Here is a 144,179-nt window from a genome sequence, read left to right on the forward strand (position 1 = left end):
GCACGCTCAAAACGGACATCCGGTTAAAAAGTTATGGACGTTTGAAGTTTACCGGATACCGTATTATTTTAATGTTTTTGGGTCGTGAACAGTGAAACGCCACGTGTCAGTTTCTGATTGGTCCACGTGGCATGAACAGTGTCATGCAGGGGTTTTATTTGTTAAAACACTCGGGGAAGAGAGAGAAAGAGAGAGAAGAGAGAGAAAGAGAGAGAGGAGAGAGAAAGAGCCACCGCCGGCCACCGGATTTTGTCACTGTTCCTGCCGAGTTACTGTACACGCGCCGGACAGAAAGCTTGCCCACCTCATTTCCGGCAAAACCTCCAAATTTCACGGCGAACGGCCGCCGGACGCGCGCGGATCGGACGTCCGAAGTTTGGCGGCGATTTTTCCCCTCCACCGCCGGCCACCGCGAATCGGCACTATTCCGGCCGATATACAGTACACGCGCCATACACCCAGCATCCTCTCCTCAAGTCCGGCCTACCCACCAAAAATCACGGCCATCGGACCACCGACGCGCCGGGATCGGAGCGTTTTCCGGCGAGGGGTCGAAAATCTTCAAACGGTGATTTCTCCGCCGTCCGACCTCCGTTTTGCTCACCGTCGGTCCCGTTAGATTGCTCTCCTCACGATCTACAAATCTGCAAAATTTCATAGCAAACGGCCACCGTCGGAAATTACTGTTCCGGCGACGGTTGCCGGTGACGTGGCGGCCCGCCGGAAATTACTGTTCCGGCGAGTACCCCGAAAATTCCGGCCAGCTCCAGTCCGCAGTGTTCGACCTCCTGAACCCAAATCCGACTTCCGTTTCCACCAATTCGCGACGGTTTGGGAGAATTGCGGAGCCGAAACCCGAAAAGCCTCCCGATAAAATTCCGACCCCGTCGGGTACGATCATCGGAAATTAAGACCGGATCTGTGATTAGCATCACTCGAGCTTTGATTCGGTATATAATTCGTAAATTTTAGTTATCGTTTGGTGTTCGCTCCCCGGGTACCCATTTGGGGATTACCCGAATAAAATATTAATATTTATGGTTTTGGTACTGTGGATGTTTTAGGTGCACGTGCAAGTAGCGGAGTCGATCCTGCGGAGGATCTTGATTGAGATACGTGCACAAGGTGAGTGACCCACCTTCAATTTAATTTTGGGAAATTTAATTGGTGAATATATTATGTGTGATTTAAATATTTGGAATTTAATTTTTATGTGCCAAATATTTATTTGATTTATGGTGGAATTATTTGTGAATTTATCGGATTTAAAAAAAATGTGTATTTCACCAATTTATGCCATGTGAAATTAATTTATGGTTTTGAGGATTTTGAAATTGGTGTGGTTTTAATGTTAAATTGGGCACGATTTGAATTTCAAATATTTCAAGGAAAATATTTGGTTATGTTTGTGATTTCAATTTTTATAAAATATGCCCGTGGAATATTATGAGATTTGATTATGATATTTCGAGAAATTATTTACGCTTGGAAAAATGTGGATATTTGAATTGATGGATTTGGGAGTTGGTGGATTTGAAAATCTTGGGATTTATGGTATTAATTATAAGGAAATTGTGGAGAATTTCCCGGTTCAAGCGGATGGATTATGCCCGCTATGCTTATGAAAAATGTGAAATTTGTTTTATGATTTAAATTATGGATTTTATGATTTTTAGATGCACCGTGCACGTACTGGTGTTCTGATTATGTGATATGGTATATGTGATATGGATATTGTGCACACGGATATGATTAGCGCGCAGGTGGGTGTGAGTAGCGCGCGGTTGATATTATGAGGGTGTCCTGTGGATGCCATCGGAGAGGGCGGCCACCCCCCATTGGCCGGGACACCAGGTTAGCAGCGGCGCAGTGGGACGCCACGCGACCGTATGCCGGTTTCTTTCTATAACCTCCTGTCTGGCGGTACCTTGGGACGCTGGGTACTGTTGGCGCCACTGGTATATAGTGGGTGCATCAAATGATTTTCAGAACTGTGTTTTAAAAATAAAATGTTTGGAAACGGAATTAGAATTAAAAATATAATTGTTACCGCTTCTGGTATTTAATTGATGTCTTGGTTTTCGGGAAATATGAATAAAGGGTTTTGTGAAAATGTTTTAAAAGGGGAACCTTTCCAACTGAGAGAATTGTAAGGGTTTTGAGAGAAAATATTATTTCCAAATAATTATTATTTATATACCTATTACCGTGGTATGATAGTGTAGAGTAGTAGGGTCGCTCACTGAGATGATTAGCATCTCACACTCTTAAATTCCGTTCCTCTAGGTACCAGGTTGTCGGTGTTCACTCGGAGCGGACTTGATCTTCCTCGCTGTATTTGTTCGCGCAGTACCTTGTTCTTCTTTTACTACAGTTGTAATATTTCGTTCACTTTTGCTGTATTCTGTATTTTGTAGTACTTCATAAAGCTCTGTATACTGTATGGGACACTTATGTATTTGTATTGCACTGGATTACTGTATTTTTATTTTGGAGTGCTGAAATTTGTGGAACCAGTTCGTCGTACTGTGGGAGGAATAAGGGAACAATTATAGAAGTGTGTTTTCAGTGCAGGAAATTTTGTGGTAAGTTCATCCCTTAGGGGAGGTTCTGCCGGATCTTCCACAGAAGGGTCCGGTAGGGTTTCCCTGGGATCAGGGCTTGTCTAGGGTTCCGGTGGGGAACTTTGGACGGGTCCTGACAGGAAAGGTGTCTAATGTGAATATACAATAATGATGTAATATACGAAAGTGATGACGATGGAACGGAGTTCAGATGTATAGTATGCACCAGTTTCAGTCAAGGCTTAAGGAAAACAGTTTAAAAACACAAAACTATGAGATGAGCTTAGTGAGTGAATAATTACAGTATTATAAAAATAAATATTATTTTTTAAAATCATTTCTCTTAATACCTTACTTTCATTTCTTCAAAGTTTTCATATTTTGACAAACAACTTTCACAAAAATAACAATTTCATAAATCGTAGGATAAGAAAATTAAAACCAGACAATATTCTCTATCTTATAATAAAATAATATTTTTATGAGTTATGAATTATAACTATTGGTAATAAAAAAATATAACTAACTATATACTGTAACCATGTAGTAATAAGAATAATCCTGTGTACCATATCCATTACCATAATCTATCACCCGACCACACTAGCATCTCGATGTGTCGTTGACTACCGGGAAGGGAGAAATTGTCAATGTGTCCCTCAGAAACACGTGATCAAGTATGAGATGGTCTAATAAGCATGCGTAATCATAATCTCATAAATTAGTAATTATGGTATAAAATGATACGCAATAATCTACAACTCAATATCCAACTTATAACCTAATATATATATATATATATATGTGTATATAATTTATTAAATAATACCCATATTCATCATATCAAAATATTCTCTCAAATGTCCACATACACATATATATTAATAAACCCATTACTCAAATTTATTTATACCAACCCATTTCTTTTTATATACCATAATATAATAAATTAATATCATTATTTCATAGCATGAAATAAATTATATGACTTAACTAATTTAAGAAATAATAATAATAATATAATATATATAATCAAGTACAAACTTTCCAAAACCATTTCAGAAAATAAAGTTCACTCATGGATCACATCTCAAACTAATTCTTCTGCTGAATCACCTCCAACATTGGTCTGAGTGTCTAAAATAATAATAAAATATTTCTTATACTCTAAGAATTAAACCAAAAATATTGGATGCATACCAATGTCCTAAAATAACTTTAAAATTTCTAAAATTGGACACCCAATAGTTCAATTATACTATGATCCCTAAATACTCGATACCCAAAATTAGTATTTTCCTTAAGAAGCTAAGTTAATGAAATTAAACCTGCTATTAGGTCTCACTAACACTTAATTATACTAATCCAACTTCAATTTTTTCCAATTTATCGAATTATGCCTAAACATAGTCCAAATTTATTAAGTATTAAACTAATTGATCAAAAATTGAAAAAATTATCAAACAACGTTTAAAATTTACAAACTTTATATTGACGGAAAGCCTTTGACATGAGGAATGCAATGAAGTATTTACCTTGGCTAATTGACATTACCGGTTGTCAAAAAATGGTCAAACTTAGTGTTGTTAGATCTTGCAAACAGCGAGGAATATTGGAAAATAGAGGTCGAGAATGAGCTTAGAGGTCAAAAATAGGGGAAAGGGTGAATAGGGCAGCCTAGAATGGTTAAAAATGGGTCAAACTACAAGGAAAACCATTGGCACCATAGTCGGCATTAGACGGTCGATCTCGGCTCATCTGACCATGAGATTTTTGGGGTTGGTCAAAAATTCAGTGGGCAAGAGCCATGTCTAGCGCGTGTAGGTCATCAGTGCCAAAACCTGGGTGAAAAAGTCATTGATCCTATTCGATGACAAAAAGGATTTGGTTGACCCAATTCGGATTCCATGGGTCTAGGGAGGGTTTTTAGGACTTTTTGAGTATTTTCAAATTATCTAATAAGGGCACAATTCTTAAGGTATTTATATATATAGACTTTGGGTCTATTAAAAGAGAAAAATCTAGACTGGTTTGAACATAGATTAAGTACTAATATTTGAAAACTTCCCCAAATCATAACTTTTTAATCGTAACTCAGAATTAGGCTTCCCACTAGTCTGCAAAATTATATCGACAAGCTATATGCGAAGGTATACTAGTCAACCAAAAATTATTGATCAATAAAAAGTCAAACTAAAAACCCATTAACTGTTTAACTAATCAATCCCAATCAAATCAAATCAAATTTAATTATAAGTTTTGATTTTTGGGACGTGTCATCACAACCTAACCTCTTTAAAGAAATTTTGTCCACAAGATTCGTACTTTACGACTAGAAAAGATGATAATGTTGACTCAGCATCTGATCCTCTAGTTTTCATGTAGCCTCCTTTAGCGCGTGTTTCCTCCACTGGACCTTTGCCAAGGGTATGGTCTTGGCACGAAGCTTCTGATCTCTACAATTAAAGATTTGTACTTGTTACTCCTCATAAGATAAGTCCACCTTCAATTGAATCTGCCAAGCAACAAATGCGAGGGGTTCAGTCTATACTTGTGAAGTATAAACACATGAAAAACATCATGAATTCGGAAGAGCTCCATTAGTAAAGCAAGTCGGTAGGGGATAGGCCAAATCATCTTAGTGATCTCATATTGCCTAATATACCTTGGACTTAATTTCCCTCGTTTCACAAAATGCAATACTTCTTTCTAAGTTGACAGCTTCAAGAATACTTTATCTCTAACCTCAAACTTGAGGTCCTTTCTTCTAACATTTACACAACTCTGATGCCTGTCTTGATTACCTTTAGTCTCTCAAGAATGATCCTAACTTATTGACTCTCCATTGTACATAATTAGGACATCTGGGCTGCCAATCTCTAACCTCACTCTAATATATAGGAGTCCTACATTGCCTTCCGTATAAGGCCTCATAAAGTGCCATATTAATGCTTGAATGATAACTGTCATTGTAGGTGAACTCTGCCAAAGTAAGGTGAGACTCCCAAGTTCTTTTGAACTGCAATACATAAGACCTCAACAAATCATCCAAAGTATATAGTCATCTTCAACTGGTCATCTATCTGTGGGTGAGTAGTACTAAAATGTTGCTTAGTATCCAAAGTTGCCTACAGATTCCCCCAAAACATAGATGTGAACTGCTTGTCCTTATGTAAGATAATAGACATAGGAACTCTATGTAAACTCATAATCTCCTTCACATAAAGCTTAGCCAAATCCTACAATGTATAAGTCTCTTAAATTGACAAGAAATGAGCAAACTTTGTGAGTCGATTAACAATTACCCAAATACTATCATGGCCTGACTAAGTACGAGGAAGATTAAACAAGAAGTCCATGGTGATATGTTCTCACTTCCATATTGGAATAGATAAAGGTTAGAAATGTTTTGAAGTTCTACCTTTCTGCCTTCACCTACTGATATACCAGACATTTGGACACATAATCAATAACCTCCTTTTTCATCTTTTCGCCACCAATAATACTCTAGTAAAGTGCGATAAATCTTGGTGTTCCCAGGATGCATGACAAATGTGGAGCTATGAGGCTCATCAAGAATCTCCCTCTTTAGTCCTTCATATATAGGAATGCAAAATATGGTACCTATAACAAAAGCTCCATCATCTCTAATCATGGAAGCTGTAGTTGAACCCTTTACAACCATACCTCTCAACTTCATCAAAAAAAGATTATGAAATTGGGTAACATAAATGCAAAATATAAGTATGGGCTGAACTTGAAAACTAGCTAAAAGGGCCCATTATTGGTCTATACTCAACACAACTCCTAGCTTCTATAGCTCTACATAAAAGAAAGTTGCATCATCCACATGTATGCCAAAGAACTTGTAGCCTTTCTACTCAATGCATTGGCTACCACATTTCCGCTAGTAGGATGATAGTCAATGGTGCAATCATAATTCTTAAGTAGCTTCATTTATATCTTTTGTTTTAAGTTCAACTTTTTTTTATGTAACAAGTACTTAAGGCTTTTATGGTTGGTGTAAATCTAACATTTAGCTCTATATTTATAGTGTTTCTAAGTCTTTAAGCCAAAGATCATTGCTGTAAGCTCCAAGTTATGAGTAGGATAGTTCAACTTAAACTTCTTTAACTACCTAGAAGCATACGCCACTAACTTAATATGCTGCATTAATACACATCCCAAGCTTTAGTAAGAAGCATCATGGTAAACCTTAAACCCTTCATTACCTTTTGGTAAAGTCAGAATAGGCATGAAGTCAATTTCTTCTTTAATTCTTCGAAACTCTGCTCACATCTATCCATCCAAATAAATTTAACTTCTTCCTTGATCAGATAGTGAAGTGGTCTTGCTATCTTAGAAAACCCTTTAATGAACATGCTGTAATGCCTCGTTAAACCTGGAAAACTTGACACCTCAATCACTATCGGAGGCTACTCCCAATTCAACATCGATTCCACCTTTTGAGGATCCATATAAATTCCATTAGCATAAACAACATGCATGGGGAAACCCACTCTATCCAATTAAAATTAACACTCACTACACTAGCATAAAATTGATGCTCCTTCAAGGATACAACACCAACCTCAAATGCTCCTCATGCTCCTCCTTACTCTGACAATACACCAAGATGTCGTTAATAAAAACTATGACAAATCAATCTAAGAAGGGTAAAAAAAACCTTATTTGTAAGATTTACGATGGCTGCAGAAGCATTGATCCAAACAAATGACATTACAAGAACTCTTATTATCCATATCAACTCCAAAAAGTTGTCATAGGAATATCAGATTCCTTAATCCTCAACTGGTGATACCTTAACCTCAATTCAATTTTAGAAAACACTTTGGCATTGTGTAAATAATCAAACAAATTATCAATGCACAACAAAGGATATTAGCTCTGAACAGTAATCTTATTCAGCTACCTATAATTAATATAAGTGCATAATGCCATCCTTTTTCTTCACAAACATAACTGATGCACCTTAAGGAGACACACTTGGTCTCACAAACCCCTTATTCACTAACTTTTGCATTTAAGTTTTTCTTAAACTCTTTCAACTTTGCTGGGCCATTTGGTATGGTGATAGTGAGATAAGACCAACATCAGGAACAAGATCAATAGTAAAGTCTATCTCTCTCTTTGGAGGCAACCTAGGAAAATCCTTTGGAAACACATCTGAGAAGTTTCGGACTACCTGAATATGCTCAAGCCTCACCTCACTGGCTCAGGTATCAATGATGTGCTCTAAAATATCTTTTACACCCTTTTCGAAGCATGTGGCTTGCAGCCATAGTAGAAATTAAGCCTGAACAAAGAATTCTATGCTCCTCACGAGATACGATCTTAGGTAACCCTGGATGCCTAAAGATGACCTCCTTGCTAAAAAAATCCATAGAAGCATGATTAGCTATGAGCCGTTTCATCCCTAAAATAATATCGAACCCTTAAAGCTCCAACAGAATAAAATCTATCTCCATCTTCTGGTCATCAATGGTGATTGTACACACCTTCCACACATGAGTTGGCCACAGTGACTTTTCTATGGGTGTTCAAACCTCTATGGTCGAATCTAAAGGAACAAAATCTCTCCCAACCATGCCACTAAACTATGTGATATGCAGTTTTAAGAACAATAAGAATGCAGACATTAACCCTTAAAATCAATATCATACTTGTACTACATCAAGTGTTACTAGAGCCTCTTACATCAAAAGGAATTTGCTACTAATTGGTGATCGTCCTTATTGACCACTGCCTAAACCCCTAGGTGCTATCGGTGCTCTACTATAAAAAATAATAATAATAATAATATTAACCTATCCCACCTGAGCACTATGCCTACCAACACCACTATACTACTGTTGTGAGTAGCCAAAACCGGTCTGCTGATAAGACCTAATCTGTTGATATGGATAGCTAGATTGGGAAGCCTTCATACCACCTTCAAACTGAAGAGAACATTCTTTCTTAAAATGGCCACGCTGTCTATAATATAAACACCTTTTACCACTCTAGCACAACCCTATACAAAATTTACCATAAATGTTACAAAGCGTATGGGGTGTTCCACTAGATTATATTGCCTAGAATGGTGAAATCCGTTATCACTACCAATAGGCCGTCGACTGGAACTATGAATGTGAGTACCCCCATGGAATCTACCACCACTGGCACTAGGTCTGCCTCTTTTAATCGTTTTTACTAGTTGCCCTAGAATTGAAATTGCCTGTCTTGGACAACCCCTAACTTCGAACTATCAAAAATGTATCCTTCAAACTTCATTGTCGAGGCCTACGCATCTTCATTTGAGCCTCAAATTGTAAAGCTGCCTCCAACAAAGCCTAATAAATAGGACAGTGAGGTCATGAGATGCCTAAAGTAATATGCTCATTCAACCCATTCAAGAATCTATACTTCTTTATAGCGTCATCAAGAATCATGAAAAGTCAAAACTGTGATAGCTCATTGAACTTCTACTCATACTCTGCAACAGACATGGTCCCCTAAGACAATCTTTCAAACTCTAACCTCTTGAACTTCTTGTAGACTGGATTACAAAACTCGGAGTTAAAGGCCTCTTTGAATTGCTCACATGTGTGATTCTGTACTTCTCGCTCATCAACTTACCAACTACAATCATCACCCTTCAAAAGAAAACCGATAATCCTAATCTTGTCCTCATCAAGACATTACATGTCCTCCAAAATCTTCTCAACTACAGCTAACCAAGCCAATGCTACTAATGGATCAATGGTGCTTTCAAATGTCATTACACCCAACTCTCTAGCTTACTTCATTGTGAGGCCCGAAGGATTAAAATGCATACCCTTCACCACAGCCTTAGTCAAATGCTCTATGTACACAACGTCTATGGTGGGCTCGTCCACACCCTATACTAGCTCTTATTGACGTGTAGATCTACAATGTTTGGAATGCATCTTCAAATCTGGATATAAAAGGCAAATTCAGCTCAATATAATATTCAACCTAAATCAATGAAGGAACGAGACATTATCTAGGAAGCAGAAACAATGTCTAAAGGCTAAGATGCACATAATAGTGCGAGTCCACATGAATTAAGAAAACCTAATGCTTCATACCAAGTTGGCAGTATTGCTCCTGGGGCCCTTTCTAAGCACCTAAGATGGCCTTGCCAAGGGACACCCCATTGAAATGGTACCAAGAATTCAGTGGGATCTCCCCATATGTTAGATATAATCCAATAACATAAAAGAGAAAAGTAACCTCTTTTAATAGGAATTTTGAAATTATAACTATATCCATTAACGGTTGCAAATCAAAAGAAAGAAAAATAGAAATAAGCATATATATATTAGGTCAATCCACCCTAGCATAATAAAAGAAAGCAAATGAGTACAAAGATAAATAAAATAAAATATATAATAATCTCATGAGAAAGTAGAAGAGACGCAATACATCAACTATGAAAGGTTGTCGAATGTGGAGATGCAATAACGATGTAATATACAAAGGAGATGATGATGGAAGGTGTTTGCATATAGTATACACCATCTTTCAACCAATGCCTAGGAGAAACAGTTTAAACATACAAAATTATAAGAAAACTAAGTAAGTGAACAGTCATGGTATTATGAAAATAAATATTATTCATAAAAATCATTTCTCTCAAGAACTCACTTTCACTCTTTGGAAGTTCCCCTGTTTTGACCAAAAAAAAAAAACAAATTCACTAAAAACCCTTAATTATCCTTAACATAACAATTTCATAAATCGTAGGATAAGGAAATTAAGACTAAATACTATTCTTCACCTTATAATTATATAATATTCTTACGAGTTATGAATTATAACTATCAATAACAAAAAAATATAAATAACCATACACTGTAACCGTAAAATAATAAGAATAATCCCGTGTACCATATCTGTTACTATAACCTATCGCCTAACCACACTAATGTTTTAGTAAGTCACAACTAACGAGGGAGAGAAAAACTATCAATGCAACCTTCAGCGCCCTAGAGGTGTTGCAGATTGGGATCACATATCCAATCTAAAAAAACATGTGATCAAGCAAGAGATGGTTAAATAAATGTGTGTAATCATAATTTAACAAATCTTTAACTATGGTAAAATATGGTACACACTAATTCATAAAGTTAGCATCCAATTCATTACCCAATATATATATATATATAATTTATCAAATAATACCCATATTCATATCAAAATATTCTCAAATATTAATATAGCCATATACCAAAATTTATTTATGCTAATCCATTCATTTTAATATACCATAATATAGTAAATCAATATAATTCTTTCATAGCATGAAATAAAAAATATGACTTAACTGATTTTGGATATAATAATAATAAGAGGATAATATATATATATATATATATAATATATAATCATACACATAACTTCCAAAACCATTTTAGAAAATAAAGTTCACCCATAGATTATAGCTCAAAATAGCTCCTCTGTCAAATCATCTTCAATATTAGTCTAGGTGCCTAAAATAATAAAAAAAATATCTTTTAGGCTCCAAAAATTAAACCAAAGACATTGAATGCATATCAATGTTGCAAAATAACTTTAATAAATTTATAATTTCTAAATTTGGACATCGAACAGTTCAATTACGTTGCAAGCTTTAAATATTCGATACCCAAAATTGATTTTTTCATTAGGTGGCCAATTTAAAGAAATTAAACCTTCTATTTCATTCCATTAACACCTAATTATCCTAATCCAACTTTAAGTTTGTCCAATTTGTCCAATTATGTCTAAATACCATTTAAATTCATCTGGCATTAAACTAAATGATCCAAAAATGGACAAATGATAAAATGATGTCTAAAATATACAAACTTTATATTGACGAAAAGCCATGAGATGGGGAATGTAATGTGTACTTATCTTGGCTGATTAACATTGCCAGCGGTAGGAAAATATCCCTAAAATGTTGGGCAAACTTGATGTTATTGGATCTTACAAACAATGAAGAATCTTAAAAAATGGAGGCTAGAATGAGCTTAAGAGGTCCAAAATAAGGGGAAAGGGTAAATGGGATGGCTTATAAGACTGAGCTACATATCTTTGTTTCTTTGAACATCATGAATTGGATTGTGGCCAATAAATAGTATGTAACTACCGATGGACATTTGGTCATCCATATTACCACCAAGTTAGCATCAAAAAAGGCATGGAGAGCAAATGGAGAGTTTCAATGAAGTATGATGCCATGAGAGAAAGTACCACTTAAACACTAAAGAACTCGCTTCAAACCAACCCAATGTGTAAATGTTAGCATGTGCATGAATTGGGATAATTTGTTCATTGGAAAATCTATGTTAGGTTGTATGAAGGAAAGATATTGAAGTTCTCCTAAAATTGGTTAGTCTTGAGTGGGATCATCAAGATTAGTCCCATTTGTACTAGACAATGACATGTGAATTACTTTGGCACCCAATATATTGATATTCGTGAGTAAATTCTGGATATATTTTTTCTAGGATAGAAAAAGACCAGAAGAAGTTTCTATCAACATTATAGCCAAAAAATAATGAAGAGGGCCTAGATTTTTGAAAGAAAACCAATTCTCAAGTCGTTTAATAAAGTCATTAGTAAGAGAATAAAAGTTTCCAGATATGATGATATCTTTAGCATAAATTAGTATAATAAGAATAGAATATCCATCATTACAAATAAATAAGAAGCTATCCATATGTGATTTAGTGAACTAATTAAAGATGAGATAGGTTCAGATATCTTGATACCATGCCTTTTGAGTTTTTTTTAGACTGCAAATAAACTTTATAAGCTTAGTGATGGACAACTTTCATCAATAAATCTTGAAGGCTGTTGCATGAATACATCTTCATGAAAGTAACCCTAAAGAAAGGCCTTATGAATGTCCAATTGGTGTAAAGGATAATGGGAGGTTAGAACAAGGTAGATAATTATATGAACCATGGTAGGTTAAATAGCCGGGTTGAAAGTATCATTGTCGTCAAGGCCAATAAGTTGATGAAAGCGTTTTGTAGCCAACCATGCTTTATACTTTGCAATTAAACCATCATCTTTACATTTTATTTTAAAAATTCTTTTACACCCAACTAATTTATGATGAGGGGAAGGTGGGACCAGTTGCCATGTACTTTTTAATGAGAGCGTTAAATTCATCGCCCATAACAGCTCTCCAAACAGGATCTTTCATGGCTTATGAAATAGGGAGTGGATCACTTGGTGGAGTTAGAGAGGATTTTATGGTCAAAAAGAATTTTGGGTTAGGTTTGTAAATATTAGTTTTAGACCTAGTAATAGTGGTGGAGGTAGGCAAACATGAGGAATGAGTAGAAGAGGGAGCAAGGGCATTGATATTTGATGGTAACAGTTCAATCGGAAAGTTCAAGCTAATTGAGGTGCAGGTATCAATGAAGATGATTAGTGGTGGGCGTCCGATGGAAGCTTAACTTGTTTGGTAGAAAAGGATGAATAGAGAGCTGCGTAATAATGTTGACATTGAAAACGCATGACAAAGGTTCAACTTTTTTGGGGAAAACGTGACTAAACTTTAGGGAGAGTGAGATGTGGAAGACTCATAGATTGGGTTTAGGATACTAGGGGAAGACGAAACCAACATGAGTTAGAGGGAGAAAACATTGACAAAAGATTGATGTTCAGTATATTGAGGAGGACAGGTGAACACAAGTTGTCATAGATAGTGTATAGATTATTGGAGGATTCATAGGTGTAGGATAGAAGTGTGTAGAAGTATTGTGATAAACCTGTGTGTTTGCTGCTATGAATGTTTTATATGAAAATTGATTCTCAACAAATTTGACATGCCTAGATATGTAAATATTGTTGGATACAGGATCAAGACATAAAAAGGCACTTTGAAAGATTTGAGTACCCTAAGAAAACAATAGGAATTGACTGGGGATCTAATTTATTTCTAGTGTATAGTTTGAGCCATAGGTAACATAAACACCCAAACACTTTAAGTTTCCTATAATTAAGATTGGACTCAAATAGCATGAAGGAAAGAGATCTAAGGTGTAGTATGGGAACTGTTAATTTGTTAGTTAAATATACAACAATAGAAAAAAAGCATAGGGCTAAAAGAAGGCTCGTAAAAAAGCTTGACTAAGTTAACATAAGATATGTTTGAACAATATGGCAATGTTGTCCTGCAGATGTACCATTGTGTTATGGTGTGTGAGGTGAAGTCTAAAAATGAGAGATTCCATTTTGAGATAAAAATTCAGTTAATTTGATATATTAATCACCATTGTTGGTATAAAGAGAGCTGATATGTTTATGAAAATATTTTTCTACAAGAGCCTTAAACTTAAAAAAAGTTGTAGACATATCAGATTTTTACCTTAAAGGATAAAACAAATATATTTAGTAAAATGATCAATAGAGATTACATTATATTAAAACAATCAATGGAAAGCCTCAAAGTATTTCGCCACACATCAAATTACATAAGTTCAAGAGGAGTGTGCCCTTTCATACAAGAAATAGAAAGAGGCAGTTTATGTGTTTTACTTTACTGACAAGAATTACATGATTTAAAATCTATAAATGACACTGGCAAATTAAAGATACATAGTACATGATGCAAAATTTTAAAAGCTAATGGCCAAGATGATTGTGTCATTCTTTTCATGGAGTTTTGACATTAAGAAAATTAATAGGATGTGAGATAGATTGAGATCCATTGTATGACTACTCATTGACACCATTTTTGATTTCGACTTCAATTATTCGTTCCCCCATATTGAGATCTTTTTCTGTAAAATAAGAGGGATAAAATTCAATAGAAACATTCTTAGTTGAACATAGTTTAGAGATAGATAATAAAAAATGAACATAAAGAACATTAGATAAACTTAAAAGATGAGAAGATGAAGGTAGAAAGGTAGAACCAATATGAGTTATTGGATTTTTACCATCATTGATCATGATGTCTTCAAGCCTATCATATTTAACATAAAGAAAAGGGTATTAAGATAATTTGTAATACAGTGCAAAGCACCTGAATCTACCAACTGATTTGAAGGAGTAATTGGTCGAGTGGCAAACTGAGCCCATGGATATGGATAATGAAAGGGGGTAGGGGACCTAGTAGTGATGGAAATTGTTCATAGATGGATTATTTTTCCAATTTGAAATGGACATAGTTAATAACCATAGTGCAATAGCAAGGAGTTTACGATAGGTACAAGTAGTATGTACAGGACTTTCACAAAACTAACAAATTATTCAATTGTCAAAATGAAAGATTCCCTTATTAGTAGAGGACCACAAGAGGTTGAATCTTTCATAGAAGAATGTGAAGATTGTCAAGATTGAGAAAAAGGTTTACCTTTACGCCTTGCATACTTGTCGATAGCCAGTGGGACATAATCGGTGGTGGATCGACTTCTTTCTAAAAAGATTTCATAATTAATGAGTTTGTCATATAACTCCGGAAGGGTAATGGAGGAGTACTTTGCATGGGTTGTGGCAAAGAATGTTTTGTATTAAAATACTAAACCGTTAAGAATATGAAAGGTTACATCCTTGCCTAATGGTTCACCTACCAAAGTAAGGGAATTAGCAAATCCTTATACTAGTTATGTATAATCAAAGATGGATTTGGTATCTTTCATGATTTTACTAAGTGTTTCACAAATGCCCATAATATGACCATGAGAGGGCTTGGCATGCATGGTGGCAAGATTGGTCCAAGTTTCATGAGACGAATTAGTCGAAGCAACAAAATTAATAAGGGACAAAATAAAGGAGGCAACAAAAGTACTTTGAAGCAAGTGATCTTGTTGGATCCAAAAAGTATGACTAGGATCAGTTGGTGGGCAGATGGTATGATAAGTGACATATCCCATAAGGTTATATTTGATCAGTAAAGAATACCACTCTGCATACCAATCAGTGTAGTTATTAGTTGAAAGTTTAAAGAATGCTTGAGCTTAAACATTGATGTATATAAGATTGCCAATAGATGTGGATAAGGTGAGACCAACGTTGGTGGTGGTAGTGGTTATGGGGGGCTAGGAGTGGAGGTTGTTAATTATTCTCCTTAACTTAAGCAATAATTGAAGTAGCTACCAATACTAGCTTAAAAAAAAAATACGAAAATTTTAAAATCTTCATAAACTAAAAATAAATACTATTCAAAAATCCAAAATTAAATAGAAATTAATATTTAAAAATCAACCATTGATAAATTAAAACAAGTAACTTAAATAAACTTAAAACACAACCAGTAAAATAATAAATCCATTTAAAACTTACATAAACAATTAAGAGTTTATCCTTAAGCAGCTTATTTTGTAAACAGTTAAGGTGTATTCTGCAACACACTCCAATTATGCCCCATAAGTTGAGCAATAATTAAAATAGCAACCAATATTAACCTACAAAAAAATGCAAAACATTTTAAAATCTTTATAAACTAAAAATAAATACTATTCAAAAACCCAAAATAAATTCAAACAAGCAATGTAAACAAACTTAAAACACAACTAATAAAGTAATAAATTCATTTACAATTAGAAGTTTATCCTTAAGCAGCTTATTTCTTGACATGAAATTTATTATCTATAAACTTTCAAGTGTTGCCAAGATGGTCCAATAATCTATTAAACAAGTCATTAAGGCTTACTCAGTTTTATCACTTAAAAGAAATAACATATAAAGAATGAGTTTACAAGTAAACTCCATAATTTTCTAAGCTATAAAGAATAAAAATGAAAAAGTCTACAATTCAAAAGCACATGCGTACATACATTATAATCCATATCTTATAATGCATAAATCATTAAACATATAACATAGTAGGCTTGCAACTTGATCTACAACATAAATACATTACTTTATGCATAAGACATGACAATATATATAATGTCCACATAACTTATAACATACATCTCAACCAAAAAGATTATAATAATATTACTTAATAGAATGGCAAGACATAGGGCACATGTAACATAAAGTTAGATTTTTCATAGGGTGTAAACACCCACTTATCTTAACTTACTCATAACATAATGGAATAGGTACAAAGCATTACGGCAATCCATAACCAACTTAGACAAGATACTAGAACTTCGTATGTTGTGCTCAGTCTAATTTTAATAACACAATTCACATTTATTCATATAAATTTCATATACCATAGTTATAATAAAAAATAAATTAGAATCATTAAGCAAAATATAACATTGCTAAACGAAACTTTATAAAATTAAAGTAAGCATGGTTGAGGTTTTGTACAATAATATTTAAACTTATATAAGCATAAAAACATACTCAATTATATTTTAGAAGCACAAAACAAAATCTAGAAAACACATTTTAGCTCAGATTATGCTGTAACTAAACATTAATTACTCTCAAATATAAATAACCCTAGACCTAAAAATTTACCATGAACTAATAGAGATATAAGAGAACTTAAAAATTAGGAGTTTAATTGACTTATTAACCATAGTAAACAACACCAAGTTTATGATCCCATTGTAAATTTCCAATAGATTAAATCAAACTTGTAAAATTGCTAAAAAATTGAATATAAGTCCAAAAAGCATAAAATAAATTTTTAAATTTTTCTTAGAATGTCTAGTTATGCAAAAATTTTAGATAAAAAATAAAAGTCTAAACATGTCAAATAGATCATTCAACATAAACTACTCAAGTAAAAACAATATTTTTTTATATTCAAACATTCAATCAAGTTCCAAAAATCATAATTAATTTTATTAAAATCCAAATTCAATGATTCTAAAATTAAAAGGAAGGTTTTTAAGTCTACTTTTCAAAAAAAAAAAAAAAAACCCATATCCATAGGTCAAAAAGCTAGTTAACTAATTCAAAAACTTTACATACTTGGCACAAATTTGTTGACGACTCAAAAATGTTAGATTAGAAAAATCAAAACAAAATTTAGAAAAATCATTTTTGAGGTGATGCAAATTCGAAAACATTCATTTATGAGTCTAATTTCTAGGATAAATCTAATTTGAGAAAACATTTCATTAAAGGTAAAAAAGGGTCGAGTTGGGTTATATTCAGATGAGATAGGATATTGTTTCACATCTAAAATTTTAAAACCATATTTGGAAAAGAATCAAACCACAAAAATATCATAAATCGCAAATAGAGATCAACATTTATCAATTTATAAGTTCATATAATTCATATCACGACATAAGTTTTATATCCTAACCATGTGATAATTCTAAAATATATACATCACACAGAAACAAGATCATAAGCATAAGAAGCATATTCTAATATCGTCCATAGCAAAGAAAATTAAATTGATTTCCTCACTATTTAAGAATCCCTTTTAATTACATTGATTTCCTCACTATTTAAGAATCCTTTATAAGTCTTGATTCCCAACTAGAAGCAAACAATAATATATCCAAAAAAAAAAAATTTGTTTCGAAGTAAAGAATTTATCCTGACCCTTCAAAAACCTTCAAACTTCTTTATCTTTCCCTTAGAAACCTTAGAGAAATTATCGATAGTTTCATTGTTTCTCTTCTTTGAGGTCTCTATTTCTTTCAAGGTATGAATCATAAAAACAAATAAAGAGAATACCATAATAAACTTCACATTCTCCTTAGGGGTTCTAAAAAGGCAATTCAATTAATATTAGGAAAAGATAATTAAAAAAGTAACAGATATTTCGTTTATTATTATTATTATCATCATCATCTTATCCTAATTAAATAAATAAAAGCTGAAAACAAAAATGCATTTTCCATCCAAAATTCATTTGACCCTAATATCACATACCTATAGGTCACCCAAACCTAGATCCAACTCCAAAACCTACCCAAAATGGGTAGATCTGTTAGTCCAAACATAAGGCTACTAAAACCTTCATAACTTTCTCTAGAAAAGTCAAAAAATCAATCCATGTAATTCTTTGGAAAGCTGACTCGGGGGCTTTTCATGAAAATATAATTTAATATATAAATTCCACTTGTAGCCTTCTAAAGAAGATTAGAAAGTTGACCCATCCGCATAGGCATGACCTCACTCAATTCTTAATGCTTTATTGGCTTCCGAGTTATCAACCACCTATCATAGAGAGCCACATGATACTCCTACTTCAAAAAGTCTAATTTCTATACTCGCATAAAAATAATTAACAAATAATCAAAACAAAAGTGAAAGATCATTATACCCTTACTATATGTCAAATATGTCAAATATATAAGGGCAAAATCACTTTTTACATAATTACATACAAAAACCCCTATTTTAGTAATTAATATTAAATAAATTCAAAAATATTTAATGATTTCTATTTTAAGAGCCATGATGGTAGGTTATGGTAGGTTATGCATGTTTAATTGTAGAGGCACTGGTTTCAAGGACTTTTTTAGCCATGACAGTGAAGAAATTATGAAAGGATAAAATGGAATGAAATAGAGAGAGAATAAAGGAAATCTGTTTTGGCCTATTAGAGTAATGATTGCTCTGACACGATGAAGAGGGAGAGTATAGATAAAATAATGCTGTGTATTTCATTGATATTGAAACATGTTTATACACAATTATAATATGTCTCCATAAGGAAATATAGTTGTTAGTAATTTGACCATACATAGAGACAATCATATATGCACTTTTGATACAATTAGATATGTATGGAACATAATAAGAAAGAGATAATCAAGAGGAGATAATATCTTAGTAAAGGTGTTTTAACACCAAATCTGAACCAAGACCGAAGTGTTTGATAATTTACAACAATTTTCCATAATTATTTTCGGTGTCTTAAACCTACAACTTCATAATAAAGGGACTTATCAATTGAGTAAACATCATTTAATGTAATTATTGCTAGCCTAATTGTCTTAAGGAAACTGTTAACCCTTATTGTTATTATTTGTTTTCTTTCTCCAAATCAACTTAGTAGCTAATTTCTAATAAATGTAGGATCGGCTCCATATATATGGGAAAATTGTATCCCTTCCCTTGGAATTTGAAAAAATTGCACAGCACTTCTTAAAGTGTTTCTAATTTGCAAGAATCTCCATTGCCATGAGAATTTTATTTTTAGACTTAATTGGATGCGGGTACAAATGTATCTTTACATATCTGAACATGAGACCCACATGTCTGTAGATTATATATATAACTTTTTTTTTTTTCTTTCCCCTTTCTTTCTCTCTCTGTTTCCACCACATGACTATAATTATTTATAAATTATAAAAAACATTGTTTTATAATATTGCATAGTATTAAGAAAAAAAATCCTCTCTTAATTTTTTTAACTTATAAAATTTATAAATAAAATAATATTTATGATAAAATAATTAATAGTAATAAAATCTTAAATGAAAAATTAAAGAAAGATTTTTCTTGGTAAACAAATTTAAATGGGATTTTTATTTTTATTTTTATTTTAAATTTTAATTTAAAATTTTCGTTCATTTTCTTGTCTCTACTATTTTTAATTTTAATTTAAAATCTAAAATTAAAATTTTTCTCTTTTTCTCTTTCTCAAATTGATTTAATTTTCATATCTTTTAATTTTTTACTCTATTTTTCTTTTCTTTCACTCTCACTATCTCTCCCTTTCTCTCTCCTCTATCTATCTCTCTCTCTCTCGCTCTCTCTCTCTCTCTCTCTCTCTCTCTCTCTCTCTCTCTCTATTTCTCTATCCTTCCTCCCTTTCTCTTTACGATCTCCCTCTCTCTTTCCCTTTTCTTTTTCTCCCTTTGCGCTATTCCACCATTCAAATTCAAAAATCAAAACCAGAAATTTTTTTCAAAAAAAGGAAATTGTCGATCAGATCCATCCTACGATAAAACCCATTCCAAAATTCATTCCTCTGTTTAGACAATAAATAAATAAATAAATAAGCCCAAAAACTGCCAATGAGGCCCACTATCAAATCCATTCTAAATCAAACCCATCCAAATAGAAGTTGTAATCTAATCGGCACAAGTGACAGTGATGACAATTTGGAGAGATGTTGGTTTAAACTCTTAAAATAATGGTGCTGAATCAGGTTTATTGGATTGTGGATTGGGATTTGAAATGTGGGTTTTAGATGTTTTGGTGTTTGGATTGGGTAGAGATTAGGTGGATAGTGGTGGGGATTACATGTCCTTTTATGGGTTGATGATGTTTCTTGATCTTAGAAGAGGAAGAAGGAAAAGAGGAGAGAGAAAGAGGAAGATAGCTGAGAAAGGAGGGACAACAAAAGAAGAAAGAGAGGGAGATAATTTATTATTATTTTTTTATAAATATTATTTTATTATAAATTATATGATAAAAGAAATCGTTAACTTAAAACAATGTTACTGTATTAATAAATATTATATTCTACCTGAGTCCCACATAGATTTTTTTAATAATTGATATTATTATTGCGGATATATATAGAATGGTTAGATTTTTTTATCAAAATTTTAGTATTTATGATTTGATAATTTTTAAATAATTTATTTATTTATATATATATAAAGTAATATCAATTTAATACTATTAAAAAATTATCAAATAATTGAATATCAAAATTTTGATTAAAAAATTTGATACCTATAACATTGTTCTATTATTGCGTTTTCATTTGCCAAAGAGAATATTAATTTTTGGATGAAATTTGATGACAAGGGAAGTTTTTATGATTTTCTAAACCTAAATGGGTTATTTTTCTATTTATCTAAACTTTCGAAAAAAGGGTATGCAAAAACTCTAAAACCTAGAAATGTACTATTTACTAAACCCAATATCTAAATTTGTTTAAATATTTGATTAATTAATAGTTAAAAAATATGCTATCGATAATTTTACCATTATGTCATCTATCATTAGCTTTTGGATAACATCAATTGACTAGATTTAAAATTTAATTATTGACCAAATATGAATTTAGCATTATATTTAGAGGTGGGCATGGATTGGGTTGGTTCGGTTTTGAACTGAAATACAATCCAATCCATACATATCGATTTTTCTAATTTACAATCCAAACAAAACCATTAAAGCATTAAATCCAAACCAAACCAAACCATTTACGATCAGTTTGGTTTGGATTGGTTGATCGGTTTGAAACTTACTAATTTGTAAATATATAATACAAATAAAAAAATTTCCAAATATAAAATATAAATAATAAATTATAATTATCCAAACATAAAATACAATTAGAATAATACAACATAATCTACAATGGAAAATAAAGAAGAAAATGTAGCAAATGATACACATCATGCACTTATTAAATAGCAAACATTAATGTCATCATCTCACTCCTATAAAATCAAATTAAAATTGTTAGAACAAATAATGTAAAATAATACATTCGTCAAAATTCATTCACTCAAGAATCAATGCATAATTTCTTTTTTTTTTAACCTTAAAACTTTGGTAAATCACAAGTCAATCAACGTTGATAGGGTCACTAATTTTAGTTGATTCTGTAAGCTCTACAAAGATCAAAACAATAAAATTAGCAATAAATTATATTTAAACATTTATATATATATATATATATATATATCTAAATAACAATTGGATACAATATATGTAGATCTATATATATATATATGATGGGGATGTAAAAATATATATATATATATTATGGTGATTGTGATGGACTCGTGGTGGGCGGCAACAAAGGTAAATGTTTAGTTTAGGATTACAACTTACAATTTGATTTGGGATTTGGGATATGGGGATGTAAAAGAAAAAAATATATATATATATATATTAAAAATCAATATATAAAAATGGAAAAAAAATTTAAAAATTAATATATAAAAATGAAAAAAAATTCTAAAATTAATATATAAAAATGAAAAAACTAAAAAATATATAATTTTTTAGTTATATAATATATTATTTGGATTGGATTGGATTGGATTTATATTTCCAATCCATACAATTTATAATATTTTGAGCTCAATCCAATCCAATTGATGTAAAAATCAAATCCAAATCGTTAAAAATGGATTGGATTTGGCGGGTTAAATGGGTTGGATTGGATTTTGCCCACCCTTAATTATACTAATGCTTTATTTGGGAAAGGTGATTCAAAAGCTGAAAAGAAAGTTCTAATGGTTAAGCTATCAGATCGATCTAATCTGAGCCTGATTATATATATACAAATTTGATTTGTTGGGAACTTAATAATGTTACTAAAGGTTGTTTTTTGCCAAACTAGGGATTTAGTATTAACATATTAATTCATGTAACTCTTTCAACATTTGACATGTCACTACTTGCCACCTTAGGAATTACATTTCGTATAGAATAGCTTTCTCTCTCTCTCTCTATATATATATACATATAAAAATGTTCTCTTAGGAACTATTCCCCAATTTATTCTGGGAGATATTCTGTATATACACTATATCTGTAGTGCACTCAACAAATCTTTGTGTACCACAACCTATCTCATGACCATAACTAATGTTCTAGTATGTTATCGACTATTCGAGGAAGGGAAAATTATCAATGCGACCTTCGATGTCTTAAAGGCATTGTAAACTACGATCTCCCATTCAAACTCAAGACTCATGTGATCAAGTAGGAAATGATCAAATAAGCACTCGTAATCATAATCCAACAAATTCATATTCATGGTATAGTATGATGCATAAAAATCCATAATCAAGTATCCATCTTATAATCCAATAAATTTATAAAATTTATCAAATAATACCCTTAATTCTCATATCAAAATATTCTAACAAATACCATAATAAACGTATATTTATATTACATATAGCCATATATTGAAATGTATATATGCCAAACCGATCCTTTTAATATACAATAATATGATAAATCGAATAATTATTTCACTGCATGTAATAAAGCATATGACTTAAATAATTCTAGAAATAATAATAATAATAATAATATAATTAATATATCATTTAAAATCAACACATAATTTCCAAAACCATTTCAGAAAACAAAGTTCACTCACAAATAAGAGCTCGAACAAATTCTTCTACTGGATCACCTCTAATATCAGTCTTAAGACTTAAAATAATAATAAAATATTTTTGAGACACAAAAATTTAAACCAAAGAGATTGGGCTCCTACCAATATCCTAACATAACTTTAATAACTTTAAAATTTCTAAGATTCGACACAAAATAGTCCAATTATAATGTGAGCTCTAAATGCTCCAATACCTAAACATGTTGTTTTTCACTCAGAGGCCAACTTAATGAAACTGAACCTTCCACTAGGTCACATTAAAACCTAATTACACAAATTCAATTTCATTTTGTCTAATTTTATGTAATTGTGGCCAAACATAATTCAATTTTATTGTGTATTAAACTAATTGACTTGAAAATGAAAAAATTATCAAACAACGTCCTAAATTTACCAACTTTATATTGACGGAAAGCTCATAAGATGAGGAATGCATTGGTGTATCACCTTGGTCCAAAATTATACCCGTGGCCAGAAAAGCTACCAAAGTTTTGGCTAAACTTGGTATCATCGAATCTTGTAAATCATGAGGAATCTTGGAAAATGGAGGCTGAGAATTAGTTCAAAGGGTTCAAAAGAAGGGGAATAGGGGTATGGGGTGACTTAATATGGCCAGAAAAGGACCAAGAATCTAGCAACCTGATCGAACACCGATGATAGCTTTCGAACTCCAATCTTGGTGAATCACTAGCCAATTAGCTGTGAAAAGTTACGGCCTAGGTTGCTGGCCTATGGGCCTACCAGACCTTTGATATGTGTAAGCTGTGGCTAGAATTTGAAGAAAACCACTGAAGCTGGTTGGTGGTGGAAGTGGATTGCGGGTTAAACCTGACGTGTCTCAATGGTCTCGGATGGTTTCACAAGATTAAAGAGTTTTTGGGACAAAATGGAAATTTTATGATTTGTATAATGAAAGGCATGCTGCCCTAGGTATATATAGGCCTTTGGATTCACTCTAAGACAAAGAGTTGAACTGGTTTAGACACAAATAAAATATTGATACTTAAAAGTTTTTAGAACCATAACTTTTTAATCGTATTTCATAATTATCATAATTAAGTGTGCTACTTGTCTACGAACACATATCGACGAGCTCTACTATAGTGTACTGGTCAAAAAAACTTTTTTACCAACGAAAAAGTCAAACTTGGTCCTTCTTAAAAGTCTGATTTATTCAAACTTGGTCAACCTTGGTTAAACTATCAAAATTCTAAATTATAGGTGTTTTCTCGAGATGGGTTGTTACGACCTACCTGCTTATTGAATTTTCGTCCTCAAAATTTCATACCTTATTATTGGAACATTTAAAGATATTGACTCCGCATTGTCCAATAGTTCGGAATCTAACATAACTCAACTTTTTGAGAAACACAAAATTTCCATTAGCAGAGAGTACTTGTCTGCAAGATCTTACTCAACCCAACTAAGCTCACCTGGATTACACTAATGCCACAATGCAAACCACTAGTGAACACTAATGTCACAATGCAAACCACTAATATTCCAACCCTAAAATTAAAATACTTTTAACTTCACTAAACAAAAATCAACCGCTTGAATATCACAACCACAATGCATAACAAACTTTAATATCTCCATACACTGATAGGTCCCACCCTGGAAACCCTCCTAAGACATTGGATGGTTCAACCTAGGGAAGTCCTATAGGGCAATTCTTAGAGAAAACCTAATAGAACCACATCTAATTATGGATAAACAAACACATGCAATATCAAATAATACCTTAATATATAAAAAAAGAGGCATATTAGCATGGAAGGCTACAAATATAATAAACATCTACAGCCCGTCATATTATACACTATTACTACATATACATAGTAGGATCACTATTGTGTCCATCATTTAGGTCAATGCATCCTAACAATATATGTAAAATTATGTAAAATAATTGATACAAATAAGTTTAGGAAAATAAAGACGAACAGGGAAAGACAAATACTTCTGTTGTTGTGAGAAACATGAAACAATAGGTGATGTGTGAGGTATATTGTCAGCTAACTTCTTGAACATAGAAGAACAAATTTAAGATCAGATAAAACGTGAGATAAAGATATCTCAATGAATGGCATGGTACAATAGAAATAATATATATTTTATTAATGTAAGTCTTTCTCACAATATTTTTTGTTCCATTCTTTTGGAAGGTTTTCTGTTTAAAAATCATTTTACAAAACTCAACTTGTACACTAAGTCAATATTATAAAATTGATACTTAATAGTACAAATTAATGTTCACTAAAAATATTAGCAAATTGGACCAATTATAATATAAATATTAAGCATAAAATAATAAAAAAATAATTTTACAAAATAATTATGAATGTACAATAAAAGCATAAATATCAAAAAATCAATAATGTACTAAAAAACATAAATTATGTACTATATGATATACCTAGCACTTCTAAGTGGTGCACGGCATCTCGGAATACCATTGGATAGTAAAAGAAAAGAAATCTATGTGATGAACCCTCCTTACAACCCTTAGCATCCTAAATGTATTGTGATAATATAAACCTGTGAGATAAACCTACCTCACGAGTTTTAGTGTACGAAAGGTATCATAGCAATAATGAACATGTGGAATGAATCCAACCTCATAGCCTTTAGCTTACTACAGGTATAGTGGCAAAACTTTACGCTATAATATAATACTAAATAGAGATGCTGGTACTATATGGTACACCAATTAAAAATTAATAGGACAATATTTATAAAATAATCTTTTGAAGATCATACTTTTTCACTTTTGCAAATAATATTGTACCAAAAAACATAATTTAATATTCAAATCCAACTATTCATTTAATGATTCAAAAAATTTTAAATCATCATTTGATGCTAAAACATAAATACCACGGTGAAATACATATCATCTTAAACCATTTTTAAGCACTTATAAATATAAAACAATTAAACATGCTTAAAAGTATATAATTTACAATCTGCTTTCTTAAAATCAATTGTTTTTTTGAAAGGACTAAAGTATCGATTAAATTACCAAAATACATTAATACCAATATTTGCAGGTTCATTATGAACTCATTAGAATTTGAAACAATTAAAAATATTATCAAAAGTCATATAAAATGATAATACATATATGTAAAAACCAATATTAGTATATGCTTAAAATAAATATCTAAATCAAACCATATATATAAAGATCAAAATCATATATATTGGACTAGCATGCCAAAAATATTTAAAAATATAACCACTCATGAATACTGCTGATGCATACTTCTACTCTTCTGCAGATTGCTTCTAGGCGCAATATGGATGCGTTGTAATATAATAAAATATTTCTTAGGCTCCAACAATTATATCAAAGATATTGGTGTTCCAAATGTCTTAAAATAATTTATACAAATACAAAATTATATAAATTGGACACTGAAAGGTCCTACTATATTGCAAATCCTTAGGACTTGATACCTAAAATTTAGATTTTTCATTAAAAATCCAATTTTATGAAATTTAACCAAGCTTAATTTTGTCCAATTGGACCTATTTTTGTCCAAACACAATCCAAATTTACCTGATATATAACTAATTGATCCAAAAATGGAAAAAATATCAATCGATATCCAAAATTTACAAATTTTATATCAACAAAAAACCAAAAGTTAAGGAATACATTTGTAGTGCTCACCTTTGATGAGAATCCATCCATACCTGTACAACCGACTATCTGCTAGGGTGCTGATCCTGTACAAATGAAGACGGGACTAATTACTAGAGCACAAGATAAGAGATTGGAGGAAAACCTGGTTAGCTTCATACAAGGTGTGATTCAAGTTCAAGAGACATGACAATATCCAAAGAACCAAAGCCCGTTTCATGCATCCAAGTGGTGAAGGTTGAGATGGACCTAGGTAACTATTTTGGTGCATCTGTGAACTTCGGGCAGCAAGGAATGGATCCAACACTTTATGAACTCAATTGATATTACTAAGAGACCATAGAATTATATCAAGGCAGAAGCAAAAGCATCCAAATTCAGTGTGTGTGCATAAGCTTTGTTTTTGACCGAAAATACTCATTTTGATGCTGACTTTGACTTTTTTGGTTGATCAAGCAAGTTTGACTTATTCCAATTAAGGGGAAATGTATGGGAATCAATATTAATCCTATTTGGCATCCTACATGGCATATTAGAATTGATTTGGAGTTTAAACTAATTAGTAATTGGATAAAGATAGCTTAGTTGTTAAATAGTCAACTAATTTCCTAATTTGAGTTTGACTTTTTATTTTAGGAAACTATCTTTTATTTCACTTTTTATGTGATTATTTGCTAGACAAATTAACTTAGGAAAGTTGATATTTTTTTATTTCAATTGTAAATTAATTAATTCCTTATTCAAAATAAAAGAATTAATTAATCCAAATTAAATTAGGAAAGGAAGTTGAAATTCGGCCACACTGGGAATTGTCTATACTTGGTCGGTTTTGACCTAGTCCTTTATGGTTTTTATTTTGTTTTTGAAACCTATAATAATACTCTGTATATTATTCATACAGAAAAATATTTGTGAGAAATAATTCTCTTTGTTCTCTTTGAACACCTAAAATACTTAATACAAATCAAATTTTTTAATTTGACTTATCAATAGGACATCCATCACCTATTATGGCGTCTTCATTATATACTAAGGTTTCTAATCATAAGTGGATTAGGGTTTAAGGTTTCCATTAGAATATAAGCATTATTGATGAGCTTTAAACAATGATATATTAGACAAACCAAAATTTTAACCATAGAAAAAGTCAACCTAGGATCCACATATGATTTACTTGGTCAAACCTAGTCAAACTTATATAACATAAGTATTTTGGTACTAGTTATTTTATAAATAACATTACCTCAAAATAACAAACTACCAGCATCAATTAAATGATGCTACACAAATATTGCATCGTCTAAAAGAAAACCACAATGGTGAGATGAAGTGTCTATTGTCATGTTAACATCAGACAATACTTTTACTATACAAGCATCGTTTGATACCAAATATAAACGACACTTTCTTCCATCATCGTTTATTCTTCAAATAAAAATTATTGACCAACGCTTTTATATGGAATGTGTTTGTAAAATCTTAATGAATACAACACTTAAAGCATTACCTAAATTTAGATATAAGCGCGAAGCTTTAAACATAAAAATGTTGTAACAAATATGAAGTTCAAAATTTAATGATTAATTTTCATTACTTCTTTTCGTAACAAATATAAACTAGTTTGTCCTTCATTTTGATCATGATAAGTAGATAAATTAATAGGCGATGCTTTTCATTTACTAAAGCATCATCTTAGGTATTATAATTCAATTAAGTTTTGTTTTTAATTTCAATAATAATATGAATGGAAATTTTTTATTTTTATTTTTGACTAATATGTAGAGTTGGGTGATGCTTAAGTGTCTAAAAGCATCGTGTTTAGTGCTATAAACAGAAATATAAATTAAATCATAAAAAAAGAAATATCAAAATAATTATTGAATAAATTTTATAGCAATAAAAAATAGTAATAAAATTAATTAGATTTAGAATTATACTATTAATGAATTAGCGAGTTATATAGAAATATTGAAATAAAATTATTATGGAATTAGAGTTTGGCGACGCTTCAATGATAAAAAGCGTCCGCCTTACTTAGTCTTATTAAAAAAATATTATCTACCTATATAACTGTAAAGAAAAATATAAGTTAAACAAAAATTATCAAAATAAGAAATATCAAAATAATTATTGATTAAATTATATAGCAATAAAAAATGGTAATTAAATTAATTACATTTACAATTGATATACTATTGATGAATTAATGAATTATTTGGAAATTTAAAAATAATATTGTTATGGAATTAGAGTTGGGTGACGCTTAAATGACAAAAAGAGTTAGGCTTTTGTTATTAAATATTATCAGTAAGAAATATAAAAATACATATTGAAGAAATTATATAGAGATAAAAAAAAAATTGTTATTAAATTAGTTAAATTTAGAAATGTACTAATTAATAATGAATTATTAAATTATTTAGAAAATTTGAAAATAATATCATTTTTGTGATACTATTGAGTGACGCTTTACTAAAAGAAGCGTCTGCTTTTTTGACATTTGATGATGTTTTTAACATAAAGGTAGTTTAAAGTAAACAAAATTATTTTTCTATAAAATAATAAAACAAACGATGAAATAAAAATTATCACAAAAGAAATATAAAAATAGTTATTGAAGAAATTATATTAAGATAAAAAAAAATTGTTAATATTTTAGTTACTTTTGGGACATGCCAATTAATAATGAATTATTAATTTATTTAAAAAATTAAAATAAGTATTATTTTTTATATAGTAGAAATATCATATGGGATCACGCTTTAGTGTTTAAAAGCGCCCATTTTATTGCTATATATATATTTTTAATACAAAATATAAAAGCAATTATGTTGCAAGTTATTTTAAAATGTAATTTTTTTATGCTTTGAAATACTAAAATTAATTATTTTTAAATTGTAAAATTTAATTTAAATTAATGAGTTTGAACGATGGTTTTGGACATTAAAACATCGTTTAATCATATGGTTTTTTGGTAAAAAAATATAAAACTAATAATTTCTAAGTTACGTAAAAATATATAAATAGTTCATAATAGCTTTTTTGTTCATACTAAAAATTGTCTTTCATTACTTATTTAATACAAATGAAAAAATATTTTAACAATATAAATTTTGGCTATGCTTTAACAGTGAAAAGGGTCGACCATATAAAACTCTTTTTTTTTTTTGAAATTTTTTTGGCTCAATTAATATACTGTTTAGTAATATAAAAGACTAGATATAGTAATTAGCAATATGCACCAAAGTAAATAAACTAAATAATAAATTGATTTGTATTCCAAATATTAAATTAATTAGTTTTTAATTTAAAAAATTACGAAATATTAAAAATAGCTTTTTGCTCTTACTAAAAGATGTCTTTCATTACTTATATAATACAAATGAAAAAATATTTTAACAATTTAAATTTTGGCCATGCTTTAACAGTGAAAAGGGTCGACTATATAAAACTCTTTTTTTTTGAATTTTTTTTGATTCAATTAATATACTATTTAGTAATATAAAAAGACTATATATAGTAATTAGCAATATACAGCAAAATAAATAAACTAATTGATAAATTGATTTTATTTCACATATTAAATTTATTAGTTTTTAATTTAAAAAAAGTTGCTGAGTATATATTGGCCGTTGAAAGCGTTCATTCTAATTAATAAATTGTTTTGTATTGCAAATATAAAAGTGATTAGGTTTTAATAAAAAAAATTTGAAGAATATATTGGAGAATTATCTTTCTTGCTAAAAAAATATTGTCTTTTAATACATAAATACATGTCAAATGAAAAATATATTTATTGGCATGACACTTTCATAGTTAAAAGCGTCAGCTATATAATTTGTTTTCAAAATATTTTACTCGTTTAATCTACTATTTAGTACTATAAAAGGATTATGTATATTAAACTATTTAATAGATTGATTTGTATTTCAAATATTAAAGTAATTAGTTTTTAAATTAAAAAACAAATTGGAGAATATATTGGCTGACGCGTTTGTCTTGCAACGTCATTCATTCTTATTAATAAATTGATTTGTATTTTAAACGGAAAAAAAAAATTTATTTGGGTGAAGCTTTAAGAGTTAAAAGAATCGGCTTTTGTGAAGATTTTTTACTCATTTAATCTACTATTTAAACTTAGCAATATACACAAAAATAAATAAACTATTGAATAAATTGATTTGTATTTCAATATTAAAGTAATTACTTGTTAAACTGAAAAATTTTCATATTGAGCGACACTTTTTGCTTAAAAGCATCTTCCATTCAAATTAATTTATTTGAAAAATATCAATTTAGGCAATGCTTTAATAGCTATATCCATCAGCTATTGGACCTACTATTTAGCTGTATAAAAATCCTTAGCAATATACATGAAAATAAATAAAGTATTTAATAAATCAATTGTATTTCAAACATTAAAGTAATTAGTTTTTAAATTAATTAAAAATTTGGAGAATATATTGGTCAACGCTTTTTGCTTGACCGTATCCTTCATTCGAATTAAATAAACAAAAAAAAAATTATTTGGGCGACATTTTAATAGTCAAGAGCATCGGCCATATATATATATATATATATATATATTATATTTTAATTTTTTTTTACTCTTTTAATCTACAATTTTGTAGTATAATACTCAATATGTTTACTAGGAATACACATGAATATAACTAAACTATTTAATAAATTGATTTGTATTTCAAATGTTAAATTATTAGTTTTTTAAATTAAAAAAAATATTGAGAATGTATTGGCCCGCACTTTTTGCTTGAAAGCATCATCCATTCATTTTTTCTTTTTAACGTAACCTACACCCATAGTTTTTCCCCCTAGTTTCATGATCAAGCATCTTGAATACAAGCCCTAAGCATTCTACAAGTAAGTGCTCTAACTCTTGAACACAGATTGGGTTTTTATTGTGTTTTATGTTTTTGTTGGGTTTTTACCAATTTTCTTCAAATATATTGGCGGGTAAAACTTTAAAGTGCAGGTTTTGGGTTTTTCTTTGACTCTAACCGGTGTGTTTCTGCAGTCTTTCTTGGGTTAATATTTTCTTTGCGATTTTGCTCGGGGTTGGTGTTTTTATAGCTATTTTGCTTAGAATTGGGATTTCTCTTGCAATTTTGCTCGTGATTTGGTGTGGCTGATCTGTATTTTTACTGTCGATAGGTGTAGTCAGTAGGTTTTGGTGTGGTCAACGGAATGTGATTGGGGTTGCAGCTTGCCATTGACATTGAATCTTACTGTAGACTATTGAGGGTTAGCACAATGGACTTGGTGTGGCAACTTGGTGTGCAGGGGTGGCTTGCTCGGTGTATAGTGGTTTGGTCATTGGAGTTGCAAAGCTACCACAGTATTGGGGTTTAGTTTGAACGTGTGCTAGGTTGGTTGTTGTGCAAGGTTTGGGTTTGTATGGCAATTGAAGTTTGCTAGATTAGGTCGTTGAATTTGGTTCAATTGTGTTATTGTGATTGGGTTTGTTTACCAGAATTGGGTCAGCCAGGATTGTGTCGGAATCGGCCACGTTGAAAACGGTATGGTTAAATTTATATTATTGGTTGAGAATATCAAGTGGAATTATTGTATGAGTTTGAATTAGATGAAAATGTTCATTATGCATAAAATATATGTTTATATTTTTAAATTAAAGCTATAGTTATTATAATTTAAGTAAGAAATTTGAGTAGTAATGATGGTGGTTTATAAACTGCCATAATTCCTATATGTTTATTTTAAATATATATATATATATATCTATCTATATATAAATGTATGATTATATTTAGTAAATTTGAGTAGTAATGACGATGGTTCGTTTTAAACCACAATAATCCTTTTATCTTTAGTTTAAAAATAAATGTTTGATTGTGTTTATAATTTTATTTAGTAAATTTTTTATTTCTATGCTTTGTTTGTTTCTTGGATATGTTATGAATTACTATATAGGTGTGAATGTATATGTTTAACTTGTTAATTTCTTACTATTTAATTGTTACAATTATGGAGGATTGAGTTCATCATTCTTGATTTGAGAAATATATAAATATGATGTTCAGGGTAACAAAGTATAATAGGTTTATTGGATAAATATTGAAAATTTAGGGGAAATTCTATGAAAAATAAATGAACTTTTGCTATGTTAATGGTAAATCACATAATATAGAGTAAATGTAGATTTTTTAAACTAAAATGTAAAATAATAAATGTATAATAACGGATGCCTTTTTTCATTGGATTTACATAGATTGATTGAGAAATGGATAAGTTGTGGATAATAAAAGATGGAACTTTAAAAGAATTTGTCAAAATGTGAAGGAATTTTTGGAATTTAGCTTGAAAAATGCAAGTGATTGTAATGCCATAAGTGTTTTTACATGAAGTATAGGAATAAGGAAATCCATACCATTAAGGATATAAAAGGTCATTTATATTGGAACGGGTTTAAACTCAATTATTTTCGATGGATTTGGCATGGTGAGTCATGTGAAAATGGTATTCACACATCTTCTCAATTTGATAATGTGAATGTAGCATTTGATTAAGATGACAATGGTAGTGCAGAAAATGTGGCTTTCAACAACATAGAAATGACCAATGCTACCTTTGATAAATTTGATAATGATCCTAATGAGTTCATTAGGTTGTTAGTGGATGCAAAAAAACCTTTGTACCCAGGTTGTACCAAATTTATCAAGTTATTAGCTTTGGTTAATTTGTACAACTTAAAAGCAAGATATGGATATTCTGACAAGAGCTTTGATGTATTGTTGAAATTGTTCTTTGAGATGTTACCAAATGACAATGTTTTGCCAACATCCATATATAATGTTAAGAAGGCTTTGAGTGTTATGGGGGCATGTTGTAAAAGTTGTATTTTATTCAGGAAGCAATATGCAAAGCTTAATGAATATCCTAAATGTGGATCTTCTAGATGGAAAATTGGAAAAAAGAAATGGAGTTATTAGCAATATTCTAGATAAGGTTTTATGGTACTTTTCACCTATTTAACATTTTAAAAGAATGTTTCATAGTGCTAAAACAGCTAAGAATTTGATATGGAACGCAAATGGGAGAAATGTTAAAAAAAGCAAAATGCAACATCTAGTGGATTCTCCATCTTGGATGTTGGTTGACCGTTTATGGCCAAACTTTATAGTAGAACATAGGAATTTAAGACTTCGTGTTGCATTAGATGGAGTTAATCCACACAGTACATTGAGTTGTAGGTATAGTTGTTGGCCTGTGACAATTGTGTATAGTCTTCCTCTTTGGTCGTGTATAAAGTAAAAGTTTAAAATGTTAAGTCTTCTAATTTCTGGATCGAAACAACCTGGCAACCATATTGATGTATACTTGGAGCCATTAACTGAAAAATTGCAAAAGTTGTGGAATGAGGCTGTTACAGTCTTTGATGCTTATCGTCAAGAGAATTTCATTGAAAGGCAGTATTGCTATGGACAATAAATGATTTTCCAGTTTATGGTAACTTATCTGGTAATGCAATAAAGAAATATTATGTTTATCTAATTAGCAGTGAAAATAGTTTAGTAAAAAGACTAAATCGTGGGAATAAAATGAATTTTACTGGATATAGGAGATTTCTTCCACCAAATCATCCTTACAAAAGGTAAAAGAAATCTTTCAATGGGTTTCAATAGTTTAGAGTGCTTTCAATAAAACTGATAGGAGAGGAAATCTTAATTAAGTATGATGCAAAAAACAACTGATTCTGATGAATGTTGGAATAAGAAGTCCATTTCTTTTTCGAATTGGAGTATTAAAAATTTCTACATGTATGACATAACTTAGATGTCATATATATTTAGAAAAATGTTTGTCTGGACATATATGGTATATTGCTCAATATTCCTATTAAGATGAAGGATAAAGTTAATGCTTGGTTAGATTTAGAAGAAATGGGTTTACGAAAAGACTTGGCCCCTAAGTCACAAGGAAATTGAACTTTCCTACCTCCTGCTTGCTATATATTATCGAAGCAAGAAAAGAAATTCTCAAACTTTGGGATCTGGTTTTTATGGAGGAGTTAAAATTGGTAGGATTGAAATCTCATAATTGTCATACATTGATGCAACAACTATTGCCTTTTGTAATTGCTTAATCTCTCCTAAAAATGTGCGATATACAATTGCAAGATTTTTTTTTCTTCAATTCCATTTGTAAGAAGTCCATCATTATTGCTGAGTTGAACACAATCCAAAATGATATTGTTAACATTTTGTACTTACTAGAGAAATTCTTCCTACCATTGTTTTTCAATGTAATGGTTCATCTAACTGTGCATTAAGTATGAGAGGTTAGATTATATGGAACGATACATTTCAGGTGGATGTACTCATTTGAAAGATACATGAAATTTTTAAAAGATTATGTTCAGAACAAAAAGTCACCTAAAAGGTTGTGTATTGTTGAAAGTTATATTTGTGTAGAAGTGATTGAGTTTTGTAATGAATATAAAAAAGGGTTAGATGCAATTAGAAACCCTATTGGTAGATACCAAAAATTAAATAACAAAGATGATATTGGTGCCCTTATTGAAGGTAGAAAGTCTCAATCAATTGATCAACAACTTTAGGAGTAAGTCCATAGATGTGTACTTTCAAATGTACTGGAAATGAAACCATACATGAGGTATATAGCTTGTTAAAGTACAATTTAGTAATTATTTTGTATATATATTTATTAATTAGGATAATTTTTCTTTGTTTTAGCATTCATTTGGAAGCCCTGAAGTCAAATAAAAAAATTAAAAAAAAAAGTAAAATGGTTTCAAGATGAACACAAACTAGATTGAATACCAGCAAAGTCAATCAAATCATACTATTTTAGAAATCTTAATATGGATAGCACATGGTCTGCAACATATAGTAAAGAAGCATGAAGGATATGAGAGTAAGGAGGTTTGATTCAACACTTTGGATAGGGATACTAACCGTGTCACCCAAAATAGTGGTGTACAAAGTAATCACTAAAAGTGAGTATTTCGCTAGTGCGAAGGACAATAACCCTATTCTAGCTAAGATAGTGTACTATAGGGTAATAAGAGAAATATTTGGGATGTCAATTACAGTTTGTTTCGATTTTCAATATTCAAGTGTGATTGGGTAGAGAATAATAGTGTGAAAATTGATGAGATGGGCTTTATATGTGTTAACTTAAATAAAATTAGATATAAATCTAACTCACTCATTATAGCTTCACAAGTGCAACAAGTGTTTTATGTTGAAGATCAACTTTATTCTAGATGGTCTATAATTTTAGCTCCACCACAACATGCTATTTTTGTCAAAGATGAATTGGTTGAAGAATATGTTCTTAGAGATACCACGATGGTTCATACTCTGTTTGTCTTTTAGTTGCCAAATGAGTTGAATGTGACAATGAGGAAGAATATAAGGATGGTTATATTCGTAATGATAGAGAGGAGATATAGATAAAAAAGCCTATCATCTTCTAAATAAATTGACAATTAGATTCATTGAATTATTGGCATGAAAATTATATGAACATTTTTTAAATACATTTTAAATTTTTATGTGTACATTAACTTACACTTAATTAAATTTTTTATTATTATTCTTAATTAATTTGTGCTTAATTAATTTTCTTGTTAATTAATTTCATCGAATTGTTGTTATTGTTCTCATGATAAATACATGTATTAATTTTTTATTATATATATATATATATATATTTTTATGTATATATTAGCTTATGCTTAATTAATTTTTTATTATTACTATTAATAAATTTGTGCTTAATTAGTTTTCTTGTTAATTAATTTTATGAAATTGTTGTTATTGTTCTCATGATAAATATATGTATTATTTTTTTATTATATTTTTGTTTTTTGTGTGTACATTAACTTATTCTTAATTAATTTTTTGTTATTATTGTTAATTAATTTGTGCTTAATTAGTTTTTTTAATTAATTTCATAGAATTGTTGTTATTGTTCTCATGATAAATAAATGTATTACTTTTTTATTATATTTTTGTTTTTTATGTATACATTAACTTATGCTTAATTAATTTTTTTTTTGTTATTATTGTTAATTAAATTGTGCATAATTAGTTTTTTAGTTAATTAATTTTGTGAAATTGTTGTTATTGTTCTCATGATAAATACATGTATAATTTTTTATTATATTTTTTGTTAATTAATTCTTGTTAGTCCTATCATGTTATTATATGAATTAATTTTTTATTCTCATTTCTTTGATGTAGATTTATGGACCCATTTGATCAACACGCCCTCCTAGCTGAAAAGGATGATAAATCATTATCATGTATTGAGGTCGGACCATGCATTATGGCTAAAGAACATAAAAGAAAAGGACCTACAAGAATACAAGGTCTTAGGAAAGATGTTGGAGAAAGAAAAAATTTAAAACTTGAATATAATGAAGTTGGAGTTGCTCTTAACCGTGTAGCAGTGCAAATGAACAATTTGGATTTTTATTAATCCAAAGTAAAATACAATTAGTATAACTAGTTGAAAAGCGATGACAAAACAATTGAAAAAGAACTTGTGGGATTCAATAAAAGTAATACATTATTTGTTTATTATATATTTAGTTTTTAATTTTTATTACTTCTTTTAATTTAACTTACAATTAATTTTATTAGTAATTTTTGGCACTAAATTGTATGACTATTTTATTTAGTTTATGACTTTTTTTTCAATATATTTTCTATAAAAATATATGAATAATTAATTTTCTTATTTCCATTGATTTAACTTATATTTAATTTTATTGTAACTTTTTTAATTAAAAATGTATTCATTTTTTTCAGTAACTTGTCATATTTCGTTAGTTAGTTAATATTATTAAATATGCTTTTAATGTGTAGCAATATGCCAATAAATATGAGTTACTTAAGAAGGAAACTCTTATGGATTGTGGGGTGAAATTGAGAAAATTTAACAGTTATTTGTACACTAAATTTTTTCATCCATATTTTGAGACACCTTAAGTATTTAAACATCGACCTGAAATGTATCACTTCATAACCTAAACGATGTGGAATGGATTTCTATGATAAAGATTGACTGAAGAGTTCAAGTAACATTTTCATGTATTTTTCAAATGCACAAAATTTAAGTTACTTATATAATGTACTTGTCATTAATTACTAAAAAGTATACTTATATTAATTACTTAAATTTAATTACTTAATTTTCTAATGTGTATGTGTGTTTATAATTTTGTAGGAACTAAGTATCCCCATAGAAGGGATACATTGGGATATGTGATATAGGAAAATAACTATTGTATATTTTATATTTATACTTGGATTTAAGTATATATGTATTTTTGGTTTCATTTACATGGTATTATTAATCTAGGGACCCAACCCGTCTACTGCTAGGCTTGATGCTCATCCTATTGATCCATTACCTATGATATCTTCAGAGGTGTTATAACGGAAAAAATAAATATATAGTTACAATTAATAGATATGTTTAATTTTTATTGTTTTCATTCATTTTGTTACGTTTAGTTTTGTTATCATTATTACCATGAGAAATATATAAATATTATTTTTATCGCTTTTAATTTTTATTGTTGTAAATATATATATATATATATATATTTATAATTAATAAATGTTATTTATTGAAGTTTATCATATTAATTAGTTATTCTAACTTTATTTGATATTTAGAGTGTTAAATGCAATCTTACACAAAGAAGTGTTAAAATTATAGTGGCACGTGTTACTTTGGTCCCTTCTAGCCCATCATATATGTGTTATGATGTTATATTAGGTTAACAAACTTTGAAAGCACTGTCAATGAGGTGATTGATGGTTTTGCCCCTTACCTGTACCATCATTTGATATCATATATATGAGCAATGTAGAAGGGGCATTTATTGCATGGCTTAGACATTTTGTTATTTTATCATCGGATAAGGTGTCTTTTGATGCAACTATATATATGTATATATATGTACGTGTGAATAATAATTTTTTTTTTGTTGTATTAACATTTTGTTTATTGATATTTTTAGGGAAGTTTGAAGACAAACATGCTATTGATAAATATACGGTAACAAATGGTTCAATACACCTAAGTCTCGCATGTTTGAAACATCGTGTGAGGATGATTCTTGTGATGATAATGTTGCTTTATGAATAGTTACCCTATCAATCTGCGAATTATTACATTGGATTGTTGATGCCCATATGAATTATTTATGGACATTTCCTTTGATAGAAGGACCGTGGGGGATAAACAATATTTGTACATATTAAAAAAGGACATAACTAAGTTTTGTCGCATGCATGAATTATCTTTCGAGTGTATCTTGTTCTATATAAGGTAACTTAATTTTAATTATGTTTACTTTTAATTTTTTTAAGTAATTAAATATAATTGTGATATATAAAATTATATTACTTGTAATTTGATTATGTAAGCACTTATATAATTGATTGATGGGCACACAAGCGAAAAAGAATTATTGTTTTGTTCATCCTGCTATTATTGCACTAGTTGGTTAAAAGGTTCATGAGAGAATGATAAATATATTGAGTAGATGGCAATGTCCAAAGATAATATCAGCTATGTTTCTTTCCATACTGTTCAAGGTATGTTTTGTTAAATTATAATATGTTTTGTTGCACAATTAATTTAATTATATGACATTTAACTAATCATTTATGGGTTTTTTTTAACAATCATTGGATGTTAAGTGTTGTTGATCTTTACAATGTAATAATATGGTTTTATGATTCATTGAAGAATTATATTCCTAAGGACTTTATATGTTTACTTAATGAGTAAGTTAATTAAATTTATTTAATTAATTGTATAATAACTTGTCATATTATTTAAATTTAATTAAAATATTAATATTTATATAGTACATTCATTGATTGAAATCAAGAAAAGACACTAGCGAAAAAGGTTTGATGGAAAAACAACACAAAGTTATTTATTATCTTTAAATTGAGCATTATTCTTTATTTTTTTGTTTATTTTACATACTTGTTATCTAATAATATATTAAAGTTAATGTTTACAAATTTAGACTCCTAAACAGCTTGGAAACATAGAATACAGTTATTATATTATGATGATAATTACAGATATTATTAGGAGAAATGTACCGTGTGAAAACATACGAACAATGGTAAATTAAGATTTTATTAATTGTTTATTTTTATACTAATTAATACTTTATTAATTTATTATATTTTTTGATTTTTTTAATATAAAATTTTCATTTGCAGTATGAGGGTATTAATTGGTCATAAGATGATGTCATCCAATTTAGAGTTGAATGGGCACAATTATGATTTCAAACATTTCATCTCGATCAGTATAGTAGTTTGCTTTTGTTTAAAAATTGTACATAACTATATATATTAGTTGATCAAATAGAAAAATTATTACTTGAATTAATATTTTAATTTATTAGAATATTTTTTGATTATGCAAATATTTATTCTAATTTTGTTGCCTATTATTTATTATGTATAAAACTAATAAACAATTCTAAATTGACAAAATTAAAAAAAATATTTATATGAAAAAAACCATGAGTGACGCTTTTCAAATAAAAACATTGTTATATAATAAAACATTAGGAGACACATCTATTTTAAAAATGTCGCTAAATATTGACATTAAGCAACACTTTTTATAAAAACAATGTCGCTAAATCTTGATCAGGCTACCCTTAAATAAACTAAGCTTCTCTAAATACTATATCAGGTGATACTGTTATTTGTAAAAGCGTCGCCAAACACATCTTCAAACAACATTTTTTTTTTCCATGAAAGCATCGCCAAACACATCTTCAAACAACGTTTTTTTTTTTCCATGAAAGCATCGCCAAATAAACTTCAGGTGACATTTTTGTCTAGAAAAAATCATTGCTAAGTTTAGTAAGGCAACACTTTTTCCTAAGAAGGTGTCGCTAAAATAGATTCATAGCTACGGTTTTCTCAACAAAAGTGTCCTTGAAAATAAATACAGTGACGTTTTCTCACACTTTAAGAGATGCCTTTCATATAATGGAGGATGCTTTGTAAGTTGTACATTTGTTCTTTTGGTACTATATAATATTTTTTATGATGCTTTTGAGAACTTTAAGTGACGTTTAAAGTGTCATTTAATGTTTTATTAGTTGATACTTTTGAAATCATCGATGTTTTTATTGTAAATTTAGCAACTTAGATCAGGCGACACCTAATTAAGCATCGGCTTTTATTTTACACGATGCCTAAATTACATCTTCTTTCATTGTTTTTCTTATGTGTAGTCCAAAATCAGGAACCAACCTAAAGTGATCAACAAATTCATAAAAACCACAAAGGTAGCAATAGATTTTTGTTTACTCCCAAAACAAAATCACATAAGAATCTATCTTCTAGCCATCAATTCTAAAGACATCTCAAAACTATTAATATCGCTCTTACAAAAATCACATATTTTACCCATTATAACTACTTTAATAATACATCCATTGCCCAAAACAAAATTTATAACTTAAGTCTAATTCCTAAAACCAAATATTGATCACCTAAAATTAAAATTGGGATCATTCTTTTTGCCTTTCCCCTCAACTTCTTGCCTTTCTTGTCCATAATCGTCATTTATTCTCTGATCCTCCAGTTCTCGAACAGTGTAGTCTTACTAGTTACTTTACTAGAGTGGCTTAATAAACTTTCCACACTTAATCCATTAAAAGGTCAAATCTCTCATAAACTTAGTATAATCCTTAAAATTATCAACCTATAAGAAGCAAAAGATACTAATGACTACAAAAATAAATATAAACTATAACAAAACATCCAAAATATCAATCTTGAGAAAACCACACTTTCTTCCAATTTCTAGTAGATCTCAAGAATTCATTCCTCAACATCATAACCTAATACTAAGTAATAAATACTAGATCTTTAAATATTAAAAAGTATCTACTTTACCTTTCTTATAGTCTTTTTATATCTTCCAAAATTATAATGCCTTAAAAGATGAAAAACTACCAAATAGTATCTACCACAAGATTTAAGTATACAACACATCGCATACAAAATAAACTTCTTATAATAAAACGTAAATAAATTCAAAGTGTTGTTGTCTTCGCTCTCTATAAATGACTATTTTTAAGCATCTGTCTAGACCATAAAGAGTCTTCTATTTGCATAAAAATCTTTGAAACAAGATTTCTAGTAAAATTATTTCTCATGCTGGCAACTCTGAAGATCATTGGCCTCTCATTTGTAAAGTCATAAACCGAATGAAGATCTTTAAGTGTCTAAAATGGGGGTTGCATATCAAATACACTTTGTACGAAGTAAATATCATGTAAAAAATGTATGTATAAATCATGGAGCAAGAGTTTTGTGCCCTTCGTATGGTAATGCCTCAGGTTGATTGTTCATTGGATTGTACTTTCTTGTAAAGGAATCTACTCAAGCATATTTGGTAGTAACTATTATATCTTCAAAATAACACAAAAGCCTTAAAGTGAAAGGATTTGATCTGCCTCTATCTTTGACCACTAACCATTATTATACATCTATAACGATATTTGGAGTAGCATGAGCATCCTCCTGTGTCATGGAAAAACCCTGCCTCGATCGATGACTGTCCTCACTAACCACTACCACTGCATTTAGTGTCAATTATGCCTTACTGCTAGAAGAAGTACCATCCACACATCCTACCTACTTACTCTATCTTTTAGTATCGCGGCTTGTTGATGAGGAAAACTAGATCCAAAAGCTCCAATACTATTAAATATAAAAAATGGACACTCCTACTTGGAATGACTAAGTTGTCCCTAATAGTAATACCATTGCCAATATGATAAATCATAAAATAAAATCTACCACAAAAGCTACATGAAACACGATAAGTTTGTCTCAATCATCCATCCTGGTGACCATTGAGTTGTCCAAAATGATGGAAACCACTTGTTCAATCCACTAAATGCGAACTAGTACCATGAGCGAAGGTAACTCCATAAACTCCAAGACTTTAACACCAATACTACATTTTTTAGTACTAAAACTACCAGATAACTGTAACAATCACTTTTTGATAATCTATGACTAGATAGGCCCAAAGAAGTACCAATAATAAGTCGATATCGAGCACTACTCAAAACACCTTGCCTTTCACCCTCAAGAACTACACCTTTGATAGTCTTAGTTAAAACCTAGCTAAACAATTTTATGGGATCTACCCATTGCACAATCCAATCCACACTCCCATTTTACTCATGCTGAATCATAAGTCCACCACGTCCACAACTAAGATGCATCTTTAGATCAATATGAAAGAAAAGTGAAATTAGATGTCACATATGACGTAATCAATACGACTATGATAAATTCACATGTTTGGAAAGAAAAATCAAACATCAAGAAACAAAAAAGGCATCACAACTCAAGTATCTCAACTTAGCTAAGAGTTTATTAAGATAAAATACAATGTCTAGAAAGATAAAACAATATTAAAAGGAGATGGTGATACAATTCAAGTGTCACATTTCTGCCAACTCAACATTAAGAACGAGAATAATGTCAAGATAATGAAACAATTATTAGAAAGAAAAGGATGCATACATAGGTGAAAGTCTACATGAACAAGAAACCTAATGCCTTAATAACAAGTTAACAAGATTGCCTTAGGACCCTTGCTGGACACATAAATGGTTCCCGCTTAGGAAAACCACACTAAACTGATAGTGAAAGTTTAGTGGAACCTCCTCATAAATTAGATATAACTCAACAATACAGATAAGATATCATACACATTTTAATAAAAATCTCATAAAATCATCAAATAAAAGTAATATAAGAGTCATACATATTAGGTTAATTCACCAAAGTAACATAAGGAATACAAACGAACAAATGCAAAATATTGAAAATGCTCAATATAATCTATACATAAAAATTAGTGAATGAAAAACTATTTTTTATCAATAGAGTCAAGGGAGAAGAACAATACTTCAACAGCAGATTAACATATGAACAATGAAGGTATCTAAAAATGATGTACGTAACCTATTTGCTGATGCCTATGGGAACAGTTTTTTTTTTTTTTTTTTTAAAAAAAAGAATATTATGAGTCTAGCTCAAAGAGTGAACAAGTAAAATATTTTGAAAACAATATTCTTTTCAAAAATCCTTTATCTCAAGACTATACTTCACTATTTGAAAGTTCTTCTATTTTCATACATAGTTTTCACAACATAATTTATCCCTAAAAATAACAATATCATAAATCATAGGATAAATATTTTAAAATCAATTAATGTCCACCCCTCATAAATAAAATAATACTTTTACAAATCTGCTCTGCCATTAAACTAATAGCTCGCCATGGCTATGCCAAATGTGAGAGAAACCCCATCACTCTCTTTCCTTTTTTATGCCCCATCATTGCCACACAGGAGGGACATCTCATTCATATTACTTTATTTTTTCAATATAAAAAAGAAAAAAAAATGAAAAATGAAAAGGTCATCTATTCAAAACCTCAACTATGAAATCCTTTCTCTTTTAACCCCTAGCCACAACTCATCCGCTAATAATTCATAAATATATATTTTATTTGTAGTGCACCTAACAATGTCCTTGTGTACGATAACCATTACTATAGCCTATCGTACAACCATAACTAATGTTCTAGTGCATTGTCAACTATTAAGGGAGGGGAAACTATCAATGAGACCCTCAATGTCCTAGAGGCATTGCAGACTAGGTCCTCCCATCCAACCTTAAGGATCACATAATCAAGTAGGGGATAGTCAAATAAATGCACATAATCATAATCCAACAAATCCATATTTATGATATAATATGGTACATAAAAATTTACAATCCAGTATCCAACTCATATTCCAATATATTTATAAAATTTATCAAATAATATCTGTAATTATCATATCAAAATATTTTCACAGTTACCATCATAGATATATATGTATATATATATGGACATATAATGAAATTTATTTATGCCAAACCAAACCTTTTAATATACCATAGTATAAGAAATCAAATAATGCTTTTATAGCATGCAATAATCATATGACTTAAATAATTCCAATAATAATAATAACAAGATGATTCATATATCATATAAAATCAACGCATAATTTCCAAAATCATTTTGAAAAATAAAGTTTACTCACAAATGATAGCTTAAACTAGCTCTTTCATTGGATAGCCTCTAATATCAGTCTAGGTGCCTAAAATAATAAAAAAATATTTATGGGGCATAGAAAATTAAACTAAAGAAATTGGGTGTATACCATTGTCCCAAAACAATTTAATAACTTTAAAATTTATAAAATTGGGCACAAATAATCTAATTATATTATGAGGCCAACATACTTGATATCCAAAATTGAAGCTTTTTATTTGGAAGCTAGTTTAATGAAATTGAATTGTTCATTGAGTCTGATTAACACTTAATTACATAAATCCATCTTCAATTTGTCGGATTTTGCTTATTGTGTCCAAATAAGTCCAATTTGTCGGATTAGTCCAAAAGTCTTGTTGGTGGTTGGAAAAGATTTTTAAAGTTTGACCAAAATTGGTATCAACGGATCTTATAAAATGTGAGAAATCTAGTAAAACGAAGGCTGATGATGAGTTCAAAGAGTCCAAAATAAGGGCAATAAAGGTATAAGGCCATTAACATGGCGAGAAAACAACTTAAAAATCTAGCAACAACTTCCAAATGCCAATCCTAGTGCATGATCTATTAGTTGGTCGTGAAAGTTCACGGTTGAGGTCATTGACCTATGGGCTTGTAGGACATCTAGTGCAAGTAAGATATGTCTAGCTTGGTGGTGGGAGTGGGTTGCAAGTTAACACGATGGGTTTGGGATGGTTTCACATGGTTTCAAGGGTTTTTGAGACAGAGTTATGTTTTGTTTAATGAATGACATGCTTCCCAAGGTATATATGCCTTTGGCTCCATTTCAGGATAAAAACTTGGATTGGTTTGGACATAGATAAAATACTAATACTTAAAACCTCTCAAAATCATACTTTTTTAACTATAACTCAGAATTAACTATGCCCCCTTTCTACAAATTCATACCCTTAAGCTCTATGCTATATTGTATAGGTCGAACTAAATTTTTTTTTTTCTAAAGAAGAGGTCAAACTTGGTTTCACTTCCAATTTTATCAAACTTGGTCAAATCACCCAAAAATTTAAGTTTTGTGTGTTTTTTTAGGATGGATTATTACACAGCCTTACTAGAAGATTGGGTAGTGGAACATTGTTTTCAAGAAATCCCAAAAACAGGATTAGACCCTAAAAGCATAATGTATGCATTTGTTGTGGTGTCATCATCTCTATTATCTGCCTGGTCATCATCCAGCAAAACATGAAGAGATAAAGTTGACTATTTGCAAAGATAAATACCATGGCAAACATGTTTGGCAATAAACCAATGATGTAAGGGCTTGTGCATAAAATTAAATTGTAGAGAAGTAAAGAAGGACTAGACAATGGTTGGGTAAGTAAATTAGCTAGCTAATTAAGAGAAGCAACATGAGTAATTTGAAGCTCCACATTCTTGACTTGATGACAAAAAAAGTAAAAATTAATAGCAATGTGCATCATTCGAGAATGGATTAGCATATAAGTATGCTGTACCAACATTATGGCAATTAATAGATAGCTTGAGGCCAGATAAACATAGTCTATAACTTATGGAGAATAAAACAAATCCAACACAATCAGTAGTTGTATAGGCAGTAGACAAATATTCAGATTTAGTAGAAGGTTAAGCAATAATGCATACACCTTGCAATGTATGCACTTGTAAAGGTGTGACAATCTTTAATACTTTCCTAGTCATTATCCAACAAAGCATGAAGAGCCAAAGATGATTGTTTGTAAAGATGAATACCATGAAGCACTTATTTGACAACATAACAATGAGAATATATGGGCTTGTGCATGAACTAAAATAGCTTGTTAACAACAGAAGCAATATTAGGACAAGTGAATGATGAATACTGGAGACTTCTAACAACCTGGCAATAGACCATAACATCCTGAAGGTTAGAGCCATCAATAAGAGAAAGTGAAGTACTAAAGAAGATGAGGGTTTGAATTGCTTTTGCATCAGCATAGTAGGAGTCAAAAGATCACAAATTTACTTTTGCTAAGAAGCAATCCAATTGATGTGTGAAACACATAAATACCAACAAAGTAATTAAGAGGGTCAAGATCTTTGAGGAAAAAATGGACACTTAATTGGTAAATTACACCAATGACAACATTATAATTGCTATCCGATAGAATAAAATCATCAACACAAACCATGAGATGAATAGTTATAGCACGATGAAAGTAAACAAATAGTTATGTATCTGATTGGGAGTTTATGAAGTAAATAGTGTATTAATAGTTCCGAAGCTCATAATACTACACTCAAAGAGCCTATTTAAAATCGTATAAAGCCTTTCCAAATGTACATAAGAAGGATTGTTCTCATTAATGAAACTTGAGGCTTTAGACATATATACATCTTTATAAAGGTGAATATGAAGAAACATACTATTAATATCAAACTGGGGAAGAGGCCAAGCTTAAGAGATGGAAAAACATAGAATAATGCATATGTAAGATACATCCCTACCTATCCAACATTTTAGTTTCATCAAATATAATGTTAATTCAATCTTACATATGCATTATTCTATGTTTTGCTATCTCTCAATTTGTTTAGCAAAAGCAAGATAACATGTTTGTAGGGGTCTACAACCCATTTTTTCATGAACAAAATGAAAATCCACCTCAATACGTTTTGTATGCCCATGGAAAACTGGATTAATAGTCAATTATGAAGCACTAACATTTTCACGGTAAAGTTGGATAGGCTTATGAAATGAAATACCAATATCAGTTAGAAAAAAAGAAAGGTACATTAGCGCTCCTTCTGTACTAGATCATGAAGTTGTTGCTTACTTCTATAAGGACTAGGATATATAATTAACACCATAGAAGACACAATAACTTGATGTACTTCATCTAGTTAGCAGACAACTAGCCCAATTCACATTTGAGCACCTATAAAAAACAAATGAACTTTGAGAAAAAAAACGAATCCATTGATCAAGTATACCTTTCAAATATCGAAGAATACATTTAACTCCTTTCAAGTGTAATTTTGTTGGTCACTAAGTGTTTAAAAACATGATTAAAAACAAGTTGAATATTAGGATTAGGATGTGTGAAAGTAAGATCCTGTAGACCACCAACTGAACTTCGATAATGTTGAACATCCACTAGATCATTATCATCAGTGGACGGAGTGATCTTAAGTGTAACTAGTGTGGAAATTGGAGAAGATTCTGATATATTTATCCAAGCCAAGTCCTTTGCATATTTATTTTGAGAAAGAAATAATCTTCCATTAAAAATTGGACCCTTATACCTAAGAAATACCGTAGCTTGCAAATATCTTTTATAGCAAAATCCTCACTTAATTTATCAGTAAGGCAAGTGATAATAGATGCATTACAACATGTAGGGATAACATCAACAACGTAAACTAGAAGAAGAATGATGCTAGTGCCATACATATAAATAACAAAAGAAATATTTGCCCTGCTACAAAAGAATCCAATTTGAAGAAGATTCGTAGATAATTGATCAAACTAAGCTCATGGGGTGTGTTTAAGGCCATAAAGAGACTTTTTAAGAAGATAAACATGATCAGGAAATTGAGGACTTTTAGAAATTGGTGGCTGCTCTATAAATATAGTTTCCTTTAACATTCCATGCAAAAATGCATTTTTAATATCTTGTTGACATAGAACTCAATCTAAGGATACATCAATTGGTAAAATCGATTGAATAATAATAGGTTTAACAACTAAACTAAACATTTCCTCATAATCTAAACCTTCTACTTATGTAAATCCTTTGGTCACTAGCTTGGCTTTAGATATATATATATATATATATCCAAAGTACCATCTTTGTTTAGTTTTATCCTAAAAGCCCACTTCGACCTTGTAACATTTACTTTGGCTATTCATGGAACCAATTCCCACATTTGATTTTGATGCAAAGCAAACAATTCCTCCTTCATAACTTGAGTCCACTTGAGTTGTTTAAGAGTTGTTTTTAAACTTTTTGGTTTTGGAAAAGGTGACATTAAAGAAACCAGAGCATGATGCAAAGAATCAATATTAGAAATATGGACAGGATTTTGACACAATTGATATCTGGTCAACATCGGATGAGTATGAGTAATAGGTTGAACCGTTGACAAAATAGGTAAAAGCTCAACAAAAAGTTGATTAGAAAATATCAAGATGTGGAAGTAGAAGCTACTAGTGAAACATAGGAATTGGTATGGAGAGAATAATTCCATGTAAAATTACTAGATATTGTAGAACGTATCATTTGGATGGGCCGCAGATGAATTAGGTAAAGACTTAACAATTCCATGTAAAATTACTAGATATTGTAGAACGTATCACTTGGATGGGCCATAGGTGAATTAGGTAAAGACTTAACAGTACTATATAAGGCTTTTAAACAACATGGTAATTTCGGACTATTAGCCATAGAATTTGAGGAAGTTAATTATATGAGCATCACTATCAGGAACAGTGAGAATTTATTACACTACTCAGTGGCTATGGAATACTTATGGGAGATAGTGAGTCCTGCAAAACAAAACTAAAGGATTTTTTAAATACAAAAGGAAGCTAAAACTCATAAAACTACATGGCAAGATATAAAAACTTTATTAGTTGATGGATCTATGCATTGGCATCCTTTATATGAAGAACTATATCTGATAAAAACACAAGGATAAGTTCTCTTTGTAAATTTATTCTGGCCATACACTAGTAAATATGGGAAACAATGACATCCAAAAATTCTTAACCATTACAATCTTATATTTTATCAAATATGTTGTGATAAGGAGTATCCTAATTAATGACACTTGAAGGTAGACGATTAATCAAATATACAGCAGTGACGAAAGCATCAACCTAATAATGTATTGGAACGTTTGCATGAAACAACATTGTTAGTCCAGTAACAACTACATGACCATGTTTATGCTTAGAAATATCGTTTCGTTGTTGTGATATAGGACAAGATAATTGTTGCATTACTCCACATGTTTCTAAATGTTGGCAAAATATATGTGACATAAACTCAACACCACTGTCACATTGAAAAACTTTAATTTTTCTTCCAAAATGTGTTTTGACAAGCTTCCAAAATTTAAGAAAATAATCATAAAACTTTAATTTCTATTTCAATGAATAAAGCCAACCAAAAAGAGTGCAATCATCTATGAGAACAACATAATAAAAGAAACCTTAATTAGACAAACAGGGGCTCACCCCAAAGATCAAAATGAGTTTTGTATAAGGCATTATGAGAAATAGAACTTCAAAGATTAAAAGGCTGGTTACATGATTTTCCCATTTAATAACTAATAGATACAGCATAAATATTTTTCCAACATGAAAAGCTAATTGCTTTATTATTTTTTAGAATATGCAAAAATTTAAAGTTAGGATATCCTAATTGCTAATGCCACAACCCAAAAGGTGTTGTTTTAGCATTACTGGTTTTAAAGCTTCAAAAGCGCCATCATCTAAAGTAAAAAGACCACCACATTTAGAAGTGTGCATATCTGGCAAATAACCTTCAGATTATTAATATTTGATTTATTCTCAAGCGAAGTACCTGAAGTCTGATTGCTTGATAGTGAAGGAAAGCTAGAAGATTCATAATTCTAAGTTTGATTATGAGAGGAAGATGCAACAATCTGAGCAGCTGGTCGAAAATCATGACCACATGGCGTAAACTAACCACGTTTTGACTTGTTGCCCAACCGAAAGCTTGGTGCTATGTTGTTTTTTCTCCATTTTGTGATTAAGTAAAACTTGTTCTTGTTTTCTTAAAGCTAGAATAAACTCAGTGAAAGATGGATAAAGAGCCTTAGACAACATTGGCAAATGAATGTCCATATATCTTGGACCTAAACCATGTGCCAAATGAAATCATTTATCCAACTTATCGATAGGCTTGCCAATTGCTATGAGGTTGTCAAAGATAATAGAGAACTTAAGTATATATTCATCAGTGGAACTATCTCCTTTTCTTCAATGACATAAGATTATTATTTTGAAATATCTTTTTTTCCCTTTGTAGTAGGCAAAAGTTGTTCTTCTATTGCCCCGACTAGGGGAAATTCACCCAAATTTCTTCAAAAAATCTGATATCATTTCCCTTATAAAATGAGAGATCTGGGCTCACCTTTCTCTCTCGCTCTTATTTCTCTCTCCTCTCTACCCTTCAATTGATTCAAGTGGATCAATAAAAGCACGCCACTATGTCACTGTTCATCCAGATGGATCATCCAAGTGCTGACACATGGCATGTAATAGTTGGTATTTTGAATTCTCCATTTTGACATGGCTTTAAAAATACTTGATAAAGTCAATATTAGAAAACAAAATTATAAATTTACAAATCCATAACTTTTCAAGCATAAATTTAAATTAAGCATGCCGTTAGTCCACATACTCGTATAGACGTGTACTATACAATGGTACACAAGTCAAAGCTAAAATCCATATAAATAAAAGTCAACCTCAAACTTGCTCAATCAATTTGGACCATACTTAGTTATGATCATAACTCTCTAATTCCAGCTCCAATTTTGATGTGCTACTAGTTTACGAACTCGGATCGATGAGTACTTCATCATGTGCCTAGGTCAAAGCAAAATTCCTCTCATAGAAAAAAGTCAACCGTGAAACCCATTTGATTAGCTTGGTCAATCCCAATCAATTTTGGTCAAATAATTCAAATTCGGAGAGTTTTCTCGAGTCGGAGTGTTACAATCTACCCTCCTTTTAAAATTTTATTCTCAAAATTTAGCACAGCTAACTAAAAAAAGAACCATAAAAGACTTGCACCCACTACTTGGGCCACCTGGTAACATCTTCCCCTGACCAACCATGGGGAGTACATACCATTTCCGTGCATAACTAAACGATGATAGGTAATAGTTTAGGGTATGACACAGTATACCAAAAGTCTCAGGGATAATGAAACCTAGAGCGTTGATACCAAATTGTCAAAAACCCTCCCAGAGTCAAGTATTTGAACCCTAGGATAGCCCCTACTAGGGGAAACTTCATCAGAATTTCTACAAAAAATTCGACAACATCTCCCATGTAAAATTGACTTTCCTAAATATGCCTTGCATAGAAAGCTTATTCTAAAAGTATACATTTGCCTTATTCCTCCCCTCCTTACTACAAGTTTCTACAAATTCGCAGGACTTCGCATAAGAAATATGTATATCTATAACTTCATGGCCTCCCACACCTCTCACTTATACTATCCTACAATTTTATAACACTTTATAGAAATACCAACACATAATAATAATAATAATATGGACCATCCTAGATCCATGACATACCTAACAATAAGGAACACAACCATGCCAAAATTGGCACTAATAATGATAATAACAACAACAATAGGTAAAGAGAACTTGGGTCCCAGATTATAATTCATTTAACCTGCATTTAAACTCCTAGAGAATATACAAATACGAGTTTATAGTGTTAAGAACCAATAAATTGTAAGATACTTTTAAATAAAATAAATTACATTAACACATACATACAGAAATAATACTTTAAATTGAATATCTAAGATCATGGCAATAATTCCAATAATATTATCACTCCCTTAAACCAACATGACAGTTTTTCAAAGGACTTAAGTAAACTGGTTGTAGGATACATGCTTGTCTGAAAGCTGAAATACCTGCTCGGACAATGCAATACGTGCCAGGAGGCTAATACACATGTCTGAAGGCTAATACAACTGGCCAAAGGCTGCTATACCAATCTGAAGGCTAATACAGTTGCTCAAAGGTTTTGATACCTGTCCAAAGGCTATGATACCTACTCAAAGGCTAACCTGAATTTCTATTACCAATGCTATACGAACTTTCTCACTACTATACAATATTACACATGTACCGCCAAATCTACACAGTCATCGATTCAGACAAATACATCAGTCGTGCAATTAACAACAACAATAATAATAATCGTAATAAGATAAAATAAAACAAACCTTTTAACCAATTTTTCCATTGATTCATTCTCGAATTTCGAAGAGAATTATGTCTTAATTTGGAATGAAATAGTTTCTCTGTTCCACCAAAATAATTCTTTATTTCATTCTTAAGAAAAAAAGCCGTTCCATTATATTGAAAAACGGATCTTAACTTATATAAGTATAAGTTAAGGGCTGAGGGTTGTGATAAATACATTTCGTAAACTGCATACTTGTAGCGGAAATACACCCCATGTACTATATAATGTACTAATGTGTGGTCCCACATATCAGTTGTTTGTAGGTATTTTACTATTATTATGACCAGAAGTTGTTGCTTATAAAGGTCATCCAACCCGCTAATCTCGTAGGCAGTAGAAATACGACACTAAACTATTCATGAGCTAAACGGGATCGTTGCCTCAGTATGGTGTGGTACACTTGATGCATAACAAAATATATATATATATATATATCAAAAAGACATTCGATGCACTATATGATATACTAATACTACCAAGTGACGCTTGGCATCTTAAACCCCACTAGACAAAAGGAGGGAGAAGAGAAGTGATGAGGACATGACCAAGAGCCCTTCAAGATGGAGCCCAGATCCACTTCAAATGTCTACAGGATCCATAACCCAAGTACGAGCAAAGAGATTGAAAGAGGCCCTAAATGGTTTAATCCAGGAGGTGTTACAACCCAAGGAAGCAAGTTCATTAGTGAAGATGAACTAAAATTGGTCCATATGATTGGGATGGTGGATGCCAACGTGAAAGAGAGTTTAACACATGGACTTCTACAACATGGTGATGTGGCATCATATGGTGACATGGCATCCAACTAAGCTTGGCCATATTTTATAATTAGGAAAATATTAATTTTTATTTATGTTTTGATTGGATTTTGGCATGTTGCCTATTTACTTTTCTAATTTAGTTTTTATTAGGTTTTTAAATTACTTTCCTAATTTTATTAGAGTTGAATTGGTCAAAGAATTAAAGGCCATTCAAATTAGGAAACTATGAGCTAAATTAGGTTTCCTAAACCTAACCACATTAGGTTTCCTATACCTAACCAAATCAAGTTTCCTAAACCTAATCACATTAGGTTTCCTAAGCCTATCAAAATTAGGTTTCCTAAACCTAATTTTCATCCATTATTATTCCACCTTTACTTTTAGCAAATTTAGGAAAACTTTGTAATTTATTTTGCCTATTTAAAGGCACATAAGTCATGAATACAGGGGAGATTACAATTTTGATACAAAGTGAGAGTGATTCTCTTGGTTCTCTAAGAACTATATTGAACTTTTTCAAGCTTTGTTTGTGGAGTTCAAATTCGACTTATCAATAGGTTATTCCGCACCCTATTGTGGCGTCTTTACTATACCAAGGTTCTTACCTCAAATATAGGTAACGGGTGGAGGTCTTCCATTGATAACTTGTAATTAGACGGTCCTAATTCAATCTTTGTTACCGCTTTAGAGGCAGGTCGCTCTAGGTTCGTATCAAGAAGTTGTATGCAACCCTTTTAGCATCCTAAAGGTGCTAGTACTAAATAACCTGCTATCTTATGGCTAAAGGGAAGATGACTAATACTGTCATAGTAAAAATATCTGTCTACTCTCACTCACCTTAGCGCCTATAGGATGGCTAAACACAACCTACCTTCTTTGGATTGTAGGGAGGGTGACTAATGCTGTCATTGCAAAATACCTACGCACCCTTGTTCATTACAGTGCATAAAAGATGATTACATATAACCTGTTCACTGAAATTGATCACGTGTATATCAAGAATACCGATATTATATGGTGCATCTATAGACCAACTACAGATACGAAAGCATCGACTTTTTGTAATTACTTTTTAAAATCGTAAATAAATGTTTCAAATAAATAAATACTAAATAGATAAATAAGTAAATAAATAAAGAAATAATAAACAATTAAAAGTAATAATAATAATAACGATTTAAGCATAACGAATAATCTTATATATTTCATAAAATAAAAAAGTATACTATGTTGAAAATCAACATATTATCAAATATTTTTATAACTCTCAATTCTTTCAAATCAACATAAATAAATAAATGAGTATATCTAAATTAATTAATTAATTAATTAATTATAACTGAATAAATAAATACTTAATTAAATATCATATAATAAAATAAAATTTAAGATAAATACAATTAAACACAAATGAATAATCTTCCAGAATCATAATTATATATATACACATATGTATGCAAATATTTGTACATAATCTAACCATATATACGCTCCGTGTTAAATTTGAATAAAATCGATTTTTACAATAAACAAATATAGATAAGCACTTAATTAAAACTATGTACATACAATACATTTATATATATATATATATATATATATATTCTAACAATGTAAATAGCCTATTAAATCCAAAATTGATAATAATAAGTATTTTACAACAATCAAGCATAATTTGGGATTGTTATACCATTTACTAAACCAATTTCTATATATGGATCTTAACTTATAAAACATTCCAATTTGACCTTGGGTAAAAATCTTTATACACTTACAACTTTTTGATACTTATATATATATACCCTAAGTCCTTTAACAAATATACACACAATATATTATATATATGTGTGTGTGCATATAAACATTCACATATATAGGCATAACCTTTTTCTTTGCAGCATGGAGGTCATAAATTCAATAAAATAAATGATAAATATCTAAAAGAGCCCTAAAAATATTTTATGAGAGTAAACTACTTACAATAATGATGATATGCACCTTTGCCATACTACAATGTTGGTTTCAGGTTTATCTGGGTACCTAAACAAATTTCACAGTAATGTCTAAATTTAGCTAAAAAATTATAGATTTTTTAAATACTCACACACAATTGGTAAACAATATATATGAAAGATTATGAGACAAAGATTGAGAATAATTAGCTCAAATGAACCAAACTCACCATCGATGACTGAGATCTCATGGAAGGCTTGATCAACTTCATGTCTTTGGATATCACAATCTAGCTCAAATTGAGCTAAACGAACCTTGGATTTGGGTTTGGAAAGGTTAAAATTGGTGGAAAAAGGATGGTGGGTTAGATAGGAACTTGCCAAAGTTGAGAAAACAGGCGTGCCATCCCCGTCGCCAGAGAAAAGTCCCCGGTGCAAGCGTGTCAGCTATCCACTGGTTATTTAGGGGAGGGTAGATTTGCGAGTGGGAAACATGATGTTGGCAGTGATGTAGTAAAACAGTGGCCAAAGAGGGAGAAATTGCTCGGTAAAACTAGTGGCCACCACTGCCAATAATTGCTTCAATCTCGGCATGTCACTAGATGACTTGTTGAGAAATTTGGGTGGCTAGTGTAATGCCAAATGGGCAGTTTGGTGGGGTGGCACATGCGGCAACTGCTAGTTGGCGTTAAGAGATATGGCTAGAGAAAGAGGGCTGGTCCTTGTAACAGGTTCAAGTGGACCAATAAAAGCATGCCACTACGTCATCGTTCACCACGTGGATCACCTAGGTACTGACATGTGTCACGTGTCTGCTGGTATTTTTAGATCTCCATTTTGCACGTCTTCAAAAATAACTAGTAAAGTCAGTCGTAGAAAAATAATTATAACTTTACAAATTCATAATTTTGCAACCGTTGATCCAAATTAAACGTATTGCTAATCCATGGACTCGTATCAAAAATTACTATACAATGGATACATAAGTCAAACCTAAAATATGTACAAATAAAAAGTCAACTTCGAGCACAATCAATCAATTTGGGTCATACCCTTTTATGGTCATTACTTTATAATTTCAGCTTTGATTTTGGCATGGTTCTAATCTATGAACTATGGTCGATACGTACTTTACCATAGTGCCTTGGTCAAAGAAAAAATTATCTCATAGCAAAAAGTCAACTATGTGATCCACTTCGTCAACCTTAGTCAAAAAATTCAAATTCAGAGCATTTTTTCGAGTTGGAATATTATACTAAATCATAAAACTATACAAATCAAGGATATTAAAGTACAATTAGCCTTTTTCGCTTTCACATCTCACAAATGCAATGCCTAGAATGTTAAGGCATATTTTGAGTGTGGCTATAGGAAAAGAATTAAGGGAGCCCCCAAATTAATTAAATTTAATAATCGTAACAATAGGGTATAATGTGTGTGTATATATATTTATGCAGTTTTAATATAGTGGTGAACTTATGGAGATGGATTATGTGAGACAGCATTGAACTTATGGAGATGGATTGTGTGAGACAACATTCATAGCTATCAAATATGCATTATTTGTATGATCTGGGGGCCATGGTCAGCTGCTTCTCACAGTTCCTCTCCATAAGTCACTCACTATATCAAATCTATATATTTATGCACACACACACACATATATATATATATATTCTTAATGTCTATATTAAAATAAAATATAGTCTAAAAGAAAATTTTATGTTGCTTCACTTAACAGTTACTAGCTAGTCCCAAAATCATATACATATATATATATATATATATAAATATCAATTAACACTTCTTGGTGAAGCCATAGAAGCCTTTTGAATCATTAAGATTCTTTTTTTTTTTTTTTTTCAATTTCTATTTTTTAATTAAGACAAAACTGATTCAAGTAGGATACGAACAACAATGAGAAAAGAAAAACAAGCAAATTACAATTATCAAATTGAGAACCTTATGTTATAAGAGCTATATATATGATATATATGTATATATATATATATATATATATAGATATATTTAGCATCACATTACAGAACAAGCATTAGGGTTTTCATCACTAAATGCTGCACCCGTTTGATACCCAAAGATGTTGGAATTTCCAGCTGGATTATGATAATAAGAACGATCAAGGATATCATAACCATGTTTATAATAGTTGTAAGATGAAGAAGGTTGGGGTGCGTGCTGGTTCATGATCGGACCATTACAATGGTGTTGTTGATAGTAGTTCTCGAACTCAGCAGGATTATGTGGTAATTGCCAGAGTTCGGCCCTCCGTCCAGTTTTTCGTACCGTCTTCAGAACCTTCTTTTGTTCGGCCCACCCAGTGACGATCACCTTTTGCAAGTTCATGTCTATGTCAATGCCATCCACACCTGCGAATTGCAGACCCTAAAGTATTTAAATCATTGCCTCACAAGTGACAAGCATACATAATGTAAAACATGCTATTCCAATTGTAAGATTTATGATTAAGTTGAACAATTTCAAAAAGAGATCTTCCGTCTCCCAGTTTCTTGTCTTTATTCCAATTTGGATAATGATAGAGTCTCAGTTTTTCATAGAAAGAAAAAAAAACCATCTTTTTTTTTTTTTTTTTTTTTTTCCCTTTCTTCACTTAGTTCAGTTTATTTATTTATTTGTTATAATGCATGTTTTTGAACGAAGCAGTATTATATTAATGGTGCACACAACAATGAAAGAATCCCCACCAATTAGTTTCTATTAACACAATCTCTCTCTCTCTCTCTCTCTCTATGTAAGAGGTGTGTTCAATTTAATTACAGCAAATTTTTACAATTTTAGGTGGACGACATTTTCATTGTAATATATATACATATACCTATAATATTGTTAAGATGTAGATATCCGCAAGTTTTAATTTATAGAGGTATCTATTAAGATTACTTTTCTAAAGACCGTTGTCGTTTTAAAGTGCATTTGCAAGTTAAAAATGTGTAAATATCTATAATATAGAGAAATCTATATGTACATATCTATATATTTTCTCATACCTTTCAGTTTTTGAAGTGCATTTTTTACTTTTTCTTGACATCCATTGCAGTCCATGTGTACTCGCATCTCTACAATCTGAAAATTGACATGCACAATGTTAATTCATCAAATAAATTAATCAATTTAGACAAAATGGATTTGCTATACTTTTACTTGCAAAATCGAACAAAGAACAAATTATAAAACAATTGCGAATTTCAGCCAAAGAAAAAGTAAATTAAATACCAAATTTCTTGATGATGATCTCCTTTTCATTGCCGAGATGTCATATATTGTAGAGAGGAAAGCGTAAAACAGAAATACAAAGAGAAAGGAGAGGCTTACCGTCGACATAATGTGCTTGCTAAAAAAGAAAGTTGGAAGAATGGATATGAATTTTCCACCGTTTTTTGAAGTTTGCAGTAGAAATCGTTTTGATTATGGATATCTACAATCTCTTTCTCTCTCTATATATACACCATGAGTTCCCCTTATCTCTCCTCTCTCATTATCATTTCTATTTTTTTATATTAATTTTATAACTTATTTATTGCTTTGTCTAACATTTATATATACAGTTCATGAATTTTATGCACCGACTTTGCTTCAAACGGTCTTCTAGCAGGTGACATAAAGGGATCCAAGAAGTGAACTTATTAAACTTTGGGTGCTTCCATGTTATTCAGCGAAGCCAATAGAAACTAGCCAAGTGTTATGTGGAAGTAAAGAAATTAATACTACATTGCTTGCATGTGCATGGGCATCCATACCCAGCTATAAAGAGTTTTGGATATATTATTATATAAATTAACATTGACTTTATGCATTATTACCTTAATTCACAATTTCACATTAATTAAAGTATAGAACACCATTAATTATAAGCAACATTGGATTATAATATGGTCGATTGCAGAAGACGCGCTATACAAATTAATATTGACGAAACCTTTTTTTTTTTTTTTTTTTTTTGGGTTGGTTAATCGAAGCTGTAGGTTGACGATGTATGAGTTGGCCATAAATAATTGAAAACTGTATGATAGACAAATAGAGTTGAGTTGACCTGCAGAACCGGAGGGATGGGAACGAAATAATGATGAAAATTGCACATGATTGTTACCATACCCAACGGATCATGTTTAATGCACGTCTACTCAAAGCGTCCTTTTCGTTCATTATATACAAAGATAGTTAATATAAGATATATGCATATATACATACATACATTTAAACTCTTATCCGGGATTTTACGAAAAAAAATATATATATATATATAAATATATAAATTCTTATCCAGCACCACCAAAGAATACATCCTTGTACGATGAGCCTTTTGCTTTGTATACGACCCTTAATATGACCGAGCAAATCCGGTTAAAAATTTTATGTTGTAAATAAAAATAATGCCCATCGTATGAGATGATCAAATATGATGGACACAAGTTAGAACAATTGTATTTTCAGCAAAAAACCAAGTTAGAACAATTGTATATAAACCAGGAATGACAAGGATAGTACACGCGGCCCCATCGTATTGGCTTGTTCTGAACAGTCATATCTGATGTCCGACATGCCATCCACTTGGACAATACGAGTACTATTGAACACGACGGGTTAATACGTGTTATAAACGATGGGGACACGCGCCCTTTTGTAATTGTGTTATACACAATGGTCACAAAGTCCGTCGTGCTTTTTTATATGCAATAGATCATGCAGCCCGGAGTAGTTTCTACCTTTTACTTTTTAATATTATTTATTTATGTTTTTCTTCAATGAAAAAGATTTGAATAAATAATTAATAAATTATAATTAATACTAAAATAAGAGAACAAGTAATTCTATCAAATTAATAGCAACACAATATATTCAAAATAATTATAACATCCAGCTAATTAAAAACGTTTAACAATAGATTTTACATCTAAAACTGAAAATGGAAAATTATTAATAACATACTTAATTATATTCCTCCAATAGTTTTAGAGGTGTAGAAAACCAAATAATTTGCCCACTCTTCTCTAAACTCGTCCATATAGTTTTGCACCCGCTTAAATTGATCAAACTTTATGAAAAACAATGTTAATTGAATAAACATTTAAAATAAAGAACTAAATTATTGGTATTGAAATAACAATGAATAATTAAAAGAAAAATTACAATATTAGATATGTGATGTTGTGGCTTCGCAACATCTTCAAAATTGAGTACCTCCCTCATACGTAATATCTACATTCACTTGTTTCCAATTGAGAACGAGATTATAATTATATAGTTTACAAATTATTAATACGTAAATAACTTAAAAGCAATAATAAAATGTAATTTTGTTACATAATTGATTAACCTCTGTTTGTATACAATGTAATTTAAGGGGATGTATTTAATCTAGAGTTTAATGGATTTAAAATGAATTATAGATTTTAAAATATTTGATGGATTGTAATGGAATTCTATAGATTTCATAAAGAGTTTATAAGAATCCAACGAAATCTTTGGGATTAAAGTTAGATTTCATATTAACAATTTTCTTTACAATTTTACTGTTAAAATCCTTTTAAATACATTAAAATCTATCATTTTTTAAAATATTTTAAAATCAATAAGTTTTTTGAATACCATTAAATTTTAAAAGAATTTTACAAGGTCCTAATTGAATACATCTGGATTTTAATGGACTTTTATAAAATCCATTAAAATCTGAATTGAATATCATTGGGTTTGTATAGATTCCTTTAAAATCTAAATCAAATACCTCTAAACTTTTAAACACTTTTAAAATCCTTCAAACTCCAGATTGAATACACCTCCCTAAGTCTTTGAATCTACCTGTAATTTAACTCTTTTGAATCTACTTGTCTTTGGTGCATTCCATATCATAAAAGCTCTTTACCACTTAAAATCAAAATTATTAGAAATGCTTATTAAATACCTAAAAAATCTGAAATAAAAGAAAACTTACCTATTTATAACATTCTTAAAATCCGCATGAGCACGAAAAAATCAAGCATTCCCTCGTATGGATCCACAACACCCAGCACCCAGCACCCAATGAGCATTAATAGAAAATATCAATATTTAAATTAATTTAACTACGAACCATTAATTAAAATTTTATAAAACCAATTAACTGATTAACTACTTAAATTAATTATGAGTCATTAATTAGTATAATATAAAACTAATAAACTTATTTACTAATTAAATTAATTTAAACGACATAGTTTTAGCAATATGGAACAAACCATATCAATTTATTATCTAGCACCTCTCTCCGTATTTTGAAATTTGTGAAGCTTGACTTTCCATAGTAATATCTTTGACATCCATTGCCACAATTCTTGGATCCATAAAAGCATTCTTAAAATCTTTGTATTCTCAAATCACATTTTTATATAAGATCCTAAAATAAACAAATTAAAAACAAACATATTAAATTTGAGTTATACATAAATATATAGATTAAAATAAATTTTAATTGAATCATATCTTACTTACCTCATGTTCAATAATATGCAATGTCAGGACCCACCTAACATTTCTAACCAAAACCCCATACGAGCCCTAATTGGGTTAACCCTAATGGACCTCCCTATAGAAAATGCAGCAGCATCTCTCCCAAGGCTTAGACATGCTCCGAAACTTCTTCACAAGATCCATAAATTTACATGACTTCAATAATAATAGCACAAGGATATAGATGAAAGAAATAATTCAATAAAACATAAATACTTTTATGAATCCTATCTGCCCACACCATTTACTCATTACAATTACATGTTATCATAACATCTTGAGAATATTTCAAACCCGTAAATACAAGTAGAAGATTATAAAACAGCAATAATAACAATGATAATAACAACAACAATAATAATGATGCCTCTCAAGAGTTTGGGTAACCTGTCTAAGGGCCACAATAGCTTGCCCGAATGCTATAAGACTTACCTAACGGCTACAATATGATGAGAATGATGAGAATTCGCCCGTAACCGCACAACGAACAACATGCTAGGGTGTTGACCTGATACGGATGAAGACCGGACCGATCATGTTAGAGAATCATGGCAAATTGTTAGCCATAAACAAGCTAAACCTGAGACCAAGCCTAATGCCTTGGCCGAGAAGCAACTTCCTTAGTTTGTTTTGTATTTCATTTAGGTAGTTGATTAAATCATTTTGAGCTGTATTCTAGGTTTGTTAAGTTGGTGCACAAAGACACAAAATGTGTTATTTAATATATATTAGCCAAATTAGAATGTTAGGAAGTTTAGGGAAATGAAGCACCTTGATGACATGGAAAGCACCTTGGTGACTAAGATGGTGACATGGAGTCAAACCATTCGGCCTCTCTCTCATCCAATGCATGGAAGGACATGTGTCATCATGCATGAGGACTACTTCAACATGAAGCAACTAATGAGACAGCAGCACTTGTCAACAAACCATGAAGCATGTGGCAAAGTTACTTTACATGTGTTTTGCTTCTCCATGAAGGACTTGTTTTGTATTGGTGTTTAGAACCAGCCATGGTGTGCTTTCACACCTATTTTGTATGCTATAAGTGTGTATTACATCTAAATGAATATTGTATTTAATTTTGGAGAAAATACCTTTGTTTCCACTTTGAAACCAAGAGAAACACAAACCGGTCAAAACTGGAAAATTTTTCCACCAGCTTAACCAAAGCAAGCCGAGAACATCTAAACTCCAAATCAATTTCCAAACATTTAAAACCTTGTTCTCTTTAGATTAACCTTGCCCTAATTCTTTCAAATTCTTTCAGATCACTAGGGCTTAAGTTAAGAGATTTAAGGATAACCTGGCTGCCTTCATACAGGGAGTAATTAATTCTTAAAAGGGCTTATCAATATCCAAAGATACAAGATCCGTTTTAAGCATCCAAGTGGTGGAGGCCGATACAGACCCGGGTAGTTGTTTTAGTACAAATATGGACTCCAAGCAGTGAGAAATGGTTCCAACACTTGGTGTGCGCATAGGAGGGAGTTTGGCCGGTTTTACTATACTTTGTTGCTGGCTTTATTGTATTTTGCTAATTTGGCATTTTCTCTTTGTTCCAAGCAAGGGTAACGTGTGGGACTCAATGATCATTCTATTTGGCATCCTACAAGGCATATGGAAGCTGATTTGGAGCTTAAGTTGGTCAAAGATTGGTCAAAGACAGCTTAATTAAAAAGATAGTCAAATAGTTTCCTAATTTGACTTTGACTTTTTGTTTTAGGAAATTAGTCTATTATTTGGTTTCTATTTATTTATTTGCTGGACAAATCAACTTAGAAAAGTTATTATTTTATTATTTTCATTGTAAATTAATTAATTCCTAATTCAAAATAAAGGAATTAATTAATCAAAATTAGATTAGGAAATGAGAGAGAAAATTAAGCCACATTAGGTTTCCTAATCATTTTGGCGGGTTTTTTCTTATGTTTTTTAGGTTTTATTGTTTTGTGACTCTAGCCTATTTAAGGGCTTATTTTTTAGGAAGAAAATACCTTTAATAATATCCAGAAAATTAATTGTGAGATAAAGTTCTCTGTGTGCTCTTTGAACACCTAAAACACCATTAGAAAGTGAGTGTTTTAGTTTTGATTTATCAATAGGATATCCATCACCTATTATGGCATCTTCATTATAACAAGGTTTCTAATCATAGGTTGGTTAGGGGTTAGGGTTTTCCCATAAGAACTTAAACTTAATTGAGATCCAGGCTAATATAATACGGGTTTAGGCGAGAGTCGACCTAGATTTTGTATCATTTGGCATCAGAGCCAAATTTTGTTTAGGTTTTATCTATCTTATTTGCTTTATTTTGTTTTATATTAATCTGTAATTTTAGCATCTATCATCTTACATGTTCTGCATATTTTATAAAAAAAAAAAATTCATTCATAGTCCTAATTTGTTGGTTGTCTTTCATCTTTGTTCTTAGTAATTTAGTTTATTGTTGATTTTTATTTGCTGTTTTAATCTTAAATATTTGCATTCATATATAAGAAAAAAGAAAAAAAAAAAGGAATTGCAGCAACTTATATAAATTTACAAAAAATAAAAAATTTGCAAATTTGTATTGCTATTGTTGGAGGCCACGGGTTTGGTGAATTTTTTGTTTTTGGAATTGCAAGTTGAGTGTTAGATTGTACTACTGCAGTCCAGTTGATATTCTATGAGTAAAAAAAAAAAAAAAAAAAAAAAAGGAAAAAAAGGCCGAATATAAAAAAAAAAGGTGTCCGGTTTAGGTTGAATTTGGTGTTGAAATTTGTTTGCTGGAAATTCTTTGAACTCTTGAGTTGTTGACTAGTTATTCAATATTTGGACTTGCTGGAGATTTATTTTGCTGCTGGATATTTGAATTTTGGATGCTAAAACCATTGGATTAAAATTAGTTAAAGGATTTGATACAAAAACTTGAATTACAAAGAACAACAACAAACAACTATCCTATATTTTTGTTCAATTTGATTCTTGTTCATGTTTGAATTTCTTTCTCTATATTTTATCCTTGAATTATTGGTTCATTCATACTCTGTACAGCTTTTATTTCATTAGAAAAACATTGCTTGTTGATTCACCTTGTTTTTGCTAGTGTGCAAACACGAGTGTTGAGACCTTGTTTGAGTGAAACACATAGCGGAGTGATTTTGTGAGGTTTTATTTTATTTTTGTGTTATTTATACTAACATGTCAAATTCAAGGGTGAGAAGAGGAGATGTATCATTAAGAATTAATGAATAAGAATCCGTAAGATTCAAAGGTGATTCCCAAGCTACGGGAAGTGGAGATGAGCACATGGACAGGAGGGCGGTCTTGTAGCAATTACAATGGATGAATGCTCAATTTGATCACATAGATACAAGGATGGATAGGTAAGAAACATCACAAGGAGGGATGAATACAAGGTTTGATGCTCATGGAGGCCGAGGGCGACTTAGAGAAGAATTCGAGGAAGACAATTTTGGAGATGATTTGGATGAGGGGTTTGATGAAATTTTGGAACCTCTAGGAAGGCTAATCCGTGGGAAACCAGCAAGGAATGAGGATGATGATCTTGGGAATATTAAGGTCAACATACCACCTTGCATGGGAAAAAGTTACCTGAAGGCTTACTTAGAATGGGAGGAGCGTATGGAGATGATCTTTGATTGTTACAACTATTCAGAGGCTAAGAAAGTTAAATTGGCAACAATGGAATTCGGACTATATGCACTCCAATGGTGGACAAATGAGCAAAACACCCGAAAGAGAGTAGGTGATGAATTGATTACTACTTGGCGACAAATGAAAGGAGCAATGAGGAAGCGATTTGTACCGACTCATTACCTATCAAAGACTCCAATCATTATCACAAGGTAGTAGGTCCGTGGAGGATTATTACAAGGAGATGGAGATGCTCATGATGAGATTGAGCATGAATGAAGAAAGAGAAGCAACCATGGGATGGTTTCTAGGTGGTTTGAATCGTGAGATAGCTAACCAATTGGAATTGCAACAATATGTGGAATTGGAAGAGATGTTGCATGTGGCTATCAAACTTGAGAATCAATTCAAGAGAAGGGGTACAAGCTCATGGTTTGGATGAGTTTTAAACAGAAAGGGAGGTCAAATCCAAGTTCTTGGAGAAGCAATCCCACCTTTGAAGTGAGACAAAAGCCGAAACTTGGATAAGAGAGCACCAATCAGCCAAAAAGGGAGTTCAAAGCTGAATCTGTCTAAGCACCAAAGAATGAAGGTGAAACTGATCTTAAACCTTCTAATACTCATGATATTGTGTGTTTTAAGTGCCAGGGAAGAGAACACATCGCTAGCCAATGCCCGAATAGGAGAATTATGATATTGAAGGGTAATGGTGAGCTAGAATCTAAAAGTGAGGAAAATGGAGGTGAAACCGAGCAAGAAGAGGAAGAATTTGAAGATGAGGCCGAGACTTTAAATGCTTCAAATGTCGAATTAAGTTTGGTGTCTAGGAGAGTCTTGACCATATACAAAAATAAGGAGCAACATCAAAGAGAGAATATCTTTCACACTCGATGTGTAATCCAAGATAAGATTTGTAGCATGATAATTGATATTGGAAGTTATGCTAATGTGATTAGTAATGTAGTGGTTGATAAATTAGGCTTCGCAAAAATTAAACATCCCTAACCATATAGATTACAATGGCTTAATGATATTGGTAAGATGAAAGTAACTAAATGAGCCAAAGTAAAATTCAGCATTGATAAATACGTGGATGTTGTTTTATGTGATGTTGTGCCTATGCATGCGGGTCTTATTTTACTTGGTAGACCATGCCAATTCGATAAGAATACTATACATTATGGTTGAGAGAATGCTATTTTTTTAGACTTAAAGGTAAAAAGGTCAAACTGGAACCATTGACTCCTAAAGAGGTATTTAGAGACCAACTTCAAATTCAACAAACGAGGGAGGCCATAAAGCTTAAGGAAATAACTAGCATGGAACCCATAGAAACAACACCAATCCAAGGAGTCCAAGCCATGCAAGACCAACCAGGTAAGGTTTCTAGAAACCAAATTGAGTGGAAAAATCAAGCCAATATGAGAGTGAGAAAAAAATTGAGAAGGCCAAGAGATATGGTGAGAAACTCGAAGTGAAGGAAAAAGCATGGTGACCGAGAGAGAGAAAGGAAAAGAAAGGAAATAAAGGAAAAATAAAAATTTTTATCTTAGCTTTGGTGATGTTAATAAAGCAATATTGACTGAGAAACCATTGCTGGTTATGATTTTTAAGGATATGTTTTTGAATGATCAAGATAATCCCGAAGAATTTGAATTGCCAAATTCTATTTCTTCTCTTTTGCAGGAATTCGACAATGTCTTTCTGGAGGAAATTCCTAAAGGATTACCACCTATCCAAGGATAGAACATCAAATTGATTTTGTGCTGGGAGCTGCAATTCCAAATAGGCCTGCATATAGAAGTAATCCTTAGGAGACAAAGGAGCTACAAAAGCAGGTAAGTAAGTTGCTTGACAAAGGTTACATTCGTGAGAGTATGAGTCCATGTGCTATCCCTGTTTTGTTAGTACCTAAGAAAGATGATTCATGGCATATGTGTGTAAATTGTAGGGCCATAAATAATATTACCATTAAATATAGGCATCCAATTCCTAGGTTAGATGATATGTTAGATGAATTACATGGTGCATGCATTTTTACTAAAATTGATCTTAGGAGTGGGTATCATCAAATTAGAATGAAAGAGGGTGATGAATAGAAAACCACATTTAAAACTAAGTATGGATTATATGTGTGGTTAGTAATGCCTTTTGGTTTAACTAATGCACCTAGTATCTTCATGAGATTAATAAATCATGTTATGCAACCATTCATTGGAAAATTTGTTGTTGTTTATTTTGATGATATTCTTGTATATAGTAGGCATCTAGATGATGTAGAACATCTTAGCAAGTTTTAAATATTCTTAGGAAGGAAAGGTTGTTTGCTAACATGAAAAGTGTTATTTTTGTAAAGATGAGTTGGTTTTCCTCGGATTTGTAGTAAGTGCTGCAGATATAAAAGCTGATCAATCCAAGAATGGTCGAAACCTACCTCTGTTACCCAAGTGAGGAGCTTTCAGGGTTTGGCTAGTTTCTACCGATAATTTGTCAAGGATTTTAGCACCATCGCAGCACCCTTGACCAAAGTTGTGAAGAAGAATGTTGGCTTTAAATAGGGGGAAGCACAAGATAAATCTTTTAATTTGTTGAAAGAAAAATTATCTAATGCACCTTTACTAGTTTTGCCTAATTTTGATAAAATTTTTGAAATTGAATGTGATGCTTTGGGTGTAGGTATTGGAGCTGTCTTAATGCAAGAAGGAACGCCCCCATAGCATACTTTATCGAGAAATTAAATGGAGCTACACTAAACTACCGGACTTATGACAAAGAGGTGTATGCTTTGGTGAGAGCTTTGGAAACATGGCAGCATTACCTCATGCTAAAAGAATTTTTTATTCATATGGATCATGAATCTTTGAAGCACATTAAGGGCCAAGGAAAGCTTAAATGAAGGCATGCTAAGTGGATTGAATTCATTGAAGCACTTTCTTATATCATTCGCTACAAAAAAAAAAAAAAGGAAAATGTGGTCGCCGATGCATTATCCCGAAAGTATGTACTATTTTCTATGTTAGATGCTAGATTGCTTGGATTTAGGACCTGTTCAAAACATGGTTTTAATAAATTTTACATCTTTGAGGGGTATTTGTTTAGGGAAAACAAACTTTGTGTGCCTAATTGTAACATTAGAGAATTGCTAGTGAGGAAAGGTCATGGTGGTGGTTTAATGGGACATTTTGGTATTTTAAAAATTTATCCTTGCTTTAAGAATACTTTTTATTGGCGTAACATGAGAGGAGATGTAGAGAAAGTATATGAAAGATGCTTGAAGTGCCGAAAAGCCAAATCCAAGTTGAAACTGCACGGTTGTACCTTCCATTACCGATTCCTTCCTTTCCTTGGGTGGATTTATCTATGGATTTTATTCTTGGCTTACCTAGGTCAAGGATATGTAAGGATTCACTATTTGTTGTTGTGGATAGATTTTATAAGATGGCACATTTTATTGCATATAATAAAACTTATGATGCATCCAATGTTACTAACTTATTCTTTAAGGAAATTGTTAGGTTGCATGGTATGCCTAGAACAATTGTTTTGGATAGGGATGCTAAGCTTCTAAGTTATTTTTGGAAAACTTTGTGGGCTAAGTTAGGAACTAAACTTTTGTTTGCAATCACTTATCATCCACAAACTGATGGACAAACCGAAGTAGTAAATAGGACTTTGTCTACATTGTTACGGGCTTTAATTAGTAGAAACTAAAGAACATGGAAAGAATGTTTGCTACATGTTGAATTTGCTTATAATAGATGCTTGCATTCAGCCTCTAAATATACACCATTTGAGATTGTTTATGGTTTTAATCATTTAACTCTATTAGATTTAACCCCTTCACCTTTAAGTGAGCGTGCTAATTTAGATAGAAAACAAAAAGCTGGTTTTGTAAAGCAGATTCATGAGAAAACAAAGGCAAATATTGAGAGGAGGACTGAGCAATATACAAGGAGTGCTAATCAAGGCCGAAAACAAGTTGTCTTTGAACCTAGGGATTGGGTTTGGTTGCATTTAAGGAAGGGGAGGTTTCCCAGACAAAGGAAGTCCAAGCTTATGCCGCGTGAAGATGGACCTTTTCAAGTTTTGAAGCGAATTAATAAAAATGCTTACAAACTTGATTTACCAAGGGAGTATAATGTTAGTGCTACATTTAATGTTGCTGACTTATATCCTTTTGCTTCATGTGATGACTTTGATTTGAGGGCAAATCCTTTTCAAGAGGAGGGGAATGATGAGAATCAGCAGGTACCCACATAACCAACGACCCGCTGGGTGCTGACCCGATATGGATGAAGACCGGGCTTGTCACTAGGGCTCAAGCTAAGAGATTTAAGGGAAACCTGGCTGCCTTTTTATAGGGAGTAATTAATTATCAAAAGGGATTGTCGATATCCAAAGATACAGGACCCGTTTTAAGTGTCCAAGTGGTGGAGGCTGATACGGACCCGGGTATCTATTTTAGTATAAATATGGACTCCTGACAGCGAGAAATGGTTCCAACACTCCATAGATTCAATGAATATCTCTAAGAGATCATAGACTCAATACAAGGTAGAAGCAAAAGCATCCAAACAGGTGGTGTGCGCATAGGAGGGAGTTTGGCCGGTTTTACTGTATTTTGTTGCTAGCTTTACTGTATTTTGCTGATTTGATATTTTCTCTTTGTTCCAATGAAGGGGACTCAATGATCTTCCTATTTGGAATCCTACAAGGCATATGAAAGCTTATTTGGAGCTTAAATTGGTCAAATATTGGTCAAAGATAGCTTAGTTAAAAAGATAGTCAAATAGTTTCCTAATTTGACTTTGACTTTTTGTTTTAGGAAATTAGTTTGTTATTTGGTTTCTATTTATTTATTTGCTGGATAAATCAACTTAGGAAAATTATTATTTTATTATTTTCATTGTGAATTAATTAATTCCTAATTCAAAATAAAGAGATTAATTAATCAAAATTAGATTAGGAAAAGAAAGAGAAAATTCGGCCACATTAGGTTTCCTAATTCTTTTGGCTAGTTTTGTCCTATGTTTTTTAAGGTTTATTGTTTTGTGGCTCTAGCCTATTTAAAGGCTTATTTTTTAGGAAGAACACACCTTTAATAATATTCAAAAAATTAATTATGAGATAGAATTTTTTTTGTTCTCTTTGAACATCCAAAACATCATTAGAGAGTGAGTGTTTTAGTTTTGACTTATCAATAGGATATTCATCACCTATTGTGGCATCTTCATTATACCAAGGTTTTTTATCATAGGTTGGTTAGGGGTTAAGGCTTGCCCACAAGAACTTGAATTTAATTGAGATCCGAACTAATATAATACGGATTTAAGTGCGAGTCAACCTAGGTTAATATTATAATACTGTACAAAAGATTGCAATACTTGCCCAAAGGCTACGATACTTGGTTGAACACTACAAAATTTGCCTATTCGGACAAATACGATGTGATGATAACAATAACAATAACAAATAATGATATTAATATTGGTATTAACAATAACAATAATAATGATGATAATAATAACAACAATAATGAATTCACAAGTAATAATAATAAAAATAATAGTGGTAATAATAATAATAATAATAATAATAATAATAATAATAACAATAATAACAACAATAGCAATATTAATAACGATAATAATAATCATAATAAATAATAATAACATTTACAGTAATAAGTAACAATAGTAATAATGATAAATAAGAATAACAAATAAGAATAATAATACCGATAACAAATAATAGTAATAATAATGATAATAATAATAATAATGATAATGATAATAATAATAATAGTCATAATAATAACAAATAATAATAGTAATAATAATAATTACAGCAGCAAATAATGATAATAATAGAAAATTATAACCATAAATAGTTAAAATAAAATAAAATAAAATATTATAATTTATAAATATACTACATAACTGGCACATGCATAGTGGAAATACACCTGATATACTATAATGCATGCTAGTGCATGGTCCGATGATATCAACTTTTGCAAATATACTTCTACCAATACGATCTAGGATGGTTGCCTATAGTCACTGTTTAAGCCAATGGCCTCGTAGGCAACTTTGAAACTAAGCTATTCATGGGCCAAATCGGGTCGTTGCCCTCATACAATATGGTACACATGGACATAACATAATATATATATATATATAGGTAAATATGATAAAGACACTTAATATACCATACGATATACTAGTGGTGTCAAACAGTACTCGGCGTCCCAAGCAATACTTTAAAGAGGAGATTAATTAAAGAGAGAAATCTGCAATCAGTCACCTTGGCATCCCGAGATACTGATTACTAATAACTTATCATAGCTAAACCAGTCATCCTTCGACTAAGGGGAGGGTGGCTGTGTTGAAAAGGTGGTAATCTTGCCACTTTGTGCAAGCTAAAGTCTACCAAGGTTTGCACCATCTTGCTTTCTTCATAAGAAATGCTTTGTTGAATGTCTTAAAGCAATATTTATGTCTATGTTTTATTCTTTTTTTAATATCTTTGGATTATTTAAGTCTTATTGTATCTATCTTAAGAATTGTCCTTTTTGTTGGCTATTGCTATTTACTTGTAAAATGGTAATTTACTGTAAGTTGTATTTCCAGCAACATAGGTCCATTGTGGAGGCTGGTGTGTTCTGTGTTGTTTAAACTAGGTTATGAATTTTTAATATGTTGTAATAGACTTATAAGGAAAATATAGTAAAAAAATGACTCAAAAAGGACTTAGGAAGCCTAAGATATGCAGGTTGTAAGTTGGCATAACTGCTGAGATTTTCAGTAATCCAGTAGTTATGGCTCACGGGATTGAGATGAATTGGAGGCTCTAACCAATTCATTTGGACCTGGTATTCTCCAGATTTTATCCTCAATATTTCAACATGCCTACCACATGTCAAAATTCAAGTAGTTTGGGTGAAGATATCCCAGCCTTCCATCAGGTCAAAGGAGCTTTACCCAATTTGGAAGGAGACAGTCTTTGGAATTCAAAATCTCACCCACCTTTACCATCTGTGTACACTTACATATGCAGCTGGTACTTGAACTTTTTTTGTTAGATTATTGGGTGGGAAATTTGTATTTTTTGAATTTTAAAGATTTTATTCGGTCTCACACACACTTCACATATATGAACTAGGTTTTCTACCAATAAATGCTTGAGCTGTCTAGTGTGTGTGACCAACCCTAGCATCTTCTCTTCTTTTTCATCTTATTCTTCTTCCTTCCAAACAAAAAAATTACAAATCACAATATCACCATACCAAAAGTAAACACAAAAATCATGTAAATGCAAAACCAAAGGTCGGATTAAAGGTTGTGCACAACACTAACACCTTATGTACAACACTTTTGTCCAAGTGAACACAAATCCACTCCAAAATCCAACATGGTATCAGAAGTTTGTTTGAACTATTTAGGGACCTCATTAGCTTTCTATGTAGCTAATTTTCTTGAAAAACAACCCCCCATTTCATTCCTTTAATATTCAGTTTGAAGTGGTACAAAAATATAGCTGGAAAACTCACCAAAAATCCAACCCGGGCGTTACTTTTTGCAAAATCTGATTTTGCATCATGGCTTCTCAAAGTTTTGCACCACCCACTCCACCAAAATTTGAAGGCCAAAACTACTCCATTTGGAGTATAAAGATGAAAGCCTACTTACAAGCTTTGGACTCTAGGATGTGATGGAAGAAGGTTATGAAGTTGAGGAGTTGAGAACAAATGCCACACAAGCATAAAGCATTGTACATGAGGCCAAGATAGCTAAAGGGATCAAGGTTTTGATAGCCCTTTATTCTTCGATGAGTGACTCCATCTTCACTAGGATCATATCTTGTACAAGTGCTAGAGAAGTTTGGTTAAAGTTACAAGAAGAATTTCACGGAAACACTAGTACTAAACAAAAACAAGTTTTAAATTTAAGAATAAAGTTTGAAACATTTAGAAAGAAAGAAAATGAGTTTGTTAAGGGCTTCACCAATAGACTACTAAAGGTTATGAAGCAAATTAGAGTCCTTGGAGAGCCATTGACCTACCAAAGGATTATAGAGAAGTTATTGGTGAGCTTACCCAAAATGTTTGAAGCTAAGTTTTTTTACCTTTAGGAATTAAGAAATCTTAGTGAGATTACTTTGAATGAGCTTATTAATGCCCTCCAAGCAGCCGAACAAAGAAGAGTCATAAGAAAGAAGAGTCTTTGGAATGTGCTTTTATGTCTAGTCAAAGTAAAAAGAAGGACAAAAAGAATAAGAACAAGAACAAAGGAGGAAACGGTTATGGAGTTTTCAACAAAAACAACAACAATTCCAGCAACAACAACAATACGAGGCAACAATAAGTAGGACAATAACAAAACTGTGGGGGTTATCTACCACACCCTCATTGCAAGAAGGGACATGCTCTAAACAAGTATTTTTGGAGGTCGGATGCAACTTGTGACAAATGTGGGCAAAGATGACATATTGGTAAATTATACAAGGACAACAACAAGCAAATGTAGTAATTGTGGAGGCCAAGACCTTATTTTTTGCTACATGCCTCAAAGCTACATGTAATGGTCTTGGTTGGTTGGTAGATAGTGGATATCCACAATCAAATATTAATTCCATTATTTTCACAATCAATTTTACCAAAACTAAATAAAATCAAATATATACAATATCAATCAATTTTCTATATAAATATTCATAATCAAATATTCATTCTATTAGTTTCACTGTCAATTTTACCAAAAATAAATAAAATCAAATATATATTTTTTTGATATGATAAAATCTTATTATGGTTGTTTCACAATCTAATAATAAATGAATTTCTTTTATGTTTTTTTAGGGAAACTTAACTATTTATATGATGACATGTGCCAAAGTTTATATATATATATATATATATATTATTAAAAAAGTATGTTTATTTTAATTTTTTTTCAAAACAAAAATTAATTTTATATATTTTTTAGTACAACCATAGAAGGTAAAAAATTTATAAATCTTATTTTGTTAGGTTTAACAATTATTATTTATGATATTATATTTTTTTATGTCTAAATAAAAAGGTATGTCTTTATTAATTACCATATAACCATATTTGTATAGTAAAAATACTTAAGATATGTTTAATTAAAGAAACAATATATATGCAAATATATTTAAGATATATATAATATTATAATAATAAATATATATTTTACTATGTTTAACAATTATTATTTATGATACTATGTTTTTTATGTCCAAATAAAAATATATCTTTATTAATTTCTATATAACTATATTTATATATGTAACAATATTTAAAATATGTTTAATTACGCAAGCAATATATATACAAATACTTTTTACGTCACAAAATATTATAATAATAAAAATATATATTTTTATTCCTTCATTCCTAAACCCAAATCTATTATATATAAAAATAAAAATAAAACATATATAATACTATAAATATATAATAATAAAATAAAAATAAAACATATATAATAATAATATTTACAATAAAATATTAAAATAAGAAAATTAATTTCATTATCATATTGTCCATCATTAGTAGATGGAAATTTTAGGTAAGATATATTTATTAATAATAAGAAAATCATTTATTATATACATGTTTTTTACGAAATAAACAAAGCAATCTCATTGCTAATTTATGTTTATATATATATATATATATATATATATATATATATATATATATATTAAGAAGATCAAATAAGGAGATCAGTTTTATAATTCAAATCTATTTGACTTTTTTTAAATTTATTTCAAAATTATTATCATATGTAGTTATTGAATGCAATAATGTTGCAATTCCATTATTATAATACTATACCCTTTTTAAATTTTATAATATAATATAATATAATATTATATAATAATAATAATAAGAATGATATATAATCGAAAAAAGATAATAGCTGCATTCTTGGATACTGGTTTCCAGTATCTTCCCTATTAGCTCGAGTATACTTGATCAAAATCTGGTCTTCATAAACCATCCATCTAATATAATAATAAAAATATATATTAATTGGTAATAAAATAAAATCAAATAATTTATATTGAAAATAAATCTTATTTTGTTATGTTTAATAATTAATATTTATGATATTGTACTTTTATATCCAAATAAAAAAAATACCTTTATTAATTTCCATGTAACCATATTTGTATATGTATAAATATTTAAAACATATTTAATTAAGAAAACTCTATGTATGCAAATACATTTTATGTATTTGACTTATTTGGTAAATAAAATCAAATCAAATATTTTGTTTATTTTAAATTTATTTCAAAATTATTATCATATATCATTTTTTCAATTGTTTGATAATTATTGATAATTATAAAAAATTGATTTTATATATATTTGGTTATAATCATAAAAGGTAAGATAATAAATAAATAAAATAAAAATAAAAAGATGTTTTTGGAGGGAACTTGAAAGAAGGATATGCTGACACGTGGCGCATACGCTTTTGCTTTTATATATTATACAGATATTATTATTATAATTATAATAATACTTATTATTGTTACTATTATTATTATTTTGTGTATAGAGATATATAAACTGGGGAATAAATAATTAGTCAATTAGTACGATACATATGATAGACATATTAGGGATTAAAGCATCTGTGTTGTCTATTTGATGAAAGCTTGAAGGGTAAAGATTAAAGAGGAGTGTATCCATTAGGTTTATTTCTGAGTTGTTAATTTATGTTTTGTAGGATTAATATTCATAAAATTCAATGGTTGCAAGTGGATGTTAGTAAATATTATTTATTATATATTAAAATACAGTATATGTATGTGTCTAGATCTTGGATTTGTAGTGCTTTAAATCATTGCTCTACTAATTGATTTATTGTTTTAGCAATAATAATTGATATTAGAGCCACAAATATGTTTAACTGTATTTCATGATTTAAATTTTGTGATGTATGATTTGTCATAGCATGATTTGTATTTTATGATCCGCATATTATAATTTGTGAGTTATCAAAGCCATGTTAGTATTTTCACAATCTTTGATTTATGATTGTGCAATATTTCTTGTAAAATCGTTTTAATGAAATTGTTTCATTGGAGTCCTTTTACATGCTATGCCCTTTTTCTTTTATTCTTTTTTGTCTTTTTTATCAATTAGTTTTGTGTATTGGATTTATCCATTTCGTAAACTGATCTACATAACAATTTTTTTAGAAACTTGTTTTGATCGAAATTAAAATATAGGTTCTATTTAATCTTGATTCTCGAATGGAATGGACTATGTTGGCTAAATTAGTTTTGAAAACCACACATTCACATGAAATTGTGAAACTCACTCTATTGAATTTGTGGAAAACTTATTTTAGATGCAACTTAGTTTTGGCTTTCATTTTAAATGTATTTTCGGAGGGAATTGAGTGTCTTCGATGTTCAACTTAGTATGACACACCTCTAAAATCCAACGAATAGTAAAATATCCATGGCCGAAAAACTACATTATTTGGGCATTGCTTTTGGTTTAATTTTTATCCAAATTGAAGTGGGTTAATTGTTTCCTATAGAGAGACGAAGAGATTGACACCAGTTTCACCAAAAATAGTGGATGGAGTGGAAATTTTCAGTCAGGTCAAGGAAGGGGTTGTGTGACAAATTAACCAGTAAACTGGATCGACCTGCGACCTAACTGAAGGAGGAGGACAGCTGACATTAGCCTCTTCTTTTGTTGATGTTAGCAGCCATTCTATATAAAATATATATATATATATATATTATTTGTTAATTTTATATATGATTTTATTATTTTTCAATTTATTCCCAAGAAAACAAAATTCAAATTCATTTATTTATTTAATTTATTCTCAAACTTTATGGTTTTTTATTTGTTTCTTTATTTTTGGAAAATTTACTCCATTCTTAATTTCTTGATTTTATTTAACTACCATGTCCAAGGTTCAAAGAAAATATTTTGGTTAAAATTGCCCATTGAAAGGCTTTATATTATATTTGACAAAGTTGTGAAGATTGACTAAGTGTTCACCTATCGTAAGACTTTGGTTTAAATAAACATGAATTGCGATGAGGCTTCGTATCTAGTTGGCATAGTGGTGTAAAATTTTAAGTATCCACATGTCGTGAGACTTAATTTATCAATATCATGAAATCATTAATCTAATAGAAGTTGACATAGTAAATGCAATTTTATGTATTCACCTATCATGAGATTTAATTTATCCAATTTATGAGTGTCAACCTGAAGTTAGCATAGTAGGTAGGATGCCTGAGTGCTTGTTTATCATAACATTTAGGTTGCCTGTTTCATGAAATTGTCAATGAAACTCATTCTCTACAACTTTTGAACCAAGGTCCATATGGGTGAATAAGCTACGATGTCGATGGCTTAATTACTTGGTAGAATACTTAGAATGGTGGTGCAATTTAATTGAATATCGTGAATTGCAGATTCTAAGTTATCTTGTCAGTGAATTGATTCAATGCATTTGATTGTGGTGATTTGGTTAATTGTTCATGTCCTCTATATTGGAATCCTTTATGCTATGAGTATCCTTACGATATTATATATTTGATATGTATAGAAAAGGGTCTGGGAAGATAATATTTGATTGTCCTTGTGATGTAATGCAGCCTTTTTTTTTTTTTTTTAAACTATTTCCATAACTAGGAATACCCCTAATACTCTGCCTATAAGTGCCATGATAAAATTGAATAGACTAATTATCAGAAGCAATGAGAGATTCTAATAATGCTGGACTCTCACAAAGCTATATATGGTGTTGAAAATTGATCTACCAAAGATACCAAATGATTATAGTGTTATTAAGGCACAATGTTGTATAAGGACTTGAAGCACTTGTATAAGTGCTGTATGATGGTCATGGAGAATCACATAAATAACTTTGAATTTTTCTAAGTATTCTAAAGATGGATACTGTGAATAAGCTCATGAATCAATTTAGTTAGAAATTACCAATTTTGATTAATTGAGAAACACCACTATTTGGACTTATTGAACTTTATTATGTATGATGGAGTTAGTGCTGTGAATAAGCTTATCTTGAAACTTTTCTCTTATTATATCAAGCTTATGAACCTTTATAAGGATTTTGGTAAGAAGTATCTTTTACCAAAATGAGGAGCTTTTTTTTATTTATTTATTTATTTTTTTTGTCGTTTGACAATATTTGGTCAAACCTCAATACATTAGGAAGTTTAGATATATTTTGGAGGAGTTAACTCCTATTCTTTTTAAGGAAAAGGATGACATCAAGCTGAATAAGTTTAAGTCTTTTGTTATGGTGAATAATCAAAGGGACAAATTTATGTAGGTTTCTACAAAGAAAGGACAAGGTCTAAAGCCCAATAAGATGAAAGATTTTTTATGTCAAGTTTTGTTGGCTTAAAAGGTGGTTTTTCATTAGTAGCTGGAAATGAAGAATTCTTTAATGAATGGAGCAACTTCTACCATAGTCTATCAATGTTGAAAGTTGATGGCTTACTAGAAGATGATAAGGAATGGTGAGTCGTTTGAGACTAGCCACTATGAGACTTTATGTGGCATTTTATGGTAATTTAGCTTATAAGTTGCTGCTTATATAAATTCTCTTATCTTGCTATTTTTACTCCTATAATGGCATCAACATGTGCTAGAATTAGTAATTATTCTTTATATTATAGCACTAATGCCTATGTTTTAGTTATACCACCTATTTCAAGAGACTAAATATTTTATTATCTATAATGATAACTTCTTTTGTTAAAAATATGTTGTGCTTGTCTATGAGAAGTTTGATGCTTTGGTTGCATTTTAAAGAGTTTAAGGTGAACACCAAGCTTCAGATGAATACGATGTTGAAAGTTATGAGTTTGACAATGGTGATGAATGTTATAGCAAATATAATGAGACTGGATGGAATCCATGGCCATTTACAATTTTATTTCTATGAGTGTAATATTGGTGTATAGTATACAATCCTTGACACTCATAAACAAATGGCATTGTTGAAAGGAAGAACTGTACATTGTGTATATAATGCGATATGTGTAGGTAAATTTTAATTTGCTAGCTTTCCCATGTATAAGATTGTGAAGCCGAGATTATGATTTATAATTCTCAAGTTAAGATTTTGGATCCTAAAACCTTTAATGATTATTGTGAAAGATCTAGGGGGTTCCAAATTTTTTTATTTGTCTTATACACTAAGATTGATAAGCCAAACATGGTTATTTATTTTAAGAATATTTCAGTTTTAGTGAGAGCAAAGGTCTAAAAGTGAGATATATTGTTGATCAAATAGTTATAGCACTAGCAGTTAGTTAGAAATGAACCTATTGAGATAGAATGAAATGTTTTAGATGTAGCTATTGTTGATGTTCCTTTTAAGAAGGTCACAAAGAGTTGGGAGTTTTATTATAGATGAAGACTATGTGGTTTGTTTGCAGAAACATGAGTTGGGTATAAGTGATAGTTGGATTCAGTCACTTATGAGAAATCCATAAGTGGAATAACTAACTTTTGGTTGGATGCAATAAAAGACTATATGACATCCACGACATTAAATAATGTGTAGGTTTTGGTTGAGTTATCTGAAAATAGTAAACTTTTTAGATACAAATAGGTCTTTAAGACCAATAGAGATACTCTAATAGTCAAGTGAATAGGTATAAACGTAGACTTGTTACTGAAGGGTTTAGCCAGAAGAAGGTAATTAACTATAAAAAGACATTCTTTCATGTATTTATAAAGGATTATTTTCAAATCGTTGTGGCCGTTCTAGTTCACCTTGACTTGGAGTTGCATTAAATGGATGTCAGAACTGTCTTTCTGAATGTAGATTTGTATTCGGATGAATATTATATGGTCAAACTCATTGGCTTCCAAGCAATGGAGAATAAGAATTTGTTTTGTAAGCTTAAAAAGTCTATTTATGGTCATAAGTAAGCCACGCACCTAGAATAGTTTTAAGCAGACTGATGTCGATATGTCTATATATTTGAGGGTCAGTGGGAGTAATTTAATATTTGTAGTATTCTATATTGAAGATATACTATTGGCTTCCATTAATATTGACCTTTTGACTAAGACAAAACTGTTGTTATGTAGCCATCTTGATATGAAGAATCTGAAAGATATTTCATTTGTACTAGAAACAAAGATCTTTCAAGACAAATGTAATTGTGTTTTGTAGTTGTCTCAGTTGGAGACTGTGTTAATAGGATTGTGAAAAGTTGTAATATAACACAATATTCTTCTAATATGGTATCAATGGTAAATGTGATGAACTCTCTAGTGATTTGTGTCTCGAGAATAAGAGAGTGATAAAAAGGACAAATAAGAATAGTCCAGTATTTTTTTTGCATATAATAGTTTGATGTTCACTCAATATTGTACATCATCGGATATTGTTTATATTATGGGTGTGTTTTGGTAAATACTTGAGTAGTCTCGGTTATATTTATTATGAGATAGCCATCTTTTTTTCTTTTTTTCTTTTTTCTTTTTTTCATTTTTTTTTTCAAGATAAGCACACCACTGCTTTGATACAGTGGGAGTATTGTGAGCTGATTGTTATAGCTATTTATATTGATGATTTAAAAGTTTGGATTTCGAAAGAGATTTCTATGGGGTTTTTCCTAACCGAGAACACTTTGGGTATCCAAGAAGAACTCTAGGAGCAATCTTGTCGCATAAACTTGATCTAATGGTAAATCATTAACCATGTATCTTTAAATCTTGCTTTCATCATGTTTGGATGAAATCACTTTCCCTTGAATTTAAAATATGTTGTGATTTTTTGAAAAAAAAAAATTTATATTAATTAGTATATATTTCAAAGAAGTTGAAAATGGTAAATATCATTTAGTTTTCTCTGTTTTGAATTTTCATTTTTGTACAAATATATTTTTATTTAGGAAAATTCCACTGTTACTTTTCCATATTTCATTTAATCAAAAAGGCAATTTCAACTCCTATTCAAATATAAAAAGACAAAAAAAAATTTACAAAAGATCGGTCGCATTTTTTTTGTTTTTTTAATTATGTCTTTCATGTACTTTTTGACATAACAATTTTTAATTTTACAAATTGAAAAATAATCAAAATTACATTTGGTATGTTTATTTTAAATTTAGGATTTGAAAAAAGTTGAAAACATTTTAGAAAACATGGGTAAATTTAAAAACCTTCCAAAAGGCATTTTACATGAATTTGAAAATTTTGGAAACAAATATATAAGGAGATATAAAGAAAATTATTTCAAATAAAAAATATTTATTTCGTATAGATATATACCATATTTAACATATATATCAAATACAAATATAGACAATGATTAACATTTTTAAAGTAAATATTTTCTTTAACATACATATATATATAGATACCATAATTACATATACCAAGTATAATATTACAATTTTTGTTCTCATAAAATACTTTTGAATATAGTACTAAACATGTCTTTAAATTCTAAAAATTTAAAATTGAATTTACCATTCTCATTTTATAAGTTTGATTCATAAAATATATATATATATATATATATATATGTTTCTGAAAGAGTTAAAAAACGACCTTAACAATTTTTTAGTTCTTATACCATTTTATGTTCGAAAAAAATTATAAATGAAATTACAATTATTATTTGAAAACAGATATAAAAATAGAATAAAACTGGATTGTTATATGTAAATAAGTAGAAAGGTATATAAGTTGATTAGTAGTTTGACTATTAAATGTAGCTAAACTTGAAATGAAAATAAAATTTGAGGAACCTAGAATGAAACATGAGGGGCCTTTATTTATACAAAGAAATAGAAATGATAATTCTATTTTAGGTGGCTTTAATGATATTTTCCAAAATCGAATTGCATTCCTACAAGAAATATAAAATAAAGGAGGCCAAATGGATATTAATCAAGGCCTCCTTTGCTATGTAGGATATCATTAGATTGAGATTGGGATTAGAATTGGATGGGATAAGAGTTAATCCAATCATGTATTTGATGTCAATTGGATAGAACTTATTTTTTATACACATATATAGAGAGTCTCACATGCAGGAAATCTCGAATCAATTTTATTGGGGACAGAGGAAAAGAAGATATTTTTTGGAGAAACTGCTATCTATTGCAAATGTACTACAATGGTTTCAGTAAAATATTATCTTTTTTTTCTTTTTTATTGTCCCAGATAAAATTCACCTAAAATTTCATGCATGTGAGACTCTTGTTATATATATATATATATATATATGTAATCATTAAATTAAATATAAGTTATCATATTGATTTTTGAATTAAACAAAATGATTTGAACTAGATAAGTTTAATATAAAAAACCAGATAACTGCTTTATCTAATTATTTTTGAAAAAAAGTTTTCTAATTAATACATAAAATAATTAATAACAATTAATAAAATTGCACGTATTAATCTATACATCCCTAAAAGTTCTAGAAAAAAGAACTGGAGAAACAGAAGTAAAATAAAACATTAAAAGGAAATGAAAAAATAAAAAAAAAGACAAAAATTGAAAGATGGGGAAAAAAATGGAAACTAGAATTGAAACAACAAAAAAAAAAAAAAAAAAAAAACAAAGATTAAAAAAAGAAGAAAAGAACAAAGATTGGAAAAAAACCTCAAGATATTGTTTGGAAAAAAAAAAAAAGGAAAGAAATGAAACAAAGATTTAAAAAAAAAATGGAGAAAAAAACTAAAATAAAAAGATAAAAAAAAAAGTCAAATAATTTATCCCGATCTTTTACATGGGATTAGCCATCCTATTTTAAGGGGATTATTTGTTAGGTTCAGAATTTTTTAATGTTATTAGCGGCTCACACCAAATGTGGGATTGAAATAAAATAATCTAGCCCACCAAACAGAGTCTTAAATAATTAAATGTATTACTTTTTTATCATTTATAATAATTTTTTCTCTTATTCTCATATCTTGAATTGACGACCTTTCAATAACAATTGAATAGAATTAATCTTGTTATTATGGTTGGTAAAATTTTTATTGGCCTTTTCTTTTTATTTTAAGAAAATTAATTTTTTTTCCCAGATAGAACACTGAAAAATAATTAAAATGAATAGGTTTGTGTAACCCAACAACAATAACAAGTGCAAGTTTAGGACCGACAGTAAATTGATAAATTTAGAGACATAATCTCATTGAGTATTGCATATATGTTACTATAAAAAATGATAAATTTAGGAGCACTGCACGGTTAAATATTTTCCATTATCAATTCAGTATGTAGATTAATTTAGTAGTAATCTACGTTGTCCTTTTTTTTTTGTTTGTTTGGGATAAAGTATGGATTATATTAAGCAGCAAAAGAAACAAGAACATAAAATACACATCTGGCTACAGTAGAGAGGCAAGCCATGAAAGCATCTTCTTCAGCAAATGGAAGAAAAACTAGAAGAGAAAACTTAATTTAGACCCCTCTAATTTTGTCTTAATTATAGTTATATCGATATTTAAGAAAAATCATATTTAAGAATTCATCTGTCAATTTTTTTAGATAAAAATTATAAATGTAATTATGAAAAAATTAAAAAGGTATGAATGAAATTTTATCCGAAATTACAAGTCGTGGGTTGGTCTAGGTCTTTTTACACTACTATTATTGTATTCACTTTTGACAATATAATATAATATAATGTTTGGGGAGGTTCTTAAACTATATACAATGATATGCATCTGGGCCATCAATTAAATTTTTTTTTTTTGACAATTTGGTCCCTCAATTGGTTACTTTGTTGAAGTGTTAGTCATTAGTCAATTTTCTAAAAACCTCTTAATAGAAGGGATCAAAGTGCAACTTTGATATAAGTTTAGAAACTACACATGCAATAAATAGTTAAAAATTCTAAATAATTCTTTAAAAGTATTTAAAAAAAAAAAGAAATATTTTTTTATCAATAATTATTTAAAAATCATAAGAAGTTATACATATATATTCATAGGAACCATTAAAAATTAATAAAGTACTTTATCTTATGAATTTTTTTAAAAAAAAAAGATAAAAATTTTAAAATGAATAAATTTACTTTTTTAACAAAATTATTCTTAAAAGCAGATGTAACTTAGTAAATTTTCCTATCACGCCCTTCATTTATTTATTATAATTTATGGAAAAGAATATTAACATTTTCAATCATATGTGGCAATAATTAAAAAAATAAATGAAAAAACATTTTTTAGAAGATTTGTTTTCAAAAATAATTTTTAATTTTGAAAATTTTTTATACCTAATAAAAATCAAAAAGTTGTACTTTTCATAAAAAAATTTTAAAATTGAATTAAGTACTAAATGTTTTAAAAATTTTTAAAAGAGTATAAATAAAAAAATAAATAAAAAATTTTTAAAATGTTAATAATTTTTTTTCAAAATTATAAAAAATTATTATTATTTTTTTTTACAATAAATAGAGGAAGGAAGTAAAAAGAAATTGTTAAATGACATTTGATTTTCAGAATAAAACTTTTCAAAAATAATTTATAGATATTTATAATTTTTTTTATCTTTTTTTCCCAAAAAAATTCAAAAGATAAAGTAGTTGCCCACGTATTCCTTTCATGATTTTATATATAAAAAAAATTCTTTTGTTAAATCTGTTTGTTTTAAGTATTTTGTGCTTTTTTAGTGTTACTTGCATGGTATATATAGTTCCTAAATTATATCAAAGTTGTACTTTGATCACTTGTAATAATGGATCTTTGGATGAAAAAATTGGCCAAGGGCCAACAGTGCAACAAAATTGAAAATTGAGAGACTAAACTATATAAAAAAGAAATAAAATGTAGGAACCTAAATGCAAATCTGGGTATAGTTTAGGTATGTGATAGTTATTATTCCTATAATATATAAATATATAATAGGCCCCTCAAAGGTTCGCATTTTTTTTTTTTAACTTATTATTCTTTGTCCCATATATAATGGAAACTCGATATTGCCTAAGATCGCCAAATTAATTATTATATAATCTCAAAACTGAAACAATAATAATAATTAAAGACATTAATTTATTGAACCATAATGTAGATAATTATGAATTGATTTTAAAAAAACATAATCAGGATCTGTCCCAGCTTGCATTTTCATGTTTAATTAGTTAGCATTAGTTGGAAGAATACTGTACGCAAAGGCACTTCCAATGGCTCGGTGGATTGTTAAATTCTTGTAGCATATCATAAATATAGACATCCTTTAAAAAAATACTCATCATTAGGGCTGTTCAAAAACTTTGTGAAGCTGACAGTAACAGAAAAGAAAATAAATAAATAAATAAATAAATAAATAAATAAACACTTTGTGCAATTATATACTTTTAAATGGTTTATTAGACAAGGTGATTCATTAATTGATTTAGATTTAGAGCATTTCTAATGGTCTTGTAGATTTTTAAACAACTTTTGCCACATTAGATGTAATACCCCAAACTTTAAGTTTCTACATATTTTCTCTTTGAAAAATGGTGGAAATTTTTTTAACAAAAAGTTTTCATTCTTCTTGAAGTTGACAAGTTTAAATTGGAGTTTCAAAATGTATATAAGCTTATTTATCTTGTTTTCTAAGAAGTCTGTTTGAAATTAAGTCTTGGAATTTGTTATTTCTATTTGTATCCTTATGTTTTTCATATGGTAGGAATTGAAATTTATGTCTTAAAAATTTGTTTTGGAAAAATCATTTTGGGACATATATAGGATCTACATTACATGCAGGTCATTTTTGACTTTTACCAATGATAGACTTTGAAATTATCCAAATGCCCCTACCACTCATGCCTATATAAGATTTAACATCCTGTCTTAAAGTACATCGGAATATTTTGCACATTGATCGAGTTGACTGGCATTGACTGAGTGTGCCAACATTGACTTTTTGTTTTGAGTGAAGTTTAGCATTGACCGAGGTATCGTTTCAGAGTACTCATTGACCCGAGTTCGTGGGCTAGTAGCACATCAAAAATAGAGTTGTGTTTTGAAAGTTATAAGCGAAAAAAGTTGCAATCCAAATTGTCCGAGTGGTGTTGTCTTTGACTTTTTATGCTTGTAAAATTTGGTTTTTACTTGAATATGGTTGTAAAATATTCGTCAATACGAGTTCATAGACTAGTAGTACATTTAATTTGGACATTTGATTAAAAAGTTATGGACATAAGAAGTTTTTCCGAGACAGCATTACCGTGTACTAATCTCTATATATGAAAACATGTGCACAGTACCCAATGACACTTTGCCACATGTCAAACTTTTAACCAATCGCATAAGTGAACAGTGGCAGTCACGATTGGTTTTTAATTGGTTGAGAAAAGTGTGTGCGGGGGCGAAGAGGAGAGAGAGAGAGAGAGAGTAGAGACGAGAAAGAAACCCGTCTCATGCCATTGACCATGCTTCGATCACCATCAATGTACATGCACTGGACCACCAAGTCAACCACTTTGAGATCAGTCAGCCGGCCAAGTTCCATGGCCAGTAGGCTAGTGACACATTGGGATCTAGGCTATTTCTGGTGGCAGCGCCACCAAATTCACCCATCAATTTCTCTCAATCTGAGCACCCATTTTTTACAGCACCCATACCACTGTGAAGGCCACCTTCCAATCTACCTCCCCACCAAATTTCACAATCAGTGGCCGTCAGACGCATCGGCACTAGCGACGTTTACTAGCGACAACAGTGGCTTGTCAGAATCCTTGGTTCCAGTGAGTTTTCATCGTGGCCACTGACCTTTCCCAGCTATTTTGACCTCCCTAAATCTAAATTCGAGGTCCATTTCATCTAAATCTCAACTGATTGGGAGATTTTGGGATAGTTGATTCCCAAGCTTCCTGGTTTGATCCCGGCCTCTACTGGTCTGATCTTTAAGAGCTAAAACCTAATTTGTAATCCTCTTGTTACAAGCTTCATTTTGGTATATAATTTGTTTATTTTGAACAATGTTTGTATTAACTTCCCGAGTAACCCATGTATATTATACTCGGTTAAAATATTATTTTAATTGGTTTCATGTGTTGTTGATATTTTAGGTACTGTATGAACCTCGAGATCGATCATGGGGAGGATCTCGAGTGATCCACGAATTTGAGGTGAGTGATCATTTTTCTAAAACTATTTTGGGGCTATTAAAATGTATATATATTGTGTTATATGATTTTTTGAAAAATATTATAAACTTATTTTTAAGAAAAATTGCTATTTAAATTTATGATGCCAATTTAAGTAGATTTTTAAAATATGTGTTGCAACAAATTTATATTTGGTTTTAAAGAAATTATGGTTTTAAACTATTGTTAAATATTTGTTAAATTTTATTGTTGAATTTATTATGTATAGTAAAATGTATTTATATAAATTTGATTATACGTAGATTTTATGTTATTTTTGCATAAATTAATTTTAAAGATTTGAGAAAAATATTGTATTAAATTATGCATTTAAACATTTATGAATTTGGTTTTATTGTGGTAAAAATTGATGTATTTAAATTGATGAATTAATGACATTGGTTCAAAAGGAAATGTCAGATTTTACGAGTTTAGAAAGATGTACTAAACCGATAGTATTTTATGAGATTTTCGATACTCATGACGATTATGATTTTATGGAATTAGATGCACCATATAGTACTAGTGTTTTGTATTGTGCCTATTGATTAGTGTGTAAGTATGTATGGTTTTCCTGCAGGAGTCATGGACCTAAGCAGTTGCCCCCCCCCCCCCCCCCCCCCCCCCCCCCCCTCCCCCCTCTCTCTCTCTCATGGTTAGGATGACTCTTATTAGCATCGGTACTATTTGGATGCTAAGGTAACCGTTTGCAAGTTTTTCTTCTTTAACCTCTCTCTGAGTACTTCTTAGCACCCCTTGGTATATAATGTGATGCATCAAGTTGTTTTTTCGACACGTTTTTGAAAATAAAATATTTTAAAATGTGTTTTATCATGTTTTTATTATTTATTTCAAATTGATGTTTTAAAAATGTATTTTACCATATTATTATTATTTATTTATTTATTTCAAATTGATGTTCTAAAATGTATTTTACAATATTTTTATTATTTATTTTATTCATTTTAAATTGATGTTTTAAAATGTATTTTATCAATTATTTATTTTAAATTGATGTTTTAAAATGCATTTAATCATGTTTTTATTAATTATTTCAATTTTGATGTTTTAGAATGAATTTTATTATATTTTTATTATTTATTTCAAATGATGTTTTAAATTAATTAAAATATTTCTTTATTTATTTCAAATGATGTTTTAGAATGATGGGTTTTGTGAAAATAGTTTTAAAACGTGGAACTTTTCCAACAGAGTGAAATTGTGAAGGTTTTGAGAGAAAATCTTTAATTTTACTTATTTATTACTTTATTCTTTTATCTATCTATTTATTTTTTTATTATCAATCACCTTTATTTTATTAATTATGTAGTAGTTTTGGTCACTCATTGGAATGATTAGCATCTCATAATTTTAAATCCATTCCCCTACATCTAGGTTAGTAAACGTTAACTGTTCGAGGGCGAGTTCGATGTCTTTGTTTGTCGTTGAGTTCTAAAAAGCCCTTTTGTTATTTTTTTCCTTCTTATTATACTTCTTCTTTATCATTCTATGTTGTATTAAACTTTGTATCCATTTGTAAACCCTAGCATGCTTTATATACTGTGTTTGACATTTGTTTATTTAATATTATGTCTGCCCCTGTTTTGCTTTATTTTGAAGTACTACATTTATGGAATCTTTTGTAGTAAGGTGGTAAGAATAAGGTGGAGCCTTTTAGAAGTGTGTTTTCCAAGCATAAAATTTTATGGTATGCCAAATCATTAGAAAAGATGTTGTTAGATTTTTCATAGGAAGGTCTAGTAGGGTTTCTTTAGGATCAGGACTTATCTGGAATCTTGCACGGGTCTTGGCAAAGTGATATCAAAGCTCTAGATTACTGTAACCTTAAAGGACTGTGCATTGTTGTGCATCCTATCTGCAAATTATTCTTTTGTTTTGACCATGTTGAAATGTGATTTGTTTATCTCGAAGAGAATTCGTTACCCTAGTTGGTATTACTTTAATCCCCTTACGATGTCAATTAGAGATTGCCATCCTTGTAGGAGAGTCCCTATGGCCTAATTAGATGGTCAAGGGTTACCTTTTCTGTATCAAAGATCAAGTGATGGAAGCAAATTTGATTCTATTGGATCTTTTTAGGCTTAACGTGATCCTACATATGAATTGGTTAGCTGCAAATCATGCCTTTATGAATTGCTATAACAAAGAAGTGACATATAGGCAACCTGGTCTACCTGAAGTGATGCTTCATGGAGAAGTTAGAAGGCCTTTCCAAGGTTAATTTCTATCCTCATTGCCAAGAAGCTATTAGAGAAGGGTTGTCAATGGTATCTAGCCCATGTGGTTGGTACCTGAATAGGTGGTATAAAGTTGGAAGGCATGTTCATGGTGAGGAACTTTTTGGATGTGTTACCCGACGAGTTACCAGGGTTACCACCGGAGAAAGGGATCAACTTTTCCATTGAATTGGTTTTGGGCACCACACTTATTTCTTTAACACCATACCATATGGCTCTAGCAAAGCTGAGAGAGATAAAGGTTCAACTGCAAGATCTGGTGGATAAGGGTTTCATCAGACCAAGCTTGTTACCTTGGAAAGCACCCATCCTGTCTATGAAGAAGAAAGTCAGTAGCCTAGGGTTGTGCATTGACTATCAACAACTTAACAAGGTGATCATCGATTGACTTACCAAGTCAGTGCACTTCCTACCTGTGTGAGAGCGGTTCGCACTAAAGAAGTAGGCCGAGCTGTTCATGAAGCATATCGTGAGTCTACATAGAGCACTAATCACCATCACATCTGATTGAGATCCACACTTTACTTCATGACTATGGTGAAAGTTAGCAGATGCACTTGGAGCGAGGCTTAGCTACAGTACTGCCTTTCATCCACAAAACAACGAACAAGTAAAGCATCCCATTCAAACCTTAGAGGACATGCTAAGATCGTGCATCATGCAATTCCAATGGAATTAGGATGAGCAATTGTGTTGGTAGAGTTTGTTTATAATAGTAGCTACCAAGTGAGCATTGGGATGTCCTCATATAAAGTCCTGTATGGGAGGCAATGCTGGACCCCACTGTGTTGAAGTGTAGTGTGTAAGGATAAGCTCCTTACGGCTAGCAATGTAATTCGGTCTGAATATCTACTAATGACCATGGACAAGTTTAAAGTCATCCGAGAAAGGTTGAAGGCTGCTCAGGATCGATAGAAGAGTTATGCCAATGTTCATAGCAAAGATGTTGAATATGTAGTCAGTTATTGGGTTTTTTCGAAGTTGTCTCCATGGAAGGGAGTTATGTGCTTTGGCCGAAGCTAAGTCCTTATTACATAGGTCCCTATTCAATAATCAAGAGAGTTGGCCTAGTGGCATACAATTTTACACTACCAAAGGAGCTAGCATAAGTACACAACGTGTTTCATGTTTCGATGCTACTAAAGTACATTGCAGACCTATCACACACGGTTGAGACTACCGACATCGAGTTGAAAGAAGACTTATCATACGTGGAACAACCACTGTAGGTCCTAGATCGCAAGGAACAAGTGTTGCACAACAAGACCATCCTTCTAGTGAATGTCCTGTGGCAAAATCACTTAGTTGAGGAGGTGACATGGGAGCCCAAGGCATCGAGATGCAACAAGTATCCCAACCTATTCTAGTGAAGTGTGAAATTATGTAGACAAAATTTTTGTAAGGGGGTAGATTGTAACACCCCATCCTAAAGTACGTTGAATTTTTTTGTGCATTGACTGAGTTAACTGGCACTAATAAAATGGGGCCCACATTGACTTTTTTGTTTTGAATTGAGTTTTGCATTGACCGAGACATTGTTGCGAAACATGCATCGACTCGAGTTCATGAACTAGTAGCACGGAGAAAACAAAGCGTTGACTTTAAAGTTATAAGCGAAAATAGTTACAGCCAGAATTGTCCAAGTTATGCAGAATTTGACTTTTTATTTTTGTAAAATTTGGTTTTGACTTGTATGTGGTTGTAAAGTGCTCGTCAACATGAGTTCTTCTAAACCAGTGGCACACCTAATTTGGATAATTGGTTAAAAATTTATGGACCTACGATGTTTTTCTAGGATACCGTTACCATGTACCAATCTCTGTGTGTGCGCAAATGTGTGTATGATACCCGAAGACACTTTGATTGTGTAATGTGTCATGCTTTTAACCAATCCCGTAAGTGCATAGTGATATCCACAGATGTTTTTTGATTGGTTGAGAGTGGCATGTATAGGGGCTCGGAGGAGAGAGAAAGAGGAAAGAGAAGAGAGAAATTGACCTCATGCCATTGACCGTGCTTCAGCAATTGTAAGTGTGCACATGCTCCGTCACTAGGTCGAGCAGCCCGAGATCGGTCGGTCAGTAATGCATCAAGATTGAGGTGATTTTCGATGAAAGTACCGCTAGTTTAACCGGTTGATTTCTCTCAATCCGATTGCCCATTTTTTGACAACGCCCATACCACTATGAAGCCCACCTTCTTATCTACCTTTCTACAAAATTTCATGGTGCATCACCAGAATCCTTGGTTTCGACATGTTCATAGACCTTTCCCCATTATTTTGACTCCGTAAATCCAAATCTGAGGTCCATTTCATCTAAATCTCAATGGATTGGGAGATTCAGGGATAACTGGTTCCCAAGCTTCCCGGTTAGATCTCGACCACCACTGTCTAATCTTCAAGAGGTAAGACCCACTCCGTAATCCATGAGTTACAAGCTTTGTTTTGGCATATAATTTATGTATTTTGGACAACATCTGTGTTAGCTCCCCTGGGTAACTCGTGTGTATTATATTCTATTAAAATATTATTTTAATTGGTGTCGTATGTTGTTGATATTCTAGGCACCCGTGTGACCCGTGAGATTGATCTTGTGGAGGATCTCGAGTGATCCACTAGCTTGATGTGACTAGTCCTTTTTCAAAAACTATTTTGGGGCTGTTAAAATATATATTTTATGTTATTTGAAGTTTTGAAAAATATTATATGTTTAATTTTTAATTGCTATTTAAACTTATGATGCCAATTTATGTGGATTTAAATACATGTGTTGCATCAAATTTATATTTTGGTTTTGAAGAAATTATGATTTTAAATTAGTTTTAAATTTTTGTTAAATTTTATTGTTGAATTTATTATGCATATTAAAAATGTATATATGTGAATTTAATTTTATGTGGATTTTTTCTTAATGTAATTTTGCATAAATTAATTTTAAGGATTTGAGAAAAATATTGTATTAAATTATTGTGTTAAAAAATATACTTATGCATTTAAACATTTATAAATTTGGTTTTATTGTGATAAAAATTGGTGTATTTAAATTGACTGATTGATGATGTTGATTTAAAAAGAAACGTGAGATTTTATGCGTTTAGAAAGACATACTAAACCCGACGGTATTTTATGAGATTTTCAATACTCGTTAAATTTATGATTTTATGGTTTTAGATATACCATACAATACTAGTATTTTGTACTATATCTGTTAATTAGTGCGCAAGTATATAGACTTCCTGTGAAAGTCATGGATCTGAGAAAATACAAGTATATTTACAAAGTGAGCATCAGTCGCCCCCTTCCATAACCAGGATGACTCTTATTAGCATCATCACCATTAGGATGTCAAGGTGACCGGTTGCAAATTTTTTTTTTAATCTCCCTATCAGGGTGGTACTTGGGACGTTGTTTCAGGACCTATTCAGGATCCCTTCCTAAAATCGTAGATAATCCTTGATCTTAGGGGAAACCCTACGGGACTGTTCTACGGCAAATTCGATAGCATCTCCCCTAAGAGTTAAACATGCCCCAAAAATTTTCTGCACGAAAACATACTTTTATACAATACCACCTTATCCTTCCCACCTTACTACAAATGATTCCACAAATAGCAACACTTCGCTAACAGTATACATATTAGAAATAATTTCATAAACGAGGATTACCTTTAAACATTCATGGCTGCCCACACCATCCACTTTGTATCGTATTGCATTTCATATCATTTTACAAATATACCAATGCATAATGTAGATAAGAGGGGAATAAAACAGCAATAATAATAGTAATATTAATAACAATAATAGCACAACTTGCCCGAAGGCTACCACGCTTGCCTAAAGGCTAATATACTTGTACAAAGACATTTATATTTACCCGAAGGCGAACATACTTGCCCGAAGATTTTCATATTCTTGCCTGAAGGCTATCATATAATAATGATAATAACGACAATAATAATAATAAATGTTAATAACAATAACAATAAAAATAATCATAATAAATAGTAATAATAAATAGAATAATAATTAGCAATAGTGATAATAATAATAATTATAAGAAAAATAACCATAATTAATAATAATAATAATAATAATAATAATAATAATAAAATAATAATAATAAAATAAATAATAATAATAATAATAATAACAATAACAATAATAATAATAATAATAATAATAATCACAATAATTAATAATAACTACGATAATAATTAATGATAATATTAATGATAAATAATAGTAGTAATAAAAATAATAACAATGATAATAATAATAATAATAATAATAAGTAATTATCATAATAATAATAATAATGAAAATAACAATTATAATAAACTCAATAATTAATAATAACAACTACGATATAATTGACAACAATTTTAATGGTAAATACCATTAATAATAAAAATAGTAACAATAATAATTATAATAATGGTAATAACAATAATAAAAATAATAGTAATAAATAATGGAAATAATAATAAAAATAATCATAATAATTAAAAATAACAATAATAGTAGTAACAATATTAATAACAATAACAATATAGGCAAATAAGGGTAATATTAGAAAAAAATCGTGACTAGATAAATATGGTAAAGTAAAATAAAATAAAAATTTATAATTTATAATTATACTACGAAATATGCACACTCATATCAGAGGTACATACGATACCATATAACATGCTAATATACGATCCCATGATATCAATAGTTGTCGGTGCCCTGCTATCAATACAATCCGGAGTGATTGCTTACAAAGATCATCCGATGCCTAGACTCCCAAACGGCAGAGTCATCAGGCTAAGCTATGCATGAGCCAATCGAGTCGTTGTTCCCATACGGTGTGGTGCATACAAACATAACATAACTTAATATATATATACATACGTATATATGAAATTGGTACTTGATGCACCATAAGACATACTAGTGGTGTCAGACAGTATCCAGCATCCCAAGTACCACTTGACAGGGAGTTTAAAGAGAGAACTTGCAATCAGTCACCTTGCCATCCAACGGTTCCGATTGTTAATAACCTGCCATGGCTAAATAATTGTCCTTCGACTATGAGGGCGGTTGATGCTGACTATGTACTATAGCTCCCATACTTCGGGCCTATAGCTCCCACATGATGGTCATATATATATGTAGGCTAATCTGTAATAACAGCTATCATACAATTAAGGGGGCAGAAGGTTGGTGCTCAGTCTGTATTATACATAACTACCTTAATAAGGATGACCATAAATATAACCTGTGTGCTAATCCATAACAGCCACCTACGGCAAACAAGGAGGAGGAGGAGGAGGAGGAGGAGAAGGAGGAGGGGGGGGGGTGTGGGATGGCAGCTGCATGTAATGCTTACGGTGCAAATGTACTTGCCAGCCTTTAGGTCTGTGGCACCCATAGAATAGCCATAATAAAATAAACAATTATCATAATCATGAAAGGGAGCGGCTAATGCTCACTTTGCATTATACATGCTTGTACTTGCCAGCCTTTAGGTCCTATGGGAGCCATGGACGACCATACGCACTTATGCGCTAACAACAGTATAGTACATAACACCAATACTGTATAGGGCATCTAAAAAGTATAAGATTATATAATATTATAAATATCGAAATGTGATAAAATGCAATCGAGTTTGTATATTTTTAGTAAATCCATAAAATTTCATCTCTTTTAAACCATCAAAATAAATCCAACAATTTCATAAAATTAATTTCTTCTATAGTAATTTAATTTCACGATTATCCAATACACAATATATATTGTATATACTAAAAATTATTATTTTTAAATCATTAAAAGTTATTTATGCAAAGATTATATTAAGTCATATAAAATTCACATATAATTTAATTTCACATAAACACATTTTTATTATACAAAATAATGTAACAATAATTTCAATAATATATATATACAATTAATTTCTCCAAACCATATAATCAATATTATATAACAAATATATTTAAATCATGTAACCATATAATGAATATTATATAACAAATATATTTAAATCATGTAAAATGCCATAATAAAATTAAATAACAATTTTCTTAATTTTTAAAACATATGTAATACTTTCTAAAATGTTAAATAACTCAAAATATACATTCACATGCACATACACATATATACAACATTTTAACAATTATATACACATTCACACATATATATACATATATATTTACACATACATATACACATAAGTATGTATATATATGCATATATATATATATATATATATATATTCACACACATTTGTTCAAATACATGTACACATTCTTTCAACAAATAAATAAATGTATACACACATCTATATATTCACAAAATGTATATATATATATATATATCAACCTTACACATATCAGCAGTGTACACACACATACATATATATGAAACGTATATATTTACAAACATACACATGCATATGTGTGCATAAACATGTATATATATACACAATCTAACTCAAGTTTTTAAATCTTCACATTTATTATAATAATTTATTCAAAAATGGCAACTTTTTAAATACACCACCATAATTCACAAATAAGATAATCAACAAAAAGCTAGAGAGACGAGGACCTTATTTATCATTCATTCGACATAATTTTCCTAAGATAGCCATAACCTGTGGATTTTCCTATCTCAAGCTATTTGCATTCCCAAAATCTATTGAGCTGGTCCCAAGTCTTTCATATCAAATGACTTGGAAAGTTCCTCCTCAGCTAACTAATTTTCATTACATCTTGTCTAACAATTATCATATGATCGACATACAGTAAAAGTGCAATGAAATTTTCATCTGGAAATCATTGAATATAAACACACACTAGTTTGCATCAGTCTTCTCATATCTTTGATTCACCATAAAAGAGTCAAACTTCTTGTACCATTGTCTAGGTGCTTGCTTGTGACCATACAAGCTTTTGTGTTTAGTTTGCAAATGGGATTCTCTTTTCTTGAAAACTCAAAACCTCTTGGTTGCTCTATATAAATATCCTTATGTAGCCATGAAGGAATGCTATTTTCACATCCATCTACCCAAGCTCTAGGTCTAAACTGGTAACTGGATAGAGAATAACTCATATTGAAGTCATCCTTACTACTGGTGAGAAAATCTCAACAAAGTTAGCTCCTTTCTTTTGACGAAAATCTTTGATGACCAATTGGGTATTGTGCTTCACCACCCCTCTGCTACCATCTTTATTTAGCTTAAACACTCATTTATTCTTTAATGCATTATTTTCTTTTAGAAGCTCAACCAACTCATAAGTATGGTTCTTCTACAAAGATTCCATCTCATCTTGTATTACATGGAACCATTTTTCTCTATCCTTATGGGAATAAGCTTATTGGAAAATTTTTGGCTCCCCTTATTTAGTAAGCATAATATATTAAGATTTTGGATAGCTCTTTGATTGAATACGACTTTGTTCAGATCTTCGGAGAGGTGTCCCATCATTTGATCATTGCAATGGTCCTGTAACTTTTGGTAATTCGTTATACACCTTATTGTCGTCTGTGATGGTTTAAGCTAGTGCTAAATTAGGAATAAAATTATAGGCACTAGTACTAGAAGATTTTATGGGCTTTTTAATGTCTTCTATAGTATGTTTTCATGAAATACTACATCTTTTCTTCTAATGACCTTCTTTGCCTTTAGATCCCATAGTTTATATCCAAATTCTTCATCTCCACATCCAATAAAGATGCATGGAGTATTCCTTGTGTTAAGCTTCTGTCCAAGGATACATGTGCAAAGGCTAGACATAAAAAAACTCTTAAATGAGAGTAGAAGGAATTCTTTCCACACGACACTTTCTCTAGAATTTCAAAATTCAATGGTACTAATGTTGATCTATTTATCAAATAATAGGTGGTACGAACAGCTTATCCCCAGAATGGCTTTGGCAGTTTAGCTATACTAATCATCCTTCTAACCATCTCCATAATCATCATATTCATTCTCTCAGCTACACCATTATATTGTAAGGTGTGAGGGATTTTCTTTTTATGTCGGATACCCTATCCTTTACAAGATACATCAAAATCTTGGGAAGTATACTCACCTCTATTTTCTAAGCAAAGACACTTCAGCTTCTTTTCCATCTCATGCACTACCAAGGCAAGGCACTCTGTAAAGTGAACTAAAACTTGGTCCCTTATCTTCAAGACATAAAACCACACCTTCCAAGAAATATCATCAATAAAGGTCAGGAAATATATGTTGCCATCTAGAGATTCCACCTCCAAAGGACCACAAACATCAGAGTACACCAGACTAAGCAACTATGATTTTCTCTTTGAAAATTACTTAAACAAGACTCTATGGTGCTTACCACACAAACAATGATTACAAAGATCTAGACTAGCATCTTTGGAAATAATGATAAGCTTCTTTTTCATCAAGGTAAATGATACAAACCTAGGTCGACTTACTCCTAAATCCGTATTACATTAGCCCAGATCGTAATTAAGTTCAAGTTCTAACGATTATCTTGATCCCTATTAAACTTCTGAATAGAAACCTTGTTATAAGTCGAAGAAACCACAATAGGTTACAGAATGTCCTATTGATAAGTCAAGTTAGAACAATAGTTCTCTAATGGAGTTCTATGTGTTCTAAGAAAACAAATAGAAATCTTTCTCACAAGTAATTTTCTGTATGAATAATGATTTGAATATTATTTAGAAAATAAATCTTTAAATAGGTTTGAGTAACAAAAATAAACCCTAAAATCACTAGGTAAATTTGGCCAACATAGCAACATAATAGGTAAGTACCAAATTTTCCAAGTCCTTTCCTAAACTAATTTGGATTAATTAATTCCTTGATTTTGAAGTAGGAATTAATTAATTTACATTCAAAATATTAAAATATCAACCTTCCCAAATAAATGTGTCCAAGAAATAATTAAATAAAAACTAGAAACAAAAGATTATTTTCGAGAACAAAAATCAAATTTTACATTTGGAAAGTAGTTAACTAGTTTTCTTAATAAGCTGTCTTTGTCCAATCACTAGCTATTTTAGGCTCCAAATTAGATCCAATATGCCATTTAGGATGCCTATTAGGATTAGAACTAGTCCCCACACGTTGCCATTGATTAGAATGATCAAACCTTGCTTGGATGACAAGATAATTCTTTCTTAGCGCCAAAACAGTGCAATTTGTCCATATTGGAAGCTTGGGCACAAATGATGTGCTTGGACACCCTTGCTTCTATCTTGACATGATTCCATGGCATTTTAGTGAGCCCACTCACATTCATAAGCTAAAAAAACCCATCATTTGCTGCCATGAGTCCTTAAATGTTCAAAAACAGTTTGCCAGGTCCATTTTGGCCTTCTCAACTTGGAAGCTCAATACGAGCTTTGAATATTCTGATATTAATATGGCTTCATGGGATTTATTTACTCTTTAAATGAGGCTAACCAAATTTTCCTTAACCTCTTAGCTTGTACCAGAGTAATTGGTCCGGTCTTCAATTGCACACGATCGGCACCCCAGCGAGTTTTTGTTTGCACATGTACGGTTAGATTCTCATCATCCCCCTCATCTTCAAAGTGATTTGTTCTCAAATTGAATTCATCACCTGTAGATAAAGGAGATAAATCAGTAACATTAAAGGTAGCACTCACATTATACTCACCTGGCAAATCAAGCTTGTAGGGGTCTTCATTAACCCTCTCCAAAAATTGAAAAGGTCCATCTCCTTGAAGCATAAGCTTTGATTTGCGTTCTTTAGGAAACCTATCTTTTCTCATGTGTAACCAAACCCAATCTCCTAGTTCAAACACTGCCTTAATTCGGCCTTGGTCAGTAACCTTTACATATTGCTCAGTCCGCATTTCTATGTTTGCTTTAGTCTTCTCATGAATTTGCTTAACAAATTCAACTTTTTGTTTTCCATCTAGATTAGCACGTTCACTTAAAGGCAAATGTGTTAAATTTAATGGAGTTAAAGGATTAAAATCATAAACAATTTCAAATGGTGAATATTTAGTTCTAGAAGCTATGATTATATTACAAGCAAATTCAACATGTGGCAAATATTCCTTCCAAGTTCTCAAATTTCTACTAACTAATGTTCTCACCAATGCAAACAAAGTTATATTAACTACTTCAGTTTGCTCATCAGTTTGTGGATGACAAGTAGTAGAAAATAAAAGTTTAGGTCCTAACTTAGCCAACAATGTTTTCTAAAAGTAACTCAAGAACTTAACATCCCTATCGGAAACAATAGTCCTAGGCATACCATGAAGTTTCACCACTTTCTTAAATAACAAGTTAGCTACATGAGATGCATCATCAGTTTTATTACATGCGATAAAATGTGCCATCTTAGAAAATCTATCAACAACCACAAAAATTGAATCTTTTCCCGTCCTATACCTAGGTTAACCAAGAACAAAATCTATAGATAAATCAATCCAAGGATGGGAAGGAATAGGTAATGGCATATACAAACCATGCGGCTTTAACTTTGATTTTGACTTCCTACATGTGACACACCTATCACAAATTCTCTCCACATCTCTCCTCATATTCGACCAATAGGAATGTTCTTGCAATATGGACAAAGTTTTAGCTACACCAAAGTGTCCCATTATGCCCCCATCGTGACCTTCTCTAATTTACAATGTCCTAATGCTACAACATGGCATACAAAGTTGACTTTTCCAAAACAAATACCTTTAAAAGATATAGAATTTATTATAGCCATGTTTAGCATAATTTCTATATATTTCACCAAAGTTACTATCATGCTCATAAATTTCCTTTAATTGTTCAAAACCAAGACATATAGCATCTAGGGTTGAAAACAATACATACCTTAGGGATAAAGCGTCGACTACCACATTTTCTTTACTTTTCTTGTAGCGGATGACATAAGGAAAAGTTTCAATGAATTCAATCCACCTTCCATGACTTCGGTTAAGCTTCCCTTGACCTTTAATATTCTTCAAAGATTCATGATCTGTATGAATCTTAAATTCCTTCAGCATCAAGTAATGTTTCCATGTCTCCAAAACTCAAACTAAATCATACATTTCTTTGTCATAGGTTGGATATTTTAATATTGCCCCATTCAACTTCTCACTTAAGTATGCTATAGGTTTTCCATCTTGCATCAACACAGCTCTATACCTAAACCTAAAGCATCACATTCAATTTCAAAAGTCTTAGAAAAATTTGGTAAAACTAATAAAGAAGCATTAGTTAATTTTTCTTTCAACAAGTTAAAAGATGTCTCTTGTGTTTCTCCCCATTTGAACCCCACATTCTTCTTGACAACTTCTGTCAATGGTGCTACAATAGTCTAAAATCTTTGACAAATCTTTTGTAGAAGCTAGCTAAACCATGAAAACGTTTTACCTGGGTGATAGTAGAAGGTTTCAACCACTCTTGGATTCCGCTGACCTTGGATTGGTCAACTTTAATTCCTACAGTAGTTATAACAAATCCTAAAAGTATTAGCTCACCTTTACAAAAATCATAGTTTTTAAGATTTATAAACAATCTTTCTTTCCTAAGTACTTCCAGAACTAGCCTAAGATATCCTACATGATCACCTAAGTTTCTACTATATACAAGAATATCATCAAAGTAAACAACCATAAATTTTCCATTGAATGGGCATGTGACATGGTTCATTAGTCTCATGAAAGTGCTAGGTGCATTAGTTAAACCAAAAGGCATTACTAACCATTCATATAAACCATACTTTATCGTAAATGCGCTTTTCCACTCTCTCCCTCTTTCATTCTAATTTGATGATACCCACTCTTAAGGTCCATTTTTGAAAACATGCATGCACCATGTAATTCATCAAGCATATAATATAATCTAGGAATAAGATGCCTATACTTAATAGTTATGTAGTTAATGGCCCTACAATATATGCACATACACCATGAACCATATTTTGTAGGCACTAACAACACAAGTACAGCACTTGGACTAAGACTTTCTCTAATGTAACATTTTTAATATATTTTGGGTATTTGAGTTCTAAGAACGATTTTAGCTTTGCATGTGGAGGATTCTTTAAGATTAAATGGTAAGTGAAGTTGGAATTATGGTGATGGTTGCATGCATGAAGGATTTGGTATTGGATCGTTGATGTTTTGTAAATGCATTTTGAATCTAATATATGATATTGGATGATTTGGTTTGTATGGTGATCTTAATTATAATCTTAAGCATTTAGAAAAAGGTGTTATTGTTTCGTTTTCATGCATGTCATAGGGTCTTTGAGTTCCTTTTTTTTTTTTTTTTTTGAAAGTGGTAGTATTTTGATGCTTGATGTTGAGAATGTAAATATATTTTGATGTTATTTTGATGATAATAAGTACCAATATATACGAAATTGAAATTGGGAATTTATTATGTTAATTCGGTTTTGAATTTTGAGCTTGAAATTGAATATTGACTTTTGGCGCATAAGTTTGGGATTTAAGTTGGATCTTAAAATCTTTGTAAGCTTGAGATTGAGATTATTGTTTTGGAACTTTGAATCTTTATTCGAAATGAATTATGTTTGAATCGAAAGGAAATTGTTCGAATTTAAGAAAAAATTGTTTTGGTATGGTTTCAAATTTGTTAAGTTAGAAAGGAAATTGAATTCTCTTTTATAATTGAAAGTTAAGTAAATTTTCTTTAATATTTGAAGACTTTTAGGAACCTACTTAATAATTACTAAAGCTAAGAAATGATTTTTTTTTTTTTTTGTTTAAAAGACAATTGGACTTGTAAATTTAATTAGCTTAATTTTGTGTTTGAACTTGGATTTAAGTTCTTGAGGTTGAGTGTTAAGTTTTTATTTTTAAGCTTATTGAATTTATTAAGGAATGTATGATAGATGTATTGGAAATGTAAGGCTTTGTTTCTATTTGATGGTCATATGAAAATTACTTTATGGACTTGGTTGATTAATGCAAAAATTGAATGGTTGCAAATATGGTTTGATGGGATTGTTAAATGGAGATACTTTGTAAGTACCAAACTTGTTATTTTGGAACATTTGGTAGGAAGAGAGATTGAATTGGAACTAGTTGTTGGTGTTTGGTAGACAATGACTAAATTGGTGAATTATTCTGATATAGTTCTCCACTCATTGATTTGTAAATATGTATATGTAATAGTTGGTTGACTTCTTTTTAGCTAGACGTGTTTTAAGTATTGGTTTGTAACTCAAAACAAGGAGCACTTGATCGAGACTGGAAAGGAGGCCCTTTCATTGATTATGGTTATTGGATCCAATTTGTGTGCCAGAGCACATCCAGGATCCCTTTGTTGAACCTAGATAAGTCTTGATCCCATGGAAAAGCCTACCGGACTATCCTACGGAAAATTTGGCAGCATCTTTCATAAGGGTTGAGCCTGTCCCAAAAATTACCTACATAAAAAACATACTTCTATACAACACCACCTTAACACTCCCACCTTATTACAATGAAATCCACAAATTTTCAGGACTTTTATAAAAAATGTACAGGTATATAGACGGGAGGAATAATTTAGTAAAGCAAAATTACTTTTGTATTTTGTGTCCATCCACACCATCCACTTAGTGTAGTTCTATATCTCTATACCACTTTATGAACATATAAAATGCATAAATGTATAAAGAAGGGTAACAAAACAACAATTATAATAACAATAATAATTATTATTACATTAACGATAATAATGATAATAATCATATTAGTACAACTCGCCAGAGGGCTACTATATAACCGTACCTGTTCGAGAGCTACCACACTTGCCCAAAGGCTACCATTTACCCAAGAACTATCACATATCCATACTTACGTGAGGGCTATCGTACCTATCTAAAGGCTACCACTTGCCGAATGGCTATTGTACTTATCTGAAGGCTATTATTGTTGTCCATAGGCTATGATATTTACTCGAAGGCTACCATATAGTAATAATAATAATAATAATAATAACAATAATAATGTTAATAATAGTAATAATTATAATAAATGATAATAACAATAAAAATAATAATGATAGAACAATAATAATAATAATAACAACAACAGCAACAACAAGTAATGATAATGATAATAATAATAATAATGAATAAATAAATAATAAAAACAATAAGAATACTAAAAACAATCGTAATAATTACAATAATTAATAATAAGGACTATGATAGTTATTAACAACAATATCAATTATAAATAATAATAATAACCAATAATAATGATAAAAATAATAATGAAATAAATAATAGTAACAATATCAACAACAACAACAACAACAACAACAACAACAACAACAACAACAGCAGCAATAGTAATAATAAAGGCAAATAAGGGTAATATTAGAAAATTATAATCAAGAATAGATGATACGAACCTAGGTCGACTCGCGCCTAAACCCGTACTATATTAACTCGGCTCTCAATTAAGTTCAAGTTCTTATGGAAACATTAACCTCTAACCAACCTATGATTAGAAATCTTGGTATAATGAAGATACCATAATAGGTTATGGAAGTCCTATTGATAAGTCAAAACTAAAACACTCACTCTCTAATAGTGTTTTAGGTGTTCAAAGAGAATAAAGAGAATTTTGTCTCACAATTAATTCTTTGAATATTATTAAAGGTGATTTCTCATTGAAAATAAGTCTTTAAATAGGCTTTGAAAGAACAAAATAAAACCCTAAAAGGATTAGAAAATTTCGGCCAACATAGAATCAAATTAGGAAATTGTTTAATTTCACACCCTTTCCTAATCTTATTTGTATTAATTAATTCCCTTATTTTGAATTAGGAATTAATTAATTTACAATTGTAATAATAAAATAATAAATTTCCTAAGTTAATTTTTCCAGCAAAATAATAAATATAAACCAAATAAAAAACTAATTTCCTAAAACAAAAAGCCAAAATTTAATTAGGGAACTAGTTGACTAGTTTGACCACTAAGGTATCTTTGACCAAATTTCTGCTTGCAAAGGTTCCAAATAAGCTCCCATATATCATGTAAGATGCCAAATAGGATTATTTATGATCCCTGTACCCTTGATTGGAACAAAGAGAAGATGCCAAATCAACGAAATACAGTAAAGCCAGCAACAAAAACAACATTTTTGGGCCAAAAACTCATTCTATGCGCAAACCACCATTTTAAATGCATTTGATTCTGCCTTGTCTTAATTCCATGACCTCTTAGTGATATTCATTGAATTCATGAAGTGTTGGAACCATTCTTTTCTGCCCGAAGTCTAAAAATGCACTAAAACAGTTTTCCAGGTCCATATCGGCCTCCGCCACTTGCATGCTTAAAATAGGTTCTGCACCTTTGGGTATGGACAAGCCGTTTTTAGAATTGATAATTTCCTATATATAGACATCCAGGTTATTCTTAAATCTCTTGGCTTGAGCCCTAGTGATTGGTCCGGTCTTCATCCGTAACGGGTTAGCACCCCAGAGGGTAGTCGGTTGTATGAATACGGGCGGATTCTCATCATTCCCCTCCTCTTAGAAAGAATTTTTCCTCAAATCAAAATCATCACATGAAGAAAAATGAGACAAGTAGGCAGTATTAAATGTATCACTAACATTATAGTCACCCGGTAAGTCAAGTTTGTAAGCATTTTTCATTAATCTACTCCAAAATTTGAAAGGGTCCATCCCCACGTGGCATAAGCTTGAACTTTCTTTGTTCAGGAAACCTCTCCTTTCTTAAATACAACAATAACCAATCTCCTAGTTCAAACACTATCACAACAAATTCTAAAAATACAAGTTTATCTTTACAGAAATTGCACTTTTAACAGTCAGCAAATAATCTCTCCTAAATTTTCAAATTTCCACTAAGTAAAGTCTCGATAATGCAGATAAAATTCTATACAACAAAAGCATATTTAAATAAACATCTTTATAAATCATGAACAGCAATGGTGTTTTTTATCCAAAATGGCTTTATGTTAATCCCCAAAACTAAGATAATTCTAAGATAATTTTTTTTTATTTTTCCTCTCTTTTCTTTATTTTTCTTTCCCACTCATGGGTTCACTGTCATTCTCGGGTTTCTCACTCTTCCTCTTGGGTTTCTCACCTTTTCTCTCGGGTTTTGTCCTCTCTTTCTCCCTCCCTATCTTCTCTCTTTCTTAACCTTCAATCTTGAGTTTAGGACACTTACCTGGTTGGTCTTGCTCGGCTTTGACTCCTTGGATTGATGTTGTATCTGTGGGTGCCGCACTAGTTCTTTCCTTGAGCCTTTCGGTCTCCTTCCTTTGTTGTATTTGAAGTTGGTCTCTAAATACCTCTTTGGAAGTCAATTGTTCTAGCTTGACCATTGTACCTTTTAATTATTAAAAAATAGCATTCTCTTGACCATAATGTATAGTATCTTTATCAAATTGCCATTGTCTACCTAATAGAATGTGACTTGCATGCATGGAAACAACATCACATAATACAACATCCACATATTTATCAATGCTGAATTTTACTTTAGCTTGTTTATTAACTTTCATTTCACCACTATCATTAAGCCATTGTAATCTATATGGTTCGGAATGTTTAATTGTTGTTAAGCCTAATTTTTCCACAACAATATTACTAATGACATTTGCACAACTTCCACTATCAATTATCATACTATAAATGTTACCTTGAATTTCATATTGGGTGTGGAAGATGTTCTCTCTCTGAATTTGTTCCTCATCTTTGTACACGGTTAGAACCCTCCTTGCCACCAAACTTAATTCAGCCCTAGATGCTTTGAGTGTTTCAAATTCATCAAGCCCTTCATCTCCAACTTCTTCATCATCAAATTCGGCTTCTCCCTCACTTTCTTCACTTTCGGATTCTAACTCACCATTACCTTTCAGCACCATGATTCTCCTATTCGGGCATTGATTGACAATGTGTTCTCATCCTTGGCACTTAAAATACACAATTTCATGAGATCTAGAAGGTTTAGGATTAGATTTACCTTCATTTTTGTGTGCTTGGACAGATTCGGTTTTGGACTCCCTTTTTGGCCTATTTGTGCTCTCATCACCAAGCTTTGGTTTTGGCCTGTTATCATATGTGAGGTTGCTTCTCCAAGCAATTGGATTTGACCTCCCACTGTTGGATACTCCTCCAGGCTTTGTACTTATGTCCCTTCTCTTGAATTGATTCTCAAGTTTGATAGCCACACGCAACATCTATTCCAATTCCATATATTTTTGTAATTTCAATTGATTGGCTATTTTGTTTATGTGGAATTGGAAAAGATGTTGCATGTGGCTATCAAACTTGAGAATCAATTCAAGAGGAGGGGCACAAATACACGGCTTGGAGGAGTTTCAAACAGTGGGAGATCAAATCCAAGTGCTTGGAGAAGCAATCCCACCTTTGAAGTAAGACAAAAGCTGAAACTTGGAGAAGAAAGCACCACATGGCCAAAAAGGGAGTCTAAAACGGAATCTTTCCTAGCACATAAAAATGAAGGTAAATCTGACCCTAAGCCTTCTAGAACTCATGAAATTGTGTGTTTTAAGTGCTAGAGACATGGACACATTGCCAATCAATGCCCAAATAGAAGAATCAAGGTACTGAAAGGTAATGGTGAATTAGAATCCGAAAGTGAAGAAAGTGAGGGAGAAGCCGAATTTGATCATGAAGAAGTTGGAGATAAAGAACAAGAGGAATCTGAAGCACTCAAGGCTTCGAGACCTGAGTTGAGCTTGGTGGCAAGGAGGGTTCTAACCGTGTACAAAGATGAGGACCAAATTCAAAGAAAGAACATCTTCCACACCCGACGTGAAATTCAAGGTAGCATTTGTAGTATGATAGTTGATAGTGGGAGTTGTGCATACGTAATTATTAATTTGGTAGTTGAAAAATTAGGGTTAGAAACCATTAAACATCTAGAACCATATAAATTATAATGGCTTAATGATAGTGGTGAGACGAAAGTAAATAAACAAGCCAAAGTAAAATTCAGCATTGATAAATATGTGGATGTTGTATTGTGTGATGTTGTTCCTATGCATGCGGGTCATATCTTGTTGGGTAGACCATGGCAATTTGATAAGGATGCCATACATTATAGGAAAAAGAATTCCATTGTATTTAAATTTAAAGGGAAAAACATTAAGTTGGAGCCATTAACTCCAAAAGAAGTATTTAGAGATCAACTTCAAATGCAATAAAGGAAGGAGGCCGAAAAGTTTAAAGAAAATGCTAGTATGGCACCCACGACTTCAACAACTATTCAAGGGAACAATGCCATGCAAGAACAATCAGGTAAGTGTTCTAAACTCAATGGTGAGGGGAAGAACAATGATAAAGCTAAGAGTGAGAAGAAACTTGAAAAAGTCGAGAGTGAGAGAAAACAAATGGAACCTGTGAGTGTGAAAGAAAAAGATAGGAAAGAAAAGAAAAAGAAATTTTTTTATCTTAGCTTAGGTGAGCTTAAAAACGCATTTGTGAGTAATAAACCTATGCTGGTTATGATTTATAAAGATGCTTATTTAAAGATGCTTTTGTTGTATAGAACTTTATCTGCATTGTTGAGAGCTTTACTTAGTGGAAATTTGAAAATTTAGGAGAGGTTATTCGTTAACTTTAAAATGTGTGATTTCGTAAAGATAAATTGGTATTTCTAGGATTTTTTATGATAGTTTTTGACCCAGGAGATTGCATTTGGTTACATTTAAGGGAGAGGTTTCCCAAACAAAGAAAGTCAAAGCTTATGCCGTGTGGCGATGGACCTTTTCAAGTTTTAGAGTAGATTAATAAAAATGCTTACAAGCTTGACTTATCGAGTGAGTATTAGTACTACATTTGATCTTGCTGAATTATCTCCTTTTTCTGTAGGTGATGATTTTGATTTGAGGGCAAATACTTTTTGATAGGAGGAGAATGATGAGAATCCGTCCGTGCCTGTACAACCGACTACCCACTGGGGTGCTGATCCAATACTGATGAAGACTAGGCCGATCACTAGAGCTCAAGATAAGATATTTAAGGAAAACCTGGCTGATTTTATACAGGGAGTAATTAATTCTCAAAAGGGGTTGTCAATACCTGAAGATACAAAGCCTATTTTAAGCATCCAAGTGGTGGAAGCCTTTATGGACCCGAGTAGCTGTTTTAGTGCAAATATGGACTCTGGGCAGCAAAGAATGGACCCAACACTTCTTGGATTCAATGGATATCACCATGAGGCCATGGAATCATTTCAAGGCAGAATCAAAAGTATCCAAAACTAGCTTGTATGGACATCTCAATTTGGCCGAAAATGTGCTGTTTAGCCACTGACTTTGACTTTTCTTCTTGTTCAAGCAAGTTTGACTTATTCCAATCAAGGGGAAATGTGTGGGAATCATTATTAATCATATTTTTCATTCTATATGGCATATGAAAGCTGATTTGGAGCTCAAACAAGCTGAAACTTGGTCAAAGATACCTTAGTAGTCAAACTAGTCAACTAGTTTCCTAATTTGATTTTGACATTTTGTTTTAGAAAATTAGTCTTATATTTGGTTTCTATTTATTTATTTGCTGGAAAAATAAACTTAGGAAAGTTATTATTTTATTATTTTCATTGTAGCCTATTTAAGAGTGTGATTTTAAGGAGGAACACACCTTTAACATTATTAAGAAAATTAATTGTGAGATAGAATTCTTTTTGTTATCTTTGAACACCTAAAACACCAATACATAGTGAGTGTTTTAGTTTTGACTTATCAATACATAACCTATTGTGGCATCTTCATTATACCAAGGTTTCTAATCATAGGTTAGTTAGGGGCTAAGGTTTCTATAAGAACTTGAACTTAATTGAGACTCAGGCTAATATAATATGGTTTAGGCATGAGTCATCCTAGGTTCATATCAGGTTGGGCGTGTTAGTGTTTATGGTTTATTTTGTTGGGATTTAAATTATGTATTAGGATTTGGTGGTGCAGTAAGGACTCAATGATGTTGTTAAAGACTTGTATTGGAAATTTGATTGTGATTTTTATCTTGTATATGAGTTTGGCATTAAGCTAAGATGTTGTTGGGATTATTTATGACTTATATTGGAAATTTAATCAGTTTAATTTTGGAGGATGATATTTATTTATGTGGACCTTTAGTTTACTAAGTTCTCACTTAAATGGATGAAAATAATGATTTGATAAATAGTACTTCTTAAAAGCAAGGCTCTTTAGGGAAAGGGTACAACCAGTTGATGGTGTTAGATTGGCTAACACCACTGCGATAGGACCTTAGGAAGGTCTAGCCCTAATAATTGGTATCAAATTTGTGCATTATGAGGTTTATAAGAATCTTTACGTAGATTTGAAATGTTTGTATAAGTTTGAATTGAGTATTTATGGAGATATGGATTGGAAATGTAAAGTTAAGTGTAAGTTTTGATGGTTTTTTGTTTGCTTTTATGAAAGCATGAGAAATTACTGTTAAGTGTGAGTTTTGGAGAAGCTTTTTGTTTTAACTTGAGGTGTTACTAAACTTAATAGTTAAATTTCGCAAAATTATGGAAGGCAATGAAGAAACCATTACATCTCCTATTGGAAGGGGAGTATGAAGTGAAAAGATTATTGCATCTACTATTGGAGAGGAAGTTAATAATTCCATAAGAAAGAAAGGAAAGAAACCCTAGACAAGGACAGTTTTAACAATAAGGGATTTTCCTCCAAGGATTGGTCGTAGGACTTATCCTTTAACAAGAAATGAGCACCTCGCTCAATAGAAAGATAGGATAGTAGAAAAAGAAACTTTTGAGAATGATCCTTTGATGGATGGGAAATTGATGAGGAATAATTTGTAGATGTTGAGATTTTGAAAGCTAACAAGTGTAATGAGAATCCGCCTATGCCTGCACAAATAACCACCCCCTGGGGTGCTGATCCAATATGTATAAAGTCTGGGCCGATCACTAGAGCTCAAGCCAAGAGATTTAAGGACAATCTGGATGCCTTTATACAGGAAGTTGACAATTCTCAAAAGGGCTTGTCGATACCCGAAGATACAAAGCCTGTTTTAAGCATCCTAGTGGTGGAGGCCGATACGGACCCGAGTAGCTATTTTCGTGCAAATATGGACTCTGACCAGCATGGAATGAATCCAACACTTCATGGATTCAATGAATATCATTAAGAGGTCATGGAATCAAGCTAAGGCAGACTCATAAGCAACCATGATGGGCATTTGCGCATAAAGGGAATAGTTGGCCGATTTTGCTGTATTTGTTGCTGGCTTTACAGTATTTTGTTGATTTGAAATCCTTTTGAGGTGACAACAAGGTAGTGGAAAAAATAATGAGTGTTAGTGATTCTATGCACTTCGCCTACAATATAGATTTTTGTTATCATGTTAAATCTAATGGCCAACTCTAGAGACATATTTTATTTATGATTATACGGTGAAACATAGTATCTCAAATAAGTTGAGCACTATATATATATGAGGTCAGATCCTATAAAAAGATATTTGACAAATCACTCTAGCAATTGAAGGATCATTCAATAGTTGAAAACTATTTTATTTTAAATGGATTATAATTTTGAAAAATAAATTATTTTTTCTATCTATTTTAATAAAAATAAGCGTTTATTTACGATTAGATAATACAAGTTAAGGATCACTAAGATGTGTCGAAACCTTAATTTGTACAAGGAACATTCCTCTATATACATATAGTTACTTATAAGAAAATGATATATTACATCTAAACCCCTAAGATTTGTGATAAGGTTTGCCATAATTTGATGTTAGAAAATTACACTAAGATCATGAATGTTAGAAATTTTCCATCAAACCATTTTTACTCTCCAAAATATCCTCTGACAACTTATAAATATAAAATTGACAATTAATTATTAAGAGATTAAAAATTTTTAAATTTTTAAAATTAATTATTAAAATAAAAATATATATAATGATAAATAATAATTACTTTATGTTTGTAATAGTTGTGGAACTAATTTATGAAAAAAAATGATAACAATAATAAGTAAACATCAAGATAGTAAATAATAATCAATAACATTAAAGATGTTGTTGATGGCATAGAAACATTTAATAATTCACAATAAGTTTATTATAAATTCATAGGCAAAAGTTAAGCATTCATTGAGGCAATATATATATATATATATATATATACACTTATAATTTTGATTGTGAACAGTTAGAAAATACATTAAAATTAAAAATAAGTATAACTTTAAAGTTAGTGGAAAAAAAAAAAGTCGAACCACTGCAAAATAAAGAAAATCCTACTTAACTCCTCTATAATTTTTAAAAAAATTAATATAAATAAGCTTTTTTTTGTCCTCATTATATTTATTCTTGTTATTGAAAACAAACATATATATATATATATATAAATTAAAATCACGTAGGGGAGATATGGAGTCCCACAAACCATTTTTTATTTTGGATTTTTATCCTTAATTTACTTATTTATCCTCATAAACCTTTCAAAAGTTGCAATTAAATGTTGTATTGCCATGGAAAGGGTGTAGTATCGAATTCAATCAATTATGTCATAAATTCAATTGAAAAGATTTATTTCAAAATTGTTACCTGCCATTCTTCATGTGCTTCAACTTTCCATTGGATTGCAAACTGATATGAACTCTGAACGAATGAAAGAAAACAACCAATTCATTATAAAATTAATTATAGGATTATAAAGTAGTTTTATTGCCTATGCATACTTGTCATTGCATACATTTATATAATTACACTACAAACATAAAGTAATGTATCAAAAAGTGCCTATATATACATATACATAGCTTGATTTCTAATGTTTTACACATTAGCTATAATGTCAAAAAGCACTTGTGAATGTACGTGTTTTGAAAAAAGACTTATGATTGCAAATGTCTATAACCATGCATAGTGCCAAAAATGCATATGTGAATGCAAATATTTTGCATTCTAACTATGTACACTATCAAAAAACTATGTATAGGTGACTTTTAATGCTATGCATATCATAAGTAAAAATGATAAAATCAAGTCATAGCTATAGTAGGTGGTGGTGGTGGTGGCGGCGACGAAGAAGGCGGCAGCTGATTTGAACTTGAAGGATGCTAACTCACATCCAATAATGTGAAAAGTCAGGCAATGAGTGCTACTTATCGATCCATAACTTGTGCAAGTATTTTTACCTTAACCTTGTAATCTTCAAACTCTATAGCCAACTAAAAGGTAGGTTGGTTAAGCTACTTGCTGTAGGTCTTTCTTGGAACTGGTTCAACACCAGAAATAAATCCAGCATTTCTACCTAGGACGTGTGCATGAATGTCAGATTCTATCAATAAAACTGGTGCAGTAGTAGAATCAAGAGAAGCATCATCTTATGTTTGCTGCGTTTGTGATTCTTGTAGCCGTACCATCTCATTTTAAAAACGTGAAAGGTATAAAAATGTCATTATAAAATACTCAATACAAGTAGGATAAGATAACTAGTTAAGGAGTGATAAGTAAAACTTACATATCTTGATTCAACTATAACATTATTCCATCCTTTTTTGTGTGTCCAGTGTGCTCTCTTGTATAACTCAATCTCACCAATTGGTTCATTTGGTGATGACTACAAAATAAAAAGAAAGATAATTTTACCTGTACACTTAAGAAAAAAGGGAAAGCCACCTTTGTATTTAGGACTAAACCTTCTATATGTACATATATATATATATATATATATGTGTGTGTGTGTATAAATAGACACCCCTATGATATTATAATAATAATCTCCAACTTCTATTCAACATCCCAATTAATCATCAAGATTGATAGATAAGTAACAGCTCACAAAGAAATGTAATAACTAATAAACAGAATCACAAAGAACTATAACTACAAGGCAGTAGAAATCCAATATTAAAAAGGTTGAAGCATAAAAGGTTTGTAGGAATAACAAAAAGAGTAATAATTAATGTCCATCTTAGCTAATATTGTTGACTTTTTTGCCTTTTTACCATGGCAATGAAAATAAGTAGTAATTAAAGCCATGGAATTCTAAGTTGAAATTCAATTCAGCTATAATTACATGACAATTATATTATAAACTATCAAATGAACAAAACTAGTAAAAATCCAAAAATATCCAATGACAACCAAATTTCAATAGATATAAAATGCATGAGAAAGAGGTTTATCCTTAAAATTGCTAAGTAAAAACTAAGATATCAAAGATATTAATACAGTTGGCAACTTCACTTACCCAGCACTTTATGAACTGATAATCTATCATAATATGAAATAATAATAAAGAAATAATAATCAATTCTCAATTATAACTAAAGTAATTTTTTAAGAATGTCAAACCAGTGCTGTCCTTGTTGCAATAAACACTCTTGTTCCAGCATGATGATTATATAGCGTTTTAGCTCTATTACATTGCCCTACTTTAGAACATTTCTACATATATAAAATAAATGGTTTAGAAAATGATACATCATTAATATGAATTTAAAAAAGTTTGAAATAGTTTAAATAGTTCTAAATCATCAAAAATTATGGACTTTCAAAATGAGCACATAACCACTCACAATCTTCTTGATATTGTAGTCTTTTTGGTCTACATTGCAATGGGTCTTTGCCTTCCATCTTACACAGTTTGAAATGATTGTTGCAATAACTCCTATTATTTTTGTACCTATCACGAAAATGCCTCTCAACAATCTATATCCATTGAGGATCAATCAGATCAATATCAAACCGATCCTTATACACAGAAGGAAAATAAAACCTTGTTCGTTATTATAATACTAATATGATATATTAATAATATGAGTATAAGTTTTACTCACAACAATATGTTTGCAGACAATTTTCCTTTCATCATCAAAAGCATATTTCCATCCCTTCAATCATGTTGAAACAAAGTTACGCAGAAAAATGCCAATCGGATTAACAAAGGGAAAAGAATGGTCACCATATGCATGTATATCCCCATCTCTTACTTGGACACAAAGTTTAGTATTGGTTGACATTGCTTTAAGAATTTCCAGTCCTCAAGTAATGCCACGTATATTTTTCTTCCTTAGACCTAAAAAGTGAAATAATGTTAATTAACAATACTATGTAATATAGATTCTCAATTTACATAACATATATGATATATTACCAACATACCAATGGATACAAGTGTATCTTCAGCACTCTCATCTACAGGATCTATAGTAGAATGACCTCTAGATGGTGCAAAATTTGGAATTGGTGTTGCCACATACTCTGGACCACTAGGGAATGATGTCTCACTAGGTGTTGGTGTTGTGGAACGATCTAGTGTTTGCATAGGTTGTGGACCTCTAGGGGATGGTGTCTACATAGGCGATGGAGTCCTTTTAGATGATGGTGTCATCCTAGAAGACCTTCGAGGAACCAAAGTCTCTTTTCGTGATGGTGTCGTCTAGGAGACCTCCTTGGAACCAAAGTCTCTCTTTGTGATGGAGTCGTTCTAGGAGACCTCCTAGGAACCAAAGTCTCTCTTCCTGGTACGTATTTTGATCTCTTAGGTGGCATATTTAAACTAATATTTTGGCAATATTTTTTTCCCCTATATTACTATCCTGCAAGCATAAAAAATAATATCAATAGTATATATAAGGGATTAATGTTGTCAATAATCTTAATCATTCAATTCTTTTGTTATACATATATTTATATATATATACACTTGTATATATGCATAAATGAAGCAATCACCACTAATTCTGTGGAAATGTTATATTCCCTTTTTATTCTATTTTTCAAAACACACATATTTATATACGTATATAGATATATATAGATGAAGGATGCCATCAGTATTCCAATCTCCTCAAATTATGCACCATGCCTACACAAGGTGATCATAAATAATAATTAGAAAATTAGTTATATATATTCAACAGGAGTTATTCTAATTCGATTTCTCCATTCAATTCCCAATATGCAATAATATTATATATTGATATTAAATTTGATTTTGCTCTGTTAGTGAAGTAAGACGTGAGCCACATGGGTTTATTATTAGATAGGTTATAAGGTCCATTCAATATTTAGCAATTTAGAAGTTCTTAAAAGTCCAAATCCAAAAAACCAAAATGTAGTAAAAATCTAGAAACTGTCTTATTTGTTTATATCTTGGAAAACCATTTTTACTTCTTTACCTCAATTTTTTTCCCATTTTTGGTTACCATTTTTTTTCTTTCTTATTTTATTTTATTTTTTTTTACATTTTGATTCAGTATATCTCAAAAACAAAAAATCTCAAGCAATGAAATTATGATGCTTGTGTTTTTTCAAAAGCAACATCTCGAGTTGTTCAAGAAAATTCCAATCCATAAAGACTCATTACATTATGTTAAGAACATAGGAAAAAAGATAAAAATGAAATTACGTATCATCTCAAAACAACAATTTGTAGAGCTTTATTTTTGAAAATATCAACCACACTGCCAAAAACCAATAACATATAGGAGTAGAGACTCCTCTCACTCAATATACCTATCTCTCACACGACACCACCACAAAAATAGAGGGAGAAAAAGAAGAAGTTGTCTCTTACCAAGAATAGAATTGCTTCCTCTCAAGTCTGTAATAAATCCTTCAATCCTTCCTTTATCAGCTCATTAAATCTAGTTGAATCTTTTTGATACGTAACAAAGAATTAACACATCCTTCACCTACATTTCATGTAATGAGAAACTTAGGGAAAAATGAAGAAATAGAGAAAAGAAAAGGCACAGAGAGAAATTGGAAGAGGAAACACACCTGAGATGGAGCTTGAAAGAGATGCCAATCCAAGCAGTCATAGAAGCAAGGAGAAGGTCAAAGAGGTGAGACAATCCAAAGGGAGCGGCACCACTCCTGGGGAGAGTTTTAAAAAGGAAATAGGGCCGAAGCAATGTTATCATGTAAAGGGTTTTATGAGGATTATCCATCCAAAATTGATTTTTATGGGGATTGTAACCAAAAATACAAAAAGGAAAATAAAATGATCTATGGGTCTATATGGAGAGGTATAACTTCCATCCATTGGTTTTAGCTTTTCACCTAAAAAGGATAAAATTGCAATTTGGTTGTATACATTTAATTCTTTTCTTTAGAAAAAGTCAATTTTGATATTTTATATGATAAATGATTTAATATAAAATATTCATATAATAATGTTATTATTTATATATAGAGTATGAATTGTTAACTAAAATTATACATGTGGACGGTGGTTAATACAATTACTACAGACAAAATTAATCAAGTATACAATTATTAAGAAACATCTATTTGAATAACGTGGTTGAGTAAAACAATTTTTGTGCCCTTTCCAGTAAAAAGTAACAATGGCATCTTTTTTTTTAATGTAAACATTGAATCCCATTGTGTTATTCACATATAACGATCTAAAAATCAAATCCATACTTCCAATGAAAAAATTATATATATATATATATATATACATTTGTTAGATTTTTTTTTAATGAATATATATATTTGTTAGATTAGTATAATATACATATATACCTAGCATATATGTGCAATTCTATTATAGAGGGCTTGCACAAATATCAAAAGATGGGCATTGTGATGACCAATGTGTGTTCGGGTGTGCTATAGGTGATAATTCAAATATAATAATAGTCATTCTTATAAAAAAATTACCATTTCAAAGTGGTTGACCTCAAGATTCGAAATTCAGGAATGGAAGAATTTTTGGAAAGCTCTAAATAAAACATATTATACTAAATGCAGTGGTTAATTTATGAATAATATTAACAGAGAGTGACAAGTCTATCATTCTTTTCAAACTGGCATTACATTTTGCATAATATATATCGTTTTGTTCTTAAAAAAAGTATCCAGAACCTAAAAGATACCATGATTCACACTTTGATTTTAAATTTTTTTCTTATCATTTTACCCCTAAACTCTATTGCCTACTATATCATTAGTGCATTACTAATTTCATGCAAAACTTTTGTAAAAATTCTCAAGTAAGTACTTATGTACAAATTTGAAGAGGGCAAAATGAATTAAAAAATTATAAATTTTGTTTTTTTCGAAAGTAAATATTTTTTTAAAAATAATTACTTAAAAAATATAATATAGGGAATGGAGGAAAAAAAATTGAACAATTATTTTAAAATTTTCAATTGGAAAATTTTTAGAAAAACTCTGCATCACTTATTAATTGAAAAACTTTATTTTTAAAATCACTTGTAAGATACTAAATTTTTTATTTTTGTTATTTAATTATTTATTGCTGCAAATTAAATTTTTTTATTACTTTTGGATATCGTTTTGATATTTTTAATTAATTTTTTTGGGTCAAATTGTAGCATTTAATTCAATTTGTAGATATGGTTTTATATGAAATTTAATATTTTAATCATTTTTTATAATTTCTAAAGATTTTTAAATTTTAAAAAATATTTTTGCAAATAAACACTTGGTCACTGCAGATTATTTTATAAGTATTATTATTAACACTGTTTGGACCTATTTAATAGCTACAGACATGGTAGCTGAAGTCATTAAGTTACAAACTTCATTTTTCTTTTTATTACATTTAGTGAAAGTTCTTGGTCCCCCCCAAAATGGAAAACTGCGCAGATGGTTTCCCGCCCTTGTATTTACTCACCAAACATAGTCGGTCACTGACTACAATAAAGTAAACCTATTATAAGTTCTTATATTTTATTATTTTAAATTATAATTAGTGACCAATATTTTAGTCACAATTATAAGATTTGACGACCAAATTATTTTTGGTCGTGGAATGCCTTATACTAACATTATTTTCTATTTTTTTCTTAATTTTTTTTAACTTATATTATTATTGATCAATATATTGGTCATTGATAAATGTTTTGAGCGAGCAATATTGTTTGGTCTTTAGAACTTCATGTTCCCGACAAAAAAAAAAAAAACAAAGGTGGGAATGCTTCTTGCTCTCACTTTTTAACTACTTATTGGTTAGTGAAAATCTATATTAGTGACCAAGTTTCTAGTCACTATAAGAGGTCAACCAAAATTCTCCATGTATTTGTTACTATCGTTTCTACAACCAAATATCAATTGTTGTTTTAGTCTTTCGGTGATCATTATTTTTTCGTCACTTAACGCTTAGTCGCTAATTCCCATTTTTTTGTGTAGTGTTAAGAGGAATTTGAAAAAAGTTGGATACATTCTACAAAATATTAATAAAATTTAGAAAAAAAAATTTGGAAATAGAGATGTAAAAATATATAGATAATAGTTATTATTTTATGTAAAAAAAAATACTTTTGTTTTACATATATATATATATATATATTGTGGGGTTAAAATGAATCGTGGGTTCCAATAGCATCTAGATCTCTAAGCTTTATATGTTTCCCGGATTGGGCTAATGTCGAATGAGCCTTCCACATGCCCAGATTGGATAAACATGTGGATCTTTTGAACTTCACACACCGGTCCGAATTGGATCGACTTTGGAATGGCCTCACACATATCAGAATTGGATAAACATTTAGATGCTTTAAGCTTTGCATGTTTATTAGGATCAGACTAATTTTGAATGAACTACTCTCACACTCAAATTGAAATGCATAGATTCTTGATGATGGTGGCCAAAAAGTAGAAGTTAACACAAAGTAGTTATATATAGAATATTTTCAAATTAATAATCTTTGTATATAAGAAAAGAAATATAATGCATCAACACAACTTGAATAAGTTTCATATATAGGTAAACATATATTGAAATAAATTCATGAATAAAGAAAAAATAAATAGGGAAAAGAAAAGGAAAAAGTAGAAATGTAAACTGGAGGATAGAAAAATGTTTAACTCGGATGAATTAGAAAAAATGTTTATTAGGATGAGTAAAATAGTGCATCTAGATAAGTCAAAAACAGTATGTTCAGATGAGTAAGAAAAATATCATACGGATAGACAAAAATAACTTATCCAAAGGAACATAAGATAACATCCATTTATTCATATATCCAACATTAACATAAAAGAGAATGTAATAAACATTCAAATACAGTCCAACACATAATTATGAAGTAAAATACTCCCAAAGATCCATCAAGCGAAGCTAAATACTCAAATGTGTTAATAAGTAACTAAGGCATACCAAAGGGATATTCACATATAACAATAAGCAGTTAAGCATAAGAAGTTTCACATTCCAAATGTAAAGCAAGTGGGGAAAAATAGTTTGAGCAAGTCATGGGGGGAGAGCTTTACGGCACATCTATGAGTGATCTTTTGGAGTTATGGAGATGAGCATCAAGAGAGAGTCTCGTAATGGTGAAATTGCGATCTATGAAGAATTAAAAAACTAGCATTTTTTGTAAGAAAATCATGTATTTTATTGGTATAAAATGGTGTTTCTTAAGGAGTTAAAGATCATCCAGAGGTTTAAATTTAAGGCCTAAAAGCTCATCCTAAGGGTCAAGTTTTTTGACTTAAAAGTATATGTTATAAACCATGGATGAAAATGGGAAAACTTTAGAGCTTATATTTATCAAAAAGATTTTTTTTTAAGAATGACCTAAAAGTTTGTAAACCCATCATTTAAGCAAAAAAGACGAGTATAGAGGAAAAGAGTTTGATTTCAACAAAAATAGAGATAATCCAAGAGTAGCTTTATAGGAGGATGAAAGGGAAGAAGATGATGAAAGGAGAAGAAAAACCCTCTTTAATTAGAGGGTCCAAACCCTTTTTTAATCTCCTCTTTTATCCAAAAGCATGTCTTATCTAAGGATTAAAAGTAAAATATGGTACTGATGGTGGTTAAAAAGGGGAAGATAAGGAAGATGATTTAGTTTCTTTATTTGTCATGGAGATAGCCATTATCTAAAGGTTCAAGAAGTGTTGGATAAGTTTGAGATTAAAAACCAAATATGATTTTGGAAAGATAAAAGATGCTTCTCTTGGTCCAAGATTGTGTGATAGTTGCTTAGGATCCCATTATTATATATTTTCAAATTCAAAGAGGGAAATTTTTTTTTTAAAAACATGGGTTTATATTGTACATATAGAGAGAGAATAACATTAAGCAAGAGATCTATATGAAATGAATAAAACCACTCTTTGTGAAATTTAGTTAATTTTATCATTTCAAGACCAAGGATCCCCTAAGTGGGTCACTTTTTTTTTTTATAAAATGGACTAATTAAACATATCCATAAGGTTTGTACCAACCAAACCTATCTTTAACTGAAAGTTGAGTAAGTAGCTTGGGACTACTATTTGCTTTTCATGTATTAATTGGTTGCTTTAAGAAAAATATATATTTTTTAGGCTTATTGGGCACTTGATATCAAAATTATGTGTCAACATTAGCCCTCTTCAATTTTATGGGTGGTAAAACAAAAATTTTTAGACCCATAAAATTAAATAAAACAATCAATTTTGAGCCTTACAAAAGCTTTTCAGGTTTAAAATTCATTTATAGATACCTTTTGAATATAAAACTATGTATATATATTTTCAATAGGAAATGTATATGGGAAATGATGTGATTCCGCCCGAGCCCGCTCAACCGATAACCCGCTGGGGTGCTGACTCGACACGGATGAAGACTAGAACAATCACAAGAGCTCAAATTAAGAGATTTAAGGACAACCTGGAAGTATTTATACAGGGGGTAATCAATCTCAACAGAGCTTGTCCATACTTGAAGATACAAAGCCTATTCTAAGCATCCAAGTGGTGGAAGCCGATACGGACCCGGGTGACGGTTTTGGTACATTTTTGGAGTCCGAGAAGCATGAAATGGTTCCAATGCTTTATGGGTTCAATACATATGCCTAAGAGGTCATGGAATCAAGTTAAAGAAGCCTCAAATGCAATCAAAAAGGGCTTGTACGGACAGCTTCAACAATTTGGCCGAATTTGCTGTATTGCTTGCTGGCTTTACTGTATTTTACGGTATTAGCCTTTTCTTATTTTTCCAAGCATGGGCAACGTGTGGGCCTTCATATTCAGTTTATTTAGCATCCTACAAAGCATCTAGAAGCTGATTTGGAGCTCAATTTGGTCAAAGATTGGTCAAAGTCAACTTAGTCAAAAAGCTAGTATTATAGTTTCCTAATTTGATTCTACTTTTTGTTTTAGGAAACTACCATTACTTTTTGGCTTTTATTTATTTATTTTCTGGAAAAATAACTTTAGGAAGGTTTTTATTTTATTCTTTCCATTGTAAATTAATTAATTCCTAATTTAATATAAAGGAATTAATTAATCAAACTTAGATTAGGAAAGGAAGTATAGTTTCAGCCAACTAGGTTTCTTTATGTGTGGTGGCTGGTTTTTCTTTATTTTTAGGGTTTTATTTCGTGGCTTTGTAGCCTATTTAAAGGCTTATTTTTCAATATGAATACAACTTTGATTTGATTAAGAAAATACTTGTGAGATTAATTATCTCTTTGTTCTTTGAGAACACCTAAAACACCACAAGAGAATTGGTTGTTTTGGCTTGACTTATCAATAGGTTTTCCATCCCCTATTGTGGCGTCTACATTATACCAAGGTTTCTAACCACAGGTTGGTTAGGGGTTGAGGTCCATTCCATTATAACTTGAACTTAATTAAAGATCCGGGCTAATATAATACGGGTTTAGGAGCAGGTCGTCCTAGGTTCGTATCAGGAAATGTATCTGTAAAACTATGCATATGAAGTATAAGTCCTTTTAATTTCCTTTTTATTATACCTTTGCTTGTTAAGATTGAAAAGTGCTTTAATTTTCTAATTCGATTGTTACTTGTTGAAGTTGAGATTGTCCAAAGTGTGTATGTATATGTTGTCATTTTGATTTGTTATCACTTGCCTTTGCTTTGTTTTCATCCAAATTGCTTCGATTTGGATGATTTATGCTTTCTAGCTGGATTACATTCATCTAAACAATTTCTGCTTCACCATCCAAATGGTTTTTGCTGTCAATCTAGATTATTTCCATTTGGATGGTTTATGTTTCTATTTCGAATGTGTTTATTACTTCTCTGGATTGTTTTCTTTCGGATCATTTCTCTTTATATATACTTTTTTTTGTTGACAAGAATGCATCCAAGTTACCTATATTTCATTATAATATCTCCTTTCCTTGCCGAGAAACTCAAAGAGAACATAGAGGTATGTATGTATTATATATGTCTGTAAGCATAAACTTTTGGAATTTTCTATAATATGCATAAAAGATTAAAGGCATACTTACTTATAGTTTTAACAAAATCAAGCATGACCATGTATGTGTATTCAAGAGTATAAGAATGTTTATAGATTATGTAATGCATGTAACTAAATGAATTTGCTACATATATGTCATTGATAAGACACTAAATTATGTATTTAAACATGTTGTGATACGAACCTAGGACGACTTGCTCCTAAACCCGTATTATATTAGCCCGGATCTAATTATGTTCAAGTTCTAATGGTCACCTTGACCCCTAACCAACCTGTGATTAGAAACCTTAGTATATAAGAAAGATGCCACAATAGGTGATGGAAGGCCTATTGATAAGTCAAACTAAAAGAGTCATTCACTAATGGTGTTTTAAGTGTTCAAAAGAACAAAGAGATTCAATCTCACAAATAATTTTCTGTATAAAATTCAAGCTTGATTTCTCATTGAAAATAAGCTTTTAAATAGGCCAAGATTACAAAGCAAAAACCCTAAAAAAATTGATTCAAAACCGGACTCAAAGTGTGGAGAAAAAGAAAGTAGAGAAAAGGAAAGTAGAGAAAAAGGAAAGTGGCTAATTTTCCTAGTTTCCTAAACTAATTTGGATTAATTAATTCTTTTATTTTGAATTAGGAATTAATTAATTTACAATTGAAATTCTAAAATAATAACTTTCCTAAACTTATTTTTCCAGCAAATAAATAAATAAATAACCAAAAACTAATGGTAATTTCCTAAAACAAAAAGTAAAATCAAATTAGGAAACTAAAATACTAGCTTTTTGACTAAGTTGACTTTGACCATTCTTTGACCAATTGGAGCTCCAAATCAACTTCAATATGCTTTTTAGGATGCCAAAAAATCTGACCATGAAGTCCCACATGTTGCCCATGCTTGGAAGAGAAAGAAAAAGCCAACTCAGCAAAATATAGTAAAGCCAGCACAAAATACACTAAAAAAAGGCCAAATTTGAAGTTATCCATACAATCCCTTTTTGACTGCCTTTGAAGCTGGATCAACTTGATTCCATATCCTATTAGACATATGTATTGAATCCATAAAGAGTTGGAACCATTTCATGCTGCCCGTTGTCCATATTTCCACCAAAACTGCTATCTGGGTCCGTATCGGCTTCCACCACTTGGATGTTTAGAATAGGCTTTGTATCTTCAAGTATGGATAAGCTCTGTTGAGAATTGATTACCCCCCCTATAAATGCTCCTAGGTTGTTCTTAAATCTCTTAATTTGAGCTCTTGTGATTGACCTGGTCTTCATCCATGTCGGGTTAGCACCCTAGCAGGTTATCGATTGAGAAGGCTCGGGCAGAATCACATCATTCCCCTCCTCTTGAAAAAGATTTGTCCTCAAATCAAGATCATCACCTGCAGAAAGAGGAGTTAAATCAGCAACAATAAATGCAGCACTCATGTTATACTCACCCGAAAAATCAAGCTTGTAGGCATTCTTGTTATTTGGCTCTAAAACTTGAAAAGATCCGTCCACATGCGGCATAGGCTTGGACTTTTTTTGTTCGGTGAACCTCTTCTTTCTTGAGTGCAGCCAAACCAAATATCCTGGGTCAAACACTATCAAAACAAATACTAGAAATACAAGTTCATCACACTTTTTAATATTAGCAAATAATATCTTCCAAATTTTCAAATTTCAACTAAGTAAAGCTTTTAATAATGCAGATAAAGTTCTATAGAAGAAAAGCATTTTTAAATTAACATCTTTATAATTCATAACCAGCATGGTTTCTTACCCAGGATAGCCTTATTAACATCCCCAAAACTCAAAAAAAAAAATTTACTTTTTCTTTCTTTTCTTTCTTTTCCTTTCTCTCTTTCGGACACACTCTTTTTATCATCACTTCTGGCTTTTTCTCTTAATTTCTCTCTTTCGGTTTTGTCTTTGTCTTTCCCCTCAACATTGAGTTTAGAATATGTACCTTGGACAGTAAGTTCGGTCTTGACCTCATGGGTAGGTGGTGTAACCATTGGTGCCGTACTAGCCTTCTCTTTGAGCTTCTCAGCTTCCCTCCTTTGTTGCACTTAAAGTTGGTCTCTAAATACCTCCTTTGGAGTTAATGGCTCCAGCTTGACCTTCTTCCCGTTAAATTTAAATACAATGGAATTCTCTCTCCCATATTGTATGGCATTCTTATCAAATCCCCATGGCCTCCCCAATAAAATATGACTAGCATGCATAGGTACAACATCACACAATACAACATCCACATATTTATCTATACGAAATTTTACCTTGGCTTGTTTATTCACTTTTTTTTCACCACTATCATTAATCCATTGTAATCTATCAGGTTCTAGATGTTTAATAGTTGTTAAGCCTAATTTATCAACTACAATGTTACTAATTACATTTGTAGAACTTCCACTATCAATAATCATATTGTAAATCTTACCTTGAATTTCACATCGGGTGTGGAAGATGTTCTTTCTTTGGATTTGTTCCTCATCTCAGTATACAGCAAGGACTCGTCTTGCAACTAAGCTCAAGTCAGCCCTTGAAGGTTGGGATGTTTCGTTTTCCTCGTGTTCATCCTTTCCACATTCTTCATCATCCAATTCGGCCTGTCCCCCACTTTCCTTGCTTTCTGATTTGATTGCAATGTGTCCTCTTCCTTGGCACTTAAAACACACAATTTCATGAGTTCTTGAAGGTTTATGATCAGATTTACCTTCATATTTGTGTGCTTGGACAGCTTCGGCTTTAGCTTCTCTTTTTGGCCGATTGGAACTATCTTCTTCAAGTTTCGGTTTTGGCTTGTTGTCAAAGATGGGATTGCTTCTCCAAACACATTGATTGGTCCTCCCGCTGCTTGAATCTCCTCCAAACCGTGAGCTTGTACCCCTTCTCTTGAATTGATTTTCAATTTTGATGGCCACATGAAGCATCTCCTCCAATTCTACATATTGTTAAAGTTCCAATTGGTTAGCCATCTCACGATTCAAACCACCAAGAAACCATGCCATGGTTGCTTCTCTATCCTCATTCATGTTTAACCTCATCATAAGCATCTCCATCTCTTTGTAATAATCCTCCACGGACCTACTTCATTGAGGTAAAGATTGAAGCCTTTGATGCAGCAACCTATGATAATACGATGGTACGAATCGCTTCCTCATGGCTCCTTTCATTTGTCACCATATAGTGATCAAGTCATCACCAACTCTCTTTTGGGTGTTTTGCTCATTGGTCTACCATTGGAGTGCGTAATGACCAAACTCCATTGCTACTATCTTCACCTTCTTGGCCTCCGAATAATGATGACAATCTAAAACCATCTTCATTCTCTCTTCCCATTCCAAATATGCTTCCGGATCACTTTTACCCATGAATGGTGGGATGTTTACCTTGATGTTGCCAAGATCATCATCTTCATTCCTTGCTGATCTCCTATGGATTATCCTTTCTTAAGGTTCAAAAATTTCATTAAACCCCTCATCCAAGTCATTTCCATAGTTACTTCCCCTGAATTTCTCTCTTGATCGCCCTCGGCCTCCTCGACCTCGACCTCCATAAACATCTAACCTTACATTGGGCACTCCTTGGGATGTTTCTAACCTGTCCATCTTTTGATTTAAATGGTCAAATCGGGCATTCATCCACGCTAATTGCTCCAATGTAGCCCTTAGTCCGTTTGCTCACCATTCCCTGTAGCTCAGAAATCACCTTTGACTCCTACGGACTCCTCTTCGTTAATTCTCAAAGGTGGATCTCCTCTTCTCACCCTTGAATCTGCCATGTTAGTATGAATAATACAAAAATAAAATAAATTCTCACCAGATTCACTCCCTCACGTGTTTCACTCAATATAAGAACTCGACACTCGTGTTTGCACACTAATTTCGGCTTTTAACCCTTTTTTATGCTCACACTCTCTTGCCTTTTTCCTCTCAATGAATTATCTCAAAGTTCTAATTAAAACACCCACAAAACAGTAATTAGATCACAAATATATTTTAATTAAACTTATCAACAAAACAATAGCTTAAAAAAATAGGCAATACCGAAGGAATTCAACAAAACCTAGTTTTCGGCTTTTCTAGGTGAAATAAAGCAAATTAATGAGAAAACTTTGGAATTTTGAAGAACTGGACCAGATGGTAATAGATTATGAGTTCAAGAATAAAATTCTAGAAAAAGAAATTCAAATACGATCAAGAATCAAAGAGAACAAAAATATAGAAAAGTGTTGGTTGCTGTTCTTGTAATTCAAGTTTTGTATCAAAACCTTTAACTAATTTTAATCCAAATAATTTATGCACCAAAATTCAAATATCCAACAAAATAATTCTCCAGAAACTCAAAATATCACAAATCAAATCTCCAAATCAAAAAAGTTCCCAAACTCAAATTTCAACACCAAATTCAACAAACCTAAAATATTTTTTTTTTATTCGGCTTTACCTCTTCTTTTTTTTTTTTTTTTCACTCACAGAACATAAACAACTGCAGTAGAGAGAATAATTACAAAAATTGCAATTCCAACTCCAAAACAAACACCAAACCCGTGACCTCCCAATCAAAAATTCAAATTGTGCGATTTTTTTTTTTTTTTATTCCGCAAACCCCACTCTTCAAATTTTATTTTATTTTTGAATATATGAATGTAAATATTTAAGACTAAGATAGCAAAGAAAAATCAACAAAAACCAAATTAACAAGAACAATGATAAAAGAAAACCAACAAACTAGGAAACAAAAATACGATAAAGCTAGGAAATCCTCATTCAACTAGGAATGAATTTTTTATTTTTTTTTAAGATGTAGAATGTGTATGGGATGGATGCAACCTTAAAACTAATGCAAAAATTACAGAATAACACAAAAACAAAAAAAAGTAAATAAAGATAGATCAAACCTGAACAAAATTTGGCTCTGATACCAAATGATACGAACCTAGGACGACCTGCTCTTAAACCCGTATTATATTAGTCCGGATCTAATCATGTTCAAGTTCTAATGGTCACCTTGACCCCTAACCAATCTGTGATTAGAAACCTTGGTATATAAGGAAGACGCCACAATAAGTGATGGAAGGCCTATTGATAAGTCAAACTAAAACACTCATTCACTAATAGTGTTTTAAGTGTTCAAAAGAACAAAGAGAATTCAATCTCAAAAATAATTTTTTGTATAAAATTCAAGCTTGATTTCTCATTGATAATAAGCCTTTAAATAGGCTAATATTACAAAGCAAAAAACCTAAAAAAAGTTATTCAAAACCGGACTCAAAGTGTGGAGAAAAAGAAAGTAGAGAAAAGGAAAGTGGCTAATTTTTCCTAGTTTCCTAAACTAATTTGGATTAATTAATTTACAATTGAAATGCTAAAATAATAAATTTCCTAAACTTATTTTTCCAGCAAATAAATAAATAAATAACCAAAAATTAATGGTAATTTCCTAAAACAAAAAGTAGAATCAAATTAGAAACTAAAATACTAGCTTTTTGACTAAGTCGACTTTGACCATTTTTTGACCAATTTGAGCTCCAAATCAAACTTCAATATGCTTTTTAGTATGCCAAATGAGCTGACCATGAAGTCCCACACGTTGCCCATGCTTGGAAGAGAAAGAAAAAGCCAAATCAGCAAAATACAGTAAAGTCAGCACAAAATACACTAAAAAAAGGCCAAATTTGAAGCTATTCGTACAATCCCTTTTTGAATGGCTTTGAATCTGCATTGACTTGATTCCATATCCTATTAGACATATGTATTGAATCCATAAAGAGTTGGAACCATTTCATGCTACCCGTTGTCCATATTTGCACAAAAACTGCTACCCGGGTCCGTATCGGCTTCCACCACTTAGATGCTTAAAATAGGCTTTGTATCTTCAAGTATGGATAAGATCTATTGAGAATTGATTACCCCCTGTATAAATGCTCCCAGGTTGTCCTTAAATCTCTTAATTTGAGCTCTTGTGATTGGCCTGGTCTTCATCCGTGTCGGGTTTGCACCCCAGCTGGTTATCGGTTGAGCGGGCTCGGGCAGAATCACATCATGTTGTATAAGCGTGAAAAACATATTTCAAAAGCATAAAGATGGTTTTGGAATGTTTTGACTTTTCTAATTTTCTTTAGACCTTGCATGATTTAAAATGCATCTTTGGATGGTATTGAACTTTCCTTTTTTAGGAAGGCTTGCTCCATTAAATGGAGTAGCATGAATATATCCAATTATGTATGTTTGTATCTGTTGCATACTGCTTCCATATTTTGATCTTTGGATGTTGCTTCATGTATGTAGAAAATGCTTTTTCATGTGATCTTGCTATCTTATATCTAGCATGAAACATTGGATTTGAAATGGTGTCGTACTCCTAAAAGTTGAGCATTAAGTTTTTAGATAATGCAACTAGCATAGTGTCTTGCATGTGTTTAACATATTTAAAATGATATTTGGCATCTTACATGTAAGGTGAAATGTCTACCCTTTATGGTATCTTGCATAAGGGTAAAGTGTCAACCTTTTTTTTTATCATGCATGAGGGTGAAGAGTAAACCCCTTATTGTACTTTGTATGGTGTCATACATTTAGTATGTTTAGCCTTGTGCCTTGCATCCTGCATGGTATCTTGTATCTTGTGTGGAACATTGCATCTAGCATGGGAAATTCATATAAAAGATGATGCTATTGTGTCTCATATCTAACATGATGTCATGTGTTTAGCATGATATAGTATATTATATTTTGCATCTTGCATGGCATCAAACATTTAGTATGTTTAGTATTACATTTTGCTTCTTGCATGGCATAACATTTAGCATGTAGCATGGTGTTTGCAGTTATTGCATGTACACTTTGCATGAAGCTTAATGGAAACTTAATGTATTCATAGCTTAAAGATGTGTGCTTTTCTTCCAATGTTACCTTCACACATATTATAGCATGGTGTCTAGATCATATCATTGCTTTCACCTAGATTGTACCATTGTTTTCTGTCTTGTGTTAGTGAATCTAGCTACCTTTTGAATTATGATTGCATCTTTGTCCTTTATACACTTTTGTTGGATCAAATAAGTCTTTGATAGATGTCTTATTATTAATGAATTCAGAATCTTAGCATTAGATTATTATTTTATTATTTTTATTATTATGGTTATTATTATTATTATTATTGCATCTTGCATCTAATTATTATTATTATTGCATCTTGCATCTAAACTATGTATTTGAATTTAACATTTTGTATGAAATATTATGTAAAATCTAGTGAATTATGGTTTCAGCCCTCTATCAGATGAAACTTAATGAGCTTGATCAATTTTTTTGATGATTGTCTCCTAAATAAGCATTGCATCGGTGCATGTCAGATTAAATTTTCTTAATTCAAAGCATAATCTACAGGATGAGAATATTATGAATGAGTGTTGAATAAGTACTTGGTGAATTGATCTTTGCATGATAAAATTATGAGTTGTTGGATGAGAGTTTGCTAGATATAAGTTTGATGGATGAGAATTCTAGGATGCATGTCTCATGAAGAGGTATCTTTCAGTTGTATGGTTTTTGGATGCATATTGAATGAATGATAGCTTGGCATGTACCATCAGGATGAGTACTTGTTTGATGAATGCCTTCTAAATAAGTTTATACTGGATTAGTATCTTCGAAAAGGTATATTTATTTGATGAGTGTTGAATGAGTACTTACTTGGTGGATGTGTTCTAGATAAGTACTGAATGAGTGCATGTTACTATGGGTTTTCTTGTTAAGGGTTCGCCAAATGGATGTTCGTTTAATGACTTTCACATATCTAGTAAGCAACTTATTATCCTTTTATGTTTCAAAAGTGGTAAGTTTTCAATTATAATATTTTGTTGGTTACCTCAAATGTTGATGTTGGATTATTTTAGATGTACCATATTGGTGCTGGATTGATTTGCTAGACGGTATCTATTTGTCAAGTATATATAAAGGAAAATTATGTTGTCTATCATGTCTTGAATTACCATCTTTTAGATGATTGAGAGTAGCATGTATTTGGCATTATGGTGCTTGTTCACAAAGTTAGTTGCATCCTTCTATTACTGGACAATGAAGTTCATCCCCTAAGTATAAAAATCCATTGTGTTTTCATGGTTTGAAACATAACAACTCACTTATAGATGAAAGTAGCATGCAGTACGAAAACTCTTTATGGAGCCAATAAGGGTTATTTAAAGTTAAAGCCATATTTCACTTAACTAAACACCAAGTTGGAATCGTTGGTCACCTTAAGTGTTTTAACTTCTATAGCCTGTGTGATGATGATACTAGATAGGAACACCTTGTACTCAACTTGATGAGAATCCGCCTGTACCCGTACAATCAACTACACGCTATAGTGCTGATCCTGTGCAATTGAAGATGGGACCAATTACAAGGGCACAAGCTAAGAGATTTAAGGACAGTCTGGCTAGCTTCATAGAAGGTGTGATTAAATCTCAAAAAGACATGATTATATCCAAATATTCTAAGCCCATGCTAAGCATCCAAGTTATGAAGACAGAAATGGACCCGTGAATCTGTTTTAGTACATTTAAAGACTCTGGACAGCAAGAGATGGATTTTTTTATCTATGAACTTGATCGAGCACACCAAGAGGCCATGAAATCATGCTAAGGTAGAAGGAAGGCTAACCAAACACAACATTTGTACAGACAATTCCAATGTGGCCAAATTTCACTATTTTGGTGCTAGGAAGGAGCTATCTTGTAATCCAAGCAAGCTTTGATCATTCCAATCTATGGAAATGTGTGGGGACCAGTTCTAATCCTAATTGGCATTCTATACCGCATATTAGATCTGATTTGGAGCTTAAATTGACCGGTGATTGAATAAAGACAGCTTATTTGGAAAACTAGTCAACTATTTTCCAAATCTGAAATTTGACTTTTTGTTTTAGGAAATAGTCTTTTGTTTTTGTTTTTATTTAAATAAATTCTGGATAAATTAATTTGGCAAAGATTTATATTTTAATATTTTGATTGTAAATTAACTAATTCCTTTATAAATTTTGGAACTAATTAATCCAAAATTGTTTAGGTAGAGACTTGTAAATTTCGGCCACTTTACTATTCCTTTTCTATGATGGCCAAATTTTACATAATTGATTTAGAGTTTGAATTCTTGTAACTCTACCCTATTTAAAGGCTTATTTTTCAATGGAATGGCAGCTCAGATTATTATTCAAAAATTGTTTGTGAAAAGAATTCTCTTTGTTCTCTTTGAACACCTAAAACATCAAATAGAGATCGAGTGTTTTAGTTTGTTTTATCAATAGGACATCCATCACCTATTGTGGCATTTTCATCATATACCAAGGTTTCTAATCACAAGTTAATTAGGGGTCAAGGTGACCACAAGAATCTGAACTTAATTTCGATCCGGGCTAGTATAATACGGGTTTAGGAGCAAGTCGACCTAAGTTCATATCACAACTTGAATACGAGAATGGTTAAATGGCCTTGTAGATTATTCAACACAATTCTAACGTCTCTTAAAGTGAGGTTGATGAGCCATCATATGCATAATCCAAAGGTCAAGTGTGGATGTTGATTTGCATAGGAGTTTAAAGCTTATTAAAGCCTAATATTGTAGATCTGTATTTGGATGTCAGTGATGGTTTGGTTATCTCTGTATCAGTTTTATGTTCATTAGAAAAGCCTTTGTGCTTGTCTTTTGTTATGGGATTACTTATGGTTGAATGGAGATCTTCCAAGTCATTTGTTATATACTTTGTTTTTGATATATTGTAGGATGAGTTCTTATTTTAATGAAAAGCTGGATTGTCAATGGTTGGTGAAGGTTCTTTGCATTGAATGTTGCCTGTTCTTGATTTGATTAACTATTAGATTCCTCTAACTTGGCAATGCCTATATGGGAACACTCCATATTGAATGTTATGTCCCCTTATTTTGATTAATTACTAGATTTTGGTCTATTGGATTCCTTTATATTCTCAATGCATGGATAAGAACTTTTTAAATTAAGTGTTATATGGCCTGGATTTTGTGACCATTGGATTTTTCCATGACTACTAACTTTTTTTTTTATATTCATTGAGACTTGCACATAAGTCTACCATCTGAGGATCATTTTCAAACAATATGGTTCACTCCTCATACATTGTCACAAGTGGAACACCATTCTCATAATCAACAAGGCAGTTTTGATGTATTCAGATTGAAAAGTTAAAGTTCTGCACTCATATCCTTCTTTGATTTTCCTTTCTCATTACCAAGAGTTTGATTTCAACAAAAATGGAGAAAATTTGGGAGTAGTTTTAGAGAGGAAAGAAAAGGAAGACGAAGATGAAAAGCAGAGGGAAATCCTCTTTATATAAAGGGTCTAAACCTTTTTCTAATCTTCTTTTTTATCCAAAAGTATGTTCTTAACTAAGGAATAAAGATAAAATATATTGATGATGGTGGTTAAAAAGGGTAAAAGATAAGGAAGATGGTTTAGTTTCTTTATCAGGCATGGAGATGGCCATTATATAGAGACTAAATAAGTGCTGGGTGAATTGAGAGTAAAATCTAGATATGATTTCCGGAAGACAAAAGATGCTCCTTCTCTTGGTCCAAGATCATGTGATGGTTGCGTAGGATCCCATTAAAATATATATTTTCAAAATTAAAGAGACAGAAAAAGCTATTAGAAACATGTGTTTATATGGTTTATATATAGAGAAAGAGAATAACATTAGGCATGACATCTATAAGAAATGAATAAACCCATTATTTGCTTAATCTAGTTTATTTTATCATTTTAAGGATCCTCCAAATAGGTTACCATTTTAATAAAGTAGACTAAATTAAACATATGCCATAAGGTTTGTACCAACTAAGCGTATCCCCAACTAAAAGCCCCGAAATTGTTTAGGACTACCCTTTGCTTTTTTGTGTATTAAATGATTTTTTTCTAATAATATATATATATATATATATATATATATTTGGGCCTATCGGCTTATTGGGCTCTCAATATAAAAATTCTTTATCAACAAAATATATATATATATATCATAAAATAATACAAATATGAATATTGTTTATAATTTTCAATAATAAATGTTTTGAGAAAGCTATTGAAATCGAGTGTAAGAAAATGGTTGGCCCAATTTATGATTCTAGATGACACATGAATATTTGGGGTATTAATTTCTAAAATTAAAGTTAAGTCTTGGAAATTCTAAAGTACATCTACAATATAGTTTTGTGTTTTTCATAATAGAATTATAGTCTCAATAATTAGACTTTTCATTTATTTAGGCCTATGCTTAGAAGTATGTTCCAAGATTAATATTTAAACTCTCTTTATATTTGAAACAAGCCTATGCAATATAACCCATTAGTTGTTCATAAGGATTTATTTATCTCAACTGCTATCTCTTTGGTGGAGTTCATTAAATGGCAAGTTTTCTATCCAACTTTAATTATCTAGGTGGATCCTAAATGTGTCGAGTTAAACCATTATCTTTTAAGTGGATTCTTGAAAGTGGTGTGTTAGGTTATAATGTTCTTGATCAAATTTCTAGTAAAATATGGTTTTCCCCATGTTTTTTATATTAATTGGTATCATAGCACAATTGTGATCTATTGCTAACTTTAGAATTTAGATCAAGAAGTGCATTTGAGAAATCAAATCAAACCCTAGGTTAAGGATCTATCACTTATCTTTGTGATAGAACGAGGTGAGATTGGATCAGACTTGAGATTTAGGATCTACCACTTATCTTCTGCGATAGAATGTGGAGCATGTCTTTTGAAATTGTACCAAACCTTAGACTGGGGATATATTGCTTAATTTTTTGCGATAGAATAAAGATCAAGTTCATTAAAACCAAATACTTAGGGATGTATCTAAGTTTTTTGGTGATAGAATGAGATCTAACATTTTTCTAAACAAAAGCTGGGGATACATCCTGAATTCTAGTGTTCTAACAACATACCATAGACAAAAGGAAATTAAAGGGTGGCATCATCAAGCACCAAATGTAAAAGGAACACCAATTCGTGAACGAGATTTACATGATATCGAACTTGATGATTTGCAAAGCCAGATCCAACAACTCTAAAATGTCTAGAATAATATATGGCATAAAAGGAATAAAATACAAATCAAGCTTTTGAGCATTCCTTAAATGGAGAAAGTGAAGAGGAAAATGTGAATCCTTCTATACAAGCCAAAGTGAATTGTCTAACTATAAAGTACACCAACACTGGCCTCTTTAAAAAGATGTTAAGTGGTCCTCAAAATTATGATGTCAAGTTAGATATTCCTGAATTTGAAGGTAAAAATCATCCTAATGATTTCATTGATTGGCTTAACTCAATTGAAAGGAATTTTGATAACTAGACATTCCCAAAGATTGAAAGATGAAGTTGGTTACTATCAAGTTGAAGAAACATGCTTCTATTTGGTGGAAACATCTTAAGAAACAATGAGTTAGAGAAAGGAAAATAAATATATTTACTTAGGAAAAGATGAAGTAGATAAAAAGGAAATTTTATATGGAGAATTATAGATAAGATATCTTTATTCATTTTCATAACTTTACACAGAAAGATATGTCTGTAAAGATTATATTATTGAATTTGAACATCTTATAATACAAAGTGAAATCTTAGAACCTAATGAGCAAACTATAGCTCGTTATCATGGAGGTTTTAAATTGAAATCTATTTTAATAACACCTCGACCTAAGAAAATGCCCCATGTTTGAAATTTTAATAGGGTTTGACCAAGATTGATTGGGGTTGATCAAGTAGGTCCCATGATTGACTTTTACAATGAAAGGAATTTTATATTGACCAAGTTACCATGGAAAAGTACTCGTCGACATGAGATCCTAGACTAGTAGTACGAAAAAATTGGAGCTAAGAATAGAAAGTTATGATTAAAACAAGATGTGATCAGAATTGGTCGACGAGCCCAGAGTTGACTTTTTATTTATATGAATTTTGATGTTCACTTATGTATTTTGTGATAGTGCTTGTCGATATGAGTCCATAGACTAGCGGCATGCTTAATTTGGACTATGCTTTAAAAGTTACGAGTCTGTAGAGTCATGACTGATTTTTCTAAGACTGATTTTATTGGATAGTGAAATATTTAGGAGAGTCCCTTATGGATGTCATGTGGCACCAATTAAAGGGTGCCATGTGTCACCAACCGATAGTGCCACGTGTCACTATGAAAAATAATAATAAATTTTTTTTCTTTTTTTTTCTTTTCTTTTATTTTTTTTCCTTTTCCTTTTCTCTCTCCCCATCTCCTTCTCTCTTCCCTCATCCCCAGAGAAAAACAACCCCCCATTCTTCCTCTCACTTTTCTTTATCTCTCTCACTCTTTCACCATTGACTAGCCGATTGGCTGCGTCCTGGCCGCCGGATGACTACACACATTCGATAGACACGAAAACCTAAAGCTAGGCGACACCGGTGGTCAAGTTTCCGATCATTTCATTTGTGGATGCACAAGAATTGTTCTTCAAACTCCGACGCCCAGTGACCTCCCACTTACTAGTTTTCTTGCCAAATCCAACCTTGAGTTTCAGCCCTCCTTCCTAGTTTTTGACCCCCTGATCTCAAAAATGGCATCCATTCATCAAAATTCTAAACCATTTGTGAGATACATTGGAGGGGAGTTTGGCTAAAATTTCCCCGTCGTTTTCCATTCAATGCCAGCGAAATCGAGCCCAATGAAGGTTAGTTTATGCTCCCCATTCTCTTAGATTTCTATCGGTATCCTATTTATGAATTTTTGTGGTATATTTGAAAATTTTTCACTTTTGATTGAATTATTGAATTTAGTGTGAAAATGGTGTGAAATTGGATATATATATATATATGTGTGTTTTTTGGTGTATATATGTGTGTGTGTTTGCAAATACATATATTTGTATTAATATATATACATATATATGTGTGTGAATGTATTTATAAAAATCTATAGATGAATATATTTATACATATATTTGTGTATATGTATATATATGTGTACAAATATACATATATTAATGTGTACATAGTTGTTAAAAAGTTGTATACATATATGTGTGTGTGTGTGTGTATGTTTGAATATACATGTGTGAGTAATTGAGTATAATTAAGTTTATATATATAAAGTATATTTGTTGTACATTTTTTTATGAATATATTTGTCATAAACCTTGTTATATATATATATATATTAGTTATATATATGTATGCTACCTTTACGTATATTTGTTACATATATTTTTTGTGTTATTTGAAATTTCGAAAAGTATTGTGTTGTTTTTGTTGGGGTGAGAAGGTTATGACCAAGAGCAAGCTAGCTTGAAGTGTTAGCAACAAGCAAGCTTTTGGTGATGCTCTTGGGAATGGTTGTGTGTGAGTTGTGTTTTTAGGTTTTGGTTATGGTGTTTTTTGGTTTTTAGGGTTCCTAAAGTGTTCTAAGGTGTTGAAGAAGAGATAAGAAGAAGAGGAACATGTTGGCTTTTGAAAATAAGGCTTGGATGTTTAGCCATTTCATTCATTTTACAATATAAGCTTGAAATTACAACTAGTTCACACATGCCAAGCATGTGAGCTTACAAAATGATTAAAGTATTTGAAATTTAAAAAGTAAAATGGTCAACACCTAAATTTTCATACACAAAAGAGTCAAAAACCAGCTGCAACATGTCTATTCCAAATATAGTAAAAAGTGGCACATGGTTTGAACTAAGTTCCTATTGTTTAACTAGTTTGGGTAAACAACCAAACTAGCTTCACCTACTTAGTTCCCCTTTGTATCTGCTTATGAAACTTGGTTTGAAGCATCCTTGGTCATCAATAAATATTGTTCCAAGAGCTAGGAAAGTTCTGGAACCGGATCATGGGCCAAACAGCTCCAAAGCTGACCCATACTCTGCATACTGGGCCCATCAGATACAGCAATCTGTTTGGAATAGAAAATGGACTTTCCCATGTCATTTGGACCTGAAATTTTAACCATAGTCGTCTATATATGTCTGTAGACATCCCTCAAAATTTCAGCCTAAAACTCTATTTGCAACCTGAGATATAAGATAAATAGTGGAACTATATTGCTGGTAATTATGAATCCAGCACCATAGGCATTTCAAGCATAACATTCCTACTCTTTTGTGCATAATTTTGCCTATACTTTTGCATACATAACTTAGGCACAAAACATTATCAAAATATACCTTGCATAAATTAAAACATACAAAAAAAATATAAACTCATAAAAGGAAATGATTTGATACCAAGGTGTGCATGCTAGCCGGTGACATGCACCATCAAGTGGCAAAATTGCCACACTTCAACACTCCTCCTTGGCAATTTTGTATGAGACGTTGAGAAGTCCTCTCAATATCTCAAATCTCTTCTTTCCCAATGGCTTGGTGAATATATCCGCCAAGTTCTCCTCGGAAGTCACATACTCCAACTTCACTTCACCACTTGCTTCAAATTCCCTTAAGGAATGATACTTGACCGGTATGTGCTTGGTCCTCCCATGTTGGACTGGATTTTGTGCAATTGCTATTGCTGAAGTATTGTCACACAATATTACCATGGCTTCCTCTTGCTTCAAGCTCAAGTCCTCCAATAATTTCCTAAGCCAAACACCTTGATTAGCACAACTTGAGCAAGCAATATACTCGGCTTCCGCGGTGCTTTGTGCAACGGTTTGTTGCTTCTTGGAATTCCATGAGAAAGGACCATTTCCAAGAGTGTAAATGTAGCCCGATGTGCTTTTGCTATCATCCAAAGAACCAGCCCAATCACTATCACTATAACCAAGCAAAGCTTCATTCATGCCATCCTTGTACCATATACCAAAATCACTAGTACCTTTCAAATACCTTAGGATTCTTTTTGCACAACTAAGATGATTTTGTGATGGACTATGCATAAATCTTGACAAAACAGCCACACTAAACATGATATCCGGTCTAGTAGAGCATACATATAAAAGGCTACCAATTAAACTTCTATAGATGGAAGGATTTACCTTTGGAGAATCATCATCCTTCACCAACTTGGTGCCTTCATTCATAGGTGTGGCAACGCTATTACAATCCTCCATGTCAAACTTCTTGAGCAACTCCTTCACATAGCTTTCTTGAGATATGAAGATGCCCTTGGATGATTGGACAACTTCAATTCCAAGAAAGTATTTCATCTCTCCAAGGCTAGACATCTCAAAGTTCAATTCTAGCTCACCTTTGAAGTTGCTCACTTCTTTCTCATTACCACCGGTCACTAGGAGGTCATCAACATAAAGAGACACCAACACCATGCAACCATGAGTCCTAATATACAATGTAGGCTCATTAGGACTCCTCCTAAAACCATGCTTTGTCAAAAAACCATCTATCTTGGCATACCATGCCCTAAGAGCTTGTTTAAGGCCATACAAGGCCTTGTGTAGCTTGTATACCTTCTCTTCACTTCCTTTCTTCACAAAACCTTCGGGTTGCATAACATAGACCTCCTCCTTCAATATTCCATTCAAGAAGGCTGACTTCACATCAAGGTGATATACTTTCCAAGACTTTTGTGCCGAAATTGCAAGAAAAAGTCTTATGGTTTCCATCCTTGCAACCGGTGCAAAAGTCTCTCCATAATCCACACCGGCTTGTTGTGCATATCCTTTGACAACAAGCCTTGCCTTGTGCTTATTTATGGACCCATCCGGATTGTACTTGGTCCTAAAGATCCACTTCACCCCAATAGCATTCTTTCCCTTCGGTTTTGTTACCAAGCTCCAAGTGTCATTCTTGTTTATCACATCGATTTCATCTTGCATGGCTTGTCTCCACTCTTTTCTTACCATAGCCTCATGGACATTGATTGGATCACTCAATACCACATTACACCTTTCATAAATCTCATTAAGAGGTCTTATGCCTCTCACACCATCACCAATCTCCAAATCAGCCCCTATGGAGATTTCTAGCTCATTCTCATCATATTCATCATCATGGGCAGCACCTTCATCATTTCCTTGTTCCTCATCATTATCATGAGCTTCAAGCCGATTGTCTTCATCCATACTAGCCAACTCCTCCTTACTACAAACCCATTTAGCTTCCTCATCAACTTTCACATCTCTACTTATCACAAGTTTCTTGGTTTCCAAGTTATACACTCTATATCCCTTGGTCACATCACTATAGCCAACCAAGACACCAACTTGTGACCTTTCATCAAGCTTTCCTCTCTTCTCTTGTGGTACTAGGATATAACAAATGCTTCCAAATACCCTTAAATGATCAAGAGAAGGCTTATATCCAAACCAAAGCTCAAATGGGGTTTTACTCCCCAAAGACTTGGAGTAAAGCCTATTTTGGATGTAGATGGATGTATTAACTCCTTCGGCCCAAAACTTCTTTGGCAAGCCACTTTCAAACAACAAACATCTAGCCATCTCCATGATGGTACGGTTCTTCCTTTCACATACACCATTTTGTTGTGGTGTGTATGGTGTAGTGAATTGATGAACTATACCATGATCCTTACAAAGTTGTTTGAAAGCCTCACTTGTGTATTCCCCACCATTGTCCGTCCTTAACACCTTTATAGTGCAACCGAATTGATTTTGCACTAACTTCATAAATTCTACAAACTTCTCCAAAGCTTGTGATTTTCTTTCAAGGAAATACACCCAACACATTCTTGAGTAATCATCAATGAAAGTTATGAAATACTTGCTGCCATTTAAGGATGGAACACTCATAGGACCACAAATATCCGAATGTATAAGTCCTAACTTCTCCTTTGATCTCCAAGAACAAGATTGAAATGCTAGCCTAGTATGCTTTCCTTTTTGACACACTTCACACACATGTTCTTGCTTCTCCACCAATGGCATGTCTCTAACAAGTTCATGTGTGCCTACCAATGACTTAAAGCTAGCATGGCCTAGTCTTTTATGCCAAAGTTGAGAGGTGTTCTCAACTTTGGTGTTCAATGCAACCGATGCACCATTTTCATCCATATTCAACCTAAAATTCTTGTTCTTCATTCCAACACACATTAATTCATTTCCATGTGGATCAACTATAGTGCATGTCATGTTTGAGAAGTGTAATGCATATTTGTTCTCAAGCATTTGACCTACACTAAGTAAGTTCTCACATAAAGAAGGTACATAGAGAACATCATGGATAGTTTTGATACCTTTGGTGGTGTGTATCACCACATCTCCTTTGCCTTTCACTTCCATCAAGGCTCCATTTCCAATTTTGACTTTGTTGTGGCTACTCCTATCCAAGTTTGTGAACCACTCATGCTTGTGAGACATATGGTGTGTTGCTCCACTATCAATGATCCATCCTTCATCATTTTTGATGCTACTAAAACAAGTAGCAACAAACAACTCTTCGGATTCACTATCACTTGCATTATCTTTAGCAACTTTTGCTTGTTGCTTATCTTTCTTGTTTGCCTTGCATACTCTCTCCACATGACCCTTTTGTTGGCATTTATGGCAAAATGCATCCGGACTCCACCAACACCTTCTTGGATGATGACCTTTCTTCTTGCAATGGTGACAAGGTTCATAGGACTTCCTCTCGGGTTTGCTAGTTTCACCTTTCTCCTTTATGACCTTAAGCTTGTTCTTCTTTTGATTTTGTGTCTTTTGATGTTGTTTAGACACAAATGCAGCCTCCATTGATTCTTCATGTCTAATCCTCCTCCTTTGCTCCGTAGCTTGCAAGGCATTCACCAACTCGGTCAAGGAAATTTCATTTAGGTTCCTTGACTCCTCCAATGAAGATATCTTAGCTTCAAACCTCTCGGGCAAGGAGACCAACACCTTCTCCATAATCCTTTGGTCACTTAATCTTTCACCTAGCACCCTAATTTGATTCACCACATTAAGAAGCCTTGTGGTGAACTCCTTAACCGTTTCTTTGTCTTTCATCTTGATAGTCTCAAACTCCTTCCTTAGGTTAAGGATTTGCATTTACCTTGTCCTTGAACTCCCTTGGAACTCATCTTGAAGTTTGTACCAAGCTTCTTTGGCACTCTCACATGCCATTATCCTTGTGAAAATGGTATCACTAATACAAGAATGAATGACGGTGAGAGCCTTGAAACCTTTAGCCAATTCCTCCTCATGGTGCTTGATTTGGTTGACCGTTGCCCCTTGTCTCAAAGGCTCGGGTTCTTGGGGATTTATGGTGACCTCCCAAAGACCATAAGCCTTCAAGTAAGCTTGCATCTTGATACTCCAAATGTTGTAGTTCTCCCCATTGAAGATAGGAGGAGAAGGAGTTGAAAAACTTGAAGAAGCCATGTGAATGTTGCTTTCTAGTATGAAGGAATATGAAAATATATTTGTGATTTCAAGTATCTCTTCACTCTCAAGGAACGAACCAGCCCAAAAACCTCACAAATCTCACAAAAATGTGCCTTGCTCTGATACCACTTTGCTGGGGTGAGAAGGTTATGACTAAGAGCAAGCTAGCTTGAAGTGTTAGCAACAAGCAAGCTTTTGGTGATGCTCTTGGGAATGGTTGTGTGTGAGTTGTGTTTTTAGGTTTTGGTTATGGTGTTTTCTGGTTTTTAGGGTTCCTAAAGTGTTCTAAGGTGTTGAAGAAGAGATAAGAAGAAGAGGAACACGTTGGCTTTTGAAAATAAGGCTTGGATGTTTAGCCATTTCATTCATTTTACAATATAAGCTTGAAATTACAACTAGTTCACACATGCCAAGCATGTGAGCTTACAAAATGATTAAAGTATTTGAAATTTAAAAAGTAAAATGGTCAACACCTAACTTTTCATACACAAAAGAGTCAAAAACCAGCTGCAACATGTCTATTCCAAATATAGTAAAAAGTGGCACATGGTTTGAACTAAGTTCCTTTTGTTTAACTAGTTTGGGTAAACAACCAAACTAGCTTCACCTACTTAGTTCCCCTTTGTATCTGCTTATGAAACTTGGTTTAAAACATCCTTGGTCATCAATAAATATTGTTCCAAGAGCTAGGAAAGTTCTGGAACCGGATCATGGGCCAAACAGCTCCAAAGCTGACCCATACTCTGCATACTGGGCCCATCAGATACAGCAATCTGTTTGGAATAGAAAATGGACTTTCCCATGTCATTTGGACCTGAAATATTAACCATAGTCTTCTATATATGTCTGTAGACATCCCTCAAAATATCAGCCCAAAACTCCATTTGCAACCTGAGATATAAGATAAATAGTGGAACTATATTGCTGGAAATTATGAATCCAGCACCATAGGCATTTCAAGCATAACATTCCTACTCTTTTGTGCATA

The 144,179-nt window shown here is 31.3% G+C and overlaps 1 protein-coding gene across 2 annotated transcripts; it reads right to left on the minus strand.

Annotated features, from left to right (window-relative positions):
* Positions 1-58,052: 58,052 nt before the first annotated feature.
* LOC107417166 (heavy metal-associated isoprenylated plant protein 28) lies at positions 58,053-59,574 on the minus strand. Of its 2 annotated transcripts, none has more exons than XM_016025751.4 (3): positions 59,464-59,574; positions 59,139-59,214; positions 58,053-58,499 (listed from the first exon to the last, which is right to left on the minus strand). In XM_016025751.4, the coding sequence occupies exons 1-3, from the start codon at positions 59,470-59,472 to the stop codon at positions 58,147-58,149; spliced, it is 438 nt and encodes a 145-aa protein (XP_015881237.1). In that variant the 5' UTR covers positions 59,473-59,574; the 3' UTR covers positions 58,053-58,146. The 2 variants fall into 2 exon arrangements, with proteins under 2 accessions (XP_015881237.1, XP_048328739.1); XM_048472782.2 differs by lacking the exon at positions 59,464-59,574 and adding an exon at positions 59,365-59,462.
* Positions 59,575-144,179: the final 84,605 nt, after the last annotated feature.

The sequence above is a fragment of the Ziziphus jujuba genome, chromosome 4 (genome assembly GCF_031755915.1).
Source record: "Ziziphus jujuba cultivar Dongzao chromosome 4, ASM3175591v1".
NCBI lineage: Eukaryota > Viridiplantae > Streptophyta > Magnoliopsida > Rosales > Rhamnaceae > Ziziphus > Ziziphus jujuba.

Bases quoted from the DNA above. Each gene is read 5' to 3' on its own strand.
- LOC107417166 (XM_048472782.2), bottom strand. From the start codon at position 59,394: ATGAAAAGGAGATCATCATCAAGAAATTTG. The intron at 59,215-59,364 runs GTATTTAATTTA...GTCAATTTTCAG, and splicing joins GATCATCATCAAGAAATTTG to ATTGTAGAGATGCGAGTACA. The intron at 58,500-59,138 runs GTATGAGAAAAT...TGCAATTCGCAG, and splicing joins TGCACTTCAAAAACTGAAAG to GTGTGGATGGCATTGACATA.